This window comes from Panicum hallii, chromosome 3 (assembly GCF_002211085.1).
Source record: "Panicum hallii strain FIL2 chromosome 3, PHallii_v3.1, whole genome shotgun sequence".
Taxonomy (NCBI): Eukaryota; Viridiplantae; Streptophyta; class Magnoliopsida; order Poales; family Poaceae; genus Panicum; species Panicum hallii.
The window spans coordinates 56,772,921-56,914,475 of record NC_038044.1 but is presented as its reverse complement, the minus strand read 5'-3'; the positions used below and the strand labels follow the sequence as shown (position 1 = coordinate 56,914,475).

Below are 141,555 nucleotides of genomic sequence, written 5' to 3'. Positions count from 1 at the left end.
AAACTTGTTTTCATTCAACTTGTAGCCACATGTAGTCACTTGTTTCCATTTAACACATGTAACCGCTTGTTCCATTTCAACTTGGTTAGGTACATGGTGAAGTGCATGGGAGTACATGCTGACAAGGAGCACATTGTGGTGCCGTACAACCCAGGCAACCATTGGTTACACTCATCATCAATGTCAGGAGCAAGCAAGTCTTCTACCTTGACTCGAGCATTCCATCAGATGAGTCGGGCGCGCCTCAGATACGTGATTATTCTCTAGTCATCTCAATCCTTGACGAGTAAGTTTGTTGTTTGCTTTAGTTTTTTATCATTTGCCCATTTCAGAAGCATTTGTAATATAACATCCGGATGTCTGTGTTTAGGTCTCTTGACAGGCATCTTAGGGCCAAAGAAGGATACAAAGAGCAACGTCAAGCTGCGTTTACACATCAACACCGCGTGGACGGTAACTACTATAACTAAATCGCTTTACTATTACGATGTTTTCTTGGTTCTAAGTGTCGCAAAATGCTAATTTCTATCTATCTTTGAACATGTAGTGCACACGGCACCCTCGGGTAACTCATGTGGGTTCTATGTTTGCCACAACATGCTTCTAGTTGCCAGAGAAAACCGGATTCACGGTAAGAATTATCACGTGTTAATAATTATAAAAAATCTGTCTTCATCTTGTATTCTAACTGCTTGTAATTATATTTCGAAGGACGAAGATGATTATTTCAATCAAACGACGCTTGGTAACGTGAAGGATATCCGAGAGAGGCTAGCGGGATTCCTCATGATGGAGGTGGTCAACACAAAGGGGGAGTTCCATCCACGATAGCACGGCCCGCGACATTGAGCTAGATTGAGAGACTTGCTTTGCATGTACTCTATTGTTCTTATCGATCATTGTTGCTAATTGATTGTACATGTGTTATATAATACCATCTTTCCTTGTGTGTATCGCACTATGTGAATTGTATGGATGCGTGCGATGATTGCGGTGAATTCTGTGAATTGAAATCTTTTGCAGGTATTTGATTGCAGCTGCCAAATCCTGGCTAGTTCCAGGATGCAGCTGGGGAAAGAAAAGGCCCCTGTTGGAGGTAGACTAATGCAAGACACGCCTCGCTTGGGGCGCGACTCTCAATAGGCTCCAGGGCCACCTGTGTGAAGCCAAAGCGAGACGAGCCGTAAATGAGGCGCGTCTCCCATCTGTGACTAATGCGAGACCCGTCTAGCCTAGAGCGCGTCTCGCATTTGGCTCCCAGTGGCGCCTGTGTGAAGCCAAGGCGAGACGCGCTGTAAGTGAGGCGCGTCTCCCATCTGTGACTAATGCGAGACCCGCCTAGCCTAGAGCGCATCTCGCATTTGGCTCCCAGGAGTGCCTGTGTGAAGCCAAGGCGAGACGCGCCGTAAATGAGGCGCGTCTCCCATCTTTGACTAATGCGAGACCCGCCTAGCCTAGAGCGCGTCTCGCATTTTGCTCCCAGGGAAGCCTGTGTGAAGCCAAGGCGAGACGCGCCGTAAGTGAGGCGCGTCTCTCATCTTAGACTAATGCAAGACCCGCCTAGCCTAGAGCGTGTCTTGCATTTGGCTCCCAGGGAAGCCTGTGTGAAGCCAAGGCGAGACGAGCCGTAAGTGAGGCGCGTCTTGCGTTTTGGTAATCTGAGACGCGCGTGAGGCGCGTCTCAGATTACTTTTTTATCTGCGACGCGGTAATGCGGGACGCGACCCCTGCGCGTCTAGCATTTTGCCTAGGGCGCGTCTCAGATTAGGGCTTCTGGCGTAGTGGTTGCTTCTGTATCGATTCGATATCTAGTGTTCTTAAAATTCATTGCTTCTGTATCATTCGTGTATGCATCAATATAAGAATTCAGTCACTGGTAATTCAAACCTGCATAGAGAAAGCAAGTTGTAACATTAAATATTATACTGTCCATGTATGCTACACAAAAAAATATGAATATAGTTGTAACAAACATAATTCGAAAGCAGAGAAATTGGTACTGTTTTGATATGGGCATCACCAGTGATGTTGTACCCGGCCATGGAAAATTAGATACCAAGAGTAATACTGCAATCACCTGCATGAAAAATAACCTTTTCCATGTAGGGTACCCTTTGCTTTGCCTGACGGAGCTAGAAGATTCAGAAATCTCTCTTTGAAGCTGAAACACAAAGGTTAAGAAAGTGTACGTCTTCTAAATCCCATCTACCAGGTCATGACTAAGATCACAAAGACTCGCCTCTGCATTCCTTGCTGACATCCTTGCCTCCTAGTCCATTTATTTGTTTTCTTTAATTCTGCTAAGTTCTTCAATTTTGTTTTTTCTTCATCGCCAGAGACTATGCTTTTCAAGCAGCTCCATCTACTGATAAAGGAAACCAAACTACCTAAGAACAAACAGCTGCACCATGCAAACGGATGGGTAAGGCTTAGTACTTGCTTTATTAATAAACCAAAGAGTAAAGGAGTGATATAAAAAAATAAGAACTTGGAATCTCGGTGTTACTTCATAAATATATGTTCATACCTGGGTAATGCGGTTGCACATTTCCTGAGCGGGTAATCTTGGTTTCGACCTCTCATATCCTAGATAGTGAAAACTGTGGCACCGAGCACAATTTCAGTTTGCTACTCTATAATTATCAAGGAAATGTTTCATATACTGTGGAAAATCCAATCTGTACAGGGGATGTATACTAGATTTTTTTCCACAGTATATGAAATATTCCATGGTTCATTTTCCATTATTCTCATAGGATCAATGCGATGTTTCGTGGTGTGTGTGTGTGTGTTTGGGGGGGGGGGGGCATAGGGAATCCAATCTGAACAGGAGTATCAAAATATTGTGGTTTAATGTTGTTTCTGCTAAGCAAACCCTCAAATCAGTTTCCACTTATTTAAAGGAAGTGGCCAATTGCCATGGCACCAGTTCTTCACACCAATTGAGTGCCCATTACGTATGACGTGGACTCACCAATTTGTTGGATGGTGGTACCAAATCACTTACAGTAAGCTAGCTGCTGGCTGTAATGAGTTTGGATGCTCCACTGGCTTTGAAAATTTTTAGGATATTTCAGATACTTATGTTCTAGTTTAGCTTGACCTTCCTTGGGCTTTGTAATTAAAAATTACCATCTCAATGTGTCCTATTCTCTTGTCGGCGAGTCTGTCTTAGCCGACTCAATAATATATAAAAAGCATATATGTTATGTGCAACCAGTCAGAGTGACGGCTCAAGTAGTGCATTTGCCCATGGCATAAATAATGAAACCAATAACTCATATCTGCTTGTGCATTTCTTATTCACCAAACATGTACAACCCTTTATCCAAAAAAGGTGTACAATCTGTTTGCATCGGGCAAGTCCTGAACCATGGTTGTAGGAAAACATTGATGCCGAGTAGTGCATTGTTAAGGGTGCTGACTCAGTGGTGGTTGATGAAGTACTAAATAGAGTATCCCTTGTGAACCATCTTTGCTACATGAAGCCGAGGCTAGTCTTGCTGCATCAAACAATTAGAAAGATGCTAATTAGCTTAATCAGTAGATACATATATCCTTGTAACAATTAATTAGAACTAAAGCTAGTTATCTTACCGAGCGTCTTCTAGTGGAGCATCTTGAGCACGTGTGGAGGTAACAAGAGAGTATTGTCATCCATCACGACATTGTCAAGATAGGGAATGAAAAGCTCGCAGTCGAACTCGTCGAGGCCGTGAAGCATGGCGCCGAGTCTATATTCCGTGTGGACGAGACCGCAGCGAGAGCATGGCCACAATCGCGAGTGCGCACGATTCCATGCTTGGCGATCCTCATGGCGCTCGTGCAACTCCGGCGTGATGGAGTCCGGCGCGAGCTCCAGCAACTCCGGCGTGACGACCTCCACCGGCTCCTGCGACTCCGGCATCATGAGCTCCTGCCACTCCGGCGTGATCTCCTCCGACTCCGGCGTGACCTCCTCCGGCTCCAGTGATTCCGGCATAACGAGCTCCTACTACTCCGGCGCGAACTCCTCCGACTCCCGCAACGACTCGTCCGTCGCCAGCGGGAGCTCCTCTGGTGTGCTCTCCATGTGCGCGGCTCTCTGGTGGGTGGACGATCGATGATGGCAGCGTGCGAGCCCGAGCGAGGTGGCGGTATTAAAACGCGGCGTGGGAGCCCAAGTGAGGCGGCCGTATTAACTCGGCACGAGAGCCGGAGCACGCGTGCAGGGACAGCAGCGTCTAAAACAGCCCTGCGTCCTCACGACGTCTTCTTTTTCTCAACCTGCCGACGGCACCAGGACGTCTTCCTTTTCCTATACGGATGGAGTATATATACTAGCGTTGAAGTCCAACAAACTGCCTTGTTCGTGAGCCCTACCAAGCTGATAAATAGTGAGGATTTTGGCTCAAGGCGCACAACACAAAATGAGGAGCGATGAGATAGCAGAAGTGGGGGCAAGTGCTGTTGCTTGGGAATGGGATGCACCAGGAAATCCGCTACCACCTGCTGATTGGCCTTCGCAGCTCAGTGAGATGGGTTTTCGATGGGGTGTTTTGCATTGGGTCGACCATATCTTGCTCATTGGATCAGTTACCTTAATTCGAATTTCTTGGTGACCTTTCTGTGGGATGTCATAAGCATGTATTTAGGTCCCTTAACATTTTTTTATTTTTTCAAGTAAGTTGAAGTACTTACAAAGTGACTTGGAAAACTAGAGTGCAATATGTACAGATATTTGAGTATTCTTTACTTCCAAAATTGCATGTGGTATTCAAATGTATGAATGTTTGTTTATGACTTTGGTATCATTTTTACAACACATAGTTCAAATGCGAAGTAAATTCTAATAGATAGGTACAAATGTATTTAAATCCTCAAAAGAATTATTATAGCACTCTAATTGCGATTCAATTATTTTCATGGACAAACATACTAAATCAAGGTTGTATTAAATTTCCAAGCAAATAAGAGAAGGGAACACATTGAATCTCGCAGGTGAGGGGAGAGTCCAATAAACAAGTGCTCTGAAATGAACACCAAATGAAACAGACTATTATTTCAACTTTGTTTTCTTGATGAAATTTTCATGGGGGTGCTATAAAAAAGAACAGCAAATATGCATGCCGTATTGAAATGTATGAATGCCGCACTTTTATGTATGTTTGTTTGTAATTAATTTTAACATCATTTTTACAATGCATGTAGTTCAAATCTGAAGTAATGCCAATGAACATGTAGCAACATATTTAAATTCTAAAAGTTCTTTTATTATTTCATAAAAATTATAGTTAATGTTTTCTTGAAAAATATGCTAGGGGAGATGAGTGGAGAGTGAGTAGCAAGGTGGGAGGTGCGAGTTGGTTAAAATATATATTAATCAGACAAAACGCAAAGCTAGCTAGTGTCCTACTGACTCGTGAAAGTTGTTACTCCCTCTCATGAAAATGGCTAGCCTCTCGTGAAATCATTTTATGCAATACCTCAGAGAATACTACATAATTTTTGTGAGAGTACTAGGGTCACCTACACGAAAATAAACGTTTCATCATGATGTATATATGATCATGAAAATTTATTTTCATGGGAATTTTTTCTCACCGTTATGAAATAAATACTTTCATGGGGTTGTTTGTTCCTGTTATGAAATTAAAATACATCTGCTATCATGAAATCTTCGTTTGTGGTAGTGTTAACAGCATCATCGTTAACTTAGTAAACATGATGAAATAATGGATCAGAACACTGCATATTCTAAGCATTTGCGGATGAATATTTCGTGATAGGAGAAGTTTATACCTCAGCATTTTTCGGACTTAAGCCAATCCAAGCAATTGGCTCCTAAGAATCATCTTGATGAATGATTTCCTGCTGGATGATGAAGGCAAACTTGGACAAAGATCTACATCGGCTGACGAGTTGTAACAAGTTGATTGTGACAAACTTAAGCCGATGTTTTATCAATGCTAGGTTGGGTCCGATGATTGATAGTGAAGCTGATTAAAGAATCGGTTGGAAGTTGTAGCTGATACAAGAGCTATCGCCTTTAGCATAAAACGTATGATCAGGAAGAGGAATGCACGAAGTAGATGTATTTTTAGCCGATGGTGATTAGCTTTTATCGGTTACTTCATGGCCAACACGCCATGTGTCACCCTTAGTGCAAAAATATTTACAAGCAGAATGCTGTTTTGTATCATCATGATAACTTCAAATCGCGGAGCTGTAAGTTGGAACGAGTTTGTTACAACAATATGAGGAAACTCCGGATTGCATCAACCGCACTTAGGCAGATTTGGTCCCCCTCGTCAATCTCCCTCTGGTCATCTTCAGCAGATCCTAGAATTGGCTTGATGAGCTTGTGGAGGCAGATAGCTTCACGGATTGGGGTTTTCATATCGACCTTCATCTTTTCGATAGCATTGGGGAGTTTCTCCAGGTTCATTTCCTCTTCTACTAGCGCGAGGGTAACTGCTTCCAACTCTTTCATGAGATCTGCCCTCCTTGCTTTGAGCCAATCTATCTCACTGACAATCATGGGACAAGAGTTCTCGAGAGTTTCAACTCTGGCTTTGATATCTTTTTCTCGAGATCGGCTGGCTTCCTTCTGAATGATTAGTTCCGCCTACGAGGCATGATCGGAGAGACGTTGTTTGGCTTGAAGGACCTTAAATTGATGGCCCTCTATGAAGGCAGCTGGAAGCACTGCAGCCTCAACATTGGCTGGCATCTGGCCCTTTAAGTGGAGGAATATGCCCCTTATTCCTTCTGCGTGTTGGACCAGTAAGCCAATGTCTTGATTCAGGAGTTGTAGAATGTCTTGAAGCTTGGTCTTTACATCATCAGAAGCTTCTCCCAACACTACGGTCCTTGATGTGACTTCCTCCTCCAGGAGATCTCCATTTTGATAGGAAAAGAGGCTATTGTCTCGAGTATCTTGAGCCTGCATAGATGGTCAAGTTAAAGTGATATTTTGATAATGAGTCAACGGAAGCTATGAAATAATTACTTGTTTCAGGTTGATCTCATCAAATTGAGTAGGCACCATCATCGTAGGGACTATGGAAGGTTGTTCCTCTGTCGGTTCAGCAGAAAGTATTGTTTCGATGCTTCGGATGGTGCCTGCATCGGTTCCCTGTAGAAAGGGGTGATAAATGCCTATGTTTGCGTTACTCTTTCGAGGAAATTATGTTATACGTGAAGAGGTTGAAGCGGTGGTGGATCCGGTGATGACTCTGTTGGTTCAGAGGGACCCGATGAGATGTTTGTCTCCGGAGTAATCATTGGTGTCGAAGGTTTACTGATCAATGGCAGTGGATTGGCTGTATCTTGGTTGACAGATAAAGGAGCCGATGACATTGGGGCCGATGGAGTCGGTGCTTGCAATGCCTGCAGGATGCTCTATAGGATGAATATTGCGGCGGATTGTTAATTCAGATATTAAATCGGCTGAATAACTTACTTGGAGAGTGGATGCCAGCAGTTTGGTTGCTGCCACAGGATCGGCCGGTTGAACTGATGAAGATGATCCCTTGGTTGACTTCTTCTGTGCTGACATCTTTGTGCTTATAGCCTTGCGCTTAATGGATCCGCCGGTGGCTACATCTTCAAGGGACGGTGCTCTTCCGCCGATATATGGTGTATCCGAGGGAGGAGCATAATTAATGTGCCGATTAGTGCTGCTGATTTTTTGAGGGACACCTTCAAACATGATAGTTGGAGTAAAGTCAAACAATGATCTAATATGGGGTTTATAGAATAAGCAAAAGGCAGGTTACCTCATCATCCGGCACAATAAAGTTGGGGTCGAATTGATGGTAGTGTGTCTTAGCTGATGCACAGAAGAGGTGGAGGCTCCAGTCTGACCACCATTGTTTGAAAGGCCTAGTAGTGAAAGAACTGATAATCCAACCTTCCAGGTCACAGTTTCAGCATCAAGTATCAGGTTCTTTAGCCGATCATATTCCACGTGACTATTAACAGTTTCTCTTGGTTTTACTCGGTCGGCGAAAAAGAGATGAACTGGTACTTGACCAAAATCAAGCTGGCGGGCTGCCACCGACGGATAATAAAATTCATATGATGGTTGGTGGCTTCGGCTGGTGAAAAAGTTAACAGGGAAGATTCCTAGGGTAATTGCCTCCCCGAAACTCTCCATGCTTTCAGCTTCAGTATTGATGGAGTCGAAGCTGAATTTGACAGGCAGTTCAAATGCATTGTTTTCATCATGATAAGCATACCAGACTATTTTTTCCTGGGTAAAACCATTGTAAAAACATATGAAAAAAGTAGCCACTTCTAAAAAAGCCAGTTTGTCACAAGGGAATCCTATGTTGCTTCGCCATATGACAAGCATCGGCATGTTCTGGGCTTTTCCTCTTCAGTGTGGTCCGATAGAAAACTCATCGTGTGAAGTTTGTGGCCTAGAACTTTGTGCATATACAAGTTCAGCCATAAATTGATAAACCACCAAGGGCCGCCGAGATTCCCAATCGGCTGAACAGCCAATAGTTTAACAGAGATTTGGTGCAACAAGGAAAAGACTGAACCCAGAAGGTGTTTTCCGAGAGGAATCAAATGCCCTATAGCCAAAGACTTGGCTATGGCTTGCATATTGGTGGTTGGTCCGACGGTCTTTCCGCAAAATATGAACTTCTCCAACCACATGTTCAAAAAGTCCGTGTGCTCCCTATGGCTTGTCGGCCCTATTCGCGCATGGTGGTCAATGTAACCTTTCCAGCCGCTGATATTCTTCATCTCTAATCGATGTGTAGTCTTGACTAAAAGACTATAAGATGAATATGGGGCCGAAATGGTGAGGCCTATCAGCATGAGGACATCGGCCAGGGTGGGAGTCATCGGGCCGTGACTAAAAAGGAATGCATTAAGGGTGTCTGAACAAAAGTATGAGGCCACAATAAGCATGGATTTATTTTTGGCCATATTTGACAAGGAAAGATTGATACACTGGCCGATGTCATATTCATCCTAGATTGTTCTTTTAGAGGTATCCATTCTGAGGTACCAATTTCTCCACCCGAAAGTTGCGCTTGGCCAGAATCTAAACACACCGGTCCAATCTTGCACGTTCATGCTAGAATTTTTGAACGGGATAAGGCCTGTTTCTAAGTTGATATCTGTGGGATCCGGATCTCCCATAGAGCCCAAATAGATCAGTCCTGGTTTATCTTCTATGGCTATGGTGATTCTATCCCTTATATTCTACAAGCGCAAAGGAAATTCTATAAGAATGGAGCGAGAAGTACGAACGGATAAATAGATCTAGTACCGTGGGGATGTTGGAGAGGGAAGCAATTGATGCAGATCCGATCTGTGTCCCGAATGGTGAAGAGGAACCCTGCCGTTGTGGGACGTGCTGAAGATTTGTTGGAAGAAGTCATCTATGAGTCACTCACCGAAGAAAATGAAGATCTGTTCTTGAGGAGAGAGAAGGCTTGAGAGTAGTTTGCTGGAACGAAGAAAGGTCGCGGCGAGCGAGTCTTTATAGTTTCTGCACTCAGGGGTAGAAATGGAAATTGAAGCGCTGCCCACATGGAGCGCAAGGGAGTGTTTGAATACTGTGTGCGCACACGCAAAATCAGAAAGGCAATAATGACGGGAGAGAATTTCAAAACAAAAAATATTTTATTCCGAAACTGGGGGGCATGTGTTGACATCGTTTTTTGACACATGTCTGGCCAATACTGAGGCAAGGAAGATAGCTGATGGAAGCAGGACAATCTTGCCAATATGGTGTCATAGCCGATGAAGCGGAGTTGACGCTGGTGGTTTACGTGAGCAAGTTATCATGTGGAGTCCGAGTCGTGTACTAGTTGATTAGTTATAGAAAGTATGTTTTCTTTTTAGTCAAGTCATATTGTGTCGTGATCAACTAGGTATTGTTAGCTTAGGCTACAAATATTAGCCTACAGGCTTGTAATCAGGGACAATCATCAATACAACAACAAAATCTTTTTCTTATTAGTCGGCGACTTCGCCAAACCCTAGTTTCATAGCTTTTTCTCTTTTCCTTCAATGAGTTCTTCCAGTTCGTAGGGTTGCATCGCTTCGATCTCCGGCTTGCTGGTAAGTTCCACATTTACCGAGCAAATTAGATCTTTAATTGACGACGCATCGCTTCTTTATCGATCTGTTTACTCACCAGTTATTGATATTTGCTAGTCTTTGTTAGATTGACTTGTTTAATCTCGCTTAGCTTAGCTTTTATCGTGGTTATCCAGCTTAGATCAAAGTTATCTATCGGCTTTTACCGCAGTTTTTACTATAATCTACTAGATTAAATTTAGCAGATTAGATCTAGATCTAAGTGTTGCTCACAATCATTATTAAGTAACATTAATACTGCTTGCTTTCTGAAATCAGCTGATTCTAGCCGATTGCTTGTTGGTTTGTATTAGACGTTTTGGCCGATAATCTATATGAAACGATTCGGAAATCTAGCCGACACGTTCTTGTATTTGATATTGCCTTGTTCCTTGTCAACTGCAGGTCAAATTGACTGGCACGCCTAGCACCTACACGAAGCTATTTTGGAGCCTGCGTCGGAGTAAAGCAAATCTCCCAGTCCTCGCGTGTGGTCACGTAGAAAGCCGATAGCCGGTTTTTTTGCGCGTGCTACTGCTGTTCCCCTTCTACTACACGTTGTGGGCCCACCCGCAGCGGTGGGTGGACCTATGCGGCCGCGGCGCCGACCCGTGCTGCCGCATGGCGCAGGTCTCCCACACCCTCAAGGCGCTCCAGCTCCTGGCCCTCGTCTCTATGGCCTACTTCTCTTGCCCCCCGCCGCTCTGCTGCCAGTCCTCCTCGCCGTCGGCCAGTACCTCAACTTCAAGTGAGTAACCGATTCGGCCCCCCTCCTGCTGCCTTGCCATGTGGCGAACCCAGTTAGCTCCTCTCCTTTCTCTCATGTCCTTGCCTCTTAGGGTTCTTGGCTCATGTCCCATCGCTACGACGGTGATCAGTGACTCGCGCAGTCGCGCTCGTGGTGGCAGTACAACGGGCCACGGAGATTTGTTTTCTCCATGTTCTATGAGTGATGAATCCGATGGCCTAAGAGGTGGAATAAATCCGATTGCCCTTCGTTGGGAGGAGATGTCGAATGATTTCTAACCATGCTAGTGCTGGGGATATGAGCATAGGGTAGGGTCAATCTCTCTCAAATTAACTTGATTGATCAAATGGTTATGAAAGAATCGATTTTTCTTTGTCAGATTGATAGTAAGGTTTTGGCAATCCAGTAGATGGATGGATGGATGGATAATTTTGTAAATAATTTTTAATGGGAAATTATCAGATCCGTGGAGAAACTGTTCTGTATCAGTTATTTTGGTCATACTGTTCTTTCGATTCAGGTTCTTTTTCAAAAATGGCCTGCTCGATTGGATGCAGTGGAGACAGCAAGGTTACAAGGGTGCTATTCTGCGGCCCCTATTTTCCTGCTTCTACAATTTACACCAAGGAGTATTTGCAGAGCTATCCATTTATTGAGGTTGGTTGATCTTTTCTCCGGGGCATATGAACACTCTATATATAGATGATAAATCGATTGTTGAGATTTGAGGATGTATGTAGACTTAGCTGAAATTCCCACGTCAATGCATTTTGCAGGTTGACGAAGTATGTAGGCCTTGAGCAGGTACCTGATGTAATTCAAAACTACCATATATGTGTAGTAAAAAATTGACACATAGATTCAGATATCATTGCCAAGGCAACCTAGATGAAGAATATTATGCAGTATGGTGTTGGGTTAGAAGGTAAACTATTTGCCTGGTGTTTCTTATCTACTTGATCTAGTTATTAACATAAGCAGCTCCACGACAGTACTTAAGAGATAAGAGCAACTCTGAACTAAATTGTACTACTTCCTTTCTCTTAAGTCTTACTGTGATCTTTTTGTAGTTGTAAGTAGCCACATGATGCCGCAGGACACAGAAAGTACGAATATACAAATAGGCATATGGGGTTATGCTAACATCTATGAGCTAGAAGTTCTGTTTATGAGCTTAAGGGATGCCTAGCCTTATCATCATACTGAGCCACTATGATTCCTTTCCTAACATATTATAAGCAAATATGGCTTGATACAGCTTGCTAGCTATTTTGTAACAGATCGTGGTGCAATCTTCTTCCGAATCAGGCATAAGTAGAACACAATAACATACCATTTTTTTTCTTGAACCATAACAAACTATTTTTAATTTCTCAAGTCAAGGGACTATCTAGATGGACTGTCATATCTTACTGTTTACCTTATGCTGAATGCAGTAAATTCTTGTTTTTCATACTGCTTGTTATCTTCATATGATATTCAAATGTGTCCTAATGTCTCCCATTAGTACCTGCAGCCGTTTCTGTCCATTCCCCAGCTGAAACAAATAGAGTGTGCACTAGCTTATCACTAGTATTCCCTATGATCATCATGGTGTTCAAACAGAGGTAGCTGGTGCTACTAATACACTAGCTTTCCTGTATATCTGATTTTTCTTTGGAGTTGACATGTCACTGTAAGTTCTAGATGATTCCAGATTTACTGATTCAAATGTTCTGTTATCATTTCAGGAAGTGTGCAATGCTTGAGTTTGTATGGTGCGCCTTCTTGTCTTTGACTTCCTAGAAGAAACTTCTTGTGGTTGATTTTAACGTATAAATGAGAGGATGCGTACATGTAACATGTGGTTCAAATTTTATTTTTCTCGGTGTAGTTTGGACGTAATTTCTGAATTAGAATCTTTTCATGGATGAGTGGAAACACTTTGGTGCTCATTTGGTGTCAGGACCGAACATTTGTTGGAGCCATGATTGGTCCCCTTTGTACTGACTTCAGTTGTTTTGTTTGTTTTTTCTTTTGCTATTCGTTCTGGCAATCATGCAGATTTTACAGATTGAAATTTGTGTATGGCTGAAGTTATTCTGGACTAAATTGCTGCCGAACGCATGATAATTGCTTGCCTAGAATCATTCCTGCTGGATTAATTTCACGCCGGGAATGAGTGAAAGGGCTGGATCCACTGATTCCTGGTCTGGAACCGTTACTGGCCTGATTCCAATCCTTTGCTGCCGAACGAGGCCTTATATTAGTGGTTTTATGGCAAGATCCGCTACACGGGAATCGGATGCATGGGGATTATAAGCTGAAGTGGATACAATGTTAAAGGTTCGGTTTGATTGCGTATGCAACTGGATCCATCAGTGCCCACGGTTCTGGAGGCGGCAGCAGCCTCATATGTGTGCCGGTGCTATCTATGCCTATTGCTATCTGCGCAGTACAGTACAGTACAGTACAGTACAGTAACTAATTGGATAAGGTGAATCAACTCACACTGATCCAACTGCAGTACAGTAACTTCCTACTTATGAGTGACATGGTGCAGCTCAATCCTCGGTTATATCTTGACATTTGAGTTCCCAAGGTGGTACGTGTGCAACAAATACGGGGAGTTCCCAAAGGTTTGTTCTGTGTGGTCTGGAGCAGGCCTCAAGAATTATTGAACTGGGCCCCTGATTTGATCACCTAGCATACTGAGATCTTTCAAGTACAGTCCCTTGCCAACGGTCGAATTCCGTGTCTCAATTCCGTAATGGTGGGTTCATAGCTTCAAATGTGGGGCCAAAATAGAGGGGGTACTTACAAAACCAAATTTAAGCTGCTCTAGCGTTACTTTAATTAATAGCGCTATTGAACCTGTCGTCAAAATAATCAGTTCACATATTTCTTGCAGTCTGCTGTAAAGAGACACACAACAAATGGGTCACCTGACATACTGAGTTGCTTTATATTTGGTAAATCAAATCGTGTAGCAAATTCAAATTAAACTGTTAGGCTTATGTCTATTGAATTAGTAGAACTAACATTTATATACTGTCCTGGCATCTTTTGGACTCCCATATAAATAATCTATATATTGCTATGGTTCTCTAGACTAGTACATGTGTGTGAGGTCATCCATAGTCATTTGCTACACAGGATGCAAGCATGTGAGGTTCGTTCTCCACTTAGCTAGAAAAGTAGGTTTGGGACGTACGCATCGGGACTTTGGGAGTGCAGAGATCATGTTTGTAATGTCCTCAAGTGCTCCTTTGGTGAACATGAAGCTTAAGCCCATAGACAGGTACATATGAGCGTGCGGTTGGCGCTCTCGCCACCTGCAGACTAGGAGCCCATTTGATAATCAATGGCACGCGGCAAGCAAATAGTACTAAAATCTGAAAACTAAAGGCTCACTCACAGCTTGACCAGAACTCAACCTCCTACAACTCTGGATTTCACAGCATGCATCAACTGGAATCACCTCACCCGAGATTTCAGTTTGCGCATTGATCCATCGCGCTCCTCAGTCAGAAACTCACAACCGCAGCATCCCATGACAAGTAATATTCGACAAAAAAGCATTGAATCTGCGATACTATTCAGGACAATGAAAACACCGGATCAGTGGTGGCTTTTTCTATCAACAAGCAAAAACATTCTCTTATATGTACACAGAGTATTATATACAAGGAAGTCATTTTAATTAATGAAGAGAATGCACTGGCGGTGCAGGAAAAGCGGTGCTAGTACATTCTCCTACATAATACTCATTCCGATCTCTCCATTCTGTATGAGTGAAACAACAGCATGCTGGTGCATCAAAACACAACTGTATCAGAATTCTGGGTTCCAGATATGAACAGATTTTACATATATTGATCATGCATATATAGTGTGTGCCTTTTCAATTATTTGTAAAGGATTCATCCCAGTTGCACAATCCTACGTGCCTAAAATGTCTACATTAATACCATGCATGATCCAAACAACTTATTTTTGTTTGTGCACTAACCTGTACAGAAATAAGATAATGGTGCATACGATCTGAATGACTGGATTACATTTTTTTTATCCGAAGCGTTACTTTCTTCTCATATATACACGTAAAGGTCAGGAAGACCAGCTTCTTCCTTATCTTTGGAAAATACAGCTAAATGTGAATAAGCAGAACTGAATTAAGCGGCTGTGGTTGCGGAAGATTCGTATATGACAGATATAGGCGCTTGACAAGGATGTGACCTGGAAGATGGTATGGCGATATTTATTACATAGAGATGGGATGCGTGGGGAATACAAGCTGAACTCTTCATGCTGCAGGATTCAGTCAATTTCACTGGTAAGCAGATTTGGCGTGATCCTGTGCCTTTTGGAGGAGATGTCTGCTCGAGTTCAGTCCAGTTGTGCAACATAATGGACGAGCAACGAGCATACTCGTTTGTATCTATATTAAATTCATTTCGTGTGAGCAAAACTCTTCAAGAGTGCCGAACTATTGGTCGGTAAAAACATGTCGGTCAGTACAGATTTATCCCGACACCACTCTCAGCAACTAACCATTAGCGTTGGTATAACTCTATACCGACTGATGGTTGATCGGTGAAACGACTTATACCGACTACAACAAGGTCTCTATCTTGTGGCTGTGGTATAGTAGTGGCTAGCTGTTGAAGAAGAGTTGGCAATGATATTACATATTAGATTCTGCACGGAAGCACTTTGATCTCCTCAATCTGTTGTTATTGCACCGTCAGTTACTTATGATCTCCTCAATCCTTCAGTGCATGCAGCAGAAAATATTGGATGGTTAATAGCGTAGTGATTTTGTTAGTAAACACGTTCTGGTTGGTGACTGATGAATTACCTCCTCCATTCTTCAAATGTCCGTGCCACCTTGCTTGGCCACCCTAGCGAACTCAACAATACAGTGAGTAGTTTTCCTGATATATAGGTAGCCCCGGCGCCCAGAAGCTTGCTGAAATCTTGTGCAGAACACCAGATTGTTAGAAGGACCGCCTGATGATAGGTTGAAGATGAGGCACTAGCATGGCAATTCCACGTTGCTTGGGAATGGGATGAACGGGGAAAGTAAATCCAACCTCATAGAATGTTGATGCTGAATTTGGTGTCGTTGTGTTTGGTTGAACAGTTGTACTACGTACAATGGCTAGTGCCAGCTGCTGTCCGCAGGAGCCGAGAACGAAGGGCCGTGTACACATGCTGCCAGACAACCGCCGAAGGTACCAGAGCTGCACAAAGGGCGGTCGTCCCATCTTTTCAGCTAGCACGAGACGGCAAGACGCCATCTGACGTCACGGAGCAGCTCTAGGCTGTTGGTAGTACTGCAGGACGTACTTGTGGCCTGCCACCATGCATAATTGCTTCTGGGCTCTCATATTGCGTGTTTCCATGAATATGGGTAGATGATAGTTTGAATTTGATCAGTATTCTCATCCTGTCCTTCTAGTTTGAATTTCATTCTAAGCCTTTCCTTTCCTAAAAAATTATATATTTGTGTGCGATCATTTATCCTCTACTAGCATAGATGTAGTAAAACATAGATGGTTATAGATTTTTAATAGACATCATCTAATGGAGGTTACTATTGGGAGCATTATATATATAAATGGAGGCTGTTTGGTAAGGCATTATATACTTTCGACATATGTGATACTACCACCTCGCTCATAGATGGCAAAATAAATAACTACCATACACATCTAACCTAAGTGCAGTGGCTTATTGTATCGGAGGTCGCCATGTTGGTTGTTCAAGTACAAATGTTGCCTGCAAGACCTATTCTATGGGAATGAGATGCATGGGGAACACAACTTGAGCATCAGATCCTTCCGTACCCCTATATGGTTAAGAGCGATTACTGGCAAGAACTTAACAATGTCATGGTGGCCGCTGGTCTTATGCCAACAGCTAGTGATGCCACAAGCGGATGCAGCCGGTGCTACCATGGTTTGTGCAATATGTTATACAAGGCTCATGCCCGCGCCAATGCTCCAGCTGAGATTCAGCTACAACGAGCTAATATGTGCTACAACGGATGAAAAGACAGTGCCACAGTTCCACGGGCTCTACCAGTTCGGCAACAGATGCAGACCCTACCAGTTGGGATCTCACAAATTGTGGTTGGAGACCACGCAAATTAACAGTCATGCATCTTCGGACCACGCAAGGCTTGCTTGGTTGTTACTAAAAATCATGCCCGCGTCCTATGAATGTGCTTTGCCTAAGTGAATGATGAAACAATGCAATTATGGCTAGTTCACTTGATCCTTCTTGTGATAAGAGTGTTAGACTCTCTAGCTTGCAAGTAATGTGCTACGAGCAACCATACAATAAAGCGTGACATGTTGCTGAAAAATTTGTCACAAGGATAATAGCTTGTTAATGTTGGTCTGGCTGGTGGCCAGTGATCGATGCTCTACTGTAGTATCTAGACTTGTGGTCCAGACCACACACCTTTCTCATCTGCCAGGTAGCTAATTGATAGATGAGTAGTTGATACATGAATTTTACCATAGACAAAGTGTGGTTATATATAAGTAGTTTGGCTAGTGGCGATAAGCTTGCCGACTCACCAGATTTTCACGAGGAATGGACGGATGACAAGTTAAATCAAATATATGGTGCCATTTAGATGGTAAAACCAGATGCTTCGGGAGTGGGATGCACCGGGCAAGCAGGCTGAACTGCTAAGTGTGATGCCACATGGTTTCGTGCAGTTGTGCTGGCTTGGACAGCACCGGGAGAATCCACAAGTTCTAAGCCAGCCGCCAGCGTTCTTCGCAACAGACAACGTACCAAACACCAACGCTCTTTGTATTTTCCTGTTCTTGGAGCTGGGATCAGACTCGGTACATTTTGTTACTTTGTAAACTGTCCTGATGGTTGAAAGGTGTAGTATACAAATCAGCAATATATGCACGAAAAATGTGGATGCCAGTTTCCATATTTTCTTAAGCAAAACCCTAAGAATGGCATTCTTATTTTTACTAAGACTAATCTTTTATAATATGCAGCCTTAGTTATTTTACATTGATGGATTTGGCATGCAAAAACTTTACATGCTTACTGTTGAAAGATAACATGTGTAAACTAATGGAGACCATTTGTTCAATAAAACAAAAGGGGGAAAAGTCTATTTCACGGCTACAGAAAAACATTAATTTGTACTCTACAGGCGGTTATTAACGCCAGCCACTTGTACAATACACAGGGGCGGCCCCACCTGACCACCTCTGAAAATAGTAGTTCAAAATTAAAGGTGCTCAACATAAGTATCTATATCTCTGCAAATCTTTATATTAAGGTAGTCACTCGAGAGGACCGCATCTGAAATAAGGCCATTTTTAGACGTGGGTAGCATAAGCAGCAAGCCCTAACAACCCTGTTTTAAGGGAAAAAGCATAACTTTTCATATGAAGTTAATTGAAGAAAAACTTTATACCAAACTTTTAAAATTCAACAAGGTCTAAACACTTATAGTTGACAACATTTTCATTTGAGATCATTGCTGTGTTCCATAATCTTTGGCAGCATGTTGGGCATACATGCAGCCTGCCACCCTAATTGCTTGTGGGCTCCCGAATCACGTTGTTCCACCACAAATATACCGGTGAAAATTGAAGCCGGTACTAAAGATTGCATTAACTGGTTCCAATTCTTACCAGTATATTTGTGGTGGGTGGATGAGGGGATTTCTAGTAGTAACGCCTTCTTCTATGAATAATGTTGCCTACTCTAAACTGCAAGTGGTTCAACTATGCATCACTAATATAATACATGTAGAAAAAATTTAAATGGTTAATAGGGTAGCAATATTGTTGGATATAGTCTTGCTAGTGGCCGGTGGTGAAGCAGCACTACCGTCACAATGCGGTAACATCAATTACATGGAGCATGGAAGCTAGGTCGAGAAGGGCAACCACCATTTGAATCATTGGTAGTTGTAACCCTGCAGTTGTTCGCGCGCTAAGAATGAATGCTGGTTGCAGACTACGTGCTTGATGAAAAATGTAGTCATTTTTATTTGATACTGTTCCATGATGTAATAAGCACCAAATGTTATATGCATTGAATGATGGAAAAGGCTGGAACTATGTCCTTTATCATAAAAACAATTACCTTTGGTGTCAGATTTCAATGCCGGCCTGTCCGGATACCCTACAGTCACAGTGGCAACCACGCAAGCCCCCTTCATCAGCAGAATCTGACATGCATGTATCCAGCAGCTTACAGTTATCGATGTGCTCATTCCAGTGCAGGCTTCATTGGACATTTTTGTGGAATAGTATGAGCACTGCTCTCTGATCATTTGTAAATTCAGTGGTTTGACTAGACATCACTGAAGAGACTCTCATTCAATTCACTTGAATTGTTGAATGTGAATTTTTTTTTGGGTTGTGTGCTGGTATATATGAAGTTTGTTTTACGAACTACTTTAGACAATTAGACGGTCCGACATCTTAATAGCTAGCATACTATAGTTGTAGTACTGCATGAACTATATACATGCTAAACCTGGTGAGCACTAGCACTCACTCCTTATACTTATAGCTTTGCAATTATATGATCATAAGAAGTGTTGGGATGACATCAGTGGCGTCAAATCCGCGTCATTGTGCAAACAATGCTATTACCTTCGCTCAGCAAACCTCCAGCCACGGCCTGTGTCGTGGTCGTGTGAAATGATCCTCTTTGTGGGAATCAGGTACAAGGGGATTATAAGACGAACACAAAGACAGCATGCATGCCGATAACGTCCAAATTAGTATGGGGAATCTAGCCACGCTTGTTTCAGCTGGAATGGAGTGGCTTCCTGCTTGGACGAAACATGGCTGACGAAAAAAGGTGGTACCGTGTTTCAATTGGAACACACAAAGTTTAACCAACTGGACATTAGAAACATATAGTAATGTATCTCCAGCACGCGCAAGGTTCCCCCAGTTGTGTCGAGCAATCATGCACATTTTCCCTGTGAATGCATTTTTCCATGTTTGATAATGATGAAAGATATAGCTAATTTGCGTGTGTACTAATAATGATACCAGCTCCTTGTATGGTACACCACCAAACCAAACTGATGGTTCGTGTATTGGACACATTCAGTTGGTTATTTTGTTATGAAACATCACAGAATGAAGAAGATTGTCGGCCCCTTGCAAAGCCTGCCTTGTTGTGTCTAAAAAAATAATTCACACGTTGCTGCAAATGGTGAAAATTATGTCACATTTATTTGCATGCGCTTTTTAAATATTGTCAACAATTTTTGGATATTTTGGCCTGCATCATACTATCATGCAAGTTCTATACAGCCGAGCAACGGTTAACCACGCATCAGTATGTGCAGCAAAAAGTATTAAAAGCAGGTCAATAGCATAGTTTCCTACTATCATAAATATAATATGTCAATCTAAGTAGGTTTCTGTACGATGTTAAACTTTATTAACTTTGATCATAAGTATCCAAAATTTCATATAGATTGAAAAAAAAGATAAAATCACTTGATTTTTTTTGAGAAACAATGTATCGCTCTTTTTATTTAATCTATTTACTTTTATATACTTCTTGTCAAATTTTTTTAAAAAAATCTGGCTTAGGATCAGGGGCGAAGGTAAGTAGTAATTAGGGGGTGCCCATGCACCCACGTAATTTTGCAAAAACAGTGATTAGATCCAATTTTTCACCATATATGCATCCCCACAGCTCAACTCCATGCACCCACAAGGCTACTACATCCCCCTTTAATTTGCTCTAGCTTCGTCACTGCTTAGGATGACCCTAGACGGACTTATATATGTCACTCCTCGAAAATTTTTGTGACAGATGGTCTTTTTGATGGCCTATGAAGCCTTAATCATAGCTTATGTAAATGAATTTCAAGCCCACCTATTATAAATGGAGTGAGTATGTAGTTTGGCACATGGCAAGCTCAAAAGCTTGTCGAATTCTTGCCCGGAACACGAGATGCTCACGCAGAGCTAATAAGTATATTTATGTTGAAGCGCTTGCAAGGCATGTCGTTTTGGCTGGGAATGAGATGCACGGGGAAAGCAAGCTTAACTGCATAGGACAACACAACTGGGTCTAGTGCTTTTATTTGTTTTGGCTTGGACAGCCCATGTAACATCCTTGGCTGGCAGGAGATACCCACCTGATGTTATAATCTCAGCAACTACATCATGCAAATGGAGAGCATTTGGCATGGGCCTTTTTGTTCCTGGAACATATGGGAAGATTATTGAGACCGGAGGAAGTCGGTGACGAATGGATGGGGGATGGATGGGAATGAGCCATGGGGAGGAAACAAGCAATAAGCATCCAAAATTAAAACTCTTGCAAGCCTGTGGGGGAACAGGGTGAGGGAATTATTGCGCTGTGAGGAGAAATCCATGCTGCGGGATGAGAAAATGGTTCAACAGCAGCCTCTTTGATGGTGGGGCCAACATGAATCATGGATCACTACTCTATGGTGGGTGACAATTTTCCAGAAGCATTAACTAAATAATGATTGTAATGTCAGTTATTGCACAGCACCTCAACCTTTGGCCTTTACCATCCAATAATATGTTCTTACCGAGCCTCGAGTCATGTAGATTGTACATATATGTGCTACAACTGAAGCACTAGCTGCCTCAGTAATTACTTAGTTAGCCCACCAATAACTAGATTCTTCACCTAAAGCTTTGCATAAGAAATTGTAATAGTTCTCAGCGTTTGGCTACTGGCTCGTGAGAGCATTGCCTACTACTTGGTTAGATCGCTATATGATCTTGTGGAACTGATCGATGATAAGGTAGAAATGGCGGTAGCATCAGGGCATGTTGTGCTGCCTAGGAATGGTATGCATTGGAAAATGTGAGCTGAACAATGAACCCCTCTGGTCCAGGTTCAGTGACATGGCATTGGCCTGGCAACACCAGTCGCCAGTGATGGCAGGTGGCATCCGAAGGTAGCAGTTTCTCCCAGCTGTTGTACGTGCTCAAACAGGCACGGAAGAGGTAAAATGGGGTTGGAGAAGAACTACGTCAAGCGGCCAGGAGCTGGCACGACGCGAATGCACGCCGCGGTCCACCCTCGCGACACACTGCGACGCGCACGACGCGCAGCTCCACAGCGCTCGCGCCCATAGACTAGGAATTAGTTATATTAGTAGGCGATCTCGCCATCTTCAAACCTCTTTTGTAGATGTATAAATGTGTCTCCAAGAGATGAATACAGGCACGGTTGATCCAATCTCCTCTCTACACATGGCACTGCCAAGCCGTCCAGTTCGTGCTCTTGCAGACAAAGTCAATTTGTGTGGCCAAATGCCAGTCCTGATAGCTACTGTGCGTTGGAGCCTCTTAGCAGTATTTAAGCCCCATCAATCCGGCCTAATGCGATAAGAGCAGACCTCACTCCTTAGTCCTCACATCTAGCTGATCGAGCCATTCGAAACTGCTTTCGATCATTCGTTCTGGCTAGTTGCATGAAAATGCAGATGATAAAGAGGGGTTGATAAGCAGTATGAAACTGAGAAAGCTGCACGGCATAACCTGTAGCATGGGGATTTGAGTGGGATGCATCGGGAATGCAAGTTCAACTAGTCGATCAAGTGTTTTTGGGTTCAATGCATTCGCTTTAGCTGACATTGCAAGTGATGCTAGGCAGCGCTGCCAGCCACTGTTCCCTCAAGGTGTTCAGGACGACCTTTCCTAAGCCCATGGCACTTCAGGGATCGAACCCACTGGGCTCACAGAGCAAAGTCGACCAGCTGTTGGTCCACATCAAAGTTTTGCAATCCTTCGACATCGGCTGGACCAGACCAGTATTGGCATCTTGCTCCACCATGTATGCACTGGCAGGTGCCTAGAAATCTTCAGTGCTTCGTGTGTGCAATGAACTCTCACTTAAGAAAGAATGAAGACAGCACAGTTGACTCTGGTCAGCTAACAGTAAACTTCAGAAAGAGGGTCACCAACTTTTGCCGGCTCCAATTGAATCCGTGTCCAGGCGTCTATGCATTGTCCTGCAGCTGTGGTTGAATCTCAACCGCGTGAAAAAGAGGCTGCAGCGCTACAGACTGGCCTCACGACCAGAGCTGCACAGCTTTCTGCTCGAACACAGCATCGATACTCCAAAAGCCCACACATTTGGCTGGATAAAAAAACCTCGTGCCTCACTATCTCGCTCGGCTCGGCTTGTTAGTGGCTCGGCTCGTTGAAAAATATTATCGAGCCAAGCTAAGATTTTAGCTCAGGTATTTTATCGAGCCAGCTCCAGCTAGCTCGTGAGCCAATCGAGCCCAAGCTACGGCCCAAAATGGTAGCCGGCCCAGCCCAATCAGCTCGCCATCCCACCCGGCCGGTCTCCTCTCCCATGGTCCCTCCCGATTCCCCATCTCCCACTCTCCTGGCGTCGCTCATCCCTGACCACCAGCACCGGCACCGGCACCGGCACCGCCGCCCGCATTCGGCCTTCCGCCCCTCCGCCCCACCACCCCGGTTCTCCGTGGCTCCATCTTTCCACTTCCCGGCCACCCAAGCAGGCAGGCAGGCTGGCGGCAGCCCGCGCCATGGCCCCTCGCGGCCGCGCCGTGCCTCCTTGCTACGCCCCTGTGCGCCTGTTATCGCCATAATCTGACCGGGCCAGAAGTGGGCCATGGAGCGAGATGGGCCTAGAAGATAATTATAATAAGCTTGTGAATCGGACCTTGTGCGGATGATTGGGGCCGGAAAGGCCGTGTAAATTTAGATATAGGCAGTTAAGAGTCGTATCGTGTTTGGTTAGGGTTAGTTAAGAAGGACGAGTCTACGGACTATAAATATGTACCATGAATAAACAAGAAGGAGGATCATTCATCAACAACTCTCGGCGCATCGCCTCCCCTGTTCTAGGGTTTTCATCGGGTAAGTGCCATGCGGCTCCGATCACGCTCTGCGTGATCCGGGTAGCATCACTCTTGCTCGTTCGTTTTATGTCTTGCTCGTTCTGGAGCTTTGTAGATGGCGAGTAGCACTAGTTATCTTAGCGCGCATAGAGCAACGTTATTCTCTTTGTATCCCGATCATGCTTTGTCCGTTGCTCACGTGTGCTTAGTAATCGTCGTGTTCGATCATGGATGTGATGGTTGCATCTTGCTTCATCTTTGTCAGTAGATCCGATCTGTTATAGCTAGTTTCTATTTATTAGAGATTTAGTTCAATATGTGCGTAATTAGGCCTTGCAAACGAGTTGAAAGTTTCGGCAGTATGTTTCGTATCGGGTCGTAGCTTGAATAAAGGTTATTCTAGGAATCGGCTCTTCGGCTAGTTTTAGGATCTTTGTTTAGGTTGTTCGTTCCGATGCTTTTGCGTATTTGTTTGGCTCAATCACGTGTAGGATATTCCGATCGCACAATGAGGGCTTAGTTATCGTGGATTGGATCAGATCGATATTTATGAAACAAGATTTATTTTATTGTCAAGCATATATATATATATTGCCTATTTCAAAGATCAGTGTTGATGCAATCGGCTCTTCATAGCCGATACCGGGGAGGAGGTGATGAGCCGATCACGGCTCGGACTGACCTTTACACGTGTCTATGCGTACAGGAATTCGATACATCGTACCTTCCTGATCAGGTGCAGGATCAGGTGGCACGCCTAGCGACCTCAAGCCAGGGTGCGCGCCGGATTACTGGGCCGTTGACCGAGGGACCGAGGCCCACCAGCCGTCCCGGAAGCCTCCCAGCTCCTCGTCTTGCCTGTCACTGCTCGCCGGCGGGTTTTGACTGACAACAGCGCCGTCTCGGCCGGCCGGTCCCCAAGGTCTGCTCGGCGCCTACAGCCCCAGACCAGCTCCCCCGCGGTCATGGAAGAAGAGCTGGTTGCTGTTAGTTTCTCGAGCTGGCAGCCAGCTCGAGCTGATATCGAGCCAAGCCGAGCCAGCTCGTTATCTTAACGAGCCAGCTCGAGCTGAGGTGAGCCAAGCCAAGCTGGTTTGATATCCAGCCTTACCCACACATAAAAATCTTGACCTTCCGGTTTGTATAGTTTGATCTCAATCCTCTGTCCAACCCATGCATGCGCAGAAGCCTCTTCGAAGAATATGTGCAATGCTGACTGTATAGTTAATTTTGTCATACCATCAGTTCCATTCAGTTCTCTTAATTAATCATTGAGGTTTCTGAAAAAAAATATAATATATAAAACACTTCTCCCTCTACATGGCAATACAAGGTGTTCTCGTTATGTGAAGATAAACCTTTAGCTCTATTAGTGTATAGCTTTTGTGCTACAAAATTGGTTTTGTTATATTTTTATTTAAAAGCACTTATGGTTCAAAGTTAATCCTAATATCTGAGCTCTTGCTGCAGACTCACCAGCGTGCGGCTACGCAGAGACCTGATAGCGCGCAGTAGAGCTCACCTTACCGCCGCCCTCCCCAGGAGCATAACCAAGTGCAATGCTACTCCTGGCTACATTGACCAAATCCATCAAATGGTTCTGCATCATGTTTTATTGTTTCTTGAACTTTTGTCTTGGTATAGGGAACTGAATACTGATAAAGCTGGCGGAGCCTATCAATGCTGCTGCTGTGGAGAAGCTGAGTCCAGATGTCGCATCTGAGGCTGTGAAGGATTTTGGGAATCTGATAGAGAATGCTGCTGATACTGATGACATTGCCGCCGCCGCTGCACCTCTTATGACTGGTAGTCCAACTGCTGTTGAAGACTTTGATGGCGATGTTCTTGAGAGGACTCCAGCTGCTATGCAGAAGGTGATCAGGGCTTGGGTAGCCTGGCTCAGAATGCTGCTGGTGTAGATGATAATTTGACTGAAGATAAGACTATCGAGAAACCGTGAGTTCAGCTGATGTTGGAGAGATTGGTGGTGCTGCTACTATGGAGAGGATGACTCCTGATGTCTCATCCGAGATTGTCGAGGGCTTGGAGAGTTTGACGCAGAATGCTGCTGCTATTGATGATATCGTTTCTTCTGCAGATCTTGTGACTAAGGTTGACACAGTAAACAAGGATACCTTGCCACTATTGAGTAGTCACAGCATCCTTCTAAGAAAATCAAGAGGGAACAGCAGTAGATCGTGGTGGGGGAGACTTCTTCAAGAGAAAGAGGATTTTGGGGTATTGAAACGCCTTCAGTGCTGATTGATCTGTTCTTCAACTTGAGTGTCCTGACACCTGAAGACCAGTAGTATCTGTGTGTGTAGAAGCTTTGGTGGTTCAGTTTCCCCTAACTGCACCCACCGAAAGGGAACTGGCTAGAATGCAGCATACAATCAGAAAGGCATTGTGCGGTGGTTGAAAACTTGCTGAGACTTCCCATTCCTATACTACACGCTGCAACGTGATAGTTCATCTACGGCTGACATACCATGTATATATGGCAGTTGGGTAAGTTGGATAGGTCTAGTTGTCAAAACAGCAAACCTGCAAAATAAATTGTACTAATAAGGCATCCTGGCTAGCGTGGAGGAGGATACATACTCTTATATTGCAAAGTTCTAGTTGAGATATTAATGGTTTGCAAATAAATTTACCCTGAAGTGGGTAGTACTAATGACTTCCACAAACATCAGTTCGTGTGTTGGTCTGCAAGCTGGACGAACCACCCCAAAACTTGGTACTACTAATGAGTTATCACTGATTGACAATTAATATGAATGCACGTGTCTCCACTGCAGGAAAATTTAAGGGCTAGAATTGTTTGGCAGTGGTCAAGCTACGTACTTGCAATCTAATCGCTTCATTCCTCTCATCTGGATAGATGCTGAATATGTAAGGAAAATGGCCCTCTAGACCAATTATTTCTCATTTTGATATGATTGAGAGATAACATAGTCATTGGGACTAATGTTTTTATCAAGCGTAGCTCGTTGGTCTTATAGGTCATAAGGTTGATTTCTAATCATGCAATGATCCATTCCAAGCCATTAGTGGAGGAGCTTCTCACCCATGACGTTGAAACCATGATTCAAGGTACATAGGGCCAGGTACGCCGTGATCAGGTTTCTCATGCAGGTTCTTCATTGGTGGAACTTTAAGTCAAGAAGTCAGGCCAGCGGATTCATCCAGCAATTGCGGTCGGTCAGTACGCGGCATGCTTGCTGGACGATATGCTAGCTAGTTTCCATCAACACGTCCACCAAAGGCAATCTACTTTATTCATCCGTCCAGTCTCTCCCTCCCTCCCTCTCCTCTCTGTGTGTTCAGGACTGTGTGTGTTTGTCTCTCTGGATCTAGCTAATCGGTGGTTTCATTTACGTCGACTGAAAAAGTATATCGAGGCAATTATATTCCCGGTGCAATGCTTAATTTTGGTATTTCTAAGATGCCACGCCATCCAGCGTATCTTGAAACTATAGACCAAACAACCGCATGCCTCAAGGAAAGGCTTCATTTTTGTGTGTTTAGGCAAGTCATATATAGTCATGTTCAAATTATAATGTACAAATATATATGATCGAATTAATGTAGCCACACTCTTGCAATGAAACTAATCGCTTCGACGAAACTAGTCCCATAAATTCTGAGCAGGACACATTGAAATGATACTAGTTGCTTGCTTCAATATAGTGTCAAAAGTGGCCTAATAATATTGTGTCGAAAACTGTGTACCATAGACCCTATTTTGTATAGACGAAACACGTACTTTTACTCTATTTTCTCATCATTTTGTTGCCAAACTCGCCATATTTGTTGACATATGGCGCCTCAATTTATTAGAAATGAAATTCCGATACGCAAGCTTTTTATTGTCAAAAATGTGCACATGGTTATTCCTGAAAAAATGTGCTTGCCTTTTCCTTTCAAGTAATTAAATCATAATGTGAAAAGGCTGGTTTAGTATGGAGCTAGACTTTTGTTCTCAGTTATAACCAACAATTATTAGAAATCAAAACAAGCGTTTTGTTAATTCCAAACAATGTTGCCTTGCTAGGAATGGCATAGAATTGGTACGGCTTGTATTATCGCATGAACCCGTTTAAGTGTGGCTTTGCACGCATTTATTGCATTAGCAATGGCCAAAACTGGCAATACAAACAAAACTTAGCCTACAAACGAATCCAATGCATCGAAAGAAAGCTTGTTCATTCGCTCGCTTCCTAATCCAATGAGATCGAAGGCTTGTTCATCAGCTCATGTTGTGTGTGTCTCTGCCGCACACACAGCCAGCAGCTGGGCTGGAACTGCAGAAGCTTGCCCTCACGCGTGCGCGGTGATGGATCAAAAGGCAGGGTGTGACACCCGGTTTTAAAACAAAACCAAGTGCTAGCTATATATGTATATCAGGATCAAGTTTCATATATAAAGTGACATCATAAGTGAATAACAGTAACAGTATCATATAAAGAAAAATATAAATAAAGACAGGAGGCTGCGTACGCCTGGAACTCAGCATCATCTTCAACAGACTTCACGCCTTCTTCTTCTAAGCAGCGGTAAGCAAGAGTGAGTACACTTATGTTTGGTACTCAGCAAGGCCACAAGAAATAACAAGAATAAAGATTTAAATCCATCTTTAAGTTTATTAATCATATGAGGGTGTAGGCCGCTCTTGACTGTGAGCACGCTGATATATCAGTTTTAGACACTCTGCAGAGATTGTACACTTCCACCATAAGTCGCATAAAAGTTCGGAAGAACTTTGGACCCAACCATGTTGTGCTAGCTAGGCACAATAGCACACTTCCGAGGTGTGATTGCATAGGGACGCTACGAGATCTTTACAAAGATTCTCTAATAAGAAGTAGCCCGCTAAGATTTCCGGAGCAGTAGCAGAGCATAGACCTCGCTAAAGGCCATAGTGTCTTAGCAAAGCCCACTTCCCAAGAGGACCGGATTATACCCCATCTACCGCGCCCCTCTTGCCCTTTCGGTAAGACTGCATCAAACTAGTCTCTAATTAATTAGCCAAGACTAGAGTCATATGGTTCTCGTGGTTGTACTATTTTCCTAGGTGGTTCTCCACGTTGCAATTAATACAAGGTACTCTTGTAAATAAGCATAGATAGAAGGATGGTTAGGGTCACTTGCCTTTCTCCAACGAAAGTTACTCTTACTGCTCTTTATCTCTTGCTCTCTTGAAACTCTTGATCTTCAAGTTATCGAACATCACTCCTTCTGCTCGAAGCAATCATCGGGCATAACCAAACAAAGCAAACAACAATGACAACTAAGAACAGTATGCCAATCAAGAAAGGCTTTAAAAAAGAGCGCATTAAAGGATAGGGCTTGATTCTATGGAAAAGACCTAAGTTGGTATTAATCAAATTAACATTAACTATGAAAATCGGAGGTAAAGACCTAAGTAGATTTTAATTAGAAAAAGTAGATGAGAGAACTTTAATCAAATTAAATCTATATTTCATTCAAAAACAGGAACTAGGACACAACAACGCTACTAAACTATAATTTAATTAGAAGACTAACGCAAAAAGAACAGGTGAAAAGGGCTCTAAAACGTGAGATCTACTAAAGAAACAAGGTTGCAGGGACCTATACGTGATTAACCATAAACTTCAGGGGCTAGCTAAAAAGATATGCTAAAAAGATAGGGTTAAAACAAGGTTCCACGGACATAGATTGAAAGAAACTAAGGGCTAGAACCTAATTAAACCTAAAACACACGGGTTAGACTTGTGAAAACAAAGGGTTGGATGGCAGGTTCAAAAAATAGAAAAGCTCAGGGGCTAAAATAGAAATACAAGGATCTTTTTGTAAATAATTTAAACTAGAAAGGATTGAGGATCGATTTTGCAGAAATAGTGGGGCTCTTTTGCAAAAAGGTCAAAGTTGACCGGTGTGGGTTTGTTTGATTTGGGGGTTGGCTTGATCCGGTCCGTTGGATCGAGATCCGGCGGGTGCGAGCGAGCCAGGCAGCTCGGCGGCTCGGGCGGGCGGCTCGGCGGCGGCGCAGGCGAACGGCTGCAGGTCACCGGCGGAGAGTCGCTGGAGATGCTCGAAAATGAGCATCCGGCGTCGGTTCAACCACTGCCGGAGAAAGGCACATCAGTGCCGGTCACAGGGAGCTTCAGTGCCGGTCCCTGTGACCGGCACTAAATGGCCGGCACTAACGTGACAGTCGTTAGTGCCGGCTATACTGACCGGCACTAAAGGGCTAGTGTTAGTGCCGGTCCGTAATTCCAGCCGGCACTAACGTTTCAAACAATTGTTCAGCATGCTGCATTGCTTCTAGAAACCATTGTTCAGCATGCTGCATTGCTGCTAGCTTCCTAGTCATTGCAAGTCTCAGCACTTAGCAACTTTTCAAACAAAAATTACATGAGAATGGCAGGAGACAGTATAATTTTATCAAAACTTAGCGGACCAGATATGGAAATAAGTACAGAAGCATCACTATCAAGTAAAAAAAATGTACATTATGTCAAAGGTGCACTTGGAAACAGAACACAAAAGGATGAGAGAAGATTCGTGGTCCCACCTGCTTGCAAGAAACCCCTTTAAGTGCTTCTACTTGCGTTGGTCGAAATATCGTCCTCCAAATTAACCAGATGCTTTTGCAATTAGTCAGGGCAAGACTAAGAAGCAGGATATCACGTAACTCAAAACACTGTTGATGTGCAATTAACCAGATGCTTTTGCAAGTTGATGTGCTCACCTCGAATCCATTTTTGCGATCGGAGGGCGAGGAGGAGGTCCGGAGAGGGGTCGACGGTGGGGGCCGGAGCTTCGGGCGGCGGCAGCAATGGGGCGCGAGGACGCGGAGCAGTGGTGCGAGGACCTCGAGCGGCAGGGGCAGCCGGGCGGCCGGGCTGCGCGGAACGGGCCGCGCGCGAGGACAACGAGGTGCGCCGCGGCCGGAGCTTCGGGCGGCGGCAGCAATGGGGCGCGAGGACGCGGAGCAGTGGCGCGAGGATCCCGAGGCGGCAGGGGCAGCCGGGCGGCCGGGCTGCGCGGAAGGGGCCGCGCGCGAGGATGACGACGTGCGCGGCGGCCGGAGCTTCGGGCGGCGGCAGCAATGGCGCGAGGACGTCGGGGCGGCAGGTAAGTTGGGGCGACGTCGTCGATCTGAATGGGCGAAGGGGCTAATTTGTTGGGGGGATGGCGCGGTTAGTGCCGGCTAGTGTTATCAGCCGGCACTAACGCGCCCACGTGCTCAAGTTAGTGCCGGCTAGTAATACCAGCCGGCACTAACTTGTCCATCTGATGTCAGATGGACAAGTTAGTGCCGGCTAGTGTTACCAGCCGGCACTAACGTGTACCATCCACGCGGGAATTGGCACGTTAGTGGCGGCTGGTATTTCTAGCCGGGGCTAACGTGCCCGCCTTACACTGTTAAGGCACGTTAGTGCCGGCTCGTTCTTGACCGGCGCTAACGTGCTGGTACCGATAGACCGTTTTCTAGTAGTGAACTCGGGGAGAGGAGGGTGTGGGGAAGGCGATGGGGGGGTTGGGAGGGCAGTGCGGTGACCGGAAGGGAGCGGGCCACGGCGCGCGGCACACGGGTTGCTCCGGTGAGCGATTCTGCAGCGTGGAAGTGTGAGAAGGAGCAATAGGGGTGTCAGGAAGGTTCCTTACCCCCAGGCGGAGCTTCGACAGTGCACGAGCGTAACGAAGAAGTTGCTGCGAAGGAGATCGATGGCGGTGGCACTGCGGACTTGGTGGCGGTGGCGCTTGAGTAGAGGGGGACGGGTGCAAGGTGTGGGAGCTCGGAATTAGGCGGAGCAGGGGCAAGGCGGGCACGAATGCGCTTATATAGGCCGAGGGAGGGAGAGGGAAGGCTGAAGGGGGCGGAGCTCGACGACCGGCTATAATGGCCATGATGATCATGAAGGCGACCCTTTCCTCGAAAGAAGGGGAGGCGAAGAGGTGGAGTGGAGCTCATCATAAGCCATGAAGGAGGAGTAATAAAGGAGGAAAGGGAGCGTGGTGCAGGAGGGACAGCCGGCGGGCGTGCGGCGCGGTGGGTAAGGTGGTCAGATGGAGGTAGGGGAAGACCGTAACGGGTGGGGTCACCCGTCAGCGTGTGAGAGACAGGAGAGAGGCGGGGCAGGCCACGTCGGTAGATGGGCTGCGGGGTGGGCGTTGCTGCTAGGGCGAACGGGGAAAAGAGAGAGGGAGAGGGGCGGGTGGCAAAGCAGGCCGAGTTGGCGAGCTGGGCTGGTGCTGGGGCCGTGCTGGAGGAAAAGAAAAGGAGAGGGGAAGAAGGGAGCTGGGCCGGGCTGGAAGCGAGAGAAAAGAGAGAGAGAGAGAGATTGTTGGGCCGGGCCAGAAGAGAGATGATGGCTCATGACTGGCTACTGTGCTCCATGCTCGGTGCCTTTTGGCTGTCGTGGTCCGACGCTGAACAAGATGCAGCTAGCATTCTGCATTTCTGCATGCGGCGTCTTGCCGTCTTGCGGGCCGCCGCAAACACCCGCAGCTAGCATGTGGCGTCTTGCGGGCTGCCGCAAAAGCTAGCGGCTGATGCGGACGGGTAGTGGATATCCCACGCTGTCCCACTTGCAATTTGAATTCTGGGGATACGATGTAATGGCAACCATCCACCTCGGTTGTATACCTAGTGCAAATGGTTTTATCAATTTGTTACTATTTCTCCTGTGAAAACTAACAGATTAAGTTAACGGATAATAGAAGTGCTGCTCCTATTGTAACACTAGCAGCCTATCCAAAAGCCTAAAGAGTTGTAAATATGCTACAATGATGAGCCTTAATTTAATTGGTAGCTCGCCAGGGGTAGAGGGCTACCAGCTGAACTGTTATCAGTTGCGCAAGGAAAGAAAAAAAAAATTAAACCAACAATGCGGACTACACATGTTACATGTATACGACACTTATAGAAAATAGGCTAAAGAGCCAGACCTAAAGTACCAGCTGCTGTTGCAGCCGGTATCCTAGAGAGAGCCTTAGGCACTAGGACTACGAATTTGGGACTAAAGGTCTAGCAAATGGGACTAAAGGGTTTGCTAGTCCAAAAAAATAATTGGCAAAAGCACACCCAACCTTGCGGTTCGCAGGATTCAAATTCAAGACCTCTTGCCTCGCGCATATGATGCTTCTTTACTACCCTACCTACATAGCACATCTGACTTTACGTGGGATGTTTTTCTTGTAAACTAATATGTGGAGGGCCTTTTAGTCCCGATTGGTAATCCTAACCGAGACTAAAGGACCCTTCTAATCCCGTTTGAAGCTTCCAACTGGGACTAAAGGTGATCCTTTAGTCTCGGTTGGTAGTACCAACCAGGACTAAAAAAATCTGGATTTTTAGTCCCAGTTGAAACCTCCAACCACGACTAAAGAGAGACTTTTCTCCCGGTTGGAGGATCCAACCGGAACTAAAGAGCCCTCCCACCGCTTAGCCGTTTGTTCAGGACTAATGCCTTCATTTATCCCGACTAAAGTTAAAAACCAAAGAGGAATTCTGTTTCCTCTGTAGTAGCGAGGGCAGGCACGTCGTGGCATGGACGACGGCACGCGTACGCGGCTGCCAATAAAAATGAAGAAAAAGATAATTCGAGTAAACTTGTACATGTCTGATCTTCTATAGATATCCAAGTCATCATGAGACAAATTAAATGAGATACAACATGTCTAAGTTTTCTCATCCTCTTGTGAGAGAATTGCCTCCCGTCACGTACTATAAGAAACATGGTTCAACCAACTGGTGCATAAAAAGTATACATGCACGATATGAACATATTTTTTTAGGACAAACAAAACTAGAATCCGTCATTCTACGCCCGTCGGCAGTGATGGGCGCGCGGTAGCCGCTGCCGAAAGCGTGGTAAGGATCCGTCATTTGTCCACACACGCACGTTGGAGCACGTTGTCAAGCACTTGCTGATGTTTGCATGTAGCCAGTAGTGTAGGCGCTACTTGCTGTCGTGAAGCCAGTTGTTTGGCTAATGCATTGATGAGTCCAAAAGGTGTTGTGCAAGGAAGAAGCTCCAGCAGGGGGCGAAGTCAGAAAAAATTGTCACCGATGTCAGTGCAGAGTACTTAACTCATACTTGTGATAGTGTGATACTACAATTCCATAGGTAACACAATGAAAATAAACGATGATATATATTATATTATTTTACAATAGTATTTCCCTTTACAATTTCAATTTCTCTCTACGAGCATGGCCATCCGTATTGTGAAAGCGCACAATAACATCATCATTTGGAATGGTAGCCAGAAATCCTTGTTCCACGAAGCATACAATACAATCATTCATAAATTCATCACCGATTCGATTACACAGTACCGTCTTCACAATTTTCACCGAAAAGCACCTCTCCACCGAAGCAGCAGCGATAGGAAGAACAAGTACGAGCTTCAGTAGATGATATACCAAAGAAAAAGAAAGATGTTTATTTGTCTGCACCATCATCCTACCAAGCTCAGAAATACTATTTAAATTGGCAAATCTTTCATCAGCTCTCACGTTATCAACGTAAATAGGAAGCTCACAAGCAAGATCTTTTAGTTGTGTTGACTCAAAATCTTCTGGGCATGACTGAGCCAAGTCCATCAAACTTTCAAATTTGTAAGCATAAAAAGAGTTATTGGGATTAAAAGAAGGATCTGGGTAAGAAGTTTAGAGTTCACCCCATCAAAACGATCATTGAACTCTGCAAGATGCAAGTCAATAACTGGGTTCAGACAGTCCTTACATATCTATATAGTCTTTTTCCTTGGCTTATGTCAATCTATATAGTCCTCGTCCATATCCAACTTAGGTATTCCATGTTCTTCACAAAAAGAGTATACGGTCTTCAATAAAAATTCCCAACCATCATAAATATCACAAAAAGAGCTGCTCTAGCTAGTAAGGTAAACATCTGAAGCTAAGCCAGTTGTTTGGCTAATACGTTGATCGTGGTCAGGGTAGATGGCCAGAATAGGTCTTAGCTGTTGAGATGCGTTGGTGTCTTAGCTTGTGATCAGGTTTGCATTATAAATAGAAAGAGGAAACACATGAGTTGTGCCTCTATGTGTGGGTTGATAGCTCAAAAGACAGGCAAGGCAGGAACTAATTGTGAGGATTAAGTTCCGATAGACTCGACCAGGTAACTGATCTATCTCTCGTAGTTTCTCTTGATGCTTCATGCACGTGCTGAACTAATCGTGTGGAATACACCGGAAGCAAACTAGGGGTATCAACCAAGTAGCACTTAATTACTATTAACCTAGGTCCATGCCCATGCGTTGCTAATGCTGATAAAAAATAGTTTTTACAATAATAAACATAGTATCAGAAACACATGGTATTTTAAGCTTTACTGATATCATGATTTAGGTAAAAGCAGGCATGCATGATTAGAAAATGAGATTTAGGCAGCTCTCATGATTGACAGATCTGCATGCATGCATGCAAGATAATTAAACACAAATATTTTTTTATTTTTAAGATGGATTTAGCCCTTGAAAAATTCAATGATTCAGATTCATTTGACCTTCTTACTTCCTAAGAAGTAAATGGACTACTGTAGCATGGCCCTAAATTATAAATTTTTCAACAGAGAATCTAATGACAACACTCAGAGCTCGAGCCTTGGCAGATCTGGATGGCGGCGATGACTTGTTGTTGGACTGCGTAGGGCTACAGCGCGTCACTAGGTAGACAGGTGCACAATGTAGCCTTGTTCAGGCTTGAGGGAAGACGGACAGTCCGCCGCTGGTCCAAGACGTGGACGAGAGCACGGATGCGGCGTCGGTCTACTCCAGAGTCAGCCATTGGCGGATCTGGCCCCGTGGCGGGTGCGGACGACGCTCACTCGTCATCTCGCCGCCATACTCTCCACCCTTTGGCCTCGTCGGCGAACCATCCGACGCCGCTACGCATCCATGCACGCCGCGGAAGGTACTCGTACCACTGCACTGCAATGACGCTGATGTCGCTGATGCCGTTTCCAAGCCCAAGGTGAAGGTGATGTGAACGATCTTCACTGCAGTAACTGCAGGGGGACTTCCACACTAACAAGTGGGCCCAACAGCAGTGGGTCCCACACATCAGTGAAAGCAGCCTTTTTGCAGTTACTGCAGAGGAACCACTTCCAAGTTGATGACATCCAGTTGCAGCATTGCGGTCTCGGCCTGCCCTAGCACGAGGCTGGCGTTCACGATGCCGTTGTTGCAGTCGTCCTCTCGCTGCCGTGATCAAGGCCTGGGCGTCCCCTAGATGCGGTGGACGACAGTGACCAGAAGGTGCAGAAGCCACACGTGAGGAGGACAGGGTGAAACAATAATCGCTGAGGGCTCATTCTTTTTTATTTTGCACCGGGTGAGATAGAACAGAAATTTGGAAAAGATCGATCAGGATTCTTTTTTCAGAAGCCACACGTGATGAGGACAGGGTGAACGATCGCTCAGGGCTCAGGATCCTTTTTTTGCGCTGGGTGAGAACAGGAATTTGGAAAAGATCGATCAGGATTTTATTTTTGCGTCGAGTAATTAGCGGACGTGGAGGATTGCCGAGCATTTGCCCACAATACGATGTAACGATGCGAGGATCGTAGATTAACGGCGCGGGGATCGCAGGCGGCCACAGGCCGAAGTCGCAGGCGGCAGAGTACTTCACCAAAGAATTTTCTTCCTTACATGTTTTTATAGAGATGTACATCTTCCACCATATATGGCACTCTCTGAAACAGCCCTCAGCTTTTAAAGTGCCGTATTCGGTATTTCACACCTCCGCCACCGACTCTTCACAAGTATCACCCTGTGCCATAAAAGTTGCAGATGTTTTGGTTAGTGATCTGGAAATTTAGATGATAAGGATCGGAGGGGCTGATGATGAGTGCTAAATGGTGGCAGCTGCATGGCATGTCATGTTGCCCAGTGATGGGAATGGGATGCATTGGGAAGGCATGCTGAACTCGTTCATCTGGTACCCAAGCAACTTCTTCCAAACCTTTCTATTGCTTGAAGTATTCTCGGCATAATGGTCTAGTGCTTGGTCCGATGCCCCCAACCATAGTACCGCTTCATCCGGTTCTGATGAAGGTTTTGCCTCGGAACTCCTGGATGCTTCTGCGAAGTGTATTGGATGAGTGCCAGTTGATCCGCTGCTGCTGAGCCAAGTACCGGTTCATCTAGTACTACTGTAGATTTTGCTTCCAGCGCAGAGCATTGATCCGTTGCTTGTATTTTTAAGGGTATCAGTTCATCCGGTACTTTGGACATGATCTCCTACCATTTGAACGCCCTGGAATTATTCTATCTTCGGATTTTTTGCCACGACTCGCACTTGCTATGGTTTGGAACACTTATTTTGGGCGGTCTTCCTATGATTTGGACTTTATCCACGGGATCTAAAAGTCTACAAATATTCACTTAACAGACTTGTTAATCTAATAACTATGTTGTCATTCAATCACTAAAATCACAACTAATAATGGTTTAATGGAGTCATTTTTCTTACAGTCGTGAAGCTAGTTGTTTGCCTATAATACATTGCCAAGTCCAAAACGTGTGGGTAAGGAATTGATGAAGCTTGCTAGTAAGTTGAGCAAGTTGTAGAGGCGTTGATCGTGGTCAGAGTAGATGGGCAGAATAGGTGTTAGCTGTTGAGATGCGTTGGTTCCTTAGCTTGTGATCAGGTTTGCATTATAAATAGAAAGAGGAAAGACATGAACTGTGCCTCCAGCCCAGCCCCTGCGTCGCCCCAAGGGCGACTCGGCGGCGCCGCCCCCTCACCCACAGCTCTGGCCCCTTCCCTCCGCTTCGCTGCCGCCGGAGCTCGCCAATGGAAGCCCATTCTACCGCGATGAGGGCGGCAGTGGGCGCATCCATCCCCTTCCCATTGGATTGAAGGTTCTCCCTCTTCCACAACCTCCGCCAATCCTTTCCCCCCTTTTCCTCTTCTCGCCGGTGTTGGCGTGCCGGTTGGAACCGCCGCCACCCTTTTCACCTGCAGCGCACAGATCTATCACCCTAAGCCCCTGCCCCCGGGCTACAGCGAGGGTGCGAGTCAAGTGCGACCGGAGGCCGACCTGTGGCCGTGCTTGGCACTGCAGGGCCGCTCGGCGGCTCACGGTGCTGTGGCCGGCCGCCAGGTCAGCGGTGTGCGGGCTGTGCGGCCATCGGGCCATTCTTTGATCCGGCACGGCCGTCATTTTTGTCGACTCCAAGAGAGGCATCACAATCGCTTCTTGTGAGGACTGTGGTGCTACCAAACAAGCATTTTGAGCGAAAGCCTTTTCTGGTATGATGCCAGCGACAACGGCGGCATCGTTTTCTTTTGAGGCGTTGCCAAGATGTTACCTGCAACTATTGGTAGATCTCCGGGTGGAAACCTTTTTCTGACTTGTCGGATGAGGCAGTGACATGGCGTTTTCTTCTTGAAGTGTCACCTTGGAGGTCCTTTGGTCTGGCTTTATTACTTAGCGGCATTAGACGATCCGGACATCAAGTTTATAAGAAGATGAAAGATGTGATGGTTTGTTGCTGTCTAAAGACTTGCAAAGATGAATGGGAGCCGAGAATTGAACCTTGGTCTTCTAGTTTTCTTTTTTTGTTTTATAGTTTTTTCTTGTATTTTGAGGTCCTCGTTCGAGGTTTAGAGTGTAAGAACTCATATAACCATTAGCTATATATATTCACCAGATGGATACAGAGGCTGGTGTGTATTCCTTTATCTAAAAAATGAACTGTGCCTTCGTGTGTGCGTCGATAGCACAAAGAGAGGCGAGTCAGGAACTAATCGTGAGGATTAGTTTCGATAGACTCGGACCAAGTTTTTCTTGATGCTTCATGTGCTGAGCTAATCATGTGGATGGAGTGTTCTAGAAGCCAGATAGCTAGGGACATCAACCAAGTGGCGGTTACTATTAAATGCACTTCTTGCACTATATGTGGCACTTACTGTTAATTAACCTCGGAGGAGGAACCCCAATCTCTAAAACAGCCCTATGCTTTTGTTGTGTCGCATTCCACACCACCACCACCCATTCTTCATAGGTATCCCGTGCCATAGAAATTGCAGATGTTTTGGCTATCTAGTAGCATGTGTTGAAGTATAAGTGAACTGACCACATCTCCCCATCAGTTTAAGCTTTTAGGTTAAATTGGTGGGTGCATGCAACTCAATATCGTATCAAAACCATTGGTTGATGCATGCAACTCAATATGGTATCAAAATTAGAGGTCTCGAGTTCGAATCTTGGTGGGCGCGATTCAATAAAATAATTCCAGCCGACTCCTAATTTCCATATTTTTAAGGTCTGAGGGAGGCTGCACGTGAGGGAGAGCGTTGAAGTATAAGTGAATTGTCCACCTCTTCCCATCAGCTTAAACTTTTAGATTGAATTGGTTGGTGCATCTAACTCAGTAGCCTGGAAATTTAGATGACTAGGATCGGAGGGGTTGATGACGAGTGCAAAATGGCGGCAGGTGCACGGCGTGACATCATGTTGCCAGGTGATGGGAATGGGGATCGGATGCATTGGGAATGCATGCTGAAATCGTTCTCATCTACTGACGTTGAGCTTAATGATATGCATGTGTTTCGGCTGTAATTGCTAGTAACACTAGCCAGCGGCTGTTCGCTCCAGGTTCTCAGGACGATCAGTCATGGGGAGGTCAAGAGATTCGCTGAAATATTTGTCATAAGAGGATTATTTCATTAGTGGTGGACATTTTCAATGTTCGAAAACCCAGATAGGCTATACCATAGTTACCAACATATCTAGTTGCACTGTAGTGCAGTCTGGTGGTGTGATAGTTCGGGTTTGGCTGAAGACGAAGACACTGGCTACCATAGCATCTGGTCGGCACGGGTACAGCCTAGAATGCAGGCACTGGTCTGTAGACACTAGCGTCCTACCAAAATATACGAGGCACTAATAAACTTTGGTTTATTTGGCATGTGCCTTTCTTTCATGACCATCTGCCCTTCCTTTTTCCTGTATTAACATAAATGTACGTAGGACAACATTTTGTTTCTGGAATGGTAAAGTATAAGTGTTATATATACTAATGTATGGCGTATATCGGAGCTCGCCAATGGTGCTTCTGAGGCTAGATGGTCTGAACTAGCTGATGATTAGGAAGATCAAATGTTGCTAGTTTCGCACAATCTGCTACATGGGAATAGGACGCATCAGGAACTTGAGGTGCACCGAATCATCCCTTGGTGCGGGGTTCAGTTATTGTTTGGGAAAATATATCCGGTACTACTACCAAGTAACCCATTTTTGGGTCATCAACTCTGGATTTCACAGCATGCATCAACTGGAATCACCTCACCCGAGCTTTCAGTTTGCGCATTGATCCATCATGCTCAGTCAGAAACTCAGAACCGCAGCATCCCATAACAAGTAATATTCGACAAAAAAGCATTGAATCTGTGATGTTTTTAAGGACAATGAAAACACCGGATCGGTGCTGGCTTTTTCTATCAACAAGCAAAAACATTCTCATAGATGTACACAAGCAAAGTACTATATGCAAGGACATCAATTTAATTAATGAAGAGAATACACTGACGTTGCAGGAAAAGCGGTGCAAATACATTCTCATACATAATACTCATTCCGATCTCTCCGTTCTGTTTGAGTGAAACAACATGCATGGCTGGTGCATCAAAACACAACTGTATCAGAATTCTGGGTTCCAGGTATATGAACAGATTTGACATATATTGATCATGCATATCTACCGCGTGCCTTTTCAGTTGTTTGTAAAGGATTCATCCCAGTTGCACAATCCTATGTGCCTAAAATGTCTATATTAATACCATGATCCAAACAGCTTATTTTTGTCTGTGCACTGACCTGTATAGAAATAAGATAATGGTGCATACGGTATCTGAATGATTGGATTATATTTTTTTTATCCGAAGCGTTACTTTCTTCTCATATATAAACACGTAAAGGAAGACCAGCTTGTTCCTTATCTTTGGAAATACAGCTAAATGTGAACATGCCGAACTGAATTAAGCGGTTGTGGTGCGGAAGATACGTTTATGACACGTAACATGTAAGCTCGACAAGGATGTGACCTGGAAGATGGTATGGCGAGATTTGTTACATAGAGATGGGATGCGTGGTGAATACGAGCTGAACTCTATGTCCTCATGCTGCAGGATTCAGTCAATTTCACCGGTAAGCAGATTTGGCGTAACCCTGCGCCTTATGGAGGAGATGTCTGCTGCTCGAGTTCAGTCCAGTTGTACAACATAATGGACGAGCAACGAGCATACTCGATTGTATCTATATTAAATTCCATCGATGGTATATACCTGCAGCAATCGAAGGAAGGCTAGGTCATGTTTGGACTTAAGTACGAGGACCATGATTTCTTCCATGGGAATGACGAAATCTAAGTGGACTTTGAATGTGTGCATGCAATATACCGTCGTGATGCTTTCGACATCTCTCTCGTCACCTACTGGGTTCTATAAGTATCGACTAATCTCTAAATTAATGCATTTCATTAACCAACATCATATTCTTTGTGTACTAATTAATTTATATTGTATCGTGTAGTATGGAGCTTTAAAGATGCCGAAAAGAAGGATGGCAGCATCAGGTGGGCTTCATGAATCCTGTGCTTTTCAACGAGGATACTTTACATGCTTTTATAGGATGAGTGTGCGTGCGTTGTGAGTATCTGAGTTGTACTGTGTAATCTCAAAAAGGGTTGTCAGGCTCTTGAGGTGTCTAATCCATGAGAAAAATGAACCTACCTCCCCTGAAAAATCTGTCAAAGAGAGTTGCAAGTTATCAATAGAGTCAAGCTTGTTGGCAAATAAGTACAGGGGTTCCATAGTAATTGATCTTCCATGGTACACCAGCAAACCAAGCTGATGGTTATTATATTATGAAACATCACAGAATAAAGAATATTGTTGGCCCCTTGCAAAGCCTGCCTTGTTTTCTCTAAAAAATAATACACACGTTGCTGCAAATGGTGAAAATTATTTCTCATTTATTTGCGTGCGCTTTTCAAATATTGTCAACATTTTTTAGATCTTTTGGCCTGCATCATACTATCATGCAAGTTCTATACGGCCGAGCAACGGTTAACCACGCATCAGTATGTGCAGCAAAAAGTATTAGAAGCAGGTTAATAGCATTCTTTCTCTGATCATAAATATAAGTCAATCTAAGTAGGTTTCTGTATGATGTTAAACTTTGTTAACTTTGATCATAAGTATCCAAAATTTCATATAGATTGAAAAAACAAGATTAACATCACTTGATTTTTTATGAAAAACATTGTATAGCTCTTTTTATTTAATCAATTTACTTATATATATTTCTTGTCAATTTTTTTTAAAAAAACTGACTTAGGATGACCCTAGATGGACTTATATATGTTGGTCCTCAAAAATTATTGTGACAGATGGTCTTTTTGATGGCCTATGAAGCCTTAATCATAGCTTATGTAAATTAATTTCAAGCCCACCTAATTATAAATAGTGTGAGTAGGTTGGCTCATGGCAAGCTCAAAAGCTTTTCGAATTCTTGCCCGGAACACCGGATGCTCACGCAGAGTTGATAGGTATATTTATGTTGAAGCGCTTGCAAGGCATGTCGTTTTGGCTGGGAATGAGATGCACGGGGAAAGCAAGCTTAACTGCATAGGACAACACAACTGGGTTTAGTGCTGTTGTTTTGGCTTGGTCAGCCCATGTAACATCCTTGGCTGGCAGGAGATGCCCTTCTGATGTTATCATCTCCGTAGCTACGTCATGACAATTGAGAGCATCTTTGTTGGCATGGGCCTTTTGTTCCTGGAACATATGGGCAGATCGAGACTGGAGGAAGTCGGTGACGAATGGATGGGGGTGGATTGGAATGAACAATGGGCAGGAAGTTAACAAGCGTTGTGATGAGAAATCCATGCTACGGGATGAGAAAATGGGTCAACAGCAGCCTCTTTGATTGTGGGCCCAACATGAATCATGGATCACTACTCTATGGTGGGTGACAAAGGTAACGGCGTACATCTGAAAGGGGAACAATTCCAAAAGCCTTAACAAAATAGTGAATGTCATGTCAGTTATTACACAGCACCTCGACCAACTGAAGCACTAGCTGCCTCACTCCTAGTAGTTACTTAGTTAGCCCACCAATAACTAGATTCTTCACCTAAAGCTTTGCATAAAAAATTGTACTAATTCTCATCAGTCTTTGGCTCACTACTAGAAAAAAAGACTTATAGTACTGGGGAAAAAGTCTCGTTAGTACAGGTCGAGACTATCATCAGTACCAGTTGCATACTAAATGAACTTTTAGTATCTGGTCATGCCACCAACCAGTACCAAAGTTTAGAACGTTAAAAAAATATTTCAAATTTAGGAAGAGGCGCAGGGGTAACACACAAGTCACAAGTCACGCGATTTTCTCACGCGAAATACGCGTGCATGTGGTGTGAGGATTTAAATTAGGGATCTCTTACCTCTTTCCTTACCATCTCACCTACACAACACTTGTGATTGGAAGAGATGTTTTTCCTTTTGAAGTAACATGTGGAGATACCCTTTAGTACTAGGTGGTAACACCAACCGGTACTAAAAAGTCCACACTAGTACCGGGTGGTGTTCACTACAAGATTATGAGTTTATAGCGAGAGTAAGTATCAAATGGCCGAGAGTATGTACAGTACTTTAACCAACAGTACAATGATATTGTCGGTGATTGCTGGTCGGCAAATCTTGGTCGCTGATGCATTATCACTCTCGGCAACGATACATATTTTACTATATCCCTCTCGGCCATTAGCTAAAAAAATTAGTAGAGACTATAATCTCATCGGCCACCTCAAAGAAACCCTCACTAAAAATTGTGTTTTAGTTAGTGGTTACCAACCGGTACTAATGTAGGAGGACTCTTTAATACCGGGTGATAACACCAACCGGTACTAATATGGTCTCTTTAGTTGATGTTACCAACCGGTACCAAAAGTCTCTGTAGGCTTCCATCCACCCAAAAATACCGGCGTTAGTACCAACTCATTCTCCTACCAGTATTTTTCGGATGGACTGATAGCGTGTTTTGTAGTAGTGGCTAGCGGTAGCTAGTGAGAGCATTGCCAAAGCAACTTCTTGGTTAGATCGCTATATGCTTGTGGAACTGATGATGATGATAAGGTAGAAATGGCGGTGGCATTAGGGCATGTTGTGCTGCCTAGGAATGGGACCCAGAGGGTAACATTGCCCCTCCTTGTTGCTACTTGGTTGCATATACATGCATGCTTCCACCTTGAATAATAATAAGGAAAACTTTATGATACTAAGTCAACAGTAATACGAATCTTGTTTACATTATCCATATTGACAGCAAGCATTATTTATATCTGCTGCTGCTTTGTCTCGGGCTTATTACTCCGTAACCTATAAACAGGGAAGCTTCTCCGTATGCTGTTTCGGGCTAGCTAGTGCTGTTGCTAACAATAAATTGCTAGGTTTTCGATGCATCTATACTCCTCATCCATAAGAAACAGTAGTGGCTCGGGATAGCAGCTAGTGCCTGTTCCTCATTAGTTTGTGGACTTCGTGCACATAGAAATAAAGTCGAGGAAGATGTTTCATATGCATTTACTACCGTGTATTCAAGCAAATGTAATCCATTACTTTCCCTCAGTTTATTCATTATTTCCTCTTCTAAATGCATCAGCTCTCTTATAATGATCGTTGCATGACCCATCATTAATTTGTTATGAAGCGGGAGGGTCAATCACCTACTGATTATATATTTAAATTAAAACAAAATGTTATACACATATGGACCATCACTATTCCTACTTGGTCGCAGGTCAATGCTACAAGCAGAACAAAAAACAACAATTTGAATGATACAAATGGTGTTTACTTATCTGGTATTAAACTGGTAAGCTGCTCTAAGGAATTGTTCCAGATATAATTGTTCCTTCGAATTCTACCATGTGGCTGTTACTAAACATAAATGGCTATATGTTTTAGATGCATTTCACTTGGGCTAGCAGCTAATCAGGGAATGGGATGCTTTGGGACAGTGGCGGAGGACGCGATAAAATTGTGGTATGGCGGGGGGGGGGGGGGGAGCAGGGGCGGTGCCGCGTGGGGGGAGCAGGCCAGCAGGCGGCGGCGCGCGGGGGGGGGGGGGGGGGGGGAGCAGGCTAGCAGGGGGCGGCGGCGGCGCGGGGAGGAGCAGGGGACGGCGGCCGGGGGGGGGAGAGGGGGCGGCGGCGCGCGGGGGAGCAGGGGGCGGCGCGCCGGGAGGAGCTAGGGGCGGCGCGCGGGGGGAGCAGGAGCAGGGGGTGGCGGCGCGGGGGGAGCAGGGGCGGTGGCGCGGGGGGAGCAGGGGCAGGGGCGGTCTAAATTTTTTTCTTCCGATTTCCGAGTGTAGGTATGGTGGTTGCCATACCTTGCCACATAAGGTCCTCCGCCACTGCTTTGGGAGTGCCAGCTCAACTCCATGATGAGACGCCACTGGGCTTATTGCGGTTGTGTCGTCTGGTACATGAGTTGCAGCATCCACCATCTATCCCAAAGATGGCAGTGCAGCCAGGAGCTGATCGCTGTACGTGCAAAGAGATCAACAACAATAGCCGTCCGTGCAGAATACACAGCAGCCATGCAGCTGGGCCCCGCACACGCTTCACCATCCTCAAGATTAGGTGTCCAACAAGCAAAGCCTCGAAGTACTTTTGGTGTTGGAATTGATGAGCCGCGCATAATCCCACTGCAGCTCTACTTTTTCCTCCGGCGTCATGTTTTTTCAGGTACTTTTGCAAGTATACTGCAGCACTAAATAAACTTCAATAGATGGAGGGTGATTAATCATGACTGTGAATACAAGGACGTAATAATTGGTGTACTTTCATAGTAATCTGTGGTGGAATGTAACATAACTTAAATGGTACAACTCAGCAGCTAACTTAGTAGTGATACAGAAAGTCGTTGTTGTACCACTATATATTATTAGCTTCTTCACTCCTACTTGCTTGTAGCTCTATACTATCAGAACTAGGCAATAAGGAAAAGTTCAAATAGCAGTGGCTATGTCGTATGTTACCTAGTAGGAGTGATTGGTAACGGCTTGTAGTAACGGCCCATTATCAGTACTGACAATGGGCCCAGCGGGAGAAGCTGCATGGTGTGATTGGTAGAATTTTTTTAAAAAAGGGTTAAAAAGAAATTTAAATTCAAAAAAAGGGTGCCGGTTTGGGAAATTTCGGAAAATGGGTACCTCCCGCCCAATGAAAGGGCGGGATGAAGCATCCCGCCCATCCAACGGGCGGGGGGTCGGCGGGGGGAGAAAAATCTCTTCGCAGGGGCCTCTTTGCGAAAACTCAGGCGACATCCCGCCCTTCCAACGGGCGGGGTGTCCTCCGAGGGGCCTCCCGCCCGTTGGGAGGGCGGGACGTGGGCCTCCCGCCCGTTGGGGGCATCCCGCCCCCCAACGGGCGGGATGTCCCCCCCCCCCCCACTATTTAAGCCCCCACCCACCCCCTAATTCTCATAAAATTCATCAAAAATCAGAAAAAAGAAAAGGAGGAGAGGAGAGGAAGAGAGGAGACGAAGCGGCGAAGCCCTGTCCACACGTCGGTTTGGAGGTATTATAATCGTATAATTATTAATTATTTTTACGAATATTTGTTAGGGTAGTTATACGTAGAATTCAGTATTTTCAATAGTTTTTAGAAATATTTGTTAGGATAGTTCTATTTTAAATAGTTTTGAGTATTTTAATAGTTGGTAGATATATTTCTTAGGCTAGTTATATTTTGAATAGTTTTTATAATTGCAGTAGTTTTTAGATATATTTTTTAGGGTAGTTATATTTCGAATAGGTTTCGGTATTTTGAATAGCTTTTAGAAATATTTCTTAGGGTAGTTATATTTTGAATAGTTTTTATAATTGCAGTAGTTTTTAGATATATTTTTTAGGGTAGTTATATTTCGAATAGGTTTCGGTATTTTGAATAGCTTTTAGAAATATTTTTTAGGGTAGTTATATTTTGAATAGTTTTTATAATTGCAGTGGTTTTTAGATATATTTTTTAGGGTAGTTATATTTCGGATAGGTTTCGGTATTTTGAATAGGTTTCGGTATTTTGAATAGCTTTTAGAAATATTTCGTAGGGTAGTTATATTTTGAATAGTTTTTATAATTGTAGTAGTTTTTAGATATATTTTGAATAGGTTTCAGTATTTTGAATAGCTTTTACAAATATTTGTTAGGTTAGTTCTATTGTAAATAGTTTATAGTATTTTCAATTGTTCGTAGGAATGTGTCTTACGGTACTTATATTTTTCATGCAGATATGGCGCAGACACCAGAGCTCCTTGACGCGCACATCGATGAACGGCACAGGTCGTACCTGGCTGCGGTGGAGGGGCAGGAGCTTCACGAGTTGCGCCCTCGTGTAGCAAAGGAGTTGTTGCACCTGGACGACTGCTGGCTTGACAGGTGATACTTTATTTTTTTTTACGAAACTAATGTATAGCGTGTAAGATAATTGTAACCACAATGCAAAATATACAGGTTACGTGAGGCTGGTTTGCTGCCACTCGCACGTATGCTTCAGGCCGGCGACGGCCAAGATGGTGGCGCGAAGAAGCGGATGCAGCTGGACCGCTCTCTACTTGCAGCGTTGGCGGACAGGTGGCGTCCGGAGACGCACACGTTCCACTTGCCGTGCGGGGAGATGGCCCCCACGTTGCAGGACGTGTCGTACCTGCTCGGGCTTCCCATTGCGGGTGAAGCTGTTGGCCCGGTTGCCGTGCCACCTTTCTGGAGGGTGGAGCTGCAGGAGCGGTTTGGTCCCGCGAACCCGCCACTTGTTGTGAACGTACCTGATTTGCCCGGCCCCGCCAAGAGTTGGGTAATACAATTTAGGGTACGTCCAGTTATTTGTTATTTAATTTAATTGAATCATATGTGAGTACCTCTAAGTTTTGAACAAATATATTACAGGCTCAGGATCTGCACCCTCTGGCTGGGCAGTACGAGGTGTCACGATACCTGGAGGCGTATCTGTTATGGTTGTTCGGCTGGACTCTTTTCTGCAACTCTACCGGCAATTACGTGGACAAGGTGCTCATGCAATACGCGCGCGCGATTGCGGATGCGGAGCCGGGCCAGGTACCTGGGTGGAGCTGGGGATCGGCAGTGCTTGCTGCGACGTACCGAGGTCTTTGCCAGGCCTGTTTGAAGACGGAGAGGACTGCCGTCATCACAGGCTGCCCACTTCTGCTGCAGCTATGGTCGTACGAGCGATTCGCCATAGCGCGTCCCCTAATCAGCGAAGAGTCTTATCCACCCGAGATGTACGGGATGTGGGACGAGGATAGCCCCACGATGGGTTCGCTTTGGACCGATCGACGGGTAAGTTCTTTTAAGCTCTTTAATTTACTGTTATACGTTTCTGTATACGAGGAGTACCGATGCAGTTGTGTAATTTTTTCAGATGAGCTGGGCACATCGGCAGGTCCGAAAAGCATACCCTCAGTTCGTGTCCGAATTTGATCGGATGCGGCCACAGGATGTCATCTGGACACCGTACACCGCTGCGGCTATCCAGACACGTGCGCCGCATGGGTTGTCTTCCCTCTGCACGCGTGACGAGGAGTACTGGCTGACAAAGGCGAACCTAGTGTTCGATATTGTCGTCGAGCCGTACTGCGTCGAGCGTGTGATGAGACAGTTCGGGCGACGACAGCAGTTTCCTCTCGTACCTCGAGCGTTCCAGGCCGTGCCACGCAACGTACACGAGTAAGTTTGTGATAACTCGTTTTGTATTACTTATATATTCGTTATCATAAAGCAATGTCGAATTTCAAATATTCGCAACAGATATTCGCGCAGGGGATATCATGCCAACGAGGTGAACTGGGTCGTCAAGATGCAGGAGTACGTGCAAGGGTGGCTAGACGCACCTGACGATGTGTGGGACGAGCCGCAGCCACACACAGAGGCGTCTTACAGCGCATACCTCCGCTGGTACCTCCTTCGTACGCGTCCGTACGTCACTCGTTCACGTATTCATGACGCGGAGGATCAGCACCAGCCGACCATTTCTGACACGTATCCCTCGTACCGTGATCAGGACCAGCGTGGCGCGGTACGTGTTTCGCAACTTGAATTACTAAATATTTTTTCTAAAAGATCGATACCAATAGTAATCTGCATCCCATTACGTATGCAGATCGATCTGATCAACTTCGCGGAGGTCGAAGCTACATCTCAGATCACGTTGATTGAACGTGGAGTGCGTGTACCGGAGGCACAGTACAAGGACAGCTTCCGTAAGATTCAAGACAGCTTGACGCGAGCGTTACGTGCACTGACGTGTCGCGGCAGAGACGACGTGGGGACCTCCAGTTCATCTCATGCGTCCGCCCACGTGTACACAGCTGGCCCGTCGACCTCTACAGCACCGCACGCAGCGTTCAGCGGTACTGCCGCTAGTTCAAGCTGTAAGTTCTTCATAATTGCCATTTCAATCACCTATGATTTACACGACTAATTTCATTTCTTCTTGTAGTTATGCACTCGACGGCAATGGGACCTCCTCCTGCAAGAATGGAGCCTCAGACGTTTGGCGCCTATGCTCCAGGACCGTCTCTCCCGTCAGGCTCGAGGCCAGCTGCACCGTACTCTTATGGCTATGCTCAGCATGTATGGTCGACGGGAGCTCCTGCATACGGTGGTCCATTCGGTGTGCCGGACTGGGACGCCTGGGAGGGCGGCTCCGCCACTTGGTCAGAGCTGGTGGGCGGCGGCGCCGAGCCTGACATCATTGGTCCATCCCAGACATATGACGCTCCAGGTGCACAGTCCCAGGATGACCCCTTCACACCTGCACCTCCTCCGCCTCGTCCTCACCGTGCTCCAGATGCATTTACGTACTCGGAGGACCACATACGCCGACGGCCTAGGACTAGGGGCGGGAGGCCCAAGAGAGCGCGAGGTCCGGGACATGCGGAGTAGATACTCCTGATTTGGTGAACTTTTTATATTTGAACTGTTTTTGTATGATACTATTTTCTTTTTAATCGGTTGATCTATCGTACTGTCGTAATATTCGGATTCTACGTTGCAAAACGTTATCGTTTAACCATCTTCATACGAATTTTAGATAGAGCAATCTTCTTCGTAAAATTGAATTAAAATTTTATATGTACACAAAAGAATATGGCGAATCAATATTGCATTTGAAAACAGTCTGAATTTCAAATAGATTGTAAATCATAAATTCCAAAGGAAAATAACAAAAAAAATCATAAATTCCAAAGGAAAATAACAAAAAAAAATGGCTCTAAACATCCCGCCCACTGGCCGGGCGGGATGCCTCCCGCCCTCTGGCCGGGCGGGATGCTCCCTCAGGGACCCGTTCGCGAATAAGAAAATTTCTTATTCACGAAGGGGCCCTCGGGGGGCCTGGAAAATTTTTTTTGAGGATCCCGCCCGCTGGTTGGGCGGGATGTCCCCGGCCCCACGCCTCCCGCCCGATGATCGGGCGGGAGGCACCTATTTTTCAAATTTTTCTCAACCGGCACCCCTTTTTCGAATTTTAATTTTTTTTAAACCCTTTTTTAAAAAAAATTCGTGATTGGTAACGGCTTGTAGTAACGGTTGTTGCTTGAAGCCCATTACCATTGTAAGAAATAGGTAACGGGGCTTATCGTTACCAATAACCAGTAATTAGTAACCCAATAATGGTAACAGTTGTTGTGCCCGTCACCAATAACCATGTTCTCACGTAGTGGGATGCACCAGGAATGAAAGATGAGTATGGACATCCCTTTTTGTCATAATCAGTGGGCATGCATTTTCTAGAATGTATAGGATAACGCCTACAACTTCTACTCAGGCCATTATTGAGTGGATGAAGCATTCATTATGATCAGTATCACTTGCTTGATGTAATTCAGAAGACACGCCCTTACATGGTTCTACCAGCACTTCCTGCATATACTACAACTAAGAAAGAATTAACACTTTCTGCAAGCAGCACTACTAGACAACAACCCATCGGTCCAACCCAAATATATCGGTAGGCATAGCTATCGGTATATTTGGGGTGGACGGAAGGGTCTCGGGACCATTAGTACCGGGTGGTAATACATCCACCACATTAGTATCGGATGGTGATAGCCTTTACTACGGTACGAAAGGGTCCTCCACAGGTTAGTTTAAGAGGAAAACATCTCTCTTCCAACTATTGTGTAGGTGAGATGGTAAGCTAGGTCCCAAGTTTGAATTCTATGCAATGCACTCATGCGGGCCTCCTCCTAGGTTCAAAACATTTTTAAATTTTTTTAATGTCTTACACTTTAATACCGGTTGATCGGTAACACTAACCGGTATTAAAAGAGTACCGGTTGAGAATTTTTTTAAAAAATTTTGAACGTGTTATGCTTTAATATTTTAATACCGGTCGATAACACCAACCAGTATTAAAAGATGGCTTTAGTGCCGGGTGAGCACCTGGTACTAAAAGGTGAAGTCTTTTAATCATGGTTGGGTAGTACCAGTTAGGAAAACGGGACTAAAGCCTTTTCCCAACTGGTAGTGATGGTTTGTTATCTAGTAGTGCAGGCTGATGTACATAAGCAACTTCAGGAGCAGTATCAGGCCACCACTCCTTGCCAACTCGAGAAATAGCTCACTTATGGATGTTGGCCGCCATGTTATGCAGCACTCCACACTACACCACAGCCCCCCCCCCCCCCCCCCCCCCAAATGCCAACAATTAGCGTGGTTGGGAAAGGCCGAATCAATGTTTAGCCGTTCGTTGCTATAAACTTGTACCGACTGGCGTCTTAGGTCGTTGAATGTGGCGCAGGTAAATGAGTTTTGTTTGGCGCGTGGGGGGAAACAGCTGGGCCATATTTGCCGACTGACCATCAGACCCTTATATTACCATATGCCTACCGATGCTCCTACCGGAAATATAAATAGAAGTACTGACCGATCATCAATTGGGACATCTCGTATCACCGACATACAGTTTGTCAAGCACCTATAGAGACCTGACAGTTTATCGATGATAACTGGTCTTTACCGACTAACATCTGACACTGTTTTAGTGTTCTGGTATAGTGCCATCATTTTAACTACTTGCAATTAGAATAAGGGTTATCCAATTCATGTGCAATTAGCATACTGTGCACATTGTGTATTCACACGGTCTATTGAGCCGCTAAAGCTAGCGACTGATTTGCTGCTTTGATCATTTTTTTAGTCCATGGGTTGTTGTAGGTATTGATTTTGGGTTGAATTTTTGCTTTGATTTACCCACTGCCATGGTGGAGGACTCTTTTCGTTGGGCATGGCCCCTGGTGATGAGGAGGCAGCTGCGATGGCGCGAGGCTTGAAGGGGAGGGAGTAGAGGGGGCCCACAATGCAGGTACAAAAGGAGGGATGGGGAGACTGTAAACATTAATCACTTTATGTTATATAGTGCAAACTGAGTACTCGTCCCATTAAGCTAGGCCATCAATATACGCAGCACAGTACATGGTTAATAATGCTCGGAGAACTTTTGGTCATAAGCTTCGCTTTTCAGACTTCTATTTAAAATAAAGTTGCGATCATGTATGCAGCTATTTTTGAAGTATGAATCGATGTATCGGGACCAACTTTATATCACATAGTTTAGTTTTAACTTTTTATAAAGTACTTGGTGATAGAAATTATGCTCAAGGATTATGTTCGAGTCATGTAACAGCATGCACGCCGTATATCCAAGAGCTCTTGCTTAAGACTCCAGCGTGCGACCACACACAAACATATCGCGGCCTCTCTCCCCTGCGCCATGGCTGATTGCAATGTTTTTTCTATGTTTGCTAAAAAAATAAACCTCTTTGGCAACCATCGCATCTGAATGACGAATTGACAGAAATTGTTTTTCACTGATGATGTAGTCAGGTTTCATCATCATTTCATTGAATTTGGTTGCCATCACGTGCCTCATGAGATTCAACGGCAAGGACACGGTGAAAGATGGAGCTAGTGGAGCCTGCAGAGGGGCTGTTGCTTCTGGCTTCCATACGGATATGCTGTACGTTGGAATCCATCACATAGTTCTGTTTTCCTGATCTGCAACCACCACGAAAAGGAAGCAGCGATACTACACAGTGAGCCATGGAAGTTGCGGATACATTGTATCACACAATCAGAAACTTGGCCTCCAGGAGCGACCAGAAATTGTTGATACTTCCCATTCCTAATATAGCTAGGCTGCAACATGATAGTTGTATATTGTCATGACAGAGGGGAAAGATCGCTACAGTAGACTGATCATATGGTATTTGGTAAGTTGACGAGGGGGTCTCTTCACAAAACCGCAAAACTGTGTACACTCGTCTGTAGTAAGGCAGCCGTCTCACTTGGAAAAGAAGCTCTTATACTATAAAGTTCTTGTAGAGATATTTTATTTATGGTGTGCAAATTTATTTTGAAGTATTTCGCTTGTGTTTTGTGCAATTAATGTCAGGCGGTACTGCTAATGTCTTCCACAAGCATTAGTTCCTGTGTTAGCGCTCCGAGTAGATTTGTGCTTAGTTGGAACAGACATCTCCACTGCAAACAGATTATTGAAGTCCTAGAATTGTATGGCTGTCAAAGTTTATGTAATCCAATCACATCACTTCTTGTTTGTCATGTTGAAGCTAATAGCTAAGTTGTATTCAAATGAAGCCCTGGAGTTTCTGCCAGTTGTGCGGCTGCTGCTGCTGTATCCTTCGTGGTGGTGACAATATCTAAGTATCACATTGTTCTCTTTAGATTAGTAAATATAAATAGCCCAACATTAATGGAAATGTAAACTTCATGTCAGTCATTGCACACAGCAGCTCGACATTTGTCCTTTAATTAGCATCAAATAAATATGTTCTGGCCATCGGAGCCTAAAATCTCGCAGACCTAGTAGTACATATATGTGCACTAGATGCACTAGACCTCAAGTTTTGCAAAATAATTTGTACGAATTCTCAATAATTTAGCTGGTGGCTACTGGCTAGTGGAGAATGTTGCCTGCTATTTTTGAACCCTATACTATATTATCATGCATGTAGCAACAATGCATGTTGTGCTTCCTAGGAGTGGGATACATGGGGAATGGGAGCTAAAGGTTCCTTTGTAGACCGGGTTCAATGCCATTTCGGTGATACAGTCGGTACTCTTGATCCATTGCCGAAGGAGGCTGGTGACTGCCCTGCCGGTGGCACCAAACGCCCTCCTGTCTCCGTCATTTTTGTCCTTGGGGGAGGATTGGCAAGGAGGACTGCTAAAGTGGCTGTACCCCGCGTTGCCTGCACCTCCTTTGATAAGCGTGGCATGGTTGACGAGAAGATGTAGGATGAGGCATACGTTCGCAGCTACTACACATGTGGCGTCCGAGACACGGTTCTTGGATCCATGATCTTGGTGAATCGTCGCAGCCAGAAATCTCCACTGATGGTCCTATTGCAGTTATCTGGAGGATCTTCTTATCTGTTTACGTTCAATTCTTCTTGATTCTTATCACACAGATGACCATGAGCATCTTCAATACCTTGTTCTGTCTCTCTTATGTACCGTTGGTAGCCTTTGTGGTCACCCATTTCTTCAGCCCTGTAACTGGGATGGGTGGGCATCATGCATCTTAGCACGGGCTGGGCAGCGGGGATGTCTGGATACTCCTTCTCACAATACCGCCAACACATTGGGACTGAGTAGGCCGCCAATGTGGCTCTTACACTTACCCCCACTAGCCTGAGCAAGAGAATGATGAGACAAAGGATGGATCTGCTTGTGTAGTCTGTTTTCTGTTGTGGCCTGTTCACACTCTGCGTGGCAGCACTGGTGTTGTGGCTAGCTTTCTGGCCAACATATGAGGATGTATATTTTTCTGTGGGTGTGATTTCAGTTCTTATATTATTTTCTGGATGCTATATTTCTGGACATTTGTGGCGATTAAGCTTAGCTTACATGAAGCGTTCATCTCTCTGGATTCTATGATGCGCATCTCGTTCTGCTACCTCGCTTCCAACGTGTGTAGCATGGTGTGCTTCCTGTATAGCAAGGCACTATGGACCTACTTCTTTGGATTACAGATGATGATCATGTCAGGGTTCATGGGGTACATCCTTGCCATCCGTTCACAGTATCATGAGATGCTTGTCTGTGGAAGAAAGAAGGAGGCTGCAACATTAACAAGGTAACTTAATGCATAGAACCAGCTACAGTTAGTTTGATTAATCTCCATCAAATGATGATTCTGTAAGCCATAATGCTTTTACTGGTTTGGTTAGGCTGGAGTTACCATCTGAAGGGGATCATTCTATTGTTTCCAATGGCCTACAAGGAGGCAGTGGTACTGAATGCCAACTGGAAGGGGCCACACCATGTGGGTCGAAATGTGATCCTCCTCGAGGAGTTGAGCCTGCATCTATGAGAATGACAAGGTAACTTTTCCTAAAATTTGTTAGCTTTACTTCCACTAACCTCAATCACATCATTTAAAATATGTCTATATTCCTAATCTGCCAAAACCTTTTTAAGCACAAACTTCTTATTGTCTAGTATTTGGTTCAGAATCATGTTTTATTGTTTGCTGAACTTTTGACTTGGTCTAGGGAACTGATAAAGCTCGCGGAGCCTATCAATGCTGCTGCTGTGGAGAAGCTGAGTCCTAATATGAGGCTGCGAAGGATTTCGTGAATCTGGTAGAGAATGATGTTGATACTGGTGATATCACCGCCACCGCTGCTCCTCTTATGACTGGTAGTCCAACTGCTGTTGAAGAGTTTGATGGTGATGTTCTTGAGAGGACTCTAGATGCTATGCAGAACGTGATCAGGGACTTGGGTAGCCTGGCTCAGAATGCTGCTGGTGTAGATGATAATTTGACTGAAGATAAGATTATCGAGGAAACCGTGAATTTAGCTAATGTTGGAGAGATTGGTGGTGCTGCTACCGGAAGGTTCCTAACACCTCCCATACCCAGCTATGATTCAGTCATGCCGGCATATGTGACTGTTGAAGGCTTGGGGATAGGTGCAAATGTTGTAGCTAATAGTATTGAACATCTAAGTCTATACGACAGGGAAACGAGACATGCATATATGGACTATAAAAGAGTCTTGAGGTCCGAGATTGGCAAATTAAACACCCTAAGTTATTATCTTGTCTATTTTTGTAACAGAATTTGGTGAGGAGTATTAATGGATGTGAGGATAGAGATTGCCCATATAAAGGATTACTAGGCTACAGGACTTCACAGCACTGAAGAAAATGAAAATGCATCCCAAAGGACAAGATGTTGTCCCTCCACATGGCATCATTATCATGGTTCATCTCTGTCACTTCCGTAGACACCCAACTCAGCCTGCACTGAAGGACCCGCCTATTCTCACATGTTCTTGAGCTTCTACTTTAATTTGTTGCTTCCATGTCCGTAGCAGTGCCCCGGCCGTGACAATAGAGTAAACTTTTACTCGTTAACCAGCAATGAAACTGCATAGCAGAGTGCAGAAACACAAACGAGTACGAGTGTGCCTTTAATTCATTAATGGTTTTTTACATGTTCCAATTTACAAGTACTAATAACAAGCCTAACATTTTCCTTGCTCGGCTTATCTGAACCGGGTTTCGCCAAGTCAATAACGTTGCCAACACTCTATATCTTGATTCAGCTTCGCTCTCTAAGTGCACCTAACCATGTCGTTCAAACTCCATGTTATTGGACTGAGATGCAACGAAACTTTTGTTCATTATTCAAGAGTGAAACTGCACCGCATAGCACACAAACGCACCCAAGTGCGACATTATTAAATGGTTTGTTCTAGATGTTCTTCTAGTACTCACATCAAGCCTAACAAGTTTCCTTGCTCTGCTTATGTCTGGCTTCTGGCAAATTAGTCCATGGTTCATCTAGTCAGGCGTGCCAAACTCTTGGTATTACACTAAGATCCCTCGCCATGATCTAGTCTCTCTCTCTAAGTGCACGTCAGCTGCACATCGTGTGTGCACTATACCAGAAACTTCTCAATGTCCTTCATGCCTAAAACAAACTTTTTCATAGATGGCACGCAGCATAATTAGGAATGTGACATTGTGAATAATATATGAAATGCTAGGGGAGACGCGAAGATGGTGTTGGTGGGATTTCAGGCTTGTAATTTTAAGACACGGAGACATGCCTATCCGATTCTTGCCGTGGTCAGACAGCTGCATGATGCGTCTCATTCCTAGGTGAGTGTTGCATCTGGTTGAGCAGCTCTGGAGGGAGATCTAGCAGAAACACGTGTAATGAACTTGAGGGTGGGTACGCATGAGAGCTGAACCAAGCTAGCCCATATAGTGTGGATGTAGCTACGGCTGATTGACCATATGTTGTATAGGAGGAACTCATATATTGCAAAGTTCATGTAGAGATATTCATGGGTTGCAAATTTACCCTGGAGTAGCTATCTTTAGCTTCTGTACAATTGTTAATGCCGGGGCCACTTGTCAGGGGCTAGATACTGCTAATGACTTCCACAAACATCAGTTCGAGCACCCACCGAACCACGAATGCGTCCCACTCGGTACCTGACTTCTCACTGCATGTATTGGCAATTGATTTCAACGAACGTATAAACGAGCTAGAATTGTTTGGTGGTCATGCTACCTAGGCCTGCAATCCAGTCACTTCATCACTTGTTTCATCTCGATAGATGCTGAATAAATCAGCGAAATTTTACAAGATTCAATTCTCTCTTTTACTACCAGTTTCACCGTTAGATCGACGGATAGACCGCTTCCATTCCATGACTGCAAGGCCGAGTTCTTGTTCATGCTGCCAAAGGCCAAGCTTGCTACGAAGAGCTTGCTAGACAGATTCACCACCACAGAGAAAGTCGGAGCACGACACAAGGACAAAGAGTGCCAGGTCACAATTGAGTTTCTCCTGCCATGTGTGCGCCCGAACGGTCTGGCTGCCACCAGATATCTCTCCTCCAACTAGAGTGTATCATGCTGATATCTCTCACTCCTAGATATATAGCTGTGCAAGGCTTTTTCCAGCCGTGGTCATGGCCAAAAGGAAACTTGAAGGAACACATGAAAAAAAAATTGTCGAAATATCTTAAAGTAAAGGCTTGCTCGTGTATTGACTAGCTGGACCAAGACCAAGACAAAGACCGCAGAGACTTCAACTCGTGTATTAGGTCTACTAGTTGCCAATCCTTTTATGTAGCCCACCAAATATATTTTTTTCCTCTATCTATTTGTAGCAGCTTTAATTATATACGTGTGTAGAAGGACATCTCATATGTCAGATATTGATTCTAATAATAAATTCGTCCGAAATTTAAAATTGCAACTAATGTATATATTCTACATGCATGAACAGCTCATTTGTCATGGTCGATAGAAAGCAGAAGTACATGATATGTAAAACTCTTTATGTACGACTCATGAACATTTGTTCTTAAATTTTTCCTTTCCTCAAATTATCTCGACCAAATTTCTTATATTTAATTACATAGAAGGCATCTTACTATCCAGAGACGATGGCATGGGCAAAGTTGCTTGTACTTGGGAACACAAGGTTGATATGTGGCCTTGTGGTTCGAGTGTGTGATGAGTGATTGTCAACAAGCACAGCGTCTTGGGTAGGGTTGGCTGACTAACCAGGGCTTAAGTGCGTGTGCAACCATGTCTATCGGTTTGTGGTGTGCAGGAGTGGAGCCCGGAGGCAGTGGCGCAGCGAAGGTGAAGGTCATACGGGACCGTACCGATGGACTAGAAGCGGTGAAGGGCGGATGCTGGGCGTGGACCGAGGGACCGAGGGACTAGAGAAGCTGGGCGGCTAGCTGCGGTCGATGAGTGCGAGAAGACATGGAGGAGTAGACTGTGGCTGCGTTTGGTTCAGCTTTCTGAACCTGCACCTGCTTCTGCTTTCAGAAAGCATAAGCTAAACCAAAGGGGTTCAGTTTTTCTGCAGCTAATTTTCTGTAGTACAAATTTGAAAGCAGGTTGTACCCTGCTTTTACAGCTTTTCCGAATTTGTAAAAACTACACACCTACTATTGGTCACGTATATACCCTTTCAATTCTTTTTTATATATAAGAAAATAAAGATTTTCATATATAGGAAAATAAAAATAAAAAAGAATAAAAAAAGTTAACTCCAAATATTTTCATATATATATAAAAATAAAGATTTAAAAGAAAAAGAATTTGGTCATTACAAAGAAATATTGTATACTGTCAATTTGCATAAAGATAATATATAACTTTTTCACAGTCGACAACTCACAGCAGTTTGAACCAAACGACTTTCAGCTTTTTCACAGCAGCCATCTCACAGCAGCTTTTCACAGCAGACATCTGACAGCAGCTTTTTCACAGCTCACAACTGAACCAAACGCACCCTATGTGGACCGAGTTGGTCGAGAGGGTCGAGCAGAGGCGCCAGAGGACTCGGCGATCGGGCGGTGGAGGATCAAGCACGTGTCGAGATCGCTGGGGACATGTCGGGCGGACACTACTCGCGGAGGCGGGTTTTCAGGTTTGGGCCTCAAAACCCTGGCGGAGTCTCCAAGGGAAGCGCGGCGGCACGTGGTGAAATCCTGAAGGTTGAGTCGAGGTGACAGCAAGTCCAGGCAGGAAGCGGGGTCGTGCGATCAGATCTTCAACGAGTTGTTTCAGAATGCCTCAAGATTAGCTGGTTCGCTCAGTAGTATCTTAGAGCTAAGCAGAAATGGCTCCACTCATTCTTACCTTACCTCTTGATCTTTTTATTTTCCTTCACTCTAGGGTTTACTCTCCCCGAGTTCTTGCTCGTCAGGTCCACGGATGAACTGGAACCGTGTCTGTGTAATTCGTGCCTGAGATTTTCGTAGGAATAAAGGCGCTAACCTCTTTTTATCCTCGGGGCGTCAAGATTCGAGTCCTTGCTCTGTGATTTTCGTGAGCCTCTTTTGTCTCTCCCGTGCTCTTTTCTTTTTCTCCATTTTCGGATGATTTTTGGAGGAATTTTCATTCTTGATGATTACTAGACCTTTCCGCAATCTTCTTGTTGGATCTGCTGGGTCTAGTAGTCACGGATCTATGCCTGAAATCTTGTTCGAATCCGTTGCGTTTTAAGGGAGTAATTTTTGTTTGAAGTTTCGGTTGCTTCTTGTTGTTCCCCTCGTTTTCTTCTTCTGTTCTTGAGTCTGCAGATCGATTCAAGCCAGCTGACGAGGGAGAGGGCACGCAGCGCACGCGACCTGAGGCGGGGCAGGCGGCCCTTGTCGGTGCTGAGACGGTGCCTGCGGCAGGCGCGGCGCACGACGGCGCCTGCAGCAGGCGCTCGCGCAGCCGGCAACGCACACGCAGCGCTCGTGCTGCCAGCAGGCCAGGCGGGCTGGTGCAAGGGGCGAGCGGCCCAGCTCGCGGCCCAACTCGCGGGCAACTGTTGGAGCAGGCCAGCAGATATGTTTGTGCAGCCCAGGTGGGGTGGTGCTTGCAGGCCTGCCCGAGCGGCTGCAGCAGCCCACGGGGGAGGCAAGCAGGCCCGCCAGCAGGCTGCTTGGCACAGCTCAAGCAGGAGCAGGCAGGGTCTCCAGCAGCTTGCAACCAACTCGGTTTGCATTTTCTCTTTGCTCAAGCTGTTTATTTTCAGATCACATGTTTAGCTAGTTTGTTAGCAATTGTTGTGACTAGTCCCTGCTAATCCTTGCTTCCTCTAGCTTATGTTAATTAGCTTTTGTTCTTGCTAATTCTTGTTAGCCTTTGCATGCTTAGTTAGCTTCCTCTTCTGTATCGTTTTAGGGTGAGCTTGTCGCCGATTTACTTGCGTCATCTTGGCGGTGTGGTTGCGCCATCTTGGCGGTGTGGTGTTGGGGTGAAAATCGGGATATAGGCCTTATTCTCTTATTGAGGAGAACTTTTAAAGGCTCTCATTCAACACCCCCTCTCCCCTTCTGGTCGTCATTTCGGTTCTTCAATTGGTATCAGAACTTTGGTTAGGATCACTCCATCTTAACCGGCTTTGTGATCCAATATGGCGACCTCCAACCGCGCCTCCCTATTTTGATGGGTCCGACTATCGATATTGAAAACTCGCATGAAAGCCCCTCTAAATATTAGAGGAGCAGCGGTCTAGGAGATTACACATGATGCTACCATACTATTCCTACGATCCGTGTGAGTCAAGATGATAAGGATAGGTATTACGCCAACAATAAGGCGGTTGACATCTTGCTTTCAAGTTTGAGTCAAGCTTAGTTTGATCGTGTCGAGGATCTATCTCTAGCTCATGAGATATGGTCCTGCCTGGAGAGTTTCCATGAGGGAACTAATCAGGTGAAGGCATGTCTTTTCGAGACTTATCGCCGTGAGTACAAAAACTTCTCTCATTTGCCCGAGGAGTCCACTGATGCTCTTTTTCAGCGCCTCCTTGCGATTGTGAACAAGATGAAAGCAAACATTACCGTTTTACCTTACACTGATCATGATAGAGCTTTGAAGCTCTTACACGCTTTGGATCATGAGGTGTGGGGTACGAAGGTTGATGCTATCATTGAGTCCAAAGGATATGAGACTCTTACGACAGATGAGCTTTTCTCCAAGCTGAAGTCGACTGAGGTTGATATGAAGCTTAGAACTAAACATGTGAACCCTAATGATCCTCATAATTTGGTTCTCATGTAAGGATCTGGACAGTCTTCTTCTTTAGCTAACAAAACAACCATGTCATTTGCCTTGTCTTCTTTGTTGTTTGTTTCAGAGGAGCAACTTGAAGTCCTTGATGACGAGGAGCTTGCCTTGTTCACAAGTTGGTTAATGCGCTTCAACAACAACCGCAAGAACCGGCGAAGAGGTAACAACACCTGCTTCGAGTATGGCAAGCCTGGTCACTTCATTGCTGACTGCCCCGACAAGAACAAACTCAAGAGCGGGTACGACTACAGCAAAGACAAGGACAAGGACAAGAAGAAGAAGTATTACGACCGTGAGAAGAAGGAGAAGCGCAAGAAGGCCAAGGCACACGCCTTTATCACCTCTCTCAGCGACGTCGACTCCGACACCGATGATCACGATGATCCAAGCTCAAGTGAGGAGGACGACGATCGCAAGGCGAAGAAGGATGCCAAGAACATCAACGGTCTTTGCTTCTACACCAACGAGAACTGCGGCGGGTACTATGTCATGGCTCTTGACGCCGATGAGCACAAGGACAACGACTCCGAGTTAGAAGCTGAGGTAATGCAAACTCATGAGCAACTTCTCCTAGAAGTAGATGATCTGAATGATTGCTTGCTCAGTCAAGATAAATTGATCACAAGAGCTGCTCGAGAATGATCCGAGCTGAAGATTGAGCTTGAGAAAGCCTTGCAAGAAATAGATGTTCTTAAATCTGTTCCTAATGTTGAAGATATTTCTAAATGTGTTGAATGTTCTATTCATATGGCTAGTCTAGCTTCTTTGCAATCTAAGCATGCCTCTTTGATTGATGAACTTGATAGAACTAAAAATGCTTTAGATGAAGTTAAGTCTAGGCCTATGCTGCTTGGTGTCTACGAGACCTCTCCTGCTTTACAAAGTCAGTTTGACGATGCATGTGTTAGGATTAAGGACCTTGAGAAATCTTTTTCTTCTGCTAAATCTAAGGTTCCTATTTGTGATGCTTGTCCTGCATATGTTGATGAACTGTATGAGCTTAAACTTGTTATGCGAACTATTGATGATGAGAATACTTATTTGCGCACAGTTCTCAGTTGGGTGTCAAGTAGGGAACCTCAGTTGGGTCTTATGATTAAAATGTTCAAAAGGGCTGATGGTTTTGGAATTGGGAGTGTGATTGAACATAACAAGTTTTACTGGTTGTATGAGGAGGTTGGTGAGTGCAATGGTGAGAAACCAAATGAGAGACCAGCAACCTTCATCACTCCTGAGCCATCTAAGCTGAGTGGAGAGAAACCAAACCTAGAGTGCAACCCCAAAAATGGAGTGTTTGTTGAGTCACCAATAGAACCACCCAAGAGAGTTGTTTGGATGGAAAAAACCAACCACCTGAGAAACAAAATTGATATACTTCCAGATCCTCCTTGAGAGCACCCTCCAAAGCCTAAAGCCAAAACACCACAACCCGTGAAGTTTGTGAGTGCTAACCCACAGCCAAGAGTGAACCCTCAACCAAAAGCTAACCCTCAGCCAGAGTGACCTGTGAGGTTCCACTATGAGTACTATCACCGAGAGGGTCACCTTGAGGAGTTTTGCTTTCGGAGGAAGAAAGCTTTGAGTCGTGAGCGTGAGCGGGGCAACTAGGACATGTACCACCCTGTTCTGATGTACATGCACCTAGACCAACTCCTCGGTCTAGTCGTGGTGGTGGTGTTCGATTGTTTGCTTCTCACAGGTTTGCTAGGCGTGTTCCTAGTCATGCTCAATATGACTATGGACAGCGTACCCATGACTTGGGTTCTCAAGGGTACGACGGACCATGTTTTCCCTATCATGGTGATCGTGATCCTCAAATGAGATGAGAAATGTTTGATGTTGCTAACCCTACTGTTGAACAAATGGCTCGATACTGGTTCTCTACATACTTTCCTAACCCCAGTGTTGAGTCATTTGCTCACTCTTTTCCACGTTTTTGAGTAGGATGGAGGACTGGAGAACATGTGGTTGATTGACTACGGTTGCTCACGACATATGACCAGAGATTCAAGATGGTTCTCCAGCCTCACCCCGGTGATGACCAAGGAGTACATCACTTTCGGGGATAACAGTCACGGTAAGGTTCAATCAGTTGGCACAATTAAGGTAAACAAAAAGTTTGTGCTTAAAGAAGTTGCCAAGGTGGACAATTTGCACTTCGATTTGCTCTCTGTTTCACAATTGCTTGATGATGGTTTTGAAGTGTGCTTTAAGAAAGCATGTTCTCGTGTGCTTGATTCTCAGGGAGATCTTGTGTATCGTATCTCTCCTGCAGGTCGTATTTTTCGTGCTGACTTCTCTAAGTCTTTTGGTTTGTCTTGTTGTCTCTTTGCTGGTGCTTCTTTGGAATTGTGGAAATAGCATAGGTGGCTTGGTCGTTTGAGTTTTGACTCGCTCGCTCGCTTGAGTTCTCTTGATTTGATCCGAGGATTGTCAAAACTAAAATTTGAGAAGGATCTTATTTGTCACCCTTGTCGCTATGGTAAGATGATTGCTGCTTCTCACCCACCTGTGAATTAGGTGATGACTAAGCACCTGGGTGAGCTTCTTCATATCGACACTGTTGGTCCAGTTCGTGTGTGCTCAGCGGGTGGGAAGTGGTATGTACTTGTTGTGGTTGACGACTTTTCGAGATACTCTTGGGTGTTTTTCATGGAATCTAAGGGGGAAGCATTTCCTTTTGTTTGAGATTTGATCTTAAGGTTGAAAAATGAGCGACCAAAACATGCCATGAGAACTATACGCAGTGACAATGGCACAGAATTCAAGAATGCTCGTTTCAAAGCCTTTTGCAATGGTCTTGGTCTTAAACACCAGTTTTCATCACCATATGTTCCTCCTCAGAATGGTGTTGTTGAGCGGAAAAATTAGACCCTTGTTGAGATGGCTAGGACGATGCTTGATGAGCATAGGACTCTTAGAAAATTTTGGGCCGAGGCTGTTAACACAACTTGCAATGTTTTGAATCGGATTTTCTTGAGGGCTTTCATGAAAAAGACCTCATATGAGTTGATGCATGGTCGAACTCCCAAAGTGAGTCACTTGCGAGTCTTCGGTTGCAAATGTTTCATTCTCAAACAAGGCAGTTTGGAGAGATTTGAATCTCGCTCTTCGGATGGGATCTTTCTTGGTTATGCCTCTCACAGTCGTGCCTATCATGTTCTAAATCTTAAGACTAACTAGATTGTGAAAACTTGTGAGATTACATTCGATGAGACTATGCCTTGCATGACCTCTGCTTTTGAGCTTGCAGGTGAACAGAAAATGCGACAAAGCATCTTTGAGATAGAGGAAGAGAATGCAGATGATGGTGGTGAAGATGAAGATGGGATCCATCATGTTCCAGTTGTTGCACATGTACATTCTACTTCGACTACATTCGTTGATGGTCCAGATACTACATCCAGTACACTAGGACATCAACATGAACCACCACATGATCAAGTTGAAGAAGTTCAGGAGGAACCCAGCTGAAGTTGAGGGGGAGGCTACTTCTGAGCGTGCAGCTCCATGACATATTCGGCGACGTGATCCACCTCAAAAAATGATCAGTAACTTAAATGAACGCACCACTAGGCACAAATCCAAGGAGATTTCACATTTTGCATATTCTGCATTTGTTGCCTCTTTTGAACCCCGAGATGTTGGACAAGCTCTCTCTGATCCAAATTGGGTAAATGCCATGCATGAGAAGTTGGAAAACTTTGAAAGAAACCGGGTCTGAGTTTTAGTTGAACCTCCACCAAACTGCCATCCCATAGGAACCAAATGGGTTTTCAAAAATAAACAGGGTGAGGATGGTTTGGTTGTGCGAAACAAAGCGAGGTTTGTGGCCCAGGGGTATAGCCAGAAAGAAGGGATAGATTATGAAGAAACTTTTGCCCCTGTTGCCCATCTAGAAGCCATTCGAATCCTTCTTGCTTTTGCGGCTTTCAAAGGTTTTAAACTTTTTCAAATGGATGTCAAAAGTGCTTTTTTAAATGGTTTCATAGAGGAAGAGGTTTATGTGAGGCAACCCCTAGGTTTTGAAAATCCAAAACACCCCAACAGTATTTTCAAGCTTCAAAAGGCTCTTTATGGTTTAAAACAGGCTCCTAGAGCATGGTATGTTCGTTTGAAAATGTTTTTGCTTGAACAAGGTTTTGAAATGGGGTCAGTTGATAAACTCTCTTTCTTCTCAGTCAAGGTAATGATACCTTAATTGTTCAAATTTACGTGGATGATATCATCTTTGGTGGCTCTTCTCATGCTATTGTTGCCAAGTTTGTAGATACCATGAGCAGGGAGTTCGAGATGTCGATGATGGGGGAGTTGAACTTCTTCCTCAGCCTTCAAATCAAGCAAAGCAAAGAAGGCACCTTTGTGCATCAAGGCAAGTATACGAAGGACATGCTAAAAAAGTTTGACATGGCAGATGCTAAGCCATTGTCAACTCCCATGGCGACGACGACAGTCTTGAATGCAGATGAAGATGGAGAGGTGGTGGATCAGAAGGAGTACCAGAGCATGATTGGCTCTCTCTTGTACTTGATGGCGACGAGGCCGAACATACACTTCGCCGTGTGTCTGTGCACTCATTTTCAGTCTTCGCCGCGGACCTCGCACCGACAGGCGGTGAAGAGGATTATGAGGTACCTTCATTTCACACCTGAGTTTGGTCTTTGGTACTGCTCATCTTCTACTCTCTCTCTCTCTCTCTCTCTCTCTCTCTCTCTACGGCTATTCCGATGCTGATTTTGCCGGGTGTCGGTTGGATCGCAAATCCACTTCTGGTACTTGTCAGTTTCTTGGTTCTCCTTTGATCTCCTGGTCTTCTTGCAAACAGTCCAATGTTGCTCAATCTGCCACCGAAGCCGAGTATGTTGCCGCTGCTAGCTATTGCTCCGAGATTTTGGTGATGATTTCCACTTTGTGCGATTTTGGCTTGCGTTTTGCTAGAGTGCCTCTTCTATGTGATACCACTAGTGCCATCAGTGTTGCTAAAAATCCCGTGCTCCACTCAAAAACCAAACACATAGATGTGAGGTAACACTTTCTGGGAGACCACCAAGAGAAAGGAGATATTTAGCTTTGCTATGTTGCTACCCAAAACCAAATTGCTGATATCTTCACCAAGCCCTTAGATCAAACAACATTTGCTCATTTGCCGCGGGGGGTGGGGGGTTGGTGCATGCTTTGCATTCTGAGTTGGTTTCTTGTGGCTTTCTTGTACCATAATTATATTTGGCTTATCTTTATTTTTGTATCATATTGCATGTTGTATCATATTACATTGCATCTCATCATGTAACATAGAGCTTTTTGAGTTTCACTTGTATAGTAGTTAGAATGTAACTATGCTCTAAGTAGTATGTTCTTTGTGTACATGATGGTGCTTGGACAAGCTTAGGCTCACTTTGCTCATACTGATACATACTTGTTGAGCTAAGCTTGTTTTCTGAATTGTGAACTTGTTTAATTCTTGCTAAAACTGAAAAACTGTTCACCGCTGAGATTTGCAACTAGCATGTGTAGGTTTTGTTGAAATTCCTTTTGCAATCACTAGTATGCTAGGTTGCTATGTCTCATGCTTTGAGTTATTCACTGTCTTGATCAAAATAATATTATGCTAAAATTTGATCTAAGATAAGGGGAATCAGAAAGATCGAGATGGGTTTGCACTTGTCCCACTTCACTGTATCGAGACTGCTTTCCATTCTGCACTTTGGAATGGACTTGAGCAGTGTAGTGGATGATTGAAACCGGTGCCTTCAGCTTCTGATTGCTTTATGCATAGGCTGCGTCCAGTTGGAAAGTTAGACATGACAAGTGCTTACAACCTCTCGCACTCACATGCTTTGCTTACACTTGTAAAATGCTGCAAACTCTAAAAATCTGAAATCTAGTTTAAATACGAGTCTTTGGCATGTTGATTGACCATGGTTTGGAGTAGTTCACCTTGTATACTTTTGATTTGCACTTGGTTGATTTCAAGCTTACATATGTTAAGTGCTATTCTAGTGGTGAACACCTACTTTGAAATGCTTAAAACTGCTCATAAATGCTTAACCTTCACAAATTTGTGCATATGATTAATTTGAGCATCTGTTGGCACTTGTACATATTGTTGCACACATAGAACATCACCACATAGAGCATCTTTTCATTCTGTATTCTATACTCCTAAAGCTCCTACATTTTCTGCATCTTTGTGCATTTATGCATATTTTGAGGGGGAGTTGCAATTTTCAGTGAACAAGGGAGAGAGGTATTTGTTGAGTGCATATATCAACAAGGGGGACAATTAGACACAACACCTCACCTTTTCAAGGGGAGGCTTAAGGGGGAGTTCCTTGTCTGAGTGTGCATTCATTTGAGAGGACTGCACCTGTTTAGGGGGAGTTTGCCTTTCAGCTGCTTTGCTAGTCGTGTTGAGCCTTTGCCTCTTTCTGGGGGACTAGCTGTGGAGTTTTGCTAGTGGTGTTGAGCCGATTTTTGCCTCTTCTTGAGGGCTAGAGTTTGCTTGGATGCGTCGAGACGTTGCCCATGTCTTTGGGGTCCAAGTTTTGCTACTTTCCTCATTTCAAATGACCTATTTTGGGTTTTCTTTAGCTTTTTTGGATGAGTTTTTTGTGTCTTTCCGTCTTCTTCTTTTTCTTTTTCTCCAAAGTGTTGTGTGTTGGTGTTGACAATGCACTCATCAAGGGGTAGATTGCGAACACAAGGTTGATACGTGCTCTTGTGGTTCGAGTGTGTGATGAGTGATTGTCAACAAGTGCAGCGTCTCGGGTTGGGTTGGCTGACTAACTGGGGCTTGAGTGTGTTTTCAACCATGTCTATCGGCTTGTAGTGTGCAGGTGTGGAGCCCGAAGGCAGTGGCGCAGAGAAGGTGAAGGTCATGCGGGTCCGTGCCGATGGACCAGGAGCGGTGAAGGGCGGATGCTGGGCGTGGACTGAGGGACTAGAGAAGCTGGGCGGTTAGCTGCAGTGGCTGACACTTGGGACATCGATGAGTGCGAGAAGACATGGAGGAGTAGACCGTGTGGACCGAGTCCAAGACGGCGGTCAAGAGGGTCGAGCGGAGGCGCCAGAGGACTCGGCGATCGGGCGGTCGAGGATCGAGCACGTGTTGAGATCACAGCTGACGCGTCGGGCGGACGCTACTCGCGGAGGCGGGTTTATGGGTTTGGGCCTCAAAACCCGGGTGGAGCTTCCGAGGGAAGCGCGGCAGCACGTGGTGGAATCCTGGAGGTTGAGTCAAGGCGACAGCAAGTCCAGGCAGGAAGCGGGGCCGCCGGATCAGATCTTCAGCGAGTTGCTCCAGAATGCCTTAGGGTTAGCTGGTTCGCTTAGTTGGGGCTAAGTGGAAATGTTCAACAGCCTCGTTAAATAAGGAGAGGATGGCTCCACTCATCCTTACCTCTTGAGTTTTTTATTTTCCTTCTCTTTAGGTTTTACTCTCCCGAGTTCTTGCTCCTTAGGTCCACGGATGAACTAAAACCGTGTCTGTGTAAATCGTGCTTGAGATTTTCATAGGAATAGAGGCCCTAACCTCCTTTTGTCCTCCGGGCGTCAAGATTCGAGTTCTTGTTCTGTGATTTCGTGTGCCTCTTTTGTCTCTCCCGTGCTCTTTTCTTTTTCTCCATTTTTGGATGATTTTCGGAGGAATTTTCGTTCTTGATGATTACTAGACCTTTTCGCAATCTTCTTGTTGGATCTGCTGGGTCTAGTAGTCATGGATCTATGGCTGAAATTTTGTTCGAATCCGTTGCGTTTTAAGGGAGTAATTTTCGTTTGCAGTTTCGGTTGTTTCTTGTTGTTCCCCTCGTTTCCTTCTGTTCTTGAGTTTGCAGATCGATTCAAGCCAGCTGACGAGGGAGAGGGCACGCAGCGCATGCAACCCGAGGCGGGGCAGGCAGCGCCGGCGGCCTGCAGCACGCGCGGCGCACGACACGGCCGGCAACTTACGCGCAGCGCTTGTGCTGCCAACAATCGAATTTCATACATATAATGACTTTATATGTGAATAATTTGCAATAGTATTATGGAAAGAAAATTACAACGAGTCTCCACACTTCACAAGCAATCAATCAGAGTTTGCGTACACATAGAACTTAGCACCATCTTTAGTAAACTTTATAGTACATTCCTCTTATGAGCAACGGTTATAGTAAGGGCGAGGCGAGTACACTTTTGATTGGTACTCCGCAAGTGTAGAAATAAAATGACATGAAAGCCCAAAATCAAGGAAAGGCAATTGTTTGATTGCGATAAGCAATTTAAGTTGGTCAAGTTTTATTAGCACCAAATTACTAAGCTATAAGTATACACCAACTCACATTAAAAGAAACATATATTAGAAGCATAAATTAAAACATAATCATAAGTGTAAACCGCAATTTAATTCATATTCAAATTCATGAGTTATATGAGAGCTGGTTTAGCAAATAAATTCATGGAGTAAAATATGGAAAAATGTTAGGCATACCATCCTTTAGTAAAAATACCTGGACAACGAAAAGGTTGCTATGGAAAATGGATCATTTCCAGTTGAGATTCCTCATTTGGGAGAAGTGGTCTGTTTGATTTTCTATAATTCTATGCATTTTACGATGCGTCTGGAACATGCAGGAGTCAAAATCTTCTAGCCTGTAGAACGGTTTATTACCTGATAGCTTCATCAACTGGCAAATTCTTTGGTCTTGATTTATACCTTCCACCTCTCTTTTCTGCAGCCCATTTGCATCTAGCTGAATAAAACAAGTCTAGATAACATATTGCATTGTGAAGAACAAAGACCAGAGGTGCAAATAAGATATATTTTGCTTCCATTGCAGTGGTGATTGTTTTCTTTTGGAACGATTGTTTGGGTAAGGTAAACGAAAGATTGCCACTGGGGATAGCTGTTGGAACGGTGCAAGAAGCTCAGAACAAACTGTAACCAAAGCGCCCTAATTTTCTACGATTTCCCCTGGATTTGACAAATCAGATTCATAAATGAAATTATTTTAGAGAAGTACTTATCTATATGCATTTTTATATCATTTTTTGACTTGTATTTCTCTTTCATCAATTATGTAGTCCAGTTGTTTGATGCTAAGAAGTAGATGCCCAGTAACTTTGGAGAATAACCAACGCAACTACCTCCATCCTTATTGTGCTTCAATGTTTCCCTGCTTTAGAAGATGAATTGAGAGAAATGCATTCCTACTATTGCTCATCTATCAATGAAATAGTTTAGCACAAATATTTTAAAGCTGATGAATAGCTTGGTACTGGCCTGGACAAGCTGAGAAATAAAAGTTACAAAAGAAGCACTAAGGAAAGAAATTTTTTTCAACAAAACAAAGCAAAATCATGGTCTTGGATTAAAGGATCTTAAGCCTGTTAAGTGGAATGCTAGGTGCCAAGACTTACAAACTGAGAAGTATGTCCATGAAGTTGTGAAATGGAGATTAGTGATTCACTGGCTTCTTATCTTTAGGTCGGTATCTTATTTATGGTAATGTCAACTTTGGTCTTTGTGACAATAATTCAATCCGGATGCATCAACACTGAAACATTGCCAATAAGATAGAATATGGAAACGAGTGAAACGGTCTATGCTACTTCCACCACAAATGATTTTCTTGCACAGAATGCTACTAATTTAAAGCAAGTTATGGGGTGCAATTCTGCTGAAAATGACACAAATATTGAACATGCTGAAATTCATTAAAAAACATACCAAATGGTTTTCAACAAATTTGAAACATTGCAAAACTAAAGATATGCATCTATGTTTTCACATATCTTTTATAGATTGCATCCAAATATATATATTTTTGCATCGTTCCGAAACAGTCTAATTCAAGAATGACTTTTTTGTTATTTTTAGATTTATTCTTAATCTATTAGAATTTCCAGGTGAAGTTAGAATTCAAACTTATTTTTGTATTTCGTACTTTTAAAAACTTTACAAAAAATTAACTCCACTTCACCTATCTTCTTGGGCTGAAACTCACATGGGCCTTAATTAAATTGAGCCTGCAGGCCAGGCCCTAATGGATAGAACAGAGTTTTTTTATGATATTCTTTTTTTATGACTAAAAATTCTATTGAAGTGTTCGAGAATTTGAGCAATGCGGTAGCTGAACTGTACGTGTGTGTGTGTGTTTGAGAAAGAGAGAAAATTAGTATTAGAATATTCAGATTGGGATACTTGTCTTATATGCTTAAGATATTTGGATTAGAATATGCAGCTTGTGTATTTGTTTATTCGTTAATTATTTTTTATCCTTTTATGATTAGTGTTTTATATGCTCAGAAGCTTATTAGTTTTATATGTATTGCAGGATCGTTTTAGGTTGGCGAAACCAATGCGACAGCCGGTGTGCTATATGGTTGTGAAGTCCTACTTGATACTCATCATATTTATCGCAAGTCTTTATTTTTAATAAGCAGTCTTCTATCTCTAGTTATCGACGCTCATGACTATACGGCCTAAAACCCTGTCGTCTCCACAGGCAGTTCCACCTGAAGGAACACTTCTCGACGGCAATAACGTTCTCTCAAACTACCAAACACGGCTTTAAACGAGAACAACTAAAGAGATTTCTTCTATAGGGTCCTTGGAACATAGACTTAGAACGCACAAACAGACCAGGAGATACAAAGAACTTTATTAAAACTATAAATAAACATACTTACATATAGTTTTCCCTTTCGGGAACCCCAAACTCTTAAAACAAAGAGGAAAAAAATATTATCTTACACTAGGTATATTACAATGGACTTGGTAACTATCTTATAGGGATGGTACTAGAGATTTTACTGATTTTAGGAACTCTTGCAGCAACTTCGCTCTTGGAGGCTCTGGCTACTCCTTCCGATACCTTCGTTGTGAGAAGCATGTCCTCCTTATATACTGCTGCGGAGAGTGCTGAGATTTTCGCTGCTCTTATCCTCTCTGCCGAACTTATCGTTCTAAGGCATGACGCTAACTTTCTCCATATGGCGCTAACTTCTGCATGGTGGTAACTTCGTTTTGTATGGTCTGATGTTGCTTTGCTTGCATTCTCTTCTAGCACAAGTACCCATGTAGACTCTTTAGGACACCATGACATGCTGAGTGAGTGCATGTAAGGCTTGTTAATTCTTCTGCGGTCTTATATGACAATCTGATTTTTTTTCTTTATAGGATATGTCTTCCATGCCTAGACACATAGATTAACAAATGCGTGAAGATTAGTATTAGAATATTCAGATTGGGATGCTTGTCTTATATGCTTAAGATATTTGGATTAGAATATGCGGCTTGTGTATTTGTTTATTCATTGATTAATTTTTGTCCTTTTGTAATTAGTGTTTTATATGCTCACGAGCTGATTAGTTTTATACGTATTAAAGGATCGTTTTAGGTTGGCCAAACCAACGCGACAGCCGGTGTGCTATGTGGTTGTGAAGTCCGACTCGGTACTCACCATATTTATCGCAAGCCTGTATTTAATAAGCAGTCTCATTCCCTAGTTATCGACGGTCATGACTATGCGGCCTAAAAACCTGTCGACTCCCGAGGTAGTCCCACCCGAAGGGAACGCTTCTCTACGGCAACAACGTTCTCTCAAACTGTCAAATATGGCTTTAAACGAGAACTACTGAAGAGGTCTCTCCTATAGGGTCCTTGGCACAGAGACTTAGAACGCACAACCAAACCAGCAGATACAGAGAAATTAAAGGGAAACTATTTTATTAAAACAAACATATTTACATATGATTTTCCCTTTTGGGAACCCCAAACTCTTAAAACAAAGAGGGGAAAATATTATCTTACACTAGGTATATTACGACGGACTTGGTGACTATGTTATTTTACTGGTTTTAGAAACTCCCGCAGGAACTTCACTCTTGGAGGCTCTGGCTACTCCTTCCGATGCCACCGTTGTGTAAAGCATGTCCTCCTTATATACTGCTGCGGAGAGTGCTGAGATCTTCGCTGCTCTTATCCTCTTTGCTGAGTTTATCGTTCTAAGGCATGGTGCTAATATCTGTATGGCGGTAACTTTGTCTGTATGGTCTGATGTTGCTTCACTTGCATTCTTTCTTGGCACAAGTACCCATACAGACTCTTCAGGACACCATGACATGCTGAGTGAGTACATGTAAGGCTTGTTAAATCTTGTGCGGTCTTATATGACAATCTGATGTTTTTTTTCATTTGTAGGATATGTCTTCCACCCCCAAATAGATAGATTAACAAATGCGTGAAGATTAGTACTAGAATATTCAGAACAGAATGCTTGTTTTATATGCTTAAGATATTTGGATTAGAATATACGACTTGTGTATTTGTTTATTCATTGATTAATTTTTGTCCTTTTGTAATTAGTATTTTATATGCTCAGGAGCTGATTATGTATTGCAGGATCGTTTCAGGTTGGCGAAACTAACGCGACAGCTGGTGTACTATGTGGTTGTGAAGTCCTGCTCGGTACGCACAACCAAACCAGCAGATACAGAGAAATTAAAGGGAAACTACTTTATTAAAATAAATATGCTTACATATGGTTTTCCCTTTCGGGAACCCTCAAACTCTTAAAACGAAGAGAGGAAAAAAATATTACCTTACACTAGGTATATTACAATGGACTTGGTGAGTATCTTACATGGATGGTACTAGGGATTTTATTAGTTTTAGGAACTCTCGCAGGAACTCCGCTCTTGGAGGCTCTGGCTACTCCCTCCGATGCCTTCATTGTGTGAAGCATGTCCTCCTTATATACATCTGAGGAGAGTGCTGAGATATTCGCTGCTCTTATTCTTTTTGCCGAGCTTATCGTTCTAAGGCATGGTGCTAATTTCTGCATGGTGGTAACTTCATCTATATGGTTTGATGTTGCTTCGCTTGCATTTTTTTGGCACAAGTACCCAAGTAGACTCTTCAGGATACCATGACATGCCGAGTGAGTGCATGTAAGGCTTGTTAATTCTTCTGCGGTCTTATATGATAATTTTATATTTTTTCCCCTTTGTAGGATATGTCTTCCACTCCTAAAGATTTGATAGGGTGAGGGAATGAGAAAGTTATTGACGACACTCAGAGAGAGAGAGAGAGAGAGAGAGAGAGAGAGAGAGAGAGAGCACCATTATATTGTCTATTTGCTCATCAGAACGGATGCTGGCCACAAAAACTATTTATGTGGTAGAGCACAGTATGTACATCTATAGTGCAATCATTAATTAGAAAAATGGGATCCCCCTCACTGAAACATACAGTTGTTCAATAAAGTCAAATCAGCTTGGAGCCTTGGACTTCGCATACAGTACAATATATTTGTAGAAATTCATCTGTTTCGCAAACAGTTAACGTTCACTTTAGAATTAGTTGTAATCCTTAAAGCCGACTAGTAGCACTCCTAAACCAAGCAAAAGGAGAACCAGAGGGAAATTTCTTTCAACATTATTCCATCATGTTCTTTAGTGAACCTTATAGGTTAATGAAACAGAACTTTGACAAATGAAATTGTGAAGTACATACAGTTCTTGTACAATTTGTGTTGGAGGCGCAATATTGCCTCCTAACTATTGATTAATTATTTATTTTGTATAGTATGTTAACGATTCAGTTTTCCTTCATCCATAACCCTAGTCCTGAATTTAACTCCATAAGAGGTAGCCATATTGAGTCAACTAGTGTTCTTTAGAAAGATTCTGACTCCAAGCACCTGCAAGTCACGAAGTAGATGTTGCATCCCTCTCTCTCCCAGGTTGAAGTTCTTACAAGTCAAGCCAGACACCTCGGATGGTCGTCCCATGAACAACTTCTCGTCCAGCCTAAACCTAAGCGAGGTAATCTGGTTTCAAGTGGTTGAAGAGCTTGGCCTTACTGGGAAGGAATGACAGAGATTGATGAAAATGTGATGGAGAGTTCAGAATAAAACCAAGTTTTTTTAATTACATAGTACAATTCAGATACTCACAACATAACGTACACTCACCCCTATGAACATACGTATGTAAACCCTACCCCTATGAGCATCTTCGAATCGTGAGCCGGCAAATCCTCGAGATTGACGAAGTCACCACAGGTGCCTCGCTGTCGACGGGAACGTCACCTACCACTGAAAGCACAACACCATTAAATCCTAAAAAATTCGCTCCCACGGGAAGTCGAACCTAGGACCTGTGGTGCTACTAAAGCTAGCTATTGTAACTACTAGCCTACAGGCCTTTTCGTAGAATAAAACCAAGTTGTACTTACAGAATGTCCATTAATCGCTTGTGCCTTTAGATGCTCACTGTCTTGTGGACTTTGTGGATGGTGATAAGAAAGCTGTTTCTTATCCCTTTCTTTTCCATAAAAAACAGAGCAGTATTTAACCATAATTCTACAGGACTACAGCACACTGCAACAAAAATGACTGTATTTTACTTTACTTCCAGCTCCTGTACTAAATGTTTTTTTCTTCCTGCTGAAAGGATTAGTCATGCTGGGTTATTACGAATTCTTCTTTCCCAACTGCCGGTTCCTATTTGTGACTTGTTAACTTTGATATGTGTCAGAGTTCACTTCACTTCATCTATGTTCCTGTTCAGTTTGCTATTGTTCTAGCATATTCCTTCACAATAAGTTTTGACGATTAAGAGCTAGGCATCCATAATATCTTAGTAATTTCTAGTAGGTGCACTACTCCTAGAAATCAGGGGATGCTAAGAATCTTTGAAATTTATAGGTGCTAGCTTCATTGTAAGTTCAGACGATAAAGTTTTATATCCCTTTCCTTCTTTTAGTTTTTGCTACAAAATCAGATATACACCAAAACAATCTCAAGAGGCCCAGAAAATAAAATTTAACGAGTTACAAGATATTTTCTGTCTTGACTTGATACGAATCGTTTCCAAAAGATGTCAGTGGAGTCAAAACAAATGTGAATTAAATCAACAGAAATATCAATATCTTCCATTAGAGATGAGAAAGTTTGTGGCGAGGGCTTGTTCATTGAACTTATTCCATCGCAGATGGCCTATGCAACGCCAGGCACAAGCAGTGCATCAAGTACAGGTACACGTAGAAGTACATGACAAAAGAATACTAATTTATACAGATCTATCTTGTGATCATCTTTATGCCTTTTGAAACTGGAAAACAGCGCAGGACAGCAATCGTTCTTGTTACAGGCTGACAAACTGCCATCAGTTCATCACTTCTTCAGCAAAGCTCGAGAGTATATCCTCTTGCAGTAGGGACTGGTCCTAAGTAATTCCACATGAGGTCGGATTGCGTTGGTCAGTGCAGAATGGAGTGACCCCTGAAATGTTAAATACAGTTATAAAAGATTTAAAAATTATATAGTTACTGTGACAATAGTATAGTTATGACCTTTTCTTCAGGTTCTTACCTTGGAATTCTGAAGAGCAGAGTATATGACATAGTTTGCATAAGGGTGCTGAAGCAACCGCTCCAAGTGTGGCATGGCGAGGAGTTCGAGTATGATCTTCGCCTTGTCAGCCTCCTTGAAGACTTTCAGGCATTTCTCGACCACATTGCTACTGAATTTCTGCATGGAAAGATGGATGTACTTGCCTTCAAACTGCTGCGCAAGACTTGAATTCGCATTTGGGATCTTCAGGTCCATCACATACTGGACAACATAGTTCCTGTAACCGTAGCAGACAAAGGCTTCGCATTGATAAAAAGTACATGAAAATGTATATATATGCAAGTGTAAATCGTATGGCTTTTGGAGTGTAGAGTTTAAGATTGACTATTACCCATAGGCATCTTGCGCGAGTTCAAATCCATTGCAAGCGATGGCAGCAACCAGCTTCTCTCTGTGCTCACCCCGCGAACGTGCAATGCAGCGCTGCAGGACGCAGCAACCGTGGCATTGCATTCCAATGTCGAGACAATGAATGGAAGCAGCATCGAAGATTGCCTGAAGATTGTATATTGTCAGATATCAGTTAAATCACAAACCATGCTTATCAGTACAGTTTGACAACCAAAATACAGTGCAAATTTCAGACAAGTGAAAGTGGTCCAAGACTAACTGTTTGCCATTAGTCGCTATCCAAATTGCCAATCTCATAACTCCATAACTTTTTCTGAACAGAGTTTTTGCATCCAAAACTTATACGAAACAATTCCTCTAGAAGATATGTAATTTAGAACTAGAGCACAAATTTTCTCTGAACTCCAGAACGAACAATGGCATTACAATTTCGCCACATTCGCCCACATACCTTGTTATCATCGGCCTCAAATGACTGCAAGCACTTCTGCACGACATGGTTGCCATTGGGGTCCTTGATGAGCTCCAAGAACCCAGGGCGCAGAGCGTCGACGACGAGACGAATCTCTTCCCTTGTCCTGAGGCTCTCAATCAGCTTCTGCACTGCCCGTGTCCTGTAACACCATCACCAGATTCATCAAAAATGATAGATCAACAAGATTGAACAATAAAGATGTGCACATCACTGCCCGAGGAGTGGAATTGACAGTTTTACCCATGGACGTTCAGGGATATCCTGACGAGCACGAAGGGGTCGGCGGTGAGGGTGAACACGAGCGCCATCCTCTGCCCGGCGTCGCAGACGGCGAGCAGCTTCTGCATGAGGTAGTTGCCGAACGGGTCCACCATGAGCTGCGCGGCGTGGCGCGACACGCCGGCGAAGATGAGGTCGACCTCGCGCTTGCCGTCGTCGAGCCGCTGCTGCAGGAACCGGCACCCGTGCTGGTCGCGCGCGACGTGGTACATGAACCCGCGCAGGCCGGCCAGGCTCTCGCCGTGCGGCTTGGCCGCCGCCGCCGCCGCCGCGGCCCCGCACTTCTTGGGGCTCGCCGCCATCGCGCCGTTCTTCCTCCTGGCGCTCTTGCATCGGGCCCTCGGCATGGCCGCGGGCGGCGCAGAAGGCGGCGGGGAGCACCGGATGTCCCAGCCGTCGGCGGCGCCGGTGGCGTCGAAGGGGACGGGATCAAACAGGGACGGCATGTGCGAGCAGTAATTGGCGATGGAGAACGGGTTCGAGGCCACAAGACTATCGCCCTTCGTGGGGTAAATGAAGCCGGGGAAGCCGAGGCCGTCGGCGGCAGGCGGCGCCGGCGGCTCGTCGTCGCCGTCGACGACGCCCATGGCGGCGAGCTCGTGGATGAGGAACGAGAGGTCGGCGTCGTCGTCGGCGCCCGCATCGCCGCTGCCGCCGAGGAGGCCGCCGTGGTGCAGGAGGGGGATCTCGTTGAGCAGCATCTCCATCTCCCTGTCGAGCTTCATCCCCAACTCCGGCGAATCAGCCGCCGGACACTCGGATCGGATCTTGATCGGCACAAATAAAGGTAAAACTCAGGTGGAAATAAAACGAAAATGCGTGGGGACTGATCGGATTGGGCTGGGTTGGCTCGCGGCGAAGGATTTGGATTGGGATTGGGGCGAGGGGAGGTGGTTTCTTGGAGATGGGTTGTTGAGGCATGCAGGGGAGGAAGGAGGGGGGTTTGTTTTATATATGGATAGGGCGGGAAAGTAGTGAGGAGTGAGGTGAGGAGAGTGCCTGCTGTGCAGGATGCTTACCGAGTCTGATTTTCTTTATTTAGGCATACGCCATAGACTACTATTTTTTCATAGTTTTCTCATTGATTCTTATTAGTACACTATATATATATATGATAGAAACAATTCATTACCATGATAATTTAGGGATAAATCATTGCCAATTGCCAAACTGAACCTTTGGTAGAAGAAAAATACACATGCAAAATACAAAGGTCCTGATATTAGCTTTGGTGTGATCAGACCACTTTAGTGACTCTTATGCATGTGAAAGAACATCATGGAATGTTTTTTCTGTGAGATATTTAGATTAACCACTTTGTTTCAATTAAACAAATCCAGTGTCAAGCAAAAAGTTTCTTTTTTTGACGTCAAGATCTGCATCCTTGCCATTTTCACTCTCTCAAAAGATAAAACTAGTGACGCCTCCTTTTTTATATTGTAGAGACCGAAGCCCCTGAATATCTCCCGGCCAAAATCTCTGGGTTTACCTGTTCAGCGTATCTATTTTGGGGTTAACGGTTACACAGCGACATGGCCCACTCGTTCCCACTGACCACTCCTATGGTCCAGTGCTGCCCAAACGTGCTTCAGAAAAAGACATGGCTTGGATCCGCCCGGTGCACTTTTGGGCCCGCTGTCAGCGACACATGTCAGCGCCTTTTCCAGCTCAAAATATCTCGTGGAGGATATTTCTTGGCCTGATGCCAACTCAGAAAGGAGATATTTGTGATTGGTAGGGTCCAAAGGGAAGGGCGAGCATTTGCATACAACCAAGAAGTGGATAAAACTGGAGGTTATCCGATGCCTGAATGCCCTGAGCCTTATGCTCGGACATGGACCAGGGCTCCTGCACTTTTCCCTACACAAGTTATCAGGTTATCAGGTTATCAGAGAAACAGATCTTCTAGGGATGACCTCATGACACGTAAATGTAAACATTCGATATTTGCATGCCATTTCTGTGCTTAAAAAGTTCGATTTTTTTTTACAGAAAATGCGCACGGCAAGCTTTTAGCAGCCAAATTTTGAGATCGGCAAAACACTGGAACATTATCAGCATGAGCTACTAGGCTCCCAAGTTCGTTCACCGAGAAGGAATGCATCCAGCAGCTGGGGAAATGTTAGCCCGTAACTCTGAACATTCAAGTTGTTTCTCCCAGGATTTCATCAGAACTTGGTGTCCCCATTTTTGAGAAGGCTTAAAGGCTGCACTATTTGCATTCAAAACTGTTAGTACATCTGGTTCAGTATCAATCCTAGCCAACCTTCGAATGCTGGTGCTGAAATAATCAGAAAATATTTCATTCAGGAGCCATGCCATTATCCACGTTCGAGACAGCTTGATTGAAAGATACAGCGGTATTTCCTTCACTTACACTGGCACCAACAGTTGCAGGTTCATCCTTGCCCTCTTCCTGAGGGCCAGCATCAACAGCCATACTGTCATCAGCTTTATCCTGACCTTCTGGTTTGGCTGGATCGGTCTTGTCAGCCCCATCATCCGTGGAGGCACAGTCAGTACTCTGGGCATTAGAAGTGTTCTCTTGAATTGTGACCTCATCGTTATCCCCTTCAGTGTCTGGTGCTGGAGGTATTGGGCCTACAAATTCCTCGTCCACATTCCTGTTGTCCACATCCATCTGATCCTCAGTGGTACCCTTGCTTCCTGCAGCTTCTCCATCAGTAGCAATGTTTGTCTGAACTCCTTCCTCTTCAAGGCTGCGACTCTTCTTTTCTTCTTCCTCTGCAGCACAATCCCGTGCCACAACTTCCTCCTCCTGAGCACGATTTTCTGCTTCTCTTGCCTCCTGTATCTTGAGTTGTCTCTTGTGCTCCTCAAGCTGTCCTTGGATCCTCTGGAAACCAGACAACAGATCACCGTAGCGGCTTTGGAGAATCCGTTCTAGTGCTTTCTGTTTATTCACTTCTTTGGTCAAATTTAAGATTCGATAGGAAGCAGCAAGGTGTTCCTGTTTCTGCAGCTCTTGGAAGCATTCGATTTCTGTTGATGCAGTGTTCATCTGCTTGAATGTGTCTTGGACCTGTGACCAGAGTTTTCCAGCCCGTACCTAATAAACAAACAGTATGTGAGTAAAACATTGGCATTTGAATAGGATATCCATCAAGATATATGATGCTTTCAGTATTGTCAAAAACTTTGTTTCAATACAAGAAATCCAGTCGGGCAAAAAAGTGAGACCTAAGAATATTTTACATCATGGAAAGTGAGAACCATGGTCAGCCCAGTAACCTATCATATTCAGGGCTGGCTTCAAGAGTAAATTATTTTATTATAATCCAAATAATGGGATAGATGCACACATAAACCAAATACAAAAAACATTAGTACGAAGCCATGCTATATGGTATATTGATGGTTCTGAATGCAGATGATGTAGCATGACAAGTTTACCTGGTATCCTTGTGTCAGAAGCTTTATCTTCTGCTCAAGACGAGAAGCCTTCTTAGCTTCATCGTCCATTCGCTTCTTCACAATTTCAAACTCGTTTTGCAAGGCAGAAATCTTATCAGCATTTCCAGAAACACTAGCTAAACCATAGCTATTCTTAGTAGGAAAAAACATAAGATCCTCTTGGCATGCATCATGTGCTTTCACAAAGTCCTCAAAAGATTCATTTTCATGACCCATGGCCAATCGAAGATACTGAATCTCCTCTTCAACCATAGAACCAGCCTGCCAAATACGAAAAAAGGATGAGGTAGTTTGAACAACTTATTCCATCACTACATAACTACAATAAGCATACAGGATTGTTCATAGAATAACAGAACAATAATCAAAATAAAAAACATATTTATTTACGTATAGAACACATGTAGTTTGTTTGGTTAGGATCTCCATTGGGTCTATGACCCTGTACATGTGCATATATTATATTAAATGGGAAAAAGTCATTTGGGGCCTCTCCTGCTGTTCACTGAAAAAATAAGTTAGCGTAGCAAACATTTCTCAGAAGGAAAGGTATTTCCTTAATCAAAATCAGATCCAGCATTTGGGCAAGAAAAGGACATGATGCATGTTGTTGCACAGTATAATAAACATGGAGCAAAACCCTGCGGGGAATAAATTAAATAACTGCTATGGAAAGTAGATTAATGTATTGTGATCACTGTATTGTTTAAGTAATCCTTGAAATGTCCAACACAGTGATATTAACAGTTTCAAAAGGCCAACACTTGTATGTACAAGTTTCATGAAAACTGAATGCACTGCGCAAGCTAATTGATTAATATATAATATTCTCTAGTGTGCAAAGTTGAAAGGTGTAAAATGACAGTCACATCAGTTGTATATGACAATTTTAATCATCTACACTCGAAAGAAGATTGCAATAATTGTACATTTCATGACCTAAAGAATACGTTTAGCTTTGATATTCAGACATTTTACAAAGAATTTCTGTTGACTAGGCCCTTGCACTGTAGAGTTCCTCATAAAAATCTGTGGGTATTGCCATTTAGAAAGTGAGAGGCATGCTCCCATCACTCATTCTTCATGCCAGTTGACCTTGGTCCAACTGACTACAATCTCAATGTGATTGGTACAGTGGTATGAATATCAAATCACAGTGAAGATACAGTTGATCATGAGTACCAAAATCATAGAAGGGAGGAAAAGAAATGCACCTCTTTTAGTTCAGCCTCTTCAAAATCATCAATTTCAGGGACAAGAGATCCCCCATTTTGCTGGCGTTTGCTCCCTTTCTTTTTCTCTTTTTGAGTTGTTTCATCAAGAGGATATTTTGCATTATCATGCTCAAGAAGCCTAAGGAGCTCCTCATTTATCAGTTCATCAGCTTGTTCAAGTGATGTAGGAGGTACAAAAGAGCTTCTGCTTCTGCTTTCTCCACTTCTAATAACAGATTGCCGGATAATTTCTACCGAAGCAGCAGGTGGCCTAGGCAGACTCCTCTGCAGCACTTTGGATCTCTTTCTGAGCAATGCCTCCTGCCTAGCCTGTTCCTCAGCCCTTTCTCGTGCCAGCCTGTCTGACATGTCCTCTTCAATTTTCTCTTCAGCTTCTTCCTTCTCGTCCTCTGTAATAGATGGCATGACTATCTGGTACTCATTCTTAGGCTGTGGAATAGAAGCAAAACCAGATCGTAGGCTTCTTCTAAGTTCAGCTTGCCTGCGAAGCTCAAGTTTGGTATCATCCTGCATTTCCCCCGCCTCATTAATACAAAGCTCATCACGGAAAGGAGTTCCTTTTGGAGTTAAACCAAGGTTATGTCCATCTCTGGAGGGTGTCATCCCAATCCTTGGAGTAACACCAGGACCAGGGCTTGCCAAAGGCGTAGCCATTGGATTTGGAGTCTGTATCTCCTTCTTACGTGGTGTAACACCGGAGAAATCTGACGGATGAAGATCTGGGTTGTCACCTCCTAATAGTGGTGTTTGTGATTCTCTAAGACGTGCGAGATTTTCTGCCTCCATCATAATTGCATCACCCTTCCCAGACGGAGTTCGCTGCGGAGTTCGCAATGGTGTCATACCAAGCTTTGGAGTCTGAGAATAGCTGGCAAGCAAAGTTCTTGTGGCAGTACTTCCTTCACCAAGCTCCTCAGTTAAACCAGGATCACCAGCATTACCAATCTTTGCTATCTCCTCTAACTCGTGATCAGAAATTTGGGGAGGCGGAAGCATCAGTTTGGACCTCCTTGTGACAGCTTCAGGGTCATTTAGCTTATTCGCTTGCATTATAGCAGCAGGGGCATCCTGTCTCTGCAGAATCTTGTTCTTGGCAATGTCTTGCTTTCTTAATTGTGCCTCTATATCCGCTCTTCTCTTCCCTTCAAGCTCATCAATGGTTGTTGGAAACTGTACATGTTCAAGGGGCCTGTCTTCACCCACAGTATCATAAAAACCTGGAGGTGGTTGCTTTTCAAAAGGGATCTCAGCATTGTAGTCAATCCCCTTTCTCTTTCTTTTTCTGTGCCGTGTATCAATACCGGCTGCCTTTAATTCTCTCCTTTTTTGTAGTGAGGCAAGCCGCCTTGCCTCTTCAAGTTGTTTCTCTCTTGCCTTACGTTTGGCTTTTTTACCCCTAGTGTTAGCTAAGCGAGCCCTTGCCTCAGAAAGCATTTCTTTTTCATCTTCATCCATATCGACAGGATCAGGACGTGCAGGTTTTGACTCAGGGTTTGGGTCAATCTCACCAGGACGCAGCTTCCTAGGGTCATCATTAGGCTCATAATTTTCATCCTTCGCACATGCAGCATCAAGCAGTTTTTCGTAACGCTCAAGGCACTGAGATGGTGTTCGACCTACAATAGGTGCAATTGTCCTCCACTGAGTAGGCATGAGTTTAGCAAGATGAAGTAGCTTCTCATCCTCTTCCCTTGTCCACTCAGTCTGAAATCAACAGAGATGAGTTAGCAACTTAGCGCAGTGAACGATATGATAAAAGAATCATCTTTGAGGCAGACATCAACAAACTAAGACAGACCTATGCGTAAGATAGCAGAGGACCATTTGAAAGCACTATTCATCAGAAGCTTAGTACATTTCATATTATATCAATAGGACAATAAAAATTCTATCATACATTATACAGTTCTATTCATCAGACAAATTATTTACTCATGAATTTGCAACAGATTCACCTCATTACTATCAAGGCACGAAAACTTTGATAGCTCCCCCAAGTTACCAATAAAAAATACTTGACCGGCGGGGGAAAGACCGCCCCCACGGCATTGCACTAAGAAGAAATCTCAGCCAAACCGGCGGAGAAAATCCCTGAACCCTGGCTTCACCCTATAGGGCCGCACCGTAACCTGGGCCGGCCATGACCCACTGGGTTAGCGACCACTGCATCTACCCCCTGGTAGGAGGGCCCAAACAAACCACAGGTGCCACAGGCCGGCGCCCTGCCACTATTTTTTTGGGTTGCCAGCGAGGAGATTTTTTGCTGCCACCAGGATTTGAACCCTGGTTGGTGTCTTCCTCAACTGGGAAGCTTACCACTTGTAGATTTACAAAATGACATTATCCTTAACTGCAGCAAAGGTAACTGCATAAATGGTCAGCAGCCAGTCGTAACCAGTCATTTTCCCAGTCATATATGAACTATCGTAATTTCCAGAAGCTAACCGGTTCTGAAACAAGATACCAACTATAGCTTGTTAATTATCCATTAGCGAGTGTTCATGCCTTATCCTGTTATTACCGTAAAACGTGTTAAGTTCAGAGGAGAAGAAAACTAGAACTCACTCACCTAATTAAGCACAGGATCAGTCAGTTTAGCTTATTTACTAGAGTTCAAACTTAAACTGTACCTAGGTGCACTTTGACACCGTGTAATAAAATTATGGGCAGGTTATAACAGGTAATCAGCACAGAATTAGTGCTGCTGCTAAACCTATCTGATCATCGAGAACCTAGCATTAAAACTGACCATAACTGAGATCATGACAAGTTCAGTAGCTACTACAGTTACTTGTTCCAAGTTAAGTAATAACCAAGTCTGATTAAAGAGCTGTGCATCAGCAGAATTTCAGATAAAATAAGGTTTTCCCAGTGAATCAAAGCTTCTCCAATCAAAGTTCACATTATAAAGCTAGTTCACGTCCATTTTAGTCATTTCTCACAAGTCACAACCAACATATCAAATTTGATATCAAAGAGAGCAAAATTTCACTTTTGGCAAAAGACCTTCAGTTGCTTAGTCCAGTGACGCATCACGCATATTGACCACTAGATTATAAAAACATCCACTAAGTTGAAGTATATGTTGAAATGACTGTTCTCTAGCTCGTAGACATATAGATGCTATTGGCTGATGCTGAGTCCACAGCATGTTAACATGTATGACAAGATTAGAAAATAATAATTTGCTATCTGGTCCCAAAAAGCATTGGTTTTGATAACCTAGTAAAGTAAGTACACAAATTTTCTCATAGTACTGCCAACTTGCAACTCAAGGTATTCAAGATGAAACATCATAGTTTTATCTCATTCTAAAATTTTGTCCATTCAAATAGTTGAAGGAATAACATTCGGTCAATCAACGATAGAGGTAATCAAACTAAAGTTCAGGTTTCGTAAAGCATAAATCTTATTATGGCTTCATTGCATAAAGACATACAAAATTATCCTTTTACTATTTTATAAAGCGGAGAACAATCATCTAGGGATCACTCATATGAAGGTTGAGACTTGAGAGGGTGCTGGTCAGCCATGAGGAAAGCAAGACAAAATGAAGTGTTCACTGGCTACTCTGCATCGTAACACTAGTTCACTAAGAACTAGGTCCAAATATGTGCATGCAAAATCTCAGAGACAAGGAATCACTTTCAGTGTTTAGTACTTTCTCAGCAGACAAAACATGCTGAACTGTTGAAAGTTTTGAGTAAACAAACAAACCAGTGTTTGTCACAATGCCACGGCATCCAATTGCAGCTACCACACTAACAAAATAGTAGCATTGTGACTCATGATTCAAGAATCATGAATATGATACATCAAACTCATTTTGTAAACTAGACAGCCCTGAGTGACAGTACCCTCTCAATGTGAGTTCCATCTTTTCAGTGTGGCAGGGACTCAAAACGACATAAAGGCAGTGTTCTAAACCGAACTTCTTGGCCATATACAACCATCACCAGTTAGGCCGCATAATCACTACCAGGGTGGTGACCAAACGAATAATCAACTTCACGTCAATTCATCTCCCACATAGTTTCACATAATGCAAGCACAGAACATCAGACACTCCCCTGCCTCCACAGCTGACTCTTATTCCGAAGGCCACTACAAAATCCCTAGATTCAACGCCACAGCTGAACAAACACAACGATTCTACCTGACACTCGATCCAGTTCAGTGCCACTCTAAGCGCCTGCGGGGTTGGGACAACAGAATGGCGAACCCAGAGCCCACGGAAGAATAAGATCCACGAAGCGGAAGGGCGGTTAAAGCTTTACCTTCTTGATGGAGGGGTCGAGCCACTCGTACCAGCGCGCCTTGCACTGCTTGGCGGACTTGCGGACGAGCAGCGACGAGATGCGCGCCCACTGGTTCTTGCCGTACTTCATGACGGCGACCTTGAGGATCTCGTCCTCCGTGTTCTTCCACACGCCGCCCTTGATCATGATCCTCATCTTGACTCCCCCTGCTCCTGCCCGCGCCCGCAGCTAGTTTCTCCCTCCCCCGCTAAGGGGAGAGGGGACGGGGGTGGAGGCGGCCGCGGCGGCTCCGGCGAGGCCTGGGGTCCCGCCCGAGCCCGAGGGAAAGGGTCCCTGGGGTTTAGGGTTCGGTGCGGTGGGCGGCGGCGGCGTGTGGATGGGAGGGGAGCAGGGGAGACGGTGCCACGATGCGGGGCGGCGGGCGCAGTTCGCTTACCAGAAGTAGCAAATCTGCAGTCTGAATTGCAAAGTTGTGGCTCGGATACGATAGGGTCCTCGAATTTGTTCATCGTTATGTACAAAATATGAAAATGTTCATCATTGTTTCTATTTAAAAAATTGTTCATAAAATAGTGGAACCCCCTATTCTAAAATATTTGGTAGGATAACGAGTAAGATGAAATGGTTCCATTCGTAATCTTAGAAATAGGATTGTTTCGTACTATGTATTTAGCTAGAGGATTGAAATGATCTCATACTGTATGTATATATATATATATATATATATATATATATATGTGCTTAGTTATGGAGATGCAATAGTTCCATTACTTATTTGATTATCTTGTTTGATTGCAGATTGCGGATATAGAAAATGGAATCATTCTTACTTCATTAGCCACCCACCTAGAGATGCAAAGCGAGACGAGTTTTGCTGCAAGCCCGCTTGGCTAACTCACGTCGCAAACCCGCAATCCAGCCCGTATGTGTGAAGCGGGCAATACGGCCTGCCAGTGGAGCCCAACGGCACCACATAGGCTGCAAAAAGAAAGGGAGAGGAGGCTCTGGCTCATCGCGTCGCCCCTCGTCCTCTTGACCGCTTGTGTGCGTCGCCACCGCCGCCATCCACTTGCCTGCCACCGTAGTCGCATTCGAGCTGAGATCGAGAAGAAAGGGTCGCCAATGCGCTCCTGCGCCACTGGCCTCGCGTGCGTCGCACGTCGCACCCATGACATTGTTGTTGTGCATGCGGCCGCCCGCTGCTGCCACCAATTGCAGTTTGTGCAATGCTGCAATGGCACCATGTGAGTTACGGCAAATCCCGCAAAACACTTGTGATCTTACACGTGGAGCCGCATGTGACCGCATAAACTGTTGCGATTGATGCGGAAGTGGGGTGGACAGCCACAGACCGCTTTGTTTGCTAGCATACACCCACCACCATATGGAACCTACCTATTCACTCATAGGTTCGAGCTTCTATCCACTCAGCCATTGCTCCTCCCTTATACCTTCTCTTCCTTTTTTTCTTTTGTATATTCGAGCTTCTTTTATGAACACTCACATCCTATGTACGTATATAAGTAAACTCTACCTCTGTGAGCATCTTCGAAGACTGAGCCGGCAAATCCTTAAGATTGACAAAATCAGCACAAGCGTCTTGCTATCGACGGGAATATCGCCTACCACTAGAAGCACAACACCGTTAAATTCTAAAAAATTCGCTCTCATGGAGAATCAAATCTAGAACCTGAGATGCTACCATGCTACCGACGGGTTCTTATGACCACTAGGTTAGGCTACAGGCTCTTTTGCCTTTTTTTTTCAACCTTGCAAACCGAGCTCCATTTGCCGTGGTCCATTCTCTTTCCCACCTTCTTTTCCTCCCTTCAACCCTTGCCGCTCGAGCTCCGTCCCCATGCAGGATCTCAATCCGCACCACTGGGCGCCGTCCTCCCCGGTGTGCTGCACGCAATGTGCTCATAGTTTTGGCGCGATGCATTTTCACGTCAACAATATGCCTCTGAAAGTCGGACAACTCATTTGAAAAGAAGAACACTCATCGGTTACTTTGCTGGCTCAAAGATAGGTCTGGATTGATCAGGTTTAGCCTCAAGATATTGAATGTCTCAACTTCCTGTCCTATACAAAGAAGTGGTTGTTTATAGCAGCGATAACTTAATGATCATAAGATTGTTCTCTACACAACCGGATTGCAACCTGTGAAGATGTTATCAAACACCGTTCTTTTTTGTGAAACATGTTAGCAAACCTCTTGAATAGCCATAAATGTCAGGCAGGAGGGCTCCAAAGAGGCAAAGGGTGGCGGAGTTAGGGTTTAGGGTTCGAAAGAGCAACAATGGCGACTGTACTAAAACAAGCTCGTTAAAGAGATGAGGATTTCACGTCTCTTTTGTTTGGTGTGCTGCCCAAGATGGTGTACATCCTCATAAACTTAGAAATCCATCCTTGTATCGATGATTTACACAGACCAACTGCTAGAAACAGGAAGTACTAAGGCAGAGATTCACCGTCAAGGCATCAATTGTTACGATATATGATCAGTTGATCATTAGGAGTAGTATAATTATAATCACAGACGTTGATTACGGCAGTTGCCTAATCAATGGTCATGATCGTCTTTGAACAGACATCTCCTCCACCCCTCCACCCCTTCATACATGTATAAATAACAGTGATCAATGAATAAAGATAAACTTTTTTCTGCCTCACAATTACTTCTGTAATTTGGTTCTAAACACGTTATCAGCACTGTTCTCCACGGAGCCACAAGAAACAGAGCGAGTTCCATCTGTAAGTCCTAATGCACAGAGAACTCTCCCTTGTTCTTCTCCGATTCATCCTTCGCTTCATCATGAACGGTGACCATCATCACCTACGTGATGTTGAAATGCCCGGCCGTCGCTTGCTACGCGCTTGCACTGCCCGCCGTCGTCATCTCGCCCACAGACTTCGACGAAGTGATGCTCGGGTCACTCTTGACCCAGAGCGACTCCGGCGAACTGGCGGTGACCCGGGTGCGGGTCCTAGCGCCGCACCACCGGCGTCTTCTCCACTGGCCATGGCGGACATCGGTCCTCCACCCCCTGCACCGGCGCCACCGCACCGGCCCCCGCTGACCCGTGGGGAGGGGTGGGCTCGCCCGCCTTCACCGTCGCCTGAGCAGGTGGCCGAGCGGTTGCGGGCTTCTGACACGCAGCAACCGCTCCGCCCCCTCCGCTACTGCCCACGCCATGGGTGGGGGCCGTGCCCAGCCCGGACGCCGGCCGCTCCTCTTGAACCGCTGCCACCTGCATCTGGATCGGGTGACTCCACCGCCGGCGATGACATCCCACGGCCACCCCCGACGCGCCCTTCTGACGAAGCCGGGCCCTCGGGCACATCTTCACCGCCGCCTTTGCTCAGCCCGAGCGGCAACCGGGTGATCCGCCGTTTGGCGCATCACCTCTCGCCCCGCCCACGGCCGCCGGGATCTTGGGCTGTGACAGCACACATGCCCGAGGGAGTAGGTGACCGCGAGCGCTCGCGTTCACCCCCTCGTCGCCGCCTCTGAGACACCCGGGCGGCGCGGATCCAGGTGGCGCGGCGGCGCAGCGCACCGCCCCCGGGCGGCGCAACCCCGCACGGCCCCCGGGCGGCGCAACCCCGCGCGGCGCGGCGACGCCACGCGCTGCCCCCGGGCGGCGCGGCGGTGCCGTCCCCGGGCGGTGCAGCCCCCGGGCGGCGCGTTCCCCGGCGCGCGGCGGCGCATGCCCCGCAGGAGCGGCGGCTGGTGGTGGACGGGCTGGGCGGTTAGGGTTCCAAACCCTAACCGCTCGGTTTTTCTTTTATGGCTGTCTTCACCGCACAGGGCCGCCGCCTCCTCGACAGGCCGGGCCGCGCAGGCCGCGCCAGGCCGGGCCGCGCTGGCCGCGCGCACCTGCGGGCCGCGCTGGCCGCGCCGGCCGCGCCAGGCCGCGCGAAGGCCGCGCCAGGCCGGGCCGCGCTGGCCGCGCGCGCCTGCGGGCCACGCTGGCCGCGCTGGCCGCGCCAGGCCGGGCCGCGCTGGCCGCGCGCGCCTGCGGGCCACGCTGGCCGCGCCGGGCCGCGCCAGGCCGCGCTGGCCGCGCCTGCGGGCCGCGCTGGGTCGCCGCCCGTACGTTGGGCCGCCCGCTCGCTGGGCTGTTTTCCGCGCGCTGGGCTGCCTAGATGGACTTAGTTTCAAATGTTATTTAACCTTTTCTAATTTCCAGCAATTAGAGTTGATGATGTTTAGGGATTTAAATGTTAATTTTAACCCTCAGCTTATGACTTTTCAAGTAGCATATTGTGTTAGGATTTTTCCAAGGTTTTATAACTTGGAAAATATGTCAATGCATATTTTCTTCAATATTCCATATATTGACATATGTTTTATTTGCATTCCTTCCAATGCATATTCAAAAATTTAATTCATCTTAATTAAATCCAAGTGATTTAATACAAGCAAGAATATATTTAATCCTTCCACAATTGATGCCACATTATTCATAAAATTAAGTTACCACGTGTTCTTAATTTTTCTGAATACTATATAAGCTGCATCATTAACCTTGCCATGACGATTTTTGACCTCTTGCATTATTTGCAATTGAGATCTTAAATTCTCGTTATTTCATGCAAAATGGCATATTATTCATCTCAAATTGGGTTATTTCTTACAACTCAATACGAGCAAGCATACAATATGTTGTGCCACTACACATACTACAACACACCCATGATGATTTCCTAAACAGAAAATCTCTGGTTACGTGTGTAGGATCAATGGCCAAAGAGTTTGAAGAACTCGCTCTCGATGGACATAACTATCCTACTTGGGCGCTGGATATCAAGATCAGCCTTGCCTCAAAGAACATTCTGAGTGCATTGCTACCTCCTGCAGAGAGGACTGAGCCACTGCATGATGCCTACAAGTACAACGCATTGTACATTCTCAGGCATCACCTCCATCCTGATCTGAAAGCAGAATACGTGATGGAAGAAGAGCCAAATGTACTATGGTTATCCCTTAAAGACAGGTATGAGCAACAGAAGGCTGTAATCTTACCTGAGGCGAATCATGATTGGACTCATATTCGTCTCCAGGACTACAAGTCCATAGGTGATTACAACCACGCTATTCATAAAATCTGTGCTCGTTTGCGTTTTTGTGGCAAGGAACCTTCAGATGCGGATAAGATTGAAAAGACACTCCAAACTATGCTCCCATCTGATAGGGTCTTGCAACATCAATACCGTGCTCGCAATTATCAGACTTACTCTGAACTCATACATGATCTACTTCAGGCAGAAAAGCACGATGAGCTTACGATGAAAAATCATAAGCAACGTCGAGTTGGGGCTGCCCCTATGCCTGAAATACATCATGCTATGAAAGATGAGAAGAAAGGGAATGGTTTCAAAAACCATTCCAAATTTTCTGATAATTCAAAGAAGCGCAAACGCAACAAGCGTAAGGGTAAGAAAAACACAAAGGCTCCGAGGAAAGACACTACTACTTCCAAGGATGAGAAGTGTAAGAAGTGTGGATGCTACAACCATCCCACCAACAAGTGTCGCACTCCTCGCCACTTAGTGGCTCTGTACCAGCAAGCTCTCAAAGGCAAGGCTGCAGAAGGACAGGAATACGAAGCTCACTTCGCCACTCCATCAAACTTGAAGGATGATACTGGAAATCCAAGCATGGGTCAAAAGGAACCATGCACTTCCAACCTTCCACTCCTGACCTACACTGAGCCTATGGACATAGACAACGTCATCGTCGAATATAGTTTGGATGACGCCTTTGGAGACCTCAACTAGGATCCATAAGAAATTTGTTCTCTATTGTCCATGTGTGTGTATGGGACATATGTATTGTAATAAGTCTCGAGACATCGACTATAAGTGTGTGTACCCTTCATACTCTATTGTATTATTATGTATGTAATTCTATGTATAATTAATTGAGTTCTTATAATTCTTTAATTATCTAGATTTGCGGGAGTCAATCCGATGGAGGAAGAATTGTGCCTAGTAGATAGTTGTACCACTAACTCTATACTTAGGGAAACAAAATATTTCCAAACTCTCACTAAGAGAACAGGAAATGTTTTGACAATCGCTGGACGCGATGCAACAATAGTTGGTTCTGGACGAGCCACTATTACGCTCCCTATGGGTACACAAATTACAATTGAGGATGCTTTATTGTATCCTGATTCAACTCGTACCTTATTGAGTTTCCGAGATATTCGGAAATGTGGTTTACATATTTCTACACATACAGAAAATAATGAGGAATTTCTTCTCATTACCAAACCTTCTGAATATGGCTCTAACGTTCTGGAGAGAATACTTTCTTTTCCATCTGGATTGTACTACACATACATAAAACCTGTACCTCATGTTACGTACAAGGTGATTTTTCAGAATGTTGACGCATTCAAGACTTGGCATGCACGCCTTGGCCATCCTGGAATAGGGATGTTACGGAAAATCACAGGTAATTGCATTGGTCATGATTTAAAGTCTGCTAAATTTCCTAAACCTTCTGATTTTATATGTACATCTTGTGCAACGGGAAAGCTAATCTTAAAACCATCTCCGCTTAAGATTCATGCTGAGCCACTTAAATTCCTTGAACGCATTCAAGGCGACATTTGTGGCCCCATACAACCATTGTCTGGACCGTTCAGATATTTCATGGTTTTGATTGACGCATCTACACGATGGTCACACGTGTGTCTCTTATCCACACGAAACCATGCCTTCGCTAAAATCATGACGCAAGTCATTCGATTGAAAGCATCTTATCCTGAACATCAAATCCAGAAGATCCGCCTGGATAATGCGGCTGAATTTGCTTCTCGAGCATTCAATGATTATTGTATGGCCCAAGGAATACACGTTGAACATTCAGTACCTTATGTACATACTCAAAATGGTTTAGCTGAATCTCTTATTAAGAGAATTAAACTCATTGCGAGACCTTTACTTCATGAATGCAATTTACCTACTTCTTGTTGGGGTCATGCAGTTTTACATGCTGCTGATCTCATTCAACTTCGCCCAACTGCATATCATAGCACTTCACCGTTGCACCTAGTGCGAGGAAACCCTCCAAGTATTTCCCATCTTCGGAAATTTGGATGTGCGGTGTATACCCCTGTTTCACCGCCTCAACGAACAGCTATGGGACCCCATAGGAAATTGGGTATCTATGTGGGATACCAATCCCCATCGATAATCAAATACCTAGAGCCCCTAACCGGTGATTTATTCACAGCCCGGTTCGCTGATTGCATCTTTAACGAAGATCATTTCCCGGCATTAGGGGGAGAATTTAAGTATCCTAACGAATGCCAGGAAATCAATTGGGATGACAACTCCATCCTATACTCAGACCCTCGTACTCAGGAAACTGAACTTCAAGTTCAGAAAATTATAGAAATGCAACACTTTGCTAACAATCTGCCTGATGCGTTTACTGACTATAATGGTGTCACAAAATCCTTGAATCCTGCTGTCAATGCGCCCAGCCGAGTGGAGGTACCTCGAAAAACCATTCAACCCCCTTCTCAACCGATTAGGGGGAGGGTTGCTAAGCAAGATAATGCTTCTAATAAGCGACAAAGGAAAGGGAGGAACACACGATCCTCTAAATCAGTAAACGAAAATCAACTTCCGGTTGATGGACACCGAGTGGATACAGTACATCCACAAACCAGCACTATAGTGCACAATTCAGATGTTGCTGGCACATCGGAACACCCTGAACCCATTCTTCCTATGAATCAAGAAGAATTACACGGGGTACAAGAAATTTCCATTAATTATACTAGTTCTGGAGAACTGTATGATCGTAAGAATACGGTCGTCAACGCATGTTTCTCATCGATCATAGCCAATAACCTTCTATCTGATCCAGATCCTAAATCCATGGTAGAGTGTCAACAACGCTCGGACTGGAACAAATGTAAGGAAGCAATTAACTCCGAATTATCCTCACTAGCGAAAAGACAGGTATTCACCTCAGTGATACCTATACCTCATAAAGTTCATCCTGTTGGATTCAAATGGGTTTTCACTCGGAAACAAAATGAAAATAATGAGGTTGTGAGGTATAAAGCGAGATTAGTTGCGCAAGGGTTTACTCAAAGGCCCGGCATTGATTACAATGAGACATACTCTCCTGTTATGAATGGAATAACTTTCCGATATTTAATATCATTGGCAGTACAAAAACGTCTATTTTTGCAATTGATGGACGTCGTGACCGCATATCTTTATGGGTCACTAGATTCGGACATCTACATGAAAGTTCCTGATGGAATATCTGTACCGAATAATGGCAAAAATCGTAACTTGTTTTGTGTTAAACTTAACAAATCTCTCTACGGCTTAAAACAGTCTGGGAGAATGTGGTACAATCGCCTTAAAGAATTCCTTATGGATAAAGGTTATTCTAACAGTGATGATTGCCCATGTGTATTCATTAGGAAATCTTCTACAGGCTTCTGTATTATATCAGTTTATGTAGATGATTTAAATATCATTGGTCATAAACGTGATATTGATGAAGCATGTAATCTTCTAAAAACAGAATTTGAAATGAAGGATTTGGGTAAAACCAAATTTTGCTTGGGTTTGCAACTTGAGCACCTTCAAACGGGAATTCTCATTCACCAATCTGCATATGTCCAGAAAGTATTGAGTAAATTTAATATGACCAATGCATATCCGTCCAAAACTCCGATGATCGTTCGGTCTCTTGAGAAGGATAAAGATCCTTTCCGACCACGTGAAGATGGAGAAGAGGTTTTAGGTCCCGAATACCCATACCTCAGTGCAATTGGAGCACTTATGTATCTAGCAAACAATACCAGACCCGATATTGCATTTGCAGTAAATCTACTTGCTAGACACAGTGCTGCTCCTACTAAACGCCATTGGAATGGTATTAAGAATATTCTCCGATATCTCCAAGGCACGGCAGATCTTGGTCTATTTTACGAAAGAAATCAGGATCCTAGCCTCGTGGGATATACAGATGCAGGATATCTTTCAGATCCACATAATGCAAGATCACAAACAGGATATGTATTTCTACACGGTGGAACTGCTATGTCGTGGAAGTCTTCTAAACAGACTCTGGTAGCAACGTCCACTAATCACTCAGAGATCATTGCACTATATGAAGCCTCACGTGAATGTGTATGGCTAAGAAGGGTGATTAATCATATACAATCATCTTGTGGAATTCAACCCATTGAATTACCCACCATTATCTACGAAGATAATGCAGCTTGTGTTGCACAGATGCAACAAGGTTATATCAAGAGTGATGCTACAAAGCATATCTCTCCTAAGCTATTTTACCCTCACCAACTCCAACAAAGTGGTGAGATAAATGTCATGCAAGCTAAGTCTTGTGATAACCTCGCAGACTTATTCACTAAGTCGCTACCTTATTCTACATTTAACAAATGTGTTAAGGGCATTGGTATGCGTCGACTTAGAGATTTGCTTGCATCAGGGGGAGCATCTCTTTGATTTAACTATTCTTACACATCACATTGTACTCTTTTCCTATATGAGTTTTTCTTACATAGTTTTTCTCATATTAGGTTTTTAATGAGGCAATGTCAACACAAGTAAATATCTATCTCTTGTTTTTCCCTTCAGGGATTTTCAATAGAGATACCAAGGATATATACTGTTCTTTTCTCCAAAATTTTTCCCACTGGGTTTTTCTGGAGTTTTACGCAGTATATATATATATTGTAAGCCTTTATTTCACAGGATCTCTAAAGATTATACATGGTGAACAACTGCTCAAGGGGGAGTGTTACAATATATGATCAGTTGATCATTAGGAGTAGTATAATTATAATCACAGATGTTGATTACGGCAGTTGCCTAATCAATGGTCATGATCGTCTTTGAACAGACATCTCCTCCACCCCTCCACCCCTTCATACATGTATAAATAACAGTGATCAATGAATAAAGATAAACTTTTTTCTGCCTCACAATTACTTCTGTAATTTGGTTCTAAACATCAATAACTTTCATTGTAACCACAGGGTAATCATTCACATTGCCCATTGCTTCAAAAGCCTCACAAAAAGGATTATTGCTCCCATATTCTTCAACTCTAATGACAGCACAAACACACGTTGGAAATAGATCCCACCGCAGCATGCTACAATGAAAACAAAATCAGATAGGTACTCAGCTCTGCTCTTACAGCACCAATAAAAACCACTGATCAGTGTACCACCTCGACAAGATCCACTCAAGGCGTAAACGCCATAAAGACCATCATCCACCATCTAAGAAGGGCAACTCAAACAGATTATGTGAACAACTTGGTAAATCATAGGTGCAGAGAAAACAGGTACAGCTTTGATGGCAACAGAAGTCGAAACGAAACACAACTCAATTAAACATCTCCAAACATAGCAGCTAAGTATAGGCTAATAACACTGCAAGATAAAACGATAAAGCATCGATAAAGCATCCATGACACCGAGTCAGCACAGGGGACTGAGCATTCAGGCCACAGCTAAGAGCTCAAGATACCAACAAGTTTATGACAACTAGATAATATTATATCAGGTAACGGCTACTGGTTCATCCTCACTCCTCATCCTCATCACCGCCATCGCCACCACCACCGCTTGCCTTCTTCTGGTTCTTCCTCTTCACCCTGCCAGGGGGGCCTCCGCCAAACGGGCTTGACAGTGAAAAGTCAATGTGCTTCTCGGACTCCACCCTCACCATGAATGATGGGACGTTGACAATTTGCCTGCCAACCCTGCAATCAGGTTCCAAAGAACAGAAATTCATCAATCAATTCTTTGCAATATCTGGAGAACTGCATTCACAAATAACCACACAAAAACTGTTCCAGATGCTGGAAAAGAGTAAATCCAGGACAACTAGACATGTTGTGCAGTTTTTAACCAATCATCAATTCAAATGTCAGGAATAGCTTAACAAAATTCCATTGCTGCATGGCATAAAAATTAAGGACTATTAAACACAAGGCAACACATCCAGGGCTCAGCCAACCTATAGTGTTGATAAATACACAGTAATTAAAATCCATAGGGAACATATGCGCAGTCCTGTATCTAGTAATAAAATTGCCATACAAGCACATAAGGAGACAAGCAGGAACAAAAGGTTCATCAAAGGAGAAAAGGGGGCATGGAAGTTGCAGCTTTTGTTTTCAGTCAATGATGAATTAACCGAGAATCAAACTAGTGACCAATTAACAGGGAATCAAACTAGTTAGTATGTTCAACATTTCAGAAGTATGGAAATAGTCAATGCTACTCTCTACACCCTATTAAAACAGAAAAGGAGGGCTTCAGAGAATATTTATTGCATCAAAAGAGTTCTCAGAAGACCGTTGTGAGATTACTTGCATATTCTCATCATCAGGCCCATGCTTTAGCTACTCTGTCAAGCACCCAAAGTTCAGATCAACATAACAATATAGTGCTAGATAAACCAGGAGTTCGAACAAATTCATAACAAGGAGCCACACAAGCATACCTGATGTGGCGTTGCTTGATCAAGACACGAGCATGGTGGATGGACTTGGCCATGCCAGCCTTGAAGACAAGAGTCTGAAGGCGCCTTGCCAGGAAGTTCTCAGCAGTGAGGGCAAGGACGTAATCAAGCTTGTTCTGACCCTCAGCAAGCAGCCCATAGCGGTTCATGCGGCGGAGTAGCGCCTCACCCTCAAAGATACGGCGGGGGTTCTTCTCATCAAGTGTGAGCAAGTGCCTTGCAGCATTACGGATCCTGCTCAGAGCATACTGGACCCTCCACAGCTCACGCTTGCACCTCAGCCCGTACTCACCGACAAGCTTCAGCTCAGCATCAAGACGCTCCTTCTCATAAGGACGCCTTGGCTTCTTGAATGTCTTACCATCTGCAGAAGAAATGTTTCAATATAAAATACTAAGCTTAGGATATTAATGGGACAGCATACGAAGAAGCTTATGGAGAAAAGAAGACTCACATCAGCCATTAGCCTACTAGTATTGCACTATTGTAATAAACCCTATATGCCAAGCATGGTAGGAAAAAAGAATATACAAGCAATACATGCTTCCCGTTGTAAAACCAAAGCAGCATCTACAATCCAAATCAATCAGACCAATGGTATCATTCCAGAGTAGTCGGTAATTTGTACATGAAACGCCTCCCAACTCCGAAATCTACTGGGCCAGAATGCTACATCTTTCAGACGAATTTCCATATAGAGCCCCTTCGAGAAATATTGCTCAACGACAAACTTTAAACTAGACTGTCACCCCATAAAACACAACCATCCAGGAAAATCTTTCACAAACGACACCACTACACACCTTCACAATAACTCGAAGGCTAATTCCACTAAGAAACCCAGTCGACTACTTGAGCACCAAACTCAGACCAGAGATGGTTTCTAAAGCCAAAGATCACTTCCCAGGAATCAGAACCAGATCAGCGCCCTACATAGCTCAGATCAACAGACACCAAGAGCAACAGGCACGCTGAATCCTCTGCCAAACCCCATGCCGCACCATCAACGCGGCAGATCAAGAGCAAACCCTACCAACCGAGACCGACTATCAGCCTTAGCAGCTATGGAACAACCGAGAGCACGCCGCGCTAAGACTACGCGCCGCCGTTGGTCGCCAGATCACGACGTCCGCCCGCAGCGAGACCGAGGACCAGAGGAACCGGAACGGAGAGCAACGAGCAGAGAGGTGGGGGAAGGAGGGGGATCTCCGGCGCGGGCTTACAGTTGCGGTAGAAGCTGACGTGCACCATGGCTGGTGCTCCTCTCCCTCCCTCGCGTCCTCGCCTTCGCCTCCTCCGCTCCCTCCTCCGCCGCCGCCGCCGCCGCTTCTGTGGTGGAGTCGCTGGGAGTGGTATGAGGTCGCGGAAGCCAGCTTTTATATGCGACCCCAAAAACCCTAGTGGGCCGAGCAGGTTACGTGATGCTATGGGCTTAATAGGCCGGGCCCGATTGGCAGCGCACGGCCTGCAGGATTCTAACTTAACGGCCCGGATGATGTCCCTGCCGGCCTGCCCGTCTCTCGCTAATCGCAAGGCAAGAAGACGAGTCCACACTCAAAAAAAAAAAAAAGCAAGACGAGTCCGACGCGGTAATCAAAGCAGGTTAGTGTCACTGTCACTAGCTGCTAATGTTTGTTCCTCAAAAAAGAAAAGAAAAAACTCATGAACTTGTCGAGGTGTTATTTGCTCATCGTACTTGTAATTCCTATACTCAAGTTCACTCGCTGTAGTCTCTGTTGGGTCCCGGATCGTACCATTGTTTAACTTGATATACTCCACAGTTATGATGAATGGAACACGAGCCTTAAGGTCATGAAAAAAAAACCGCAGGTGTTTGAGAGAGCAGGGTACCAATTTCAGCAGAAAATCCAGTACAGAAGTTACAAAACTAGGTGTCCTTAGAATGGATCAGAAAAATGCTATTTCGCTTTGCACAGTACACAATCTGTTCATCATCCGATCCGTACATGTATGCACATTCAGATTCAGTCATTTGACTAAACCGAAGCTGAACCATCCAAAGGGCCGCTCACCAATTCACTCTTACGATAAATGCCATGACGAAGAAGAAGAACAACAAACTTCATTGTTACGGCCCTTTCGGTGGGAGCTGAATCGGCGAGAAGGTGGGCAATCGAAAAGGAAGGAGCATGGGGGGCGACCATAGAGTTCGATGATAGCTTATTGGAACCTCGAGTTACCTTAAGTTGGGAATCCCTGTACCCGTACTGCCTAGTGCTATCAAGACTCGTCAAGCACCATCATTGCGCCTATCCTTGATGCTGGAAGGCTCCATGTACCTCTGCTCTGAAGACACAGGAGTACAGGACCGACCGATCGTGATCATTATGTATGTTCTTGGACAGAGTTTCCGAGCGGATTGGAGAAGCTGTCACTAAGGTACTCAAACTGCCCTGAAACGGCATCAGGCGATGCAAATTCATTCAGATTGGGTGCTCAACATATGGCAAAGCTATTCGATTGTCCATGCCACTGATGCCGATCATGTCAGAGGAGGTAGAGCGGATGCCAAACTTGGATTTCTATGCTGCATCTCCCCCTTGAATGCCACAAGTTCCTGCAAAGAGAAGAACAGCTACGTAACTCCATATTTTGAAAATGTCTGAAGAACCATGTTCTGAACACATTTTTTGCATTCTGGCTTTTAAATTTCAATTGCAGCATCTGCTTACCGCAGGAGACAACAACAGTCCATTGACAGTTTCTTCCCCAAACTGTAACATCTATTCCATAGCCTTCCCAACTATGTGGTAACTGTTGATGGCTAAGCATTGTTGTTTAGAATCTAGTAACATCAAATTGTCAACCTATAAATGTTTTTTTATATTGATAGTCAAGGTCAAAAAAACGTTTGACCGGCAGAAATCCTAAAATGATATGTATTTGAATCACAGGGAATACTTTTTAAGAGCATTCTATTCCTGCTTTTTTAAGCCCTACACTTTTATTATGTCTCTTCATATATGCTTCTTTGATTCCCTATTCTTTAGAAAAATAACAAAGCTATTTTTTTAGCAAGATGCAAAGGAGCAATAAGGACTAGGATGTTCCAAAGGTAAAACTGCAAGAAAAATGTGAGGACAAAAAAAGGTAAAGGGAAGTTACCAGAAAACTCAGTCTGAACATGTCCAGCCTCAAGAGACAGAACTCAAGCAACAAATCATGTTTCTTTTGCCAATTTTTCTTCTATATAGCTTCTCCATAGTTGTGTCAAGATCAAATCATAAAATTTTAAGTAATGCATTAATCCTGTCTTAAGCAAAGATCCCCAGCTCTTCATGTCATCTCTACTAGAGATTCAACAAGCTTCATCCACATGAGAGCAGTTAAGAATGAATGGAATCCTGTATCATGAAACATACACAACATAAATATGTTCTGAATAACTGCTATTCAATTTATCAATCTCTACAATGTTTTGATGGCAAGATGAACAGCCCTTCTGCTCACTCACAAGCAATAAAATCTTTTCTGCAGTGCAGCATTATTTCGGACACTGTCTTTATAATATTGTTTGTGTAAGAATAGGCAGTTCTGACATAAATTAGATCATAGTACCATACCTTGACTGGGACTGTGTCCTTTTGTGTCACTGTCATGGATTCTGGACAGTATGCCATATCTTTCACGTACACATCGCTGTGTCTTCAGTCATTGTGAAACGAAATCATCCTTGATATCACCCTCAAAAGCAACACAAACTTTAGTCCGGTTGAAGATACAGATGCTCAAGGATACTGTAAATCTCATCAGAATTAGGGTGGCTGAAGTCCCTCATCAAGAACTCATGAACAACACTGTCCACTTCAACCCAGCTGCATCCTGCCGTTTTGTCAATACCCTTCCCTCTCATCGATTGCCTCACGGTTTCAACAAAGTCCCATTGCTGACCACGAGCCAATGTGTTCGCGAGGAGTATATAGGTTCCAGGATTCCTTGGTTCAATTGTAATGAGTTCTCTCGCTGCGATCTTACCAACTTCTACTTGGCAATGTTTTCGACATGCATTGAGCAAGGCTCCCCAGACTCCTGCATGTGGTTTCATTGGCATTGTCTGCACTAAGAAGTATGCTTCTTCAATGAGCCCAGCTCGGCCATATAGATCCACCATGCAAGCATAGTGATCCAGGGATTGCTCAATTGCATAATTTGTCGTCATGGACTCAAAATAGTGCTTTCCTTCGTGAACAAGTCCGGCATGAGCACAAGCTGATAAGACGCCAAGAAAAGTAATGGAATCTGGATGTAACCCTTCCAAAACCATCTCATTGATGAGCTGAAGTGCCTCTCTGCCATGTCCATGGTGGGCAAGAGCAGTGATCATCACATTGTAAGACACTGTATCCTTCAGATGTGCCTCAACAAACAGCAAATGAGCTTGGCTGATGCTACCGCATTTGGCATACATGTCAACCAACGAATTCAGCACGTGGCAGTTCATTTCGATGTAACCTTTTTTCAAAAACCCATGAACCTGTCTTGCAACTGACAAAGAACCAAGCTGTGCACAAGCCGACATCAGCACAGCCATTGTGGCAGCATCAGGTTGGAACCCTGCAAGGCGCATCCGATTGAACACCCCGACTGCATCAACCCACAACGCCTCCTCTGAGCATGCAGAAATCATCATGTTCCAGCTGTTCACACTTCTCTCCGGCATCTCTTCAAACAACTCCCTCGTGACACCAGCCTCCCCCTGCCACAGGTACCCTGTCATCATCGTGTTCCAAGAGATTGGGTCCCTCTCTGCCATCCCGTCGAAAACCTCCCGAGCAGCCGCCACGTCCCCAGCCCTGACGTAGCACGCCACCATGGTGTTCCCTACCACCACGTTCCTCGCAGAAATTTTGTCGAACACCCTCCTCGCATCCGCCACCTGGCCAAGGTTCCCGTACATGTCAACCAACGCGGCGCCCACGTGCGCGGAGCGTCCCAGCCCTGCCTTCCCCAAGAACCCGTGCACCTGGAGCCCTTGCAGTACGGCACGCAGTGCCGAGCAGCACCTGACCACGGAGCTCGTCGTGAAGGCGTTCGGCCGGGGGTCGCCGCGCCGGAGCATGAGCCGGAACAGCGCCAGCGCCTCCGCGGCCGCCGAAGGCGAGGAGGAGGACGAGGCGTGCCTGGCGTAGGCGGCGATGGTGGCGGTCCAGAGGTAGACGTTCCCGGAGGCGGCGGGGACGGCGCTGTCGAAGACGGCACGGGCGTGGCGCGTGGAAGGGGACGCCGCTATGAGCGCGACGGCGGCGCGGGCGGGGAGCGGGAGGCCCCGGAGGAGGAGCTGCGCCTGGAGCTGCCTCGCCGTTGCCGGGGTCGTCGCGCGGCGGGCGAGGCCGGCCACGAGCGCGGGGAGGGCGCTGGCATGCAGACGGCCGCAAGGCGGTGACAGCGCCGCGCCGCCGGCACCGTGCCGCATTGGTGGCGTGCTGTTGCCTTGTGGGGCGCGGGTACGGCTCCTGTGAATTGTTCTTGTTCAAATACAACATCAACAACTTAGCCTTTTGTCCCAAGCAAGTTGGGGTAGGCTAGAGATGAAATCCACAGAAAACAAGAATAAGAAACACAAAAAGTGCACAAGCCAAAGGAAGAGTTAGGAGTTAAACAAAAAGTAACAAAGATCACGGTTCAGGTACATTAATTGCTAATCTCCAAGCGCTCCTATCCATAGCTAATTCCTTAGCGATATTCCACTCCTTAAGATCTCTCTTAACCGTCTCGTCCCAAGTTAATCTAGGTCTACCTCTACCTCTCTTTACATTATCGCCCCGCTTTAAAACTCCACTACGCACCGGCGCCTCGGGAGGCCTCCGTTGTACATGTCCAAACCATCTCAACCGATGTTGAATCAACTTCTCCTCGATAGGTGCAATTGTTCTTGTTCAAATATTTTTTTAAAATTAAAATGGATGCAAATAACGATATTTCTTAGGCACGAACAACCTAAAAAAAAAATTATTGTTGTTAACAAATTTAATTTTGAAGTCCTTGACAGCTGCGAAACTGTACTGATGGATTTAACAAACAAGAGCGCTGGCAAAAATCGGAAACCATGACGATTTACTACTACTATGAAAACGAAAAGGGATCCACTGATCCACATGTTTCTCCTTTTCCAGTACAATTCAATGTGGGGCCGCATATGGTACAACCGCTCGGCAAGAAGAGTGCAGTAACACGGTTTACATGTAACAGAAAAAAAAAGAACATCACAGAAAAACAAAACAAAACAAAACAAAAAATGGCATCAAAACTAAGCAACACAACATTACAAATTTCATAAACCTGTGTAGTTGACCTGTCCTGTCTATCAATGGACTTTGAGAAATCTAATTATGATACAAGGTATTGTGCCTGTTTCTCCGTTTATGGCAGCGGCCATCCTCACCTATATCTGGTGAAATTTTGGCTCCAAGATCATGCCCTTGGAGCGCCTATGTCCAGATCCAAGAGAAATGAACAACATAGTTGGCCTAGTATGGCTTGATCTCATACCCTAAGACCTTCCAGACGAAATGCCAGAAGTAGCATGTATCTCCAAGGAATGCTCCGGTATGTAGGTAAGGCCTGCAAGAGCAACGATCGGTTCTCAAGACTGAAAAAGGACATTAAAAGATATATATGATGACATGATGCAGACATTGAATGGAACATTGGGTAGTCTGAACCCACTGCGTTAATATTTCTAGTTCACTTCAAGCGAGGAAGATTCCTCCCAATGTCTGACAGACAGTAAGAAGAATAATAGATTCACTAATTAAAATTGACAATTCTGTGTCTAGCAGCTAAGGTAGCACTTATTGTGTTGGCAACTAGGAATTCTCATTAGCTGATAAGTGGGCACTACTTTGGGCATTTAATCTTTTTTGTCCCAAGAATTACCTTTCTCCCTTGCAGTTATTTGAAGTGTATCAAGTGTAATGATACCATCTGATAATGGAAGCAGCTCAAGTTTGACGGTGGTGCTCGAACGTGGAGGAACACACCTGTTAGCCACATCCACCACACAAGATGTTATTCCACAGTGTTTTGGAATAGAAGGAGCACAGTTGCAAGTTAACTCTTTTTAAGTATGGAAAAAAAGGGTAAGGTTGAATACCCTAGGGGCACTGCACTTTGCAACCACAGATGAGTGCAGCCTGAAGCACTACTTATTCTATTTCCTGCATTGTCACTTTCTTTTGGAGACGTAGCTAGGACAGAATTTAATCTTCGAAAGCCAAGTTCCTGCTTTCCCAACCCAGATCTTTTTGCTGACTCATTAACACCATCATAAGAACCATTTGGTGTAGTTGGAGCTGAGTTCAAGGATACAACTGAAGAAGAACCAGATGCTTCAGGAGCAAGGACAGTTAATGTAAGGTTTTCGGATGTCATATTGGTAGCTTCGAGGGTTAATACCTGGAAGGAAACAATATATTACTGCGAAAGTGAGAAATGGAGAATTTGCACAACAATTATCGAAGAGGTACTGCAATAACCTGCACAGGGAGTTGAGGAACTCGAGCACCCAGGCTAGGATTTCTTAAAGACAGTTCGGATGATACGGAGATCATAAGATCACTAGCTGCAGAGGGTCGCCAGGTTGTGGCTTGCTTGAAAAAAAGTTTCGATTCTACAGAAATCATAGGGCTGTGAATCAGAAATATCCACTACATTCCTGTTTTGAAGAATCTGTTCTGTTTCATCAACAGTTTACCTGTGTAATTGCAGCGATAAGATACCAGTACGGCATACTGGTCACTTAGAGCAACAAAGGGCTCACCAACCTTTGGTGTAGTATTTAAAGTAGCACCGGTCATCGTTGGGAGTGACAAAGCCGGAGGTGCATCACTGTTGGTCCTCCGTTCCCTTGAGGACATAGTTGCTGGCTTGAGAATAAAAGAGTGTTCCTCTCCCCTCCTATATAGATAACAAATAATTAAAACAAGGCTCGCATCCTTTCAAATTTATTATGAGCAGACAACACTAAATTGAATCTGGGAAAGAGAAACAACAACAATGGAACTCGGTACATTCCAGTATTCAAGAAACCAAGATTCTAGAGAGGAATAAATTTCTTATTGATGAAATCATGCAGTTCTTGAACTCTACATAAAGCAGCAATAGCAGGTAGGTCATGAGCAGAATTAATGAGAAAAGTTGCATATACCTGAGTGCTAGATTTGGCAAGCTGTGACCATGCCCAACCTCAATACTAGCAATTGGTAATGACAAAGGAGCACCTCCTTTGGATGCCTCCTCAAATACGATAGTAATAGCATCAATGAATACAACAATATCTTTCGCATGAGTAGGAGCAATGTTCTGCAGTAGGAATTCACGATATAAGCATTATCTTCGAAATATTAAGCTATGAAATGAAAAAAGAATGGATGCTTTCATATATTCAGCGCACCTTTACTGTGACGCACAAAAGATTTTCAACGGTACATTTTGCAGCAAAAGAATGAACCTCAATTGGTTGAATGATTTCAACTTTTCTCCGCCATCTTTTTCCTGGTAGATATACGCCTTCTAGACCACAACGTACAGAATACCTTTCAGGTTCCAAAGGAACCCCTCTAAATGAAAGCTGCCCATCATTTATGATATCAGGGGTTTTTGCAGGCTTTTCAGGCATAAATTCTTGACTTTCAGATATTGATGGTGGTCTTATGTTGTTGGGTGTCTGAACAGAAGAGGCTGAAGGCATGGAGTAGCTTCTGAAGTTAAATATTTGAGATCCAGTAGAAGAGTAAGATTGCTTGTGTGATGCACTTGGATTGAGAGTAGAGGGAGCTAAAGAACGAGGCGGTAATGTGCGATCTAAAGGGAGCAACCAACTAAGGAGCTCCCTACATGGATCATCATTGCTGTCAGAAAGTCCATCTACAAGATTCTCAGGCATACAATTGTTTGATATACTTTTCTCAAACTGAAGAACTTCAAGCACAGGATCTTCCAGTTTGTTAACACCAACATTCACTTGCAAAACAACCTGCATCCTTCCAATAGAAAACATGACTGTTGAATCAGCATGCATTTAAACAGCGAGAATTACAATAAAATACATGCATGAACAGCTAAATGGTAACAACGCTAACTTCTTAAGTTCTTATACAAGATTATTTTTTTAAAAAAGTCATGCTCGTCTCTGCAACTAATAAATTACTATATTTGGTAGTTGCATAGCGGATTCACATAGATTTTATAAAAATGAATTAACTAATAAAGTAAATTTCAGAAAATTACACTACATAAGGTTACAAAAACACAAACTACAAGAATCAATTTCACAAAAGTACACTTTTATTGACATTTCTATATAGCTAAACCACCCTTTTTCAGTAAGTAACATTGCAAAAACTAAACTTCTATTATTATATTGTATCACACAACTACAGTTGCTGTTTCATATTGCAGAACTGCACATTTGAAGTTTTAAGCTCTAATGAAAATACAGTTTCATGACATGGTATGGCAATATATGTGCGCTGCTGCAATATGAAGTGAAGTGAAAATAGAAGTATACTGTTCTGAAATTGATTCTAAGCAGTGTAGTTTTGTGATATTGATGCCAATAAAAGTGTATTGCAAAACTGGTTCAAGAAGTTTAGTGTGTAGTTCTGCGAAATTTATTCTAAGGAAGTGTAGTTTTCTGAAATTTACTTTACAGAAGTCAATGTCATATTTAAAAGTTTTCAGGACACATCTCACTTGTAAGACCGATCACTGCTGCCAAGTTGCTATTCCGAGTCCACAATAGACACCACTTTATCATTGGGTTCCGAAAGCAATGAAATGATGAATGCCAATTATTTACATGTTTGCTCTTATTATGTGAAAAGCTATTTATACCTACCAGCATTTAGTAAAAAAACCATTTAGAAGTAGTGTTGCTTAAAGAAATCAAAGGGACAGGTGTAACAATCTAAATTAACTTCGATATCTAGGTAGGTTCCTGATGCTTGGCTAAGCTTAGCTTGAAGTATAAAACTTGCAGTCATTTATGCAACTTCCATATTCAGTGATCATACAGTACAAGAAGTTGTAGCATATATACGCACAGCAATAAAAAAGGACCATTCAAAACATACCACTATGTCTCCATTCTGCAGAGAATAACACTTCACAGTATCTCGAGCGACTCCCCCAGATGTGCTACCATCGAAAATCCCTTTATCAGAAATGGTGTTGTAAATATTACTCCTTGAAGCCTTACTGTTTCCCTGGCCATCTGATCGCCCGTCTGACATCTTAGCTGCTGTTGCTCTTTTTTTGGACCACAGAGGTTCATCTGACTCTGCGATCCGGACAAAAAAATTAGATTCGCTGAATCTTTGCAGCATAAGTTCTATTTGCTGTTTATGATCTTCCATCTGAAGGAGAGATTGAGTCTCCAAAATATCATGTCCTGAAGGAGAGGCATCACTGTTGAGTTCAACACTCTGCATATCATTATCAACATCCTGACAGCCATTTTCTCCAGTTGTATCAATATCGTGACCATTTGCATTGACAGGACTAAATTTATCCATGGAGTGTTGCAAAGAATTTCCATTCTTAGACATCACCGCCGCAATTCTGAAGGGGGATATAACCTGTATATCTTGCTTAGAAGATGACAGGCATGCCAGTATATGAACCTGCTCGCCTGATAACTGAACCAAGTCAATTCCAGAAAATAGGTTACAAGTAAGATGCAATAGCGCCAGACATCTGAACTGAAGTCGCAGGGAAAAAACATATACCTGGAAAAAGGAAGGAACGGTCCAAAGGCCGCAACTGCACCATTTCTGAAACATCATTCCAGTTATCAGGGAGCGACTCTGTAAACAAATTATGGATGTTAGCAACCATCAGTAGGGATATTAAAATGCTTTTAACAGCGTGAAGAAGCCACCAAAGAGAAAACATATAACTGGCCTTAAAGCATTTAGCAGGTAATTCCTGGAGCTGACTCTTCGGCACTCAAACCAACTTGTCAAGGTGGTAAAGATTAAAAGAAAGTACATCACATTGGAAAGTTTCTATTAACCTCATGCAGATGAAGGATGCAAACAATGCATTTCTGATACAAAATTGGACAAGCAAGTCGAAGGCACCCAACTGTATGGAATTGTGATCCACCCTTCCTCCTCCGCGACATCAGTGTGCGTCCCCGGCAGCACCTGACCCTTCAAATCTAGAGACCCGGAACCCGCACCGGCATCCCCAGGCCCATTACTAGCAGCTCCATCCTCGCCGCGGGCGGAGGGGGGCTGGTACGAGTCCTCCGCGATGATGAGGCCCTCCAGCGTCGTGGCTGGCTTCGGCAAGGTGTCCTCTGGAATCCGCGGCAGCTCGGGCGCCGCGGGCTGCACGGCGGTCCGGTAGAGGAAATTCATTGGTGGATGCTGCTCGAATCCCTCCCTGCGGAGCAAACGAGAGCAGCTGGTAAAGAGGCGAGATCTACACCCTGCCTGCTAATCGGCAGTTCCACTGAATCTGACGGAATTTCGTGCGAGCAAGCAAGGATAACTGACCGGCACTGGAGGGGAACCAGAGCAGGCCTCCCCCGGGCGGATCTCCGCTCCCGCTGGGCAGGGAGGCGCGCGGCAGCGGAGGATCAGATCCGGCAGAGAGTGAGGGGGGTCGGCGGCGATGGGCTCGAGCCCGACGTTCTTTCAGTCCGCGGAGACAGGAGCCGCCGAGCCGGTAAACACCGACGGGTGGGGTCCCTCACGGATTTTCTTTAAAAGTACAAATAAAAATAGTACAAAGCACAGCTATATTTATGTGACCAAGCTTTTTTTTTTATAAGAATGTAACCATACTTCTGTGCAGTATAACTATGCACGTGAACAAACTAATGTACGCAGTTTTCGTGAGTTTACATCTAAGTGATTTAAGCTATTAAATTACGTTTTAATGGTGGATACGCTCAAATACACTTGCTATATATTAATTGAATCCTGTGTTTTGTTTTAGTATGAAATAAAAGTGGGGATATTTTCTCTAAAACAGATTGTGCTCTTAATACATCATACATCAGTTGTGTTTTTTCAAAATAGATAGTAACAATTAACTACAATAAAAAGTACAACATGGTGTAGGAGAAAGTACACCATTATAGCCAGCTATGGAAGTTGGAGCTGCTTAGGCTGTTCGCACTCATCATACTCTATTTTCATCATCTAAAAGGAATATTTTGCTCTGGTCGTCGAGATTTTTTTCTCTCTACCAATTTTTCCCGCACTCGTCATACTCTATATCTCATACACTATACCAACTACCATATATTTTATTCAACCATCTCCAACTATTATTTTTTTCTTTTTCTTTTTTCTTTCCTCTCTTATTTTCCCTAACTCCTTCTCCCTCCCATTCGCCTGCTCTCTTTCTTCCTATGCTAGAGACAAACTGAGTGAGCATAGCTCCACCCGCCGGACGATTACTCCCACCTCCGGCCACCAAAACCAAATCACCATTACCCACAGCTAGCACACCTTCCCAGCTACTTCCTCCACCACTTGTTGCTCGGCAGCATGACTTCAATCGCCGGGTATTAGAGTTCCAGTGGCCGCCATTGCCGCCAGCCCAAGCTCGACCGCCGCCAGTGAAGTCCCCCTCCCAGGCCACCTCGCCTCCAACCGGCTACCCAAACCGAGTCGCGGTGAGGCCCTCCCCATCCAGCGCCCGCCCGCCTCCCTCCCCCCCCCCATCTCTCTCTCCCCCCTCCAGGCAGTGGCTTGCCCAAGCGGCGGCGGTAGCACCAGCTCCGGCCCCGAGCGGCCGCCGTTGCCCTCCTTTGGCCACCCCGCGCGTCGGCTCGCCTCCAGCTTGGCACGGTGGGACACCGCCACACCGGCCTCCAGCGGCAGGACCCTGGCCTCCGTAGCAGCGGCTGCCTCCAGATCTCGTGACGGCGGACGGCTCCTGGCGGCGGCAGATGGCTCCCGGCGGCGGCTCCTCGCGGTGGAGGGATGGAGGAGGAAAGCAACGCTGCTAGGGGTGGCGAGGTGGAGAGTGGCATGGAAGGAGGAGGAGGAGCAGGGGGCCACAAGGGAAGGGAGGGAGACGAGGAGTGCGCGGGCCCGCGCCATGTCCGCCGCTATGACGGACCCTCTCCGTCCGTTGGAAATAGCGATAGGGCCGTTTCGCTTCGGTAGAGTATGGGATAGAGACCCCTGGTGCAACTCTTTTTACTCTATGTTGGTACTGGAGGATGGGATACTGGCCACCGGTGCGGGCAGGCTTAGTTTCTTTTACGATAAAGCTTGACAACATGAAGTATGTCGGACTCTATAATTTGTTGGTGGTAGTTGTGTGTTGTAAGGTTGATCATGTTTAGATTTTTTGCTAGTTTTCTGAAATACACCAAATCACTCAATTGTAGAATCTCTCAGTTCTTTTAAAAGTTTCTTAAAAAAAGGCTGGATATTCAGACTCAAGTGATGGGAAAATATCAATTAATTTTCATGAAAGTGGATGCAACTCCATGAGAGTTAGGGGTGATAGGGCAAACCATGGATATTAAAGGACCATTTTTAAGGCTCTTGTTGATGTTAGAATTAGGCAAAATAGGTGTTTTGATCCCTCAATTTTATCCTGAGGTTCAAGTTGGTCCCTTAACTTTCTAATTGGCCAATACAGTCCCTCAACTTTTATTTTGAGGTCAAACTCATCCTTGTACTGGTATTATACTCCATACTAACATGATATAAATCAAAAAGTCCTTTCTATCCTTAGTTTCTTTTTCCCCTCCTCAATTTTCACAGTTTGTGTCACTGCTCGCTCAACTTTCCGCAATATTTTATATGGCTACGTAGTTATGCAATAAGTAGCTTTAATTCTCCTGTGCATCTACAATACAATACGATGCATGGGTAAATAAAAATTTATGTTCCAATTAAACACTTGTGATGTTCAGCTCTTAAATAAATTTAGAAGAGGAAGGAGCTAAGGATAAGGAGGACATTTTGCATAAATCTCGTATTATTATAAAGTATAATATCAGCTTAAGAATGAGTTTGATCAAAAATGAAAGTTGAGGATTATATTGGCCAATCTGAAAGTTGAGGATGAATTTGACCCTCAGCTCAAAGTTGAGGAACTAAAACGGCTATTTTGCTTTAAAATTACAATTGTGGTCCCATTTTGCATCTTAATAATTCTGATCGAGGGGAACTGATTCTACCACTATACTTATACTTATATAATCTACTTTTTTGTGATTTATATATTAAGAATCTTATGAATTCGATCTTACTCAAAGACCATTGTTTGTTTCGATTTAGAATTTATGGTTTTGACAACCTTGCTTGGAAGTGTTGAAAAGCTAAAAACAAAATCTGAAGGACCTTTTGGAAGTCACGGTGCACGGAATGGGTCTGAAAACATGTTTTGAACTATGCCAAAATTAAGACAAACGAACTTTGAAATCTCAACCCTTATGATACTTTTGGAAGTAGGCCGGCGATAAGACAGTCCCAACTCCCAACCTCCTAAGGTCTTGTCCAATGATTACAGCTAGCTGCTAGCTCTTAGCTGTGCCATGTCAATTAGAGGTGGTATAAAAGTTTACCACTCCAACGATCTAGCTTCCAATCCGCACTCCAAAGCAGGGAGAGAGCGGTAGCAACAGTGTAGCACGGGCCCACGAGCCTCGATAGATGCGTCACAAGCTAGCGGTGAAATAATCAATAGCGCTTTGCTTTTTACCATTTCTCTTTCATACGTGACGCTTCCTACCAGCACATCTCCCATCGTTGGACACGGCCTATGTAAACGATGGAAGTGGGCATAAGACACCTTTCCAAATGGGGGTGGAGTCAGTATTGGACCCCCAGACTCCCACACTGAACCTGCCTCCAACCCTTTTCGATCAAGACATTTTTACACAAAAAGAAGTTAGTGCATTGACAGATAGATAGCTATGCTTATAAATATACTAAAAACGCTCTTCTAAAGTAGATGTGTTGCTTCAAACCATAAGAAATATTCTTAAAATGGAAAATAGATATAAAAGTGACTTCATACGCCGTGCAACCACAAAGGACTAGCATGAACACCTGTGTTTTGAACACACAAACAAACTATGGTCTGGAACTAGAAAGCTAAGTGCTAAGTGCACACTACCGGAGTAATTTATTTCCTTTTACGAAACACGGTACAGATGCAAATGCAAGTGCTTATAGACACACAATCACCTATATAAATACACACTCAATGGAGACTGAGCTGGGGCTCGGGCCACCCATCTACGTCCGAGCGCCGGCTATCCACTGCTCCTGGCAAGTTTTAAAAAAATTCACACAATCAACCCTAATTTACTAGAGCCCAAAACCCAAAAGCTACTCATTTGTTAATCTCTGCTTCCGAATTCATGATTTCCATACACATCAAAATGGTAACATTTAGTTTGAGGGGTGTGTACATTTTTGAAGGTTTGTTACTGCCATGGTCATGCCAATTGCTCCCCGACATCGACTTGCTCTACGAATGTAGGGATCTAGTAATAATTAGGAGAAAATGTGCTGTTCTTTATCAAGGGGTGATTCGTGGGGTACCTGTAGTACATTGACATTTCTTGAGATGTACTAGATACGTTATTACACACTGGTTATCTAACTCTCTTATACTTTGCATCCCTAGAATGTAATTTTGTCATAAAAGACTAGCATGAACACCTGTATAGAACACAGGCGATGGTTTCTCTAACCCATGGACAAGATAGCACTCTCCAGAAATTCTCCTACAAAAGAGACCAACATTTCAACGGACTGAGCACCATAGAGTGCTATAGGATCCTCCAAACAAAACAGATAAAAATTTGCACTTTCGATTGTACCGACACAAATCTCATGCGTGATGCAAGAAAAAGATTCCGAATCCTTTCAAAATTGGTATACCACCATCAGAAGAACCCAGGAACCAGTCAAAGCGGCTGGGACATTATTGGTAGCGCATGAGTTGAAACGAAAAAAAAGAACAGTTGAAACATTACAATTTCTTCCGGATTTATAATTCCTATTCCAAATGTGTTACTGTGACCAGCATTACAGTACATGTTTAAAAGAGTATACGAGGTTGATTTTCAAATATCCTTGTCTGTTCTCATCTTTTGTAGGAACAGAAAGTAAATGCTCATGCAACAAGTTTTGAAGTAATACGGCCATAATCTTAGAAAGCATAGAATTTGCAAAGGATTGGGCCATACAAACTTAACCATGGCATCAATGGTTAAAAGAAGAAACCTGCATTTCCTTACATTATTTTGCTCCAGCTATGGAAGACAGAAGATGTTTTTTGTCATGCACACGCAATTGCAACCGTAGCTCTCATCATATCATTAGTCAGCCTCTCAGATGCTTGTGATGCCAGAAAGCTCTGAGAAAACTACAGTTCACATCAGTGAGTAGCTCTGGGTTATCCGCTCTTCCTTTCATCTGGAGCTACCAGGGTATGATGAATGGCCATCGTTTGCACCGGAAGAGTCATTGAGCACAAATCCAATACTTCAAGCATGGGCGAATTCTGTCTTGTCCATATTTATAGTCTGAATTTTTCAAGGATCCAAATCAGTGTTCTTCAGAGATAACAGAATGAAAATGGATATGGTTTTTGTATGTCTTTGTGGTTTGTTCCAATCTGGTGCCTACTATCGTCCAGTGGAAAGAAGTACACACCTAGTTAGCAACTACTCCCTCCGTTCCAAATTTTAAGTCGTTTTGGCAAATCTAGATATATAGTTTTTGCTACATATCTAGACATAGTGTATATCTAGGTGCGTAACAAAAACTGTGTATCTAGATTTGCTAAACGACCTACAGTTTGGAACGGAGGGAGTAGCATTTTTTTACTGCATTGAGAGAGAAGCTGCACAGAAGGTCGCCAAGTTCAAAAGAAAAGTGAGCTAATCACCTGAGTTGTTGCACCTGAGGTCGGAGTTGCTTTTATTCGCTGTAGCATTCTTAGGCCTGTTGCATAGTAAAATACATCAAAAATCAACAATAAGATATAATTGTTATGAACAGAAAAGAGCTGAAGAGGATTACCATACACTGGTTCAGTGCTTGATACATGAAACAGAGAGCCTAAGGCCAAAAGCACCATGGCTTTGCACAGTGGAGTTATCTTCATCCCCAAACACCTTTCTTTTGCAGATACAACCAAACTCTGACTTGTCTGATTCTAAAGGACAGCAAGTCTGCTCTTTTATAGCAGCCCACCATCGAAAATGAGTAGTGGATCATTGTCCACAATGATGTGTCTACCATCGATCAAAAGTCCAACCTTCTGTTTACTTTTGAAGTTCAAGCACAATTTTCTTGCAAATGAAGTAAGAAGGCAATTTTAAACTTGGGCAATAAAATGCCACGCCGACATCAAATCACATGCTTATGGCTGTGGAAGGGAGCTCTTGGCTTTCTAGAGAAGTTACAGAGAAGAATAATCAGGAAAAAGACAAACAGCATTTAAAGGTATCTATTTTTATGTGAGCCAAACTCACTGACTGTATATTCTTTCTACTTGCTAGCAGGAAGTCCAAACCTTCTCTCTAACAAGGAAACATGACCTGAGGAATCATGTAACATGGCAAAACATGAAGGAAAAAATGGAGATCCAAGATGCATCAATCCAGAGAGGACTGACAAGACTAAGGACTGGACATTTACAACTAGTATCGTAGAGAAATAAAAAAAGAAACGTTTTTCACATGAAAATAGAAAATAAAATTAGGAGATTTAAAGGTTCACTGCCAGGAATTTAGGCGGAAGGAGAAGAAAGATGGGAGGTTCACTATGTACCACAGTTTGTTGGTTTATAGCATGGTAGAAATGCTGGAATATCTGTTGCTCTTCGACTTATAATTCAGTTGGTTAAACAACCACCAGGTTTCCTTATCCTGAAGCCAGCGATGTGGGCTGACGGCTGAAGCCACGCCAAAGTCAGTCCTTGCACCAATAATTTTCCTCATGTGAAACAGGCTAATGTCTTATCTGAAATAGTACACTGTACTTGCAACAAAATCTCCATGACAATAGGACATTAAAAATGGAAAAGACCTGCCAACATCTTAAATTGAAGTACCTAAGTAAACATCTTATCATGTCTTAAAGAAAGATTAATTTCCACCTGCAAACTGAAATTACGTCAAGGTAAACGAATGTAACAAACAATTATTGCTTATTACTGTTAGCAAAAAAAGAGGTCGAAATTTCACTGATATATGTCGTCATTTCTAGTTCACATAATGAATGAGGCATGTGCCACAAAATTTGTACAATTCAAAATCTCTGAATCTCATCCGTATTGTCTTAGTATACATCACTCATTGGAAATGGCTACTATAAAACTAATTTTCAATGAACACAATAACCTAATGCATAAAGAATTTGGATGTGTGAAAACATTAGGTGGACTATACGACAAACTCTTAAACTCTGTTACGTTAAATCACAAAAGAACAAAATGCACCAGTAAAGAAAGAAGAAAAAAGACCAGGTGAACGAATGTAAATGGAAGATTTTTTTTAAGATGTACTCATAGCTCATAACTCAAACTAATGCTGAACACACATGAAAGGTAAATACATAATGATAAAAATCAAAAGCAGTGAAATGTCTGTGAACTAACAAATGGCCCCAATGCATGCAGAAGAAAACTTTTGAGTACCAAGTTAGCATACACAACTTCTCAGCATAATGTTCTGATGATCATAAATTCAAAAAAGAAAAGTTATGAGCTTCCAACCCTCCAACCCTTTTTGAACCTTCTATAGGAGTGGGAGGATGATGAGCTTATTATGGAAGAAAGCAATGGTGATGTACAAACAAGCTGAAGCAAAGTGGGGTAACAGATTCAGTCCTGCTGCTCAATCCATTTGTTGATACCTTGAGATAATCCTTGCATCAGCAGCCAGATTTCCTGAATTTGTTATCTGCTTTTCTCTGATCAGCATACTATGGTGAGCCATTAAACCCAAATTACACCTTTAAGGAAGGATTTAATCTTCTGATCTGTGGTGGAACGCGTCACTAAGACATATTTGAGAATACCCACTGTGTTCATGTCCATTCACAACAACTGCCATTTTTTGTCTGCAAACAGTCATCTCAATTGAACCTGTATGCTTTCACAATACCACCTGCAGTCTTGTCACCTTGACAAAGTTCCCTTGACCATGAATTTCTCAACCAGCTCTTCTTGGTTCAATCACAATTAGCTCGAGGCATGCGCTCTTCCACATTCGAGCGAATTGGTATTCCTGGGATCATAATATACCTAACGAAGTGATCCCACAAGAAGTTTCATGTTCGTCACCTCCTCCTGAGTACGCTCATACTTCGCAGGTGTAAACAGCTTCCAGAGCCCCGTCGGGTGCTGCTGCCTCACCATTTCCTCCCTCTCCCTGACCAGCCCTCCAAATATCCTCTCACATTCCGGGTACGGCTTGACAAACATGTTGTAGAACCTCCTGCGACTGAGCCTCACATAGTGCTTCATCTCAACAGGGTCCCCGAGCCCGCCAACAGATTTCAAGTGCTCCACCACATTGTGCCGCGGGATGATCCACTTGTCGAGGTTCACCCCCAGGAACTCCGGGTACTGCACCAGCCACCCGACCTCGAACCCCATCGTGTCCACCAAGAACTCCACCTTCCTCTCCACGTCCTCTGGGGAATACAGCATCGCCCGCGGCTCGGCGGCGAGAACCCGAAGGGCGTCGTGGCGGGTGAGCCCGCGCGCGTGCAGGAGCTCCACCCGCCGCCGGGCGACGACGGCGGCGCGGAGCGCGCCGCGGGCGAGGACCTGCTCCTTGACCGCCTTCCGGCACCGGAGGTCGCCCAGGAGCTCGAGGAGGCGGGACGGCTCGCCGGGGTCCATGGAGAGGAGCCCCTCCGGATCGGACGCCAGGGCGGCCTTGATTTCGGCCCCCGGGAGGCGGAGGCCGGCGAGTTCCTGGAGGAGGCGGCCCAGGCGGGGGTGGGCGTGGGCACCCGGGAGGCGGCCAAGAAGGGAGGCAGACTCCGCAGCGGTCAGGCCGGCGGCGCGGTGGAGGAGGTGGTGTAGGCTGGTGGCGGCGCGTGGGTGCTGTAGGGCCTGAGAGGGTTGGCAGGCGGCGACGGCGGCGGTGGGAGGTCTGTTTAGGATGCGGTCGATGCGGAGGAGCTCGCGGGGGTCCGGAGGCGAGGAGGAGGTGGAGAGCGGGGCGGGGTACGGGAGGAGGCGGAGGAGGTGGTGGGGACGACGGAGGGCCTGGGGAGCGCGAGCCATGCGGGCGCCGGCGGCGGCTAGGGAGATGAGCGGCTTCGCGAAGTGTTGTCTCCGTGGGACGGCATGTATAACTAGTGGCATTTACCGTGTGTTTGGTTGGCGGAACAGGGTGGGCGGAGCGGTTCTATTTTTGCACGCGTTTGATTGGAGGACGGTGGAATGGAACGGAGCGGAAGCGCTCCCGCGTAGGAATATTCGGTGTAGATTCGGAACGAGCTCGCTTCGTGAAAACGAGCGGACGCGAGCGCTCGCCTCCCACGCGCGCTGGAGTCCCGCTGCCCGTCACCGCCCGCTCGTCTCCCCTCCGCACGCAGGTGAGCGACCGGCTCCCACGCTGCCCCTGGAGCCCCCCCCCCCCCCCGGCGGCGCCGCCGCTGGAGGCCCCCCCCTGCGCGCCCTGGCGGATCTGCCGCGGGCCTGGAGGCCCCCACTGCTCATTTGCTATTCCTTCTATATTTTTACCATCACTCTTCAATCGAAACTAATAAATTACCAATTTTATCGACGTCACGTGCCAAATCAGCAGACCAGCATGGAAGGGGTACGCGAAAAAACTCCGACCCTTACCTTTGCCTTATCCTTACCCCGCCGACGCCCACCCCTCCTAGTTACTCCCTTCCCCGATGCCGCGTTGACCTCTTCCTTCCCGAGCTCCATGGAACCCTAGCTGTCCTCAGCCGTGTCGATGGTGGATGCCCCGCGGTGCGTCCACCTGCATCTAAATTTGAGCAGCTAAGGTAAGATTTATACCTTCCCTTCTTTATTTTGCTCTTGGAGTATGGGGAGATCTGCTCGGCTAGAACCTGGATCTAAACTAGTTTTGTTTTGAATGGGGGCAGGAAAGGACAGTAGGACTGGTGGTTGGAGCGCTCAAATATGGAGCATAGTGGTTGTCCTCCTTGGTAAGTTTGTTGTTCATCCCTATATGCTGGTGCTACGGATATGTAGTGTAGTTGCTGAGGTCTTACGGTGATTTCTAACTGCATATTTTTTTTATGTTCATGATTGTGCCAGGATCACAGGATTGATCCTGGCAGTGCCTTTAGACTAGTTGTCAAGAGCGAAAATTAAGGCCAATCTAGAATATAGTTTGTTAGATATGAAAGAGCAGTGGTATGATTTGTGGATTGATTTGAACATGGCTACAATTTTGAGAATTTTATGAGATCCCTAGTAAAACTCTTTCAGTGTGGTCTGTGGATACTGACAGTGCTGCTAAATGGAGAATTAGAAGAAAATAAACACTTTGAGAAGATGATTCTGTCTAGAATAGGGGAGAGAGTGGCTAATCTTGTGATTGAAGTAGTTGATAAGCCAGGCTACCAGCAGATGCACAATAGTATTAGGTCAAGAGGCACCTCTGGTGTGACGAGTGCAGCAGATATTCCTCAATATGCAGAAGGTGCAGGTGACACAATCACATCCCAAAATAAGTTTCAAGAGGCTAAGTTTGTTGTGGACTGGAGTACTCTGACAATCATCCCTGAGGATGACCAAAATGGTGAAGCTCATGCTCTAGTTGATGAAGATGTAGTTTTTGAAGCTATAGGTTTCAAAGCAGCAGATGAGAGAGTAGAAGAAGCAGCTAGAGCAGCTTCCATTCCAGTCATCCCTCTAGAACTGCAGGAAGATATGAATGAGGCAGGCATCAATGTTAATGACAATGAGCCATCAGAGCTAGTACTGGATGGGATAGGGATAATTCAGACATGAGGGTTGGGACAGTTTAACATAGTATGTGTGATTTTAGATTGGCAGTTAGACAGCATACTATAGTTGATGAGTTTGAACTTGGGACGGAAAAATCTGACAAAAAAGTTCAGGGGTTTCTGCAAGGCAGCTGATTGTTCATGGATAATTAGAGTTAGGACCCAAGCTGATGGTTGTGTGAGGGTACATTTGTTAACCAGTTTATATATTTGCTAACTTATTATCATGTGTTTTTATAATATCTAAGTTAATGTTACCCCATGTTACCAATTGCAGGTCCAAATAAACTCATGTACCCATAAATGTACCTCAAGGAGCAGAGTGGTTGGTTCAATGGCAAGTCAAGCATGGGTTACTGAGAGGGCCATTCCACTGTTAAAGAGAAAGCCTGGTATAGGAGCAAAGGATGTTCAGGAGATACTGGAGGAGTACAAAATAAAGATCAATTATATGACAGTGTGGTATGGGAGACAGAGAATAGCTGATAAATTATTTGATAAATAGGATGATTCATTTGATTGGTTGTATAGGTTTAAGGCAGAGATTGCATTGAGGTCTCCTTGTAGTGTTGTTCAGATTGACACAATAAAAATGGAGATCAACTTCACTTCTGCAGATTCTTTTGTGCCTTTAGAGGTAGTATAGAAGGATTTTTAGGGAGCAGCAGGCCATACATTAGTATAGATTCCATTGCACATATGCCTACAGCACTAGCACTAGATGCCCACAACTGGATGTTCCCTGTATCATTTGGGTTTTTTGACTCAGAGACCAAGGACAACTAGATTTGGTTCATGGAGCAGTTAGGAAAAGCTATAGGGATTCTTCCAAAATTGGCTATATGTATAGATGCTTCAGGGGCTTAGAAGTTGCAGTAAAGCAATTTTTTCCATGGGCAGAATAGAGGGAGTGTTTTACGCCTTTGATGGAGAACATGAAGAAACACTTCACAGGAGATGTCTATGCTGCAAACATGTGGCCTGCAGCTAGGGCATACTCACCTGCCAAGCACAAGTATTTTCTAAACAAGGTGCTTGCAGCCAACTCTGGAGTGGAGAAATGGCTTCAAGAGCATCACAAACTGTTATGGGCCAGGTCTAAGTTCTCAACTAATATCAAATGTGACTACATTAACAACAATTTGGCTGAGTGCTTGAATGCTTGGATAAAAGAAATTCAAAGACATGCTGCTTCACTGTATGGTAGATGCTATAAGAGAGAAGGGTGTGGCCATGTTTGAGAAGAGAAGAAGGATTTCTAGAGCTCTGCATGGAGTGATCCTGCCAGCTATCATATATCAGTTGAATGCTGCTTTAAATAGGTTAGATCACTTGAAGGTCACCAAAGGTCCGCCAGATCAGGTTGAGGTGACCGAGACCTACAAAGATGAGGAAGTCAGAAGGCAGAATGGGCAGAGTTGCACTTGTAGTGAATGGCAAGTTACAGGTAAACCTTGCCCTCATGCTTTGGCTGTTATCACTAGTGAAAAGCAACCTGAATATGACAAATATGTTGACATGGCATATTCTATGTAAAGGCTAAGACAAGCATATGAAATTAGATGGCCAGACAAGAGCCAATGGCCAGAAGTGCAGAATGATTTCAAGCTGTATCCACCAATTGCAAAGAAGAGAAAAGTTGGTAGACAGAGGAAAAACAGAATACCTTCATGTCTGGAAAGGACAGACAAGGCTAGCAGGTAGGTGAAATGTGATGGTTGTGGAGAGAAAGGGCACAGAAAAGGCAGCTGGAGATGTGCTCTAACTGGCACCAAGAAAAGGAAGAGGACCAAGAAGTCTGCAACAAAACCTGAAAGAAAGATGCTGAACCTGCCAAAAAGAAGACTAAGTCTGCAGCAAAACCTGCAAAAAAGAAGGCTAAGAAGGCAGTTGACAATGATGATGAAATTCAGTTTGTAGGGGCCAGTCCCAGGACTCCAAGGACTAGAGCAGCAGCAGCAAGGGAAGCAGCAGGAACATCAAGAGAAGCAACAATTGAATCTACGGAACTAGGTGGACCAGCAACAGCTAAGAGGTATTAACTTATTTTTTACTTTTCCTACTAAAAAATACATGCAAACATACTGATGATGTCTAATTATTTAGGAGACTTGCATTAGAAGCACCAGCTGATCTCCAGATAATGAAGTCCTAGATTCCAATACCTTTGGAGGTCCAAGATGACACCAAGGAAGAAGCAGCTAGCCTCCAAGGTTAAGAAGGCTTCACCATATAAGTCCAAACAGCCATGAAGATGTCAAATATGATGGCTAAGTTTATTTTGTACTAATATTTTGGCTAGGTTTATTTTATCACGAAGTGTTGGCCAGGTTCATTTTGTGAGGATGTAATAGCTAGGTTTATTCTGTCAAGAAACAATGTGATGTAGGGGCTATGGACAACTCCCCATGTTTTATTTTGTCATGATGCTAGGAAGACAATGTGAATCACTGCAACCCTTATTTGATCTTATCAGTCCAAGTAAAAGATAGTTCTGCATTCATCATTAACCACATTCAATTACATGCTTAAAACAGAAGCTCGTCTAAGAGCTATCACAAGCTCATGCATTCAACTAACACTCCAGCAAAAGAGCAAAAGGTATAACATCGGGAGCTCATCTATGAGCTATTAGCTACCTGGCACAAACCACTTAGCCTCCAGCAAAAGGGCAAAAGCTACAAATAGACCTGATCTTCATCTACTTCAGCACATAACCAACAAACAAAGCACCTAAAGCTACAACCAACACTATCAACAGCCTTACAACCCTAGCCAGATTCTCCATTCTTGCATCTATTTCTTTGCTCAGCAACATGGCACCAGAATTTGGAGCTTCCTCGATGCTCTGCACTTCTTGCTCATCCTCCCAGTCATTTTCAGCATAAAAAAACTGAATATACTTAGCCTCGAGTAAATCATCCAAATAGTTCCTTTAAAACCTATTGTACTGACATCTTGTTGCCACCTGTTTTAAGAAACCCAGCGTTCAAAATCCTAGCTCCAAATGAATCCAAATGCCGAGGTCAAATCAAAGAAACAAGAACTCACCGGACCATTATCCCTTGGGATTTGAAGAACACCCGGCCAATGTTCTCGGTCTCCTTCCTCGAATGACGCTAGATCACCCGAGCCATCTTGCACTCCGGGCACAGGACCAACGGCAAGCCCGTCTCCATTTCGATAGGGATGTGCCGCATCCTCGGCCTGCTCCTGCGGGATGCGGAGAGACATCATAGGACAATGGTGGAGCTCGGGGTAGGAGAGGGGATGGAGCTCGGGGGAGGGAGGGGTCAAGGCGTCGGCGAGGAAGGGAGTAATTGGGAGGGGGTCGGGTGTCGGCGGGGGTAAAAGGATAAAGCAGGGGCAAGGGGTCTTTTCGCGTGCCCCTTCCACGCTGGCCTGGTGACTTGGCACGCCACATTAGCAAAATTAGCAATTTATTAGTTTCAATTGAAGAGGGGTGGCAAAAATGTAGAAGTCAAAATAAGGATGGCAAATGAGCAGGCGCCATCCGTAAGGATGACAAATTATTAAATATCCCTGTGGAACGGGGAAACTCTCAGGACCCACCTGTCTATGGAAGTTTGTGAAACAAAATTTCCTGGTCAAAGGTCAAATTCTGGCGCTCGGATGTTGGAATGAGATGCTTTGCGTTTCAACTAATGTTCTGTTTGGATCCCCTCCGACTAAAGTTTAGCTTGCTAAAGTTTGTAGTTTTTTTTACGTTGCTAAACTTTAGCAAGGGTTATTTGGATCCTGGTGCTAAATCTTTTTAAATAACTATGCTACCCTTCATTTATTACTGCTAACTCCTACCGCTGGAGTAAATATGAGGGTATTTTGGACTTTGCTAACTTTTAGCAAGTTTTAGCAACTCTTGGCTGGCTAATGACTAATGGGGTGTTTGGTTACTTGAGGCTTATAATAAGCCCCACCCAATAAGTTCTAAATAAGTCACATTCAACCAAACACTTAGGCTTAAAGGTGAGGCTTATTACAAGCCTCTCCATAAGCCCATAAGCCCCTTTAAGTGATGCTTATAAGGCTTATTTCCTATAGATCCCACCAGAAAAACAGTGCTTTCTAACCCCTACCCCTCTACAACCTTATCAATTCAGCTCCTTTAAGGACATTAATGAGGGGCGCAAAGGTCTTTTGCTACTACAGAGGCTTATTATAAGCTCGTACAACCAAACACCTATTTGAGCTTATTATAAGCCTCTCCATGTGAGAGGCTTATGGGCTTATAATAAGCCTCAAGTAACCAAACAAGCCCTAAAGCTCTTTTTATGGTCCAAAGTTTAGCAACATTTTAGCTGGACCCGTTTGGATCCAAAGTTACTAAATTTAGCTAACTAAACTTTAGCAAGGGATCCAAATATGATCTAATTCATGAAGGATATTTTAGTAGCTAATTGTAATACCAACTAATATTAAAGGCTATACATAAGTAACATGCTACTGACTGGTACTAACATGAGAGTAGGCATTGATACTGAATGGTAACTGTTGGTACTAAAGTTCCCCGTAGCCTTTCATCCACCCAAAAATACCGGATTGAATTAGATCCGATATTAATGCTAGTATTTTTGGATGAATCGAAGACCATTTTTCTACGAGTGTTATAAGGTGGACATTGTAGAAGTTGAAGGAGGAATAGAATTGTGCCACACGCATCGCTTGCTCGCTTGTCGAGCCAAGTCATTGTGTGCCGAACCAAGATAAGAACGACGTGATGTGTGGACTAGGTTTGGTCGTGTTTTGGCGCTCTTATCATAAATAGTAACTAACAAGTTGATGGTTGACATAAAAGAGATGTAAACGATCAGTGATCAGTAACTGATGTGTTGATGACCGGCAACAAATAACTAGTAACTGACGCGGTTGATGCATGGAGAATTACCGGTAACTGATGTTTAATAGCGGAGGTTATCGATATTGATGTTATTGTCGCTCAATAGTCAGCAAAGCATCTATAATATAAAAGGGTACGTGCTCTCCTCTTTCGTGCACGATACACACACCATCTCCCCTACTTTGCTGCATTTGTGCATTCCTACTCCCGTGATCTGAGCGCATAGCTTCACCGGAAGAGTAGGCTTTTGAAGCTTTGCATTTCTCGAGCTTCTGTTTCTAAGTGGAGGGCGATGAAGTTTTTGGTGAGCGATTCCGTGCTATTGCTGAAACTCCTGTGAACGACGACGCAATGCACAACGATCATATGCATAGCATCAACTTGTGATCGACTACATTCTCTATCAGACAACTGATCCGAGCAACAGAGTAACAGTTCATCTGGTGCCCTTTTTTATTTCTAGTCCCGCTTCGAGGTATTCTTTTTGTTTCTTTATGTTACCATTGTTGCAAACACTATGAATCTTTTGCTATCATATGCGTCATATTTTATTCAATATTTTGAATTAAAATAAACCATAATTTGCCTCCGATTCCAACAAAATATTAACTGGTCTGGCTGTTCAGCTGCAAGGTGTATAGCCTTCGTCACTGTTTCTTCCTGTTCGTCTGGGGCTATTCGTTCATCTGGATCTTCACGGGCACGTTTCCTGCATGAATTTATTAGAAAAATGTCTACAAACAACTAATTAATATTCCACATTGCTAAATATTATGTGGCAACAAAAGCGATGCATGGAGTTCCTGCAGTACTACATGATCCTATGGCCTGTTTGGATCTACCGGACTAAAATTTAGTCCTATCATATCGGATATTTGGACACCAATTAGAAGTATTAAATAAAGACTAATTATAAAACCAGTTGCATAAATGGAGACTAATTTATGAGATGAATCTATTAAGCCTAATTAATTCATCATTAGCATATATTTACTGTAGCACAATATGATCAAATCATGGATTAACTAGATTTAATGGATTCGTCTCGTGAATTAACCTCCATTTACAAAAAAACCAGTTGCATAAATGGAGACTAATTTATGAGATGAATCTATTAAGCCTAATTAATTCATCATTAGCATATATTTACTGTAGCACAACATGATCAAATCATGGATTAACTAGATTTAATGGATTCGTCTCGTGAATTAACCTCCATTTATTTTGTAATTGGTATATATTTAATACTTTTAATCAGTATCCAAATATTCAATGTGACAAGTACTGAACATCGAAATATGCCCTCAATAAATAAAGGAGGCGGTAGTCTTATAAATTCCTTTTCTCACTCGTGCTAGCTAACTAGTATATCCAACATGTTGCCGCTGCAACTCTGACATAAGCAATTCAATAGTATGGTCCCGTTTGGCCTGACTCCCTCCGGCTCTTGCTCCGACCCTGTAGCTCTCTGTAGCGCGGAGCCGAAGGAGCTAGGAAACGCAGCTCCGGCTGCTCCTCCTCCTGCCCAGGCAAATGTAGCGTGGAGCCGGAGCTCTTTTTTTCGTCGCTACAGTGAGGCACAGTAGCGGTTACCGTAGCACGGAGCCAGAGCCCCTCCGGGCGGAGCCGTCCCAAATGGGCTCTATATCAAGCATCATGCGGCTGCATCTCTGCCATGAACAATTCAGTATTCTCTTGTACGCAGCACCACACACCAGCTAACCATGTACATGTGTACAAGAAGATTGATATGCAATTTCAAGGGGTCATATGTACATTATCTTCAAGGCTTCAAATGCTCCAGTTAATTTCCATCTGCTCTGCAGCAGCTTCGGCATCCCCTTTTCGCCGCCTAATAATGTTCTGTTGCCTACCAGGCTACCAGCTCTCCTTCCACTCCGTCCATCAGGTCTAGTTACTCAACAGTCAACCCTGCCATCGTTACTTTCATCTTATATCACGGAGCCCTTCCTCTATCTTCCACTGGAGATTTGCCTAGCGGAAGACTCATGTTTCAAGAAGCTGCCACTCTGTAAGGGCATTCCCATCTATCCTGTTTTGGGTGTGAAACGCAATGGTCTTCGGGTTTTCTTGGGTTGACGTCGCGCGGAGCTGCCACTCTTAAGGGTATTCCCAACCTCCATGTTGAATAATATCCATATATTAATTATATTGCTATATAGGATTTTTAGCTTACGTGACACTATAATAAATATGAGAGAGAAGAGAGAGGGGAAGAAACCGAATATCATGCAAGATTCGGTTTCAATACGAAATCTAATATACTAGACACTATTAAGTTTATATTGAAAAAAGTAATATCTTCATGATTCATGATAGATAGAAAATAAATGTGATAGGTGGAGAGAAGAGAGAACAGATTTCATTAGAGCCCGCACTAAGAGCATCAGCGATGGCTCATCTCCCTGGGGACTCCGGCGGAGACCTTGGAGAAAGAACGAGCGGATGGAATTGAGAGGATATTTTTAACGGAGGCGCTCGACGTCCGATGACGCTCCGTCGCAATATTAAAAATTAACTATTGCAACATTCAAACTTACTACGTGCAACCTTATAAAACTATATATAAAAATAAATTTGTCATCCGATTTTATGATAGAAAATTCCCGCCGCAACAATATACTATATTTCATGCAACATGCAATAAGAATGACAATACGTAGAAATAGAGTTATGCAACATCGACACTTACCTTTTGTAAAATTTAAAAATAATAATTGCGATATTTTTGAACTATAATTGCAACATTAATTTTTTTAGTAAAATAAATAGAATTAGTCAATTAGATTAAAACTGTGCAACATGAAAAATCAATTGTTGAAATATTTAAATAAATTTATGTAACATTCTAAAATAGTTGATGCAAAATCACCTCATATCTCAAAATACTGAAAATAACCACAACAATGATCACGTATCAACCCATCAAGCAATCTTAAAACAACTATTACAACATCAATAATCAATTAAAATTTCCACTGCAACATTAACAATTAACTTAAACTCCCGCCGTAACATTATGGTATGCCTATCTGAACAAAAAATCATGTATGAGAAGTCCACGCAACATCTCTTATTCAATTTGGAATATCTTTCCCATTGCAACATCAGCTCATATCTATTGTAACAAAATTATGTGCAAAAAATTTCCACCGCAACATAAGCCCGTGTGTGGGTCGGTTTGTCCGATTTTCTCCGGGCGGACGCTATAATTCTAGCATTACCCTTTTTTAATCAAACCTGGGTCCCACTATAAAGTTAGTGCGAGATCTTAAATGCAAGGCAGGCAGACCTTATCACATATACACTCTGGATGCCCTAAGAAACTATGAGTTGTAGAGTGCAGTTTATAAAAAAGATATTTTGCTTAAGCTATTCCTAGTGTAGGATTTCATTATATGATTTTAGAGACTGTCATATCATCTAAGCACATTTGAGTTCACGAATGAAACAAGGTCCCCCAATGCAAAGTTTCATCTCATGATTTCATAGACTAGCCGTAGCATTTAATTGCGAGATATGTGATTGGACGCAATTGCATAAAATGAAACTCTATAACCCCCAATGCAAGTTTCAACAAATTTCATAGTCTTGGAAATAGTGTATACATAGTTTAATCCTTATGAAACACCTTTCCTCTCTTTCTTTATAATTACCTTACCATATCATCACAAATGCTAACGTGTCACTATATTTAATGCGCATAAAATTTCTATAAAACTTACACTAGGATTAGCCTTATGTAGCAGTATAGACATCATTTATGAACCTCTTTGGGTCGGACCGCCGGAAGGATGGATCAAAATCAATGTTGATGCGTTTGTTTGTCGCTGAACCTGGAGACGCAGGGGCAGGGATAGTTGGCCGCCGAGACAGTGCAGGGGAAGTCAAATTCACGGTGTGGAGAGCCTTGTTCAGATGTGCTAGTGCGGTGGAGGCTGAGGCACTAGGGCCCCGTTTAGATCACTTCAAAGTTCTAAATTTTTACACCCTCTCTCCATCACGTCAATTTTGGGACACATGCATGGAGCAGTAAATGCATGTAAAAAAATAACTAATTGCACAGTTTAATTGTACATCACGAGACGAATCTTTTAAGCCTAGTTAGACCATGATTAGATAAAATTTATCAAATACAAACGAAAACGCTACAGTAGCAAAAAATTCCAAATGTTATAAAAAGTTACGATCTAAACGGGGCCTAGCTTGTGCGGAAGGTGTTAGATTGGCCTCCCAGTGGTGCCAAGAACCAACCACATTTTGGAGTCAGATTGTGCCAGAGTGATCCAGAGTCCAGATCCTCTCGGGCACGCATACTGACGTATCAGAAATCGGCTTCATCGTTGCAGAATGCAAAGAGCTAGGCCACCTTCCAGTGGATTGGAATGTGGCGAAGGTAAAGAGAGACAGAGAGCAGGTGGCAAATGAGTTAGCTGTTTTAGCTAGGCGTAACACCCGTTCCGCAGTCTGGTTGGGACGGGCACCTGAGTGTGTCACAGATCTCATCAGCGCTGGTTGTAATTAGTCTGCTGCCTAGGTAGGAGGAGGTGTTTGGATACCTGGATATCCTATCACATCGAATATTTGGATAAGTATTAAATGTAGATAAATTATAAAACTAATTGCATAAATAGACAGAGACTAATTTGCGAGATGAATCGATTAAACCTAATTAATTCATGATTTGATAATGTTGTGCTACAGTAAACATATAATAATGATGAATTAATGAGACTTAATAGATTTGTCTTGTGAATTAGTCTCTATTTATGCAATTAGTTTTATAATTAACCTATATTTAATACTCTTAATTGGTATCCAATATCTGATGTGAAGAGATTAAAGTTTAGTCACCGGATCCAAATAGACCCTTAATAAAGCACTCTTTTTAATGAAAAAATATCATCTATGGATATCATAGGTTGGAATTGGCCTAAACCCACTAGTCTAATGATGTCCAGACGGAGCATCTAGCAGACATGATAACCTGGAGGTTGTACATGTTACAAGATCAAAGTGCAGAACCATGTGATTTACGATTACAATATTTGATAGATATCACAGACAACTTCTCCGGTAAACGAGAAGTTGGTAGAGGTGGTTTTGGTGTGGTATACAAGGTGAGCTCAAAAATATCTTTCTTTCCTTTTAAAATAAATGCAAACCAGTTGATCAACAAGCCCAGAAGGCCATAACATATTAATAAGATACTTTATACAGGGAATGCTACCGAATGGGGCAATGGTTGCTGTGAAGAATCTCATACCAATGACAGAAGTTCAAGATACAAAATTCAAATATGAGGTTGACAATCTAATGAGAGTCAGGCACCAGAATATAATACGCTTTGTAGGCTATTGTTATGAAACAAGGATGAAATACATAGAGCACAATGGGGAACATATTTTTGCAGAGACTCCTCAAAGGTTGCTTTGCTTTGAATATGTGCCTAATGGAAGCCTTGATAGGTATATATCAGGTATGATAATTCAAGATGAGACTTATTTACAAGGCACCCAACATTTCAAGAAGAAAACATTATAAATTTTGCGTGATAATTAGTTTGGCTGTTTGATATGCACAATGATGCATTAGTGACTGTTCAGTTCCTATTTCAATTTCAAATGATCACGAATAGGGATGCAAGTTATATTTATTTTGAGTCATTAGGTCGATCCAAAAATTTGATAAAATGAACTAGGATGGCATTGTATGTAATTAATTTAGGAGGATAAATGAACTATGACCCATAAAACACCATTGGGTACCCACTTCTATCCCTAATCATGAATTCATGATTATATAGCTAGTAACAGTATGTATATATATACGGTATTTTTCTTGAAATGGGCATACCCTTATTCCATTTGTAATGAAAGAGTACATTAATAGTTCCAGATAACATTTGTCGAATGCTTTATTTTTGATTGCATAAGTAGAGGAATCTCATGGACTTGATTGGCACAAGCGCTATAGAATAATTAGAGGGATTTGCTGCAGTCGAAATTACCTTCACGAGGAATGTCAAATTAATGGTTCCATTATTCACTTGGACCTTAAACCTGCAAACATAATGCTCGATGACTATATGGTGCTAAAAATTGCGGATTTTGGTCTGTCAAAACTCTTTGATGATCAAAAGACTCGAGCTTGCGCTACACTTCCTTTAGGATCACTATAAATTGAATTCCTCTTTGTTATAATTGCCTTTTTTCCTAATCAGTATATTGTTTTCCTTCTACCATTCTATTAGCTCCTACAAAAATCATGTGCTGCGATGCAGTGGTTATATGGCACCAGAATACCTATTCCAAGGTATGATCACTACTAAGGCAGACATATACAGTTTGGGTGTAATAATCATATGTTGGAGTAATGGGCTTGGCCCATTCATTCTAATGCACTAAAAGAATTTAAAGCCTACTATTAAATGCTAGGGAATCAATGGCTTAATTCCGTACCGGGAATTGAGGAGGATCTCAACCGACTTAAAAGGTGGACTTCGTGTACATCTCTTGTGAAGCCGGTAAGAGGAGGACGGTGAACCACACGCGCGCGCGCGCTCGCTCGCCGCGCCGAGGCCGAGGCGCGGCCGGGCGGTGCGGTGCGGTGAGAAAGACGTTTTGCTGTAAAGAGCAGTAAAGAGCATTAAAAACCGTGAGTTAATATTGACACTAATGACCGGACATTCAAGGCTCTTTATGACGTCCAGGTTCGTTGAACCTGAGGCTCATCAAGGTCATTCATGACGTCCAGGTTCGTTGAACCTGAGGCACCTTATGCCTATATAAACCAGCACCCTCTCCTCCCATCCTTACTCACTCAGCTCTTCATCCAGGTACTCCTTCTTAGGAGACCTCTCCCTTCTCCCTCAGCTGCTTTCTGCCATTCCCATCGCTAGCACTGCGCGCACAGCTCTAGCGAGAGCAGGGCCTCCGGAACCTCTGCTCGCTGAAGGCCTTGCACGGGGCGCGGGCAATCAGGTTTTTGGGGAGCGTCTTCACGGGACTGCTCGCTCCCTGAACGACTACTTCGTCTACTTCCTGGCGTGACCGTTCGTGCGAACGACTACTTCGTCTACTTCCCGGCGTCACCGTTCGTGGGACTGCACTGCGAACATCTTCCTGCATCGACATAGTTCGGCTACTTCAAGCAAGGTCAGTCGAATAGCATGTCTATTCCAGCTGGTAACGGCGCAACCGGTGCCCCCGGCACTGGTCCCGCCTTAGGGTACTTACTAAACCTATTCTGGTTTAATTATTTGTTCATGCTTATTAGTGAGAATAACATGAACACATGCACAAATCTCATAAACACATTATCACTCATCTATATCATGAAATTGCTAGTAATATTTGGAATTAAAATATACCAAAAATTGCATATAATTCTAACAATCCAAAAACCTGATCTTGTTAATAGGCTTTCGGTATCTAGCTTTGCTGCATCAATCAAACCACCACCATTTGATGGTTCAAATTACAAACGTTGGCAAGAGCGGCTTATACTGTGGTTAACACTATCGAGAGTGATCCATGTGAAAGAGGGTAAGCCTGAACAGTTCTCTCCAGAGGAAGGGAGTGCGTTCGATGAGGCTGATATCCTCTTTCGAGGCTTGATCATTAGTGTTCTCGGTGAGAACCTAGTGGATTCTTATATCCGGCTGCCAACTGGCAAAGCGTTGTGGGATGCTCTTGAGGCTCAATATGGAGTATCTGACGCCGGTAGTGAGTTGTATATCATGGAGCAGTTCCTTGAGTATAGGATGGTCGAAGACCGTTCTGTAGTGGAACAGGCTCATGAAATACATACTCTGGCAAAAGATCTCAAAAATTGCAGCAAAGAGTCCCCATGTGTGTTACCCAATAAGTTTGCGGCCGGAGGTATAATCTCTAAGCTGCCACCTTCTTGGAGGGACTTTGCTACTTCTTTAAAACACAAGAGACAGGAGTTCACCATAGATGGACTCATAGGGACTCTTGATGTTGAGGAGAAGGCGAGAGCAAAGGACATACGTGGGAAAGGAGTTGTTGGTGCTTCCAGTGCCAATCTTGTTCAGAAGAACAACTCCCACAAGAACAAGAAAAAGCCACCGCAGAACCAACCAAAGACTAAGCCGACAACCACCTTTAAGAAGAAGAAGAAGAAGGGAGCTTGCTATGTGTGCGCTAGTACGGAACACTTTGCTGGAAAGTGTCCGAACCGCAAAGGCAATAACTCCGCCAACATGGTCATTAGCGAGCCTGGAGGAACATCGGGGTACGGTAATTTATTACCTACTGTTCTTTCAGTCTTTGGTTCACCCGATTGGTGGGTTGACACTGGTGCTAATATTCATGTTTGTGCTAATGCTTCTTTGTTCTCTTCTTACCAGACCGGCGGGACTTCCTCCTTGCTGATGGGGAACGGATCGCATGCGCGTGTTCTTGGTGTTGGTACGGTAAATCTGAAGTTTACTTCAGGGAAGACCGTGCAGCTGAAGAACGTGCAGCATGTCCCCACCATCAAGAAGATTTTAGTCAGCGGCTCTCTACTGTGTAGAGATGGTTTTAAATTAGTCTTTGAGTCTAATAAATGTATCTTGTCTAAGTTTGGTACTTTTATTGGAAAGGGTTATGAAAGCGGAGGCTTGTTCCGTCTTTCTTTGTCAGATGTTTGTAATGAAGTTGCATACAATGTTATTAACGCTGATGAAACAAATATTTGGCATTCGAGGCTTTATCACGTTAATTTTGGTTGTATGATGCGCTTAGCTAACTTGAGCTTAATTCCAAAGTTTACTTTTGTCAAAAATTCTAAGTGCCATGTATGTGTTGAATCAAAACAAACTTGTAAGCCTCATAAGACCGTGGAGGCAAGGAGCTTGGCACCCTTAGAATTAATTCATTCCGATTTGTGCGAAATGAATGGAGTATTGACAAAAGGTGGTAAAAAATATTTCATGACTTTGATTGATGATAGTACTAGATTTTGTTACATCTATTTGTTGAAGTCAAAAGATGAAGCTTTACACTACTTTAAAATCTATAAAGCTGAAGTAGAAAACCAACTTGACAGAAAGATCAAAAGAGTTAGGTCAGATCATGGTGGCGAGTATTTCTCAAATTTATTTACTTTATTCTGCGAGGAACATGGTATTATTCATGAAAGGACGCCTCCCTATTCACCTCAGTCAAATGGGGTTGCCGAAAGAAAGAACCGCACTCTAACGGACTTGGTTAACGCCATGTTAGATACAGCGGGACTTTCCAAGGAATGGTGGGGTGAGGCTATATTGACTGCATGTCATGTCCTAAACCGTGTTCCTACAAAGAATAAAGAGATAACTCCATTCGAGGAATGGGAGAAGAAAAGGCTAACACTGTCATACTTACGTACATGGGGTTGTTTGGCAAAAATGAGTGTGCCAATAACCAAGAAACATGAGCTTGGACCTAAAACTGTGGATTGTATCTTTCTAGGTTATGCTATTCACAACGTTAGATATAGATTTTTAATAGTGAAATCTGGAGTACCTGATATGCATGTTGGTACTATAATGGAGTCCAGAGATGCTACATTTTTTGAAAACATTTTTCCCATGAGAGATGAAACAAGTTCATCTAGGCAAGAGTTCATCAAGGATGATGGCTCTGCTGAGCCGATAGAACACAATGAACATACACTTGTGGAAAATCCTGAGGAGGATAACAATGATGCTCCGAGAAAGAGCAAGAGACAAAGGACTGTAAAGTCTTTTGGTGATGATTTCATTGTATACCTCATAGATGATACACCCAGAACCATTGAAGAGGCATATTCATCTCCTGATGCTGACTATTGGAAGGAAGCAGTAAGGAGTGAGATGGATTCTATTATGTCTAATGGAACCTGTGAGGTCGTTGAACGTCCTTATGGATGTGAACCAGTTGGATGCAAGTGGGTGTTCAAGAAAAAGCTTAGGCCAGATGGTACTATTGCAAAGTACAAGGCTAGGCTTGTGGCCAAGGGTTATACCCAAAAAGAAGGAGAAGATTTCTTTGACACTTATTCACCAGTTGCCCGATTGACCACAATTCGAGTGTTACTTTCCCTGGCAGCCTCTTATGGTCTTCTCGTTCATCAGATGGACGTTAAGACGGCTTTCCTTAATGGAGAGTTAGAAGAGGAGATCTATATGGATCAGCCGGATGGGTTTGTATCAAAGGGTCAAGAAGGAATGGTTTGTAAGTTGTTGAAATCTTTATATGATCTCAAGCAAGCGCCTAAGCAGTGGCATGAAAAGTTTGATAGAACTTTGACCTCTGCTGGCTTTGTTGTGAACGAAGCTGACAAATGTGTGTACTATCGCTATGGTGGGGCTGAAGGAGTGATTTTGTGCTTGTATGTGGATGACATACTGATCTTTGGCACTAGCCTTAATGTGATTAAGGAAGTCAAAGAGTTTTTATCTCAAAGTTTTGAGATGAAGGATCTGGAAGAAGCTGATGTTATCCTTAATATAAAACTGGTAAAAGAGAGCAATGGTGGGGTGATTCTTACACAGTCTCACTACGTGGAGAAGGTGTTAAGTCGCTTTGGTTATAGCGACTATAAACCTGTCTCAACACCATATGATGCCAGTTTAATTCTTAGAAAGAACAAAAGGATAATGCGAGATCAGCTGAGATATTCTCAGATCATTGGTTCATTAATGTATTTAGCGAGCGCTACAAGACCTGATATCTCGTTTGCTATAAGCAAACTGAGCCGGTTTGTTTCAAACTCGGGAGATGATCATTGGAAGGCTCTTGAAAGAGTAATGCGCTATCTAAAGGGTACAATGAACTTTGGAATTCACTACACTGGATACCCAAGGGTACTAGAAGGGTATAGTGATTCAAACTGGATTTCTGATGCTGATGAGATAAAGGTCACAAGTGGATATGTGTTTACACTTGGCGGTGGAGCTGTTTCCTGGAAGTCTTGCAAGCAGACCATCTTAACGAGGTCAACCATGGAAGCAGAACTCACAACATTAGATACCACCACTGTTGAGGCTGAGTGGCTTCGTGAGCTCCTTATAGACTTGCCGATAGTTGAAAAACCATTACTGGCAATTCTAATGAACTGTGACAATCAAACGGTAATTGTCAAGGTGAACAGTTCAAAGGATAACATGAAGTCATCTAGACATGTGAAAAGGCAGTTGAAATCTGTCAGAAAATTGAGAAACTCCGGAGTTATAGCCCTGGACTATGTTCAGACGGCTAAAAATCTGGCAGATCAGTTTACAAAGGGTCTTTCACGAAATGTGATAGACAATGCATCTATGGAATTGGGCTTGAGACCCACGTGAGTCATTCTATAGTGGAAACCTGTCCTATATGATCGGAGATCCCGTGAATTAGAATGGTGAAACAAACTAAAGTCTGACTGTGAGAAGAGAACCTTTGTGAAAAGGGCTCATTCCGTGTATAAGGTGTATTTCTCTTCTAATCTGTATGGCAGGTTGGTCTATACCTTAATGTGTTCCAGGTGGTTTCTTTAAAACAAATGAGTTGTTTTCTTGAAACAAAGATGTTGTCCTACAAAACATCTGAAAGGAACACACCTATATGAGTTTGACTACTGGTCATGGTCTATGAGAACTGGGTATTCTCTAGAAACTCAAGAAGGGCTTGGAGTATGACTTATAAGCTTCAAACCGCGGGGATGCTTTTGCAGTCTAGTACCAGTGTAGGGCTCTGGTCAAACTTGTTTGCACAAAACTGGCAATTCAAGGCATAGTCCATTGCACAATTGTGAACAAGTGTAGCTTTTGTCCTAGATGGAAGTTCAACTTAACAGTCTCTGTCGAATACTGGTATATCAATGAGGGAATGAGGGCATTTCTTGGTGGGGATTGTTGGAGTAATGGGCTTGGCCCATTCATTCTAATGCATTAAAAGAATTTAAAGCCCACTATTAAATGCTAGGGAATCAATGGCTTAATTTCGTACCGGGAATTGAGGAGGATCTCAACCGACTTAAAAGGTAGACTTCGTGTACATCTCTTGTGAAGCCGGTAAGAGGAGGACGGTGAACCACACGCGCGCGCGCTCGCTCGCCTCGCCGGGCCGAGGCCGTGGCCGTGGCCATGGCCGTGGCCGTGGGCAAGGCGCGGTGCATGCGCGGCCGGACATGACGTGCAGGTGTGGTGCGGTGCGACATGATGTGCTGAGATGAGATGAGAAAGACGTTTTGCTGTAAAGAGCAGTAAAGAGCATTAAAAACCGTGAGTTAATATTGACACTAATGACCGGACATTCAAGGCTCTTTATGACGTCCAGGTTCGTTGAACCTGAGGCTCATCAAGGTCATTCATGACGTCCAGGTTCGTTGAACCTGAGGCACCTTATGCCTATATAAACCAGCACCCTCTCCTCCCATCCTTACTCACTCAGCTCTTCATCTAGGTACTCCTTCTTAGGAGACCTCTCCCTTCTCCCTCAGCTGCTTTTTGCCATTCCCATCACTAGCACTGCGCGCACAGCTCTAGCGAGAGCAGGGCCTCCGGAACCTCTGCTCGCTGAAGGCCTTGCACGGGGCGCGGGCAATCAGGTTTTTGGGGAGCGTCTTCACGCGACTGCTCGCTCCCTGAATGACTACTTCGTCTACTTCCTGGCGTGACCGTTCGTGCGAACGACTACTTCGTCTATTTCCCAGCGTAACCGTTCGTGGGACTGCACTGCGAACATCTTCCTGCATCGACATATTTCGGCTACTTCAAGCAAGGTCAGTCGAATAGCATGTCTATTCCAGCTGGTAACGGCGCAACCGGTGCCCCCGGCACTGGTCCCGCCTTGGGGTACGTAAACCTATTCTGGTTTAATTATTTGTTCATGCTTATTAGTGAGAATAACATGAACACATGCACATATCTCATAAACACATTATCACTCATCTATATCATGAAATTGCTAGTAATATTTAGAATTAAAATATACCAAAAATTGCCTATAATTCTAACATCATAGAGGTTGTAGCAGGGCGCAAGATCAGCCCATATGATAGGAGAGTCCAGAAGTGACTTTGTTGAACTCGTAAGAAATTGTGTTTCAGCATTCAAGATGGAGCTCCTTTTAGTAGATCGTTTTGAATTTTCGTTTACATAGCATGAATCTCTGTACTACAATTTCGCAGGTTTTTAAAAATTGGAGGAACAGGTTGGAAGTATCACCAGGTTGTACATACCCAGAGATATATTCCCAACAAATAAGAACTAGCCTTGAAATAGGCCTAAGCTATGTCAGAGTTGACCCGGGGAAAGGTCTTCTATAAGGAAGATTATTGAGATGCTTGATAGATAAAGCATACACATTGCTATGTTAGAAATGAGAAAAAGACCACCTGCAGAACAGGTACTAGTATTGTCACTTTTCATCAATTTACTTGAGAGTTACCTTGCAATAATATCTAGTAGAAAAATTGTATGATATTTTTTATTATAAGGAGATATCAGCAAGCCTGGTATCGCTTCAACATTCTATCAAATGTTTGAAGTGATTAATGTAATCTGACTATGGAATTTGGATATGCAGAAATTTGGATATCCTCCTCTCGCACTAACCAAATCATCAGTGATCTTGTTACGAATGGTTCATGGTATCCTCATTTTCCACATCTTCACTCCCATCTCCTTGTGTTTGTGCCGTGCCACTTGAAGATGGTACCATGTACCGCTTATTAGCATTACATCTCTCAAACTCCTTATCACTTAAATTGGTATCACGGATAAAATTATGCAAAGAAACTTCGAATGAGGATGTTTGATTGCTTTCTCTTTATCGTTGCACCTCTGAAATTAAATAAAAATAAAATCAGCAAGGCACAGTATATAACAAATATTAGTGAAAAAATATCAAAGTCAAATTATTCCACTTAAAGTAAGGTGTTCATCCTACTATTCATCCAAGCAGTCCACGGTTTGTTTAGCCTCATCCCATCCAAGCCCAGTGGCAAGATTCTTGAACTCCATAAAAAAGGTATAATTCTTTTTTCAAAGCATTTATCTTGTTCTTCAATTATTTTTTGGTATGTTTATCATTAGATTTTTCTGCAAACTTGAATACAAGATTCTTCCAACCGGTAGTTATGAAAATTCCCAACGGCCTATTTCCAGCTTCTATCTCTTCTTTGCATGCATCGTACAAATACCTCAGAAAACATCACCCCAATCTGCCTTGTCACCCATTCTTGAGCCAAACAAAAAATTTTCCAATCAATTTGCATGCAACAAGTACTAATCACACATCCTCCAATTCACCAAACAATCATACATTCTTGAACCAAACTTTCTCTCCTATTCTCCAATGGACAGAGCAAAAATTTTGGATACAAGGGGAAAAATACACAGGAGGAAAGACTACCTGCAGTGCACTGCCAGCGGGATGGATCTGAAGAGGATGGCGGACGGACCGGGATGGAGGCCGGCGGGCTGAACCAAGGCGGCGCAGGGGAGGCGGCCGACCTGGATGTGGCGCTAGGGCTCCAACCGGGGGCTGTCCAGCCTGGAGGCGGCCGGCGGGCGGACTGGAATGGCGGCCGGGCTGCAGCGGCGGCCGGCCGAAGGACCGGCGCTGGGGTGGGGGTGGGGGGCAACCTAGACGCGGGTGGGAGGCGACGGGAGGACGGGAGGGGTCGGGCGGTCAGACGGAATAGAAGAGCGAACCGTTTTTTCATAACTAGTGGCAGGTGGGTAATTTTTCATCCTAAAATCTACTAAAAAGGAGGGGGAAAGGTGCTTTTACATTTGTACTGCAGCGAAATCTGCTTTTGGGCAAAGCACCTAGGGCTTTTGAGCCCTTTGGTTGATTTTTAGCTTTTGCAAAAATAAAAGCACGTTGGAAAGCTCAACCAAACAAACTCCTTATCCCTCTCGTTTATTTTTTTCCTTTCTCCCTCCTTTCTTCTGAAAACTAGAGGTCCCCCAGATTCGGGCATCTGGCAGCGCCCTCTCCCTAGTCACCATCCTATTCTGACGTGTGGCAGCGTGATCAGTGCTTCCCAAGAATCAGCTCCATCCCTTTTCACAGCCATGGTGGGGGCACGGCGATGAGATCTCAACTCGCTGGAGGCATCACACGGGCAAGATGGACGGCTGCACGACCATAGGTGCCGTGGCTTCCGGCGATAGTTGGTGGAGGACGAATCCCCAACAACGAGATCTGTACGGCTGTTGGTGAAGGGCGCATCAACAACCACGGCGGAGGCCATAAGAGGCATCACCGCTAAAAAGATCTGGGGAGGGAGGTGACGCAGAGACCTGATCCGCTCAGGGATGCACAAGGAGGTGTCGCCTTCTAAGCAATTAGATTCTGGCCAAGGTTACTTGCATCGCGATGTTATCTTTTTGATTTTCCTCAAAATGCAACAATTGCTTCAAAAATAATGCTAAAAGATCCGTCGGTGATTAGCAAGTAGATTATTATTCTACTATTTCTTCTCCTCATTCTTGCATATTGGGCAGCTTTGTCCTGCTTTTCTGCATTGGTGTCTGTGCATTCCAGGAGATAACCGGATCAGCATGCAAGATTGATGTGAATAATTAATTATTCGATGAGTAATAGTAACAGAAATAGCTTCTCTATCATTGGGTTGATGTCATAATTAATTTATGTCTCGATTTTGAAAAATTACTCCTACAAATTACATGTCTAAGCCAGTTTATCCATTTCAATTATCTATATCATTATGAGCTTAATTTCTATTAGAAAATTACTTGTCTAAATTTTTGGAAATTGTTTCTAAATTAATCTTATTTGAAATAGCTAAAATTTAAATTGGAGTGATTGGCTTACTCAAATACGGTAATCGTCTTCCCACTCTCTACAACTCCTGCTATTGATTTCTGCAAAAAATTAGAAAAAAACTCTAGAATTTAGAAAAGGTACTCCTCTTTATTAGTTGAAAAAGTACACTCCCGACACTTAAAAATACCGTTGATTTTCAAAAAAAATACTTCCTATTTATTAGTTGGAAAAGAATCATGGAGTAAAAATATTCCTGCTGTCAATCAAAGTATCATTCCATCAAAAAAATACTTCTCTTGTCAATTGAAAAATACACTCGACTGTTGGAAAAGTCACTCCTCTTATCAATTGAAAAATACTCTATACAATTGGAAAACACTCATGTTATTTGAAAAATACTTCTATGCTCAATTGAAAATACTCGTGACATTTGAAAAAAAACTCCTATCATTTGGTAAAAAAACACTCCTCTGGTTAGTTGAAAAATACTCCTCTAGTTAGTTAAAAATACTCCTGGCATTTGAAAAAAGATACCCCTCGTGTCAATTGAAATATAGACCTGAGATTTGAAGGATACTCCTCTTTGTTAATTGGAA

General features: G+C 44.0%; 10 protein-coding genes, 1 long non-coding RNA gene and 1 other non-coding gene across 31 annotated transcripts in view; 5 read left to right on the top strand and 7 right to left on the bottom strand.

Annotated features, from left to right (window-relative positions):
* The window catches only part of LOC112885525 (calcium-dependent protein kinase 27-like), a 937-nt gene extending 902 nt beyond the window's left edge, over positions 1–35 (top strand). Inside the window, exon 3 of the mRNA XM_025951127.1 lies at positions 26–35. Within this exon, the coding sequence (XP_025806912.1) occupies positions 26–35 (10 nt within the window). The remainder of the gene's footprint in view (positions 1–25) is intronic.
* Positions 36–25,164: 25,129 nt separating this feature from the next.
* LOC112886857 lies at positions 25,165–26,326 on the top strand. Its single transcript, XR_003227446.1, has 2 exons — positions 25,165–25,250; positions 25,341–26,326. It is a non-coding gene; the product is annotated as an uncharacterized LOC112886857 (long non-coding RNA).
* A 33,132-nt stretch (positions 26,327–59,458) lies between these two features.
* LOC112887092 lies at positions 59,459–68,923 on the top strand. 8 transcript variants are annotated; one of them, XM_025953179.1, is made up of 5 exons: positions 59,459–60,303; positions 61,180–61,924; positions 63,326–63,458; positions 64,635–66,012; positions 68,211–68,923. In XM_025953179.1, the coding sequence occupies exons 2-4, from the start codon at positions 61,412–61,414 to the stop codon at positions 64,853–64,855; spliced, it is 867 nt and encodes a 288-aa protein (XP_025808964.1). In that variant the 5' UTR covers positions 59,459–60,303; positions 61,180–61,411; the 3' UTR covers positions 64,856–66,012; positions 68,211–68,923. The 8 variants fall into 8 exon arrangements, with proteins under 8 accessions (XP_025808964.1, XP_025808968.1, XP_025808969.1 ...); XM_025953183.1 differs by having other exon boundaries at positions 59,460–60,303; positions 61,449–61,924; XM_025953182.1 differs by lacking the exon at positions 59,459–60,303 and having other exon boundaries at positions 60,317–61,333; positions 61,449–61,924.
* A 7,348-nt stretch (positions 68,924–76,271) lies between these two features.
* Positions 76,272–78,853, bottom strand: LOC112883997 (putative pumilio homolog 7, chloroplastic). Its single transcript, XM_025949278.1, has 5 exons — positions 77,846–78,853; positions 77,582–77,744; positions 77,111–77,274; positions 76,738–76,996; positions 76,272–76,647 (listed from the first exon to the last, which is right to left on the bottom strand). The coding sequence occupies exons 1-5, from the start codon at positions 78,607–78,609 to the stop codon at positions 76,540–76,542; spliced, it is 1,458 nt and encodes a 485-aa protein (XP_025805063.1). The 5' UTR covers positions 78,610–78,853; the 3' UTR covers positions 76,272–76,539.
* Positions 78,854–79,297: 444 nt separating this feature from the next.
* LOC112885684 (cell division cycle 5-like protein) lies at positions 79,298–87,270 on the bottom strand. Of its 3 annotated transcripts, none has more exons than XM_025951259.1 (5): positions 86,832–87,270; positions 82,534–84,258; positions 81,299–81,580; positions 80,262–80,954; positions 79,298–79,744 (listed from the first exon to the last, which is right to left on the bottom strand). In XM_025951259.1, exons 1-5 carry the CDS (start codon positions 87,006–87,008, stop codon positions 79,595–79,597), a joined length of 3,027 nt encoding a protein of 1,008 aa, XP_025807044.1. In that variant the 5' UTR covers positions 87,009–87,270; the 3' UTR covers positions 79,298–79,594. The 3 variants fall into 3 exon arrangements, with proteins under 3 accessions (XP_025807044.1, XP_025807046.1, XP_025807045.1); XM_025951261.1 differs by lacking the exon at positions 79,298–79,744 and adding an exon at positions 79,812–80,165 and having other exon boundaries at positions 86,832–87,268; XM_025951260.1 differs by lacking the exon at positions 79,298–79,744 and having other exon boundaries at positions 79,812–80,954; positions 86,832–87,267.
* Positions 87,271–89,835: 2,565 nt separating this feature from the next.
* Positions 89,836–91,029, top strand: LOC112885524 (formin-like protein 5). Its single transcript, XM_025951126.1, has 3 exons — positions 89,836–90,195; positions 90,625–90,913; positions 91,007–91,029. The coding sequence occupies exons 1-3, from the start codon at positions 89,836–89,838 to the stop codon at positions 91,027–91,029; spliced, it is 672 nt and encodes a 223-aa protein (XP_025806911.1).
* Positions 91,030–91,559: 530 nt separating this feature from the next.
* LOC112885523 lies at positions 91,560–92,597 on the top strand. Its single transcript, XM_025951125.1, has one exon. The coding sequence runs from the start codon at positions 91,560–91,562 to the stop codon at positions 92,595–92,597; it is 1,038 nt and encodes a 345-aa protein (XP_025806910.1).
* A 4,537-nt stretch (positions 92,598–97,134) lies between these two features.
* On the bottom strand, positions 97,135–99,713 carry LOC112887207 (40S ribosomal protein S9-2-like). The gene is made up of 3 exons (XM_025953332.1): positions 99,584–99,713; positions 98,343–98,724; positions 97,135–97,596 (listed from the first exon to the last, which is right to left on the bottom strand). Exons 1-3 carry the CDS (start codon positions 99,609–99,611, stop codon positions 97,419–97,421), a joined length of 588 nt encoding a protein of 195 aa, XP_025809117.1. The 5' UTR covers positions 99,612–99,713; the 3' UTR covers positions 97,135–97,418.
* On the bottom strand, positions 98,150–98,232 carry LOC112888195. Its single transcript, XR_003227738.1, has one exon. It is a non-coding gene; the product is annotated as a small nucleolar RNA Z161/Z228 (small nucleolar RNA).
* A 482-nt stretch (positions 99,714–100,195) lies between the features above and the next one.
* On the bottom strand, positions 100,196–103,839 carry LOC112884105 (pentatricopeptide repeat-containing protein At3g29230-like). Its single transcript, XM_025949434.1, has 3 exons — positions 101,945–103,839; positions 101,487–101,725; positions 100,196–100,938 (listed from the first exon to the last, which is right to left on the bottom strand). Exon 1 carries the CDS (start codon positions 103,792–103,794, stop codon positions 102,085–102,087), a length of 1,710 nt encoding a protein of 569 aa, XP_025805219.1. The 5' UTR covers positions 103,795–103,839; the 3' UTR covers positions 100,196–100,938; positions 101,487–101,725; positions 101,945–102,084.
* A 610-nt stretch (positions 103,840–104,449) lies between these two features.
* LOC112886439 lies at positions 104,450–110,048 on the bottom strand. Of its 2 annotated transcripts, XM_025952340.1 has the most exons (11): positions 109,883–110,048; positions 109,468–109,769; positions 109,109–109,186; positions 108,455–109,011; positions 106,774–107,355; positions 106,528–106,682; positions 106,075–106,277; positions 105,857–105,990; positions 105,475–105,776; positions 105,258–105,361; positions 104,450–104,942 (listed from the first exon to the last, which is right to left on the bottom strand). In XM_025952340.1, the coding sequence occupies exons 2-11, from the start codon at positions 109,742–109,744 to the stop codon at positions 104,872–104,874; spliced, it is 2,463 nt and encodes an 820-aa protein (XP_025808125.1). In that variant the 5' UTR covers positions 109,745–109,769; positions 109,883–110,048; the 3' UTR covers positions 104,450–104,871. The 2 variants fall into 2 exon arrangements, with proteins under 2 accessions (XP_025808125.1, XP_025808126.1); XM_025952341.1 differs by lacking the exon at positions 109,883–110,048 and having other exon boundaries at positions 108,455–109,018; positions 109,468–109,644.
* A 4,380-nt stretch (positions 110,049–114,428) lies between these two features.
* On the bottom strand, positions 114,429–118,666 carry LOC112886284 (transcription termination factor MTERF15, mitochondrial-like). 10 transcript variants are annotated; one of them, XM_025952138.1, is made up of 5 exons: positions 116,150–118,666; positions 115,852–115,917; positions 115,397–115,769; positions 115,263–115,318; positions 114,429–114,897 (listed from the first exon to the last, which is right to left on the bottom strand). In XM_025952138.1, the coding sequence occupies exon 1, from the start codon at positions 118,617–118,619 to the stop codon at positions 117,627–117,629; it is 993 nt and encodes a 330-aa protein (XP_025807923.1). In that variant the 5' UTR covers positions 118,620–118,666; the 3' UTR covers positions 114,429–114,897; positions 115,263–115,318; positions 115,397–115,769; positions 115,852–115,917; positions 116,150–117,626. The 10 variants fall into 10 exon arrangements, with proteins under 10 accessions (XP_025807923.1, XP_025807926.1, XP_025807920.1 ...); XM_025952141.1 differs by lacking the exon at positions 115,852–115,917 and having other exon boundaries at positions 115,397–115,668; positions 116,150–116,296; positions 117,236–118,666; XM_025952135.1 differs by having other exon boundaries at positions 115,852–118,666.
* Between the last annotated feature and the right edge of the window lie 22,889 nt (positions 118,667–141,555).

What these genes read in the sequence shown, in the direction of transcription:
- LOC112884105 (XM_025949434.1), bottom strand. Translation starts at nt 103,794, where the DNA reads ATGCGGCACGGTGCCGGCGGCGCGGCGCTGTCACCGCCTTGCGGCCGT.
- LOC112885684 (XM_025951259.1), bottom strand. Translation starts at nt 87,008, where the DNA reads ATGAGGATCATGATCAAGGGCGGCGTGTGGAAGAACACGGAGGACGAG. An exon ending in TCGACCCCTCCATCAAGAAG is followed by an intron (nt 84,259 to 86,831) that starts GTAAAGCTTTAA and finishes TGTTGATTTCAG; the next exon opens with ACTGAGTGGACAAGGGAAGA. An exon ending in TTCTGACACAAGGATACCAG is followed by an intron (nt 80,955 to 81,298) that starts GTAAACTTGTCA and finishes TTTGTTTATTAG; the next exon opens with GTACGGGCTGGAAAACTCTG.
- LOC112886284 (XM_025952133.1), bottom strand. Translation starts at nt 118,619, where the DNA reads ATGGCTCGCGCTCCCCAGGCCCTCCGTCGTCCCCACCACCTCCTCCGC.
- LOC112887092 (XM_025953179.1), top strand. Translation starts at nt 61,412, where the DNA reads ATGTCATTTGCCTTGTCTTCTTTGTTGTTTGTTTCAGAGGAGCAACTT. An exon ending in ACTCCGAGTTAGAAGCTGAG is followed by an intron (nt 61,925 to 63,325) that starts GTAATGCAAACT and finishes GTTTTTGAGTAG; the next exon opens with GATGGAGGACTGGAGAACAT. An exon ending in TTTCGGGGATAACAGTCACG is followed by an intron (nt 63,459 to 64,634) that starts GTAAGGTTCAAT and finishes TTGAGCTTGCAG; the next exon opens with GTGAACAGAAAATGCGACAA.
- LOC112885523 (XM_025951125.1), top strand. Translation starts at nt 91,560, where the DNA reads ATGGCCAAAGAGTTTGAAGAACTCGCTCTCGATGGACATAACTATCCT.
- LOC112883997 (XM_025949278.1), bottom strand. Translation starts at nt 78,609, where the DNA reads ATGAAGCTCGACAGGGAGATGGAGATGCTGCTCAACGAGATCCCCCTC. An exon ending in ATATCCCTGAACGTCCATGG is followed by an intron (nt 77,745 to 77,845) that starts GTAAAACTGTCA and finishes ATGGTGTTACAG; the next exon opens with GACACGGGCAGTGCAGAAGC. An exon ending in TTGAGGCCGATGATAACAAG is followed by an intron (nt 77,275 to 77,581) that starts GTATGTGGGCGA and finishes TACAATCTTCAG; the next exon opens with GCAATCTTCGATGCTGCTTC.
- LOC112886439 (XM_025952340.1), bottom strand. Translation starts at nt 109,744, where the DNA reads ATGAATTTCCTCTACCGGACCGCCGTGCAGCCCGCGGCGCCCGAGCTG. An exon ending in CAAAGTGCAGTGCCCCTAGG is followed by an intron (nt 105,362 to 105,474) that starts GTATTCAACCTT and finishes TGTGGCTAACAG; the next exon opens with GTGTGTTCCTCCACGTTCGA. An exon ending in AATAACTGCAAGGGAGAAAG is followed by an intron (nt 104,943 to 105,257) that starts GTAATTCTTGGG and finishes TTGCTCTTGCAG; the next exon opens with GCCTTACCTACATACCGGAG.
- LOC112885524 (XM_025951126.1), top strand. Translation starts at nt 89,836, where the DNA reads ATGGCGGACATCGGTCCTCCACCCCCTGCACCGGCGCCACCGCACCGG. An exon ending in TCAGCCCGAGCGGCAACCGG is followed by an intron (nt 90,196 to 90,624) that starts GTGATCCGCCGT and finishes TTCACCGCACAG; the next exon opens with GGCCGCCGCCTCCTCGACAG. An exon ending in CGCTGGGTCGCCGCCCGTAC is followed by an intron (nt 90,914 to 91,006) that starts GTTGGGCCGCCC and finishes TCTAATTTCCAG; the next exon opens with CAATTAGAGTTGATGATGTT.
- LOC112887207 (XM_025953332.1), bottom strand. Translation starts at nt 99,611, where the DNA reads ATGGTGCACGTCAGCTTCTACCGCAACT. An exon ending in CGTCAGCTTCTACCGCAACT is followed by an intron (nt 98,725 to 99,583) that starts GTAAGCCCGCGC and finishes TTTCTTCTGCAG; the next exon opens with ATGGTAAGACATTCAAGAAG. An exon ending in ATCAAGCAACGCCACATCAG is followed by an intron (nt 97,597 to 98,342) that starts GTATGCTTGTGT and finishes ACCTGATTGCAG; the next exon opens with GGTTGGCAGGCAAATTGTCA.